The 144,179-nt window shown below is 45.7% G+C and overlaps 4 long non-coding RNA genes across 4 annotated transcripts; 2 read left to right on the top strand and 2 right to left on the bottom strand.

Annotated features, from left to right (window-relative positions):
* The first annotated feature begins 4,812 nt into the window (after positions 1 to 4,812).
* Positions 4,813 to 8,448, top strand: LOC128348229 (uncharacterized). The gene is made up of 3 exons (XR_008318014.1): positions 4,813 to 4,968; positions 5,965 to 6,152; positions 8,182 to 8,448. It is a non-coding gene; the product is annotated as an uncharacterized LOC128348229 (long non-coding RNA).
* Positions 8,449 to 25,004: 16,556 nt separating this feature from the next.
* Positions 25,005 to 40,452, bottom strand: LOC128347922 (uncharacterized). Its single transcript, XR_008317839.1, has 4 exons — positions 40,295 to 40,452; positions 32,511 to 32,618; positions 29,797 to 29,862; positions 25,005 to 25,163 (listed from the first exon to the last, which is right to left on the bottom strand). It is a non-coding gene; the product is annotated as an uncharacterized LOC128347922 (long non-coding RNA).
* LOC128347923 (uncharacterized) lies at positions 33,871 to 58,767 on the top strand. The gene is made up of 3 exons (XR_008317840.1): positions 33,871 to 34,010; positions 58,227 to 58,297; positions 58,532 to 58,767. It is a non-coding gene; the product is annotated as an uncharacterized LOC128347923 (long non-coding RNA).
* Positions 58,768 to 93,732: 34,965 nt separating this feature from the next.
* Positions 93,733 to 107,285, bottom strand: LOC128341590 (uncharacterized). Its single transcript, XR_008314481.1, has 4 exons — positions 107,248 to 107,285; positions 106,652 to 106,762; positions 102,740 to 102,805; positions 93,733 to 93,826 (listed from the first exon to the last, which is right to left on the bottom strand). It is a non-coding gene; the product is annotated as an uncharacterized LOC128341590 (long non-coding RNA).
* Between the last annotated feature and the right edge of the window lie 36,894 nt (positions 107,286 to 144,179).

Below are 144,179 nucleotides of genomic sequence, written 5' to 3'. Positions count from 1 at the left end.
TCTACCACTACAACGCCCCACACCCTCCGCCATCTCAGAATCACCCCCTTTCTTTTAATGCCAGGTCTCCACCGCTCTTCTTCACATTTTCTTTCACCATTAAAAAAAACCCCATTCCCAGCACCTGCCATGTAACGAATTTAACGAGTTTTGGAGGAGCTGCACGGGTTTCATTAGGTCCACCTCACAAAGTGCACATCTAAGAGCAGGATCCAGATCAAGTCAGGTGATCATGACCAAGCAGCATTGACACAAATGAGAGATGACTAAATTAATTTCAGTGGGTGGTCGTGACTAACGTTGTCTGGATCCTGCCCTGCGACTACACAACTCCTGCTAAAACTCCACCTCCATCATGAGAGGGTTAAACTGTAGATTTCCGGCTCTACTGAGCTTGCCCTGCTCTCCTCTCCTCACCTCCTTTTTGCTTTGCTTGACATCCAGCCTGATGAAGCATTTTGGGGGATTCAAAAGCTTGCTTGTGCATTGTTTTCATTGCCCCCATGTAGCTTTTGAATTTTTCTAATGGCCCAACATCCCCTCTCCATTGAGTAATCACAAGCACCTCCACCCCCACCCCACACATACTGAAGACATACTGGAGACAAATTTGTTCACCCAGGCATTTAGATTCAGGGGTTCTCAACCTTGGGTATCCAGACGTTGGTGGACTTCTACTCCCATAATCCCCAGCCATAATGGCCAAATGCCATTGTGGTTGGGGGTTATGGGAGTTTAACTGAGGGACCCAAGGTTGAGAACCCCTAATATTCCATGTTTGCAAAAGATTCCAAATTTAATTATTTTAATGCTTATATTATTTTAATTGTAAACTGCCCAGAGATGCAAGTTTTGGGCAGTATAGAAGTCTGATAGATAGATAGATAGATAGATAGATAGATAGATAGATAGATAGATAGATAGATTTGAAACCCCTTTACTAACTGCCGGTCCGGGAAACTGCGCATGAAGAATGTAGCGGTCCTTGAAACTCTGCACGAAGAATTTAGCGGTCCTTGACTCCAAAAAGGTTGAGAAACACTGGTGTGGAGGAATGAGACCTAGACCTCTTGGGTTTCTGTAAATAAGCCCCTGTATTGTTGTTAATATTCCCAAACTTCTTTTTGTAAATAGCCCTTGCATTATGAAAGAATTCTAAATTGTATTATATTCCCCAAACTGCATTATGGTAGATAGGATTCTGTGGTTGCAAATCTCTGTGCACGGAGATGGCTGGCAGGGTCAAAAGTTCAAACTTGTTTTTCTGTAGATTGACAGTTGATTTTTTTGCAGGGGAAGAAATTTTTAAAAGGGAGGAAACTTTTGTTTGTTCTGATTGGCTGAATTAAGGAACTGTTGGGCCAGAGAAATTGTATATACTAGCTGGGCTGGGTGCAGAGCTGCCCAGCCGCGGTCTCTGGCTGACTTTTGCCAGCCTGTCCCTTCCTCCTGCTGTCGCCTCCTCATTCTGGCAGCCGGCCCAGCCCACTGCCGCCTCCTCATCCCAGTGGCTGGGCCGGGCCTGCCACTGCCTCCTCATTCCGGTGCCCGGGCTGGGCCTGCTGCTGCCACCTCCTCCTGGAGGCCTGGCCACCACCTCATCCTCCCGGCTACCGCCTCTTCATCCTGTTGGCCAGTCTGGTCCGGACCTGCCGCCACCTCCTCCTCATCCCGGTGGTCGTTTTCTCCATGTCCCGTTGCTAGTCCGGCAGCCTCTCACGAGAGCTGCCACGCATGGGATTAGCGACAGGTATGCCTAGGATAAATAAATATATAGATAGAGAAGGGAGGATGGAGAAGTCAAGAAGGTCTGCTGGAGCAAATCAGAGTCCTGGAAGTTAGTCAAGTCAAGTCTGCTGGAGAGAGTCAGAGCTGGAGGTTGCAGATGAAGGACGAGAGTCTGGAAGTCTGCTAGAGTGAGTTCAGGAAAGCAGAGAATGAGCAGCCAGCAAGACGTGAAGCCTAGCTGAAATCACTAGAAGAAAAGGAAAAGCCAGGCTGGATTGAGCCCCAGACCTGTGCTGTAATTACAACAAGAGACTACCCAGCAAACCAGAAGCTGAAAAGAAAGCACAGAGGACTCTGAGTAGGTACCGGTACCAGTCAGGTAGTGATTGCACTTTCCCAGTTTTTATTTTCCCCTGACCTGCTCTGTTAATAACTGTTTTGAATATGTATTTTTTGTTGCAAAAGTAATGTTTTAATTGAACCAATCTTTATAAGTAAACTTCCTTGTTATAAAAAAATTAGAAGCTTGTTGATTTGTCTCTACCCCATGCCTATAAGCCTTTCCACACTACTGTAGTGTTTGTTTGTTTGTTTTGTAATTTTTGATAAAGGCGAAGGGCTGTTGTATTGGTTCCAGCCATACCAAATGTCCACATGGTGGCAGCAGTAAAAAGGTCAGGAGGAATAGAGGGCTGTTCTTCCACAGCTTGTAAAGGGGAATCCTTCCCAGATTCCCCCTTTCAAGCAAGGCTGAACTGTTCGAACTGGGCCTGGTTCGATCCAAACCAGTCCCGGTTCGGTTCAAACTTTGACCTGCCCCCATTTAAGGGGGGCTGGTCAAGTTTGATCTTAAACTGGTTTTATACATCCCTACAAGGCAGATTCCTAGGTACTTCTGTAAGAGAAAATGTACCTTTTCTTTTGTTAACAAATTGCCTCTTCTTCATCATTAGGTAACCAGGATAGCTGTAATTATGAGAACCCTAGCTGCAGGGTGAGGTGCTGCTTATGGGAACTAGGGGGAATAGTTTTATTTATGGGAACTAGGGGGAATGCTCTCCACCCTCAACTAATCCCCTCTTTAACCCCCCCCTTTAAAAAATCTTGGGGAGGGTTGCGCAAAGATGCAAAGATGTATTGGGCGATGCTTCTGGCTGCTTATCTCGAAGGCATTGTGCGCAGTAACTGTGTTGCCCCCCATGTCTTCAGACTGCTCGCCTCCTCCCTGCGTCCTCCCTCTCCACCATTGTATTTTTTAAATAAAAAAAAATTATCTTTGCTTGTCTTGGCTAGCCTGCATTGACTAAAGGCATTTTTTTGGGAAAGGCACTCCCCCCTTGTGGCAGATTTGCATAAGTGCACTGAGAAGTTGTTAAAAAATAAAAAATGTCCACGGTGTCAACGACCGCCTCTCCCTTCGACACCCCCATTGGCCAGAGATAGAGAGGAGGAGGGGCCAGTAGATGTGCTCTAGAGGTGGAGTATGGAAGCTTCCTGCCTGGAAAAACTGCTGCAGTAATCAGACAGACTACTGCCTGAGAATCGCTGTGCTCCTGGCTTCAAACCACTGCCTCACCCAGTTACACTTTGCAACACTTTAAGGGCTGCAAATCTCGTACTGTGGAAAACGCCCTGGTGACTAGGCAGATTCTGTGTTTCAAATATTTATATTAAAATATTTATGTATTGCTTTTGAACAATTTTTGAGTATTCTCAAAGCAATTTACATAGAAAAAAGGAGATGGGTCCCTGTTCCCAAAGAGTTCACTGTTTTAAAAGAAACACAACGCTGACAGCAGCAGCAACCACTGGAGGGATGCTGTGCTGGGGTTGGATAGGGCCAGTTGCTCCCCATCCCCCGCTGAATATAAGGGCATCACTACTTTAAAAGGTGCCTCGGAGACCACCGATGACACTTTTACCTAGGCCAGCTCAGTTTCTTAAGTCTGCCTGAGCATTAAGCTAATTCACCTTGAAACATCCGTTTAGACAAACATCAAGAGCAACACTAATTCTACACTTCCATCCTTCCCAGAAACACTTCAGTGACTCTCTGGGGAGTTATAGAACAGGGGTGGGCAAACTTGCTCTCCAGCTGTTGTTGAACTGCAACTCCCATCATCCCCAGCCACATTGTGGCTGGCCATTGTGGCTGGGAATGATGGGAGTTGCAGTTCAACAACAGCTGAAGGGCCAGGTTTGCCCACCCCTGTTACAGAATCTACCACTTGCCTGCAAATTGCATCCATACCTGCCAACATGTCCCTACTCTCCCGTTCAGGTGAATGGGAAAATAGGGCTATGTTGGCAGGTATGTTCTCCACCTGAATTGTGGTAAAAGTCTCCTTACCACTTAGCAAGTCTACAAAGCAACAGCATGTAAAGTGAGGGGCTAGCCTTCAGTAACTGCCAACAAATGGCACGATGGTGTCTACTTTAAATCCAGTTGCTTGCAGGCTTGCCATGGTCTGCCATTGGTATATATAGCAGGTCATTGTTAAAGATGGGTGAACCCCACCTTCTTTACCCTACCATTTCAATCTGAAATGGGCCTGGCCTTTCGGAGAGATAGATGAGACCAAAATTTAGCTGAACGTTTAGGCTTCAATCAGCAACAGATGGAAGGTGCATTCTTTCTCTCTCTATTGAGAGAGAGAGAGAGAGAGAGAGAGAGAGAGAGAGAGAGAGAGAGAGAGACTGACTCTTGGAGAAAGCTTGGGTATTTGATGAGATTTCTCAAAAACGCAGAGAGACTTGGTCAGTGTTTGAATTGTGGGGCGGGAGGAGCAAGGGGGTGGGGCACCGGACGCAGGAGAGATCCCTGCCTGGTTGGAATCCTGTTTTCTCCTTCCTTTTCAAAACCTATCTTGAGATGGGGGTGGAGTGGGGTTCAGGGAAACTGGTTGCATGAAAAGCTGGGGACAATGCATGGTCCATTTGTAAGTTCAGTTTATTCTGAGCCAAAATTTCAGATAGTGTGGATAATAAATTACTAGGTTAATAGCTGGAGGCGAAAGAAAGAAAAAAGATTCTTAGTTTAGTTTAAAAACTGCAGTCCCACAGAGAGAGAGACTGAAAACACTTTTCTATTGGCTGACTTGATTATGACATCACTGTTCTGTTTCCCTGGTTACTGATTATTGTGGGTCTATGCAGTTGGTCTTTCACTCTCCCTTCCCGCTGTTCTTGAGAGCTTTGCTGTCTCCTTGCAGGTCTCAAAATCTTGTTAGTCCTTTTAAGGTAAGAAAGTCTCCTGGGTGAGTGTGTTCTGTTCCTTCAGCTACCATTCTGAGCTGGACTCTCACTGTCTTTCCTGCCTATCTTGATAGATTTGCTGTCCACTTTGTGGTCTACAAAATCTTGAAGGCCCTAAGGATAAAAATGCTGCCATTCTTAGTGGGTGGGAGATCGGGGGCACTGAGGAACGCTGCCCCTATGCCACATCCTTAGAGATCTTAGGGATACAGAGAAAAATGAGCTAGTGAAGAGTAGAAGACAAGGGAGAAGATTGAAGGGGAGAAATGGTATACAGGAGGGAGGGGGACAAGGAGAGAAAGCTTGAAAAGTCAAAGTGCTAACAAATCCACACATACCAAAAAGCATGGAAATCGTAAGTTAAGGCACCCAACCTTACATTCTGTGCTCTGTAAGAAGTGAATGTTTAGAGAAAATATGTTTTTTCCATTGTTAAGTGATACACAAGTCAGCTAGAGAAGAGCTGAAACTATGTTCTCTCTGTATGAGTAAATATGCATAGGACTGGTCATTGCAACAGGCTGGCTCTGATTGAAACTATTTTATAGCTCTGTTTAGAGCTTTTTGGGGTAATCTGGTTAAATATGTTATTTGTTAGAAATATACAACTTTTAAAGTGATGTAGAAAGACATGGATAAAGATACAATGAAAAGTGAAAATTGTTATTAAAATATGTATCTACCACTTTTCAACAGAAAGTTCACAACAGAAAATTTTTAAGGATGGGGCTGGGATATCCCTGAGGAGGTCAGGGCTTCTGTATTGATTCCCCCATCCCTTGCCTACCACATACTGTGGATGACACCCTGAATTGGCTTCTCTTGCTTCTCTCGTACCCTGCTATGAATGAAGCCCTAGATGTGAAAGGAAACAAAATGGTGGCCCTTGGGCAGAAAAAACAACAACTCTTTGCTGAATTATTTGTTGTAAAGTGGATGACTCCTTTTTTGAAACCAGCTTCCTTGTCATTGTTCTCTCAGGTCCTGAGTCTTCCTGTCAGTTCTGATTGGTTCTTGTTGACTTTGTAAACCAGTAGAAGGACACAGCTCAGAGACACTTCCCATCACTTCTCAAGCTGCTCTGACCATCTCTCCCTTTAATTCTGTGAAAATGAAACTGTGGGTCTTTTTCCTGCTTCTAGGTTTTGCCTTCACCTTGGTGACTGCAGGTTAGTTTCATTATGATCACTTTTCTCTGGCCCTTCAGGCAAGAGCTACCTCTGTGCTCCTGGCTCTACTGTGGAGGTCACTGATGACACTGGGCTCCAGTGTAGTTTTTGCTTTTTGTTCTCCTTTTCTCTGATCTCATTTGAAAACAAGATTTTTAAGAAATCAAAGAAAAAAGGGAGAAGTGTTACCAAATGATAGAGATCTACTTTCTCATTGTGGCATATACTACATACCTATTTTAAGGTTGTTCAAATTGTCACGCTGTCTGATTTTTGATATGAATGCATGAGCACTCCTCTCCCCATACCCCTCCTACTGTAATATTCTCTCTCTCTCTCTCTGTCTCTTTTCACAGACGTTGTTCCCCTGATCTGCAGCTGTTTGGGTGGCATTTTTTTTGAATGGAAATGACCTTGACCTTGACATTGACATTGTTTTTGCAGCCTCATCACTGTCAATTGATGTGCAGCTAATGCACACTGAAAGATTCTTTTTAAAGTCAGTTTCCAGGATGAAAATAAATCCCTAAATCCACCACAAACATTTCCTGTCTTTCAAGCCCTCCAGTAAAATTGCCCAAGGAAAGAACATCTTTTGATGGGGGCATGAACATTTCTGTAAGGCTTCTGAGCTTTTCTCTTGAGAAGAGAGATTGGTCAGCTGGAGCAATGAAAATGTATTTTTAGGTGCTCTGCAATTCCTTATGCCCAGAGACTGGGAAGGTGAATGTATCTTTGCTGTTCTTCCCCAGTTTTTCAGAGACCCAGATAAAGTTTAAGTAGTGGGATCAGGTGTTTAGTACCCTGGTATGACTTTTGGGATTGATCATAATTCTCACTTAAATTATACATATGCTGTTACATGGTGCTTCATTTTGTATCACGTAACTGGGGTCTATATTGCCATGAGATATTCCTAATTGGCTGCCCAAGGTAGCACTTGTAACACTTATTTTCCATTCCTGGAATTTCTTTTCTGAATGTTTCTTTCTTTCTTTATATTAAAATATTTATGCATTTTCCACACTCCCTTAGAATGCCTAAACTGGCTAACAACACGGAAACAATTAAGCTGAAATACCCATTAAAAAGACAATCAAAATACAATGAGCAGCAGTGAAACAACTCAAATTGTGTACTATGTGGTCTCAACTGTGATCTTTATACTATGTTCACTTATAAAATATTTACAGTCATGTTGATCCATTACAACAATAACAAAAAATCAGCATACCATCTGGATAATACCATTATGATCAACAGCCAAAAAGTTGCAGAATAGTAATCTAGAATGGAATTTCAGAATTAAAATAGAATTTTTTTCTCACGATCCATTGGATGTTATGTATGGGGGATGGTGTGGGAAGGAAGGGTCAGGAGGTCTGACACAAGTTTGTACTGGGCCCAAAGAAACTATGCTTGGACCCTATGTTGCTTTTACCTTCCTAGTCATTGGGAATAAGGAACTGCAGAGCTCTTAAAAGTACATCTTCATGGTTCCAGCTGATCAATTTTTCTCCTCCGGAGGCAAACAGAGAAATGTTATCGGCTGCCTCCCAAAATCAAGTGCTTCCACACCAGATGCCCTTTCAAACTTCCTTAAGTATATTTTGTCAGAAATTTAAAAGATGGGAGATGCCAAATAATACACATCGGTATGAATATGCCAGGATTTTGAAATGGAGCCTCATCTGGTAGTATAGACATAAGATGATGGAGACTTCAGCCCCTAGTTGGGAGATCTCATATTTGAATCCTCCCCAAGGATATGACAGGAAGCACATCAGGGAGAAGGCTATCCTAAAGCCCTTCGTTCTGACATGGCTAATTTTGTATGAAGTGCACAGACTCCACTCCACTCCTCACAGGAAAGCATTGCAAGATTCCTTGCCCATCTTCTGATACAGTCAATTCCAGGAAAAGTGACACTTTGTAATTGTGTTTACATGTGCACCTTGGCTCTAAGAGCACCACCTGTTGCAAGCAAAATTCTGATCACCTATATGAAATACTTTCTTTTCTCTTGCAGGTTATGGCAGATATGGAGAAGGAAGCCAATCTAACCGTGTCTTTTGGAATTCTGGCCGTAGCTCTGGTCATGAGGGCCGTGGAACAAGCCGTTCTGGTGGTGGTGAAAGTGATTCTTTTCGAAGCACCTATGAAGCATAACGTGGTGGGGTTCTGTCACTTTTGATGGATCCTGATAATGCTCTTATCAGTTGCTAGTAAAATTTATATTATCGGATAATAAAAAATAGCAACATTTATAATAAAAACCAAAAGTATTGCAGAAAAACTGAGTTACGTCTTTTCTTTTCTTCCTGAAGCACAGGGATCTCTAGCAGAGCTGAAAATTGATTTCCAGTAGTATATTTTATTTATTTATTTATTTATTTATTAAAAATTTATTGTATACTGCCTCCTCCAAAGACTCTAGGTGGTAAACAGTAACAATAACAGCAGCAATGATTGTTTAAATTTTTTTTTAAAGCCTGGCAAAAAAGGTAGGTCTTAAGAAGGGCCTTAAAAGCCATTAAGGAGGGGGCTGAATCGGTCTTCCAAAGAAGAGGGGTGGCCACAGAGAAGACCCTCCTATGGACCCAGGCACCATGCACTACACCAGGGCCCAGGAGACTAAAGAGGGCCAACTGAGAAGACCTCACAAGACGGGATACAACTGGCTGAGAGAGGTGATCCCGGAGATACAGTATACAGGTGTTAAGCCCATAAGGGTTTTGTAGGTGAGAACCAGCATACGTCAAGTGAAATTCCATCACACAAATTTACTTGCAAAAGTCTAAGGTTTTATACTCCTTAGGAACAACAGATGTAAAAAATTTATTTTGAAGTATTATATGATGCACTAAAATTGACACCCAAATGAAATGTTAAATTAGTTGCTTTGGAGTATCCTTTGATCAATTTGTATAATACTTTCTGTCCTGGCTGCTTTCCATGCCATCCACTCTCATCCGTACTTCTCATGTAGAAACATACTTAGAATTGGGCTTAATTAAGCTTAAAAGGGAGAAGAAAATAGCATACAGGTGAAACTCGGAAAATTAGAATATCGTGCAAAAGTTCTTTAATTTCAGTAATGCAAATTAAAAGGTGAAACATATATGAGACAGACGCATTACATGCAAAGCGAGATAAGTCAAGCCTTAATTTGTTATAATTGTGATGAGGCGTACAGCTCATGAAAACCCCAAATCCACAATCCCAGAAAATTAGAATATTACATGGAACCAAGAAGACAAGGATTGTAGAATAGAACAATATCGGACCTCTGAAAAGTATACAGTGTACTGTGCTTGATTGGCCAGCAAACTCGCCTGACCTGACCCCATAGAGAATCTATGGGGCATTGCCAAGAGAAGGATGAGAGACATGAGACCAAACAATGCGGAAGAGCTGAAGGCCACTAATGAAGCATCCTGGTCTTCCATAACACCTCATTAGTGCCACAGGCTGATAGCATCCATGCCACGCCGCATTGAGGCAGTAATTGCTGCAAAAGGGGCCCAAACCAAGTACTGAATACATATGCATGCTTATACTTTTCAGAGGTCCGATATTGTTCTATTCTACAATCCTTGTCTTCTTGGTTCCATGTAATATTCTAATTTTCTGGGATTGTGGATTTGGGGTTTTCATGAGCTGTACGCCATGATCATCACAATTATAACAAATTAAGGCTTGACTTATCTCGCTTTGCATGTAATGCGTCTGTCTCATATATCAGTTTCACCTTTTAATTTGCATTACTGAAATTAATGGACTTTTGCACAATATTCTAATTTTCCGAGTTTCACCCGTAGGACAGGGGTGACCATTCTTTAAGCTTTGGGGCTGCCATACATATATGAGGTATGTCCATGAGGGATTTCAGCAGACATACATTTTAAAAACACCTGCAGCAATATTTCAACAGAGTATAATATGAAGCAGGAGGCTTTACTTTCTAATATGACAGCACTGGGTATGTTGGTGTTTTTCCTAACAGAATGTTAGGATTCAGCTTCATGACAACACAATAACAAGTGTACCTGGGCATGAAGGATACAGTCTTATTATTCACAACAGACAGAACTTTAAAAAGGGTTGGGGGGGGAGTTTTGGCTAGGAGATCTTGCACTCCTGTGAATATTTTTTTTAATCCTCACAACAGCCCCATGAAGTAAGTTCCTGCCTACTAAGTAATTTCTCAGTGGGGGGTGGGGGTGTACTTATTTTGGGTGTGAGCTGGAAGGGTGATTGATTGTAGAAGAAATTTGCATGTTTTGAAAGATGGTAGCTGACGGGTTCAGGATTCAGCTTCATGACAATATCAAGGGTACTTGGGCATGAAGGATACAGTCTTATTATTCACAACAGACAGAACTTTAAAAGGGGGCAGTTTTGGCTAAGATATCTTGCACACCTGTGAATATTTTTTTTAATCCACACAACAGCCCCATAAAGTAAGTTCCTGCCTACTAAGTAATTTCTCAGTGGGGGGTGGGGTGTACTTATTTTGGGTGTGAGCTGGAGGAGTGATTGATTGTAGAGGAAGTTTGTGTGTTTTGAAAGATGGTAGCTGATGCGGGGGATAAATTTTTAAGATAATTTTTGAGCTTCACACTGGATCTAAAATTATCCATTCCCCTCCCTAATTTTGCAACAAGGGAATCAGATAATTTCAGCACCACTTCAAGACTAGCAGCTGGGGGAAGCCTGGACAAACCGCTTTGCTAATGGTTATTTTGTGTTATATAAACAGGCTTTCCCCCATAGGAAAACATCCAAACATTTCTTGTCTGGTGTGGTAAAGTCCAGGAAAAACACAACTGTATACTTCTGCTTACATGTGCCCATCAGGTCTCCTGAATATGTTTTGAGTAAGTCTTTCTAGGGTGGCATTTAACAGGGATCCAACTAAATGTCAACATGGTTTCCTATCTTGAGGTGGTGGCCAGAGGTGCTTTCTATCAGCTTCGGTTGATACCCCACCTGCATCCATTTCTTGTGATAAACAACCTCAGAACAGTGGTGCATTTGCTGGTAACTTCCAGACTTGACTACTGCAATGTGTTTATGTGGAGCTGCCTTTATACATAGCCCAGAAACTGCAGTTGGTACAGAATGCAGCAGCCAGGTTGTTCTCCGGGTCATCTCAAAGAGACCATATTACTCCTGTATTGAAAGAGCTACACTGGATGCTGATATGTTTCCGGGCAAAGTACAAGGTGCTGGTTATAACCTATAAAGCCCTAAACAGCTTGGGCCTAGGGCATTTCAGAGAATGTCGTCTTTGCCATGAGCCACCCCTCACCCTGCCCTGCCCATTGAGATAACCAGGAAATGTCCATTTGCAGTTGCCACTGGCTTGTCTGGTAGCTACTACTACTGCCTTCTGTGTTGCTGCCGTGAAATGTGCTCCCTGTTGAGAGCCTCGCCATCTCTGACAACTTTAAAAAAGGCAGTCAAGACACATTTGTTCACCCAGGCTTTTAATTAGATTTATTTTAACATTGTGCTAATTTTTGAAATGTTCCACTATTTTACTGTTTTAATTTTGTTTTAATTTGCATTGTTTTTATTGTAAACCACCCAGAGACATAAATGTGTGTGTGTGTGTGTGTGTGCATGCGCATCTGGGGGATCACTGGGGTGTGTGCATCTGGGGGCCCACTGTGTACCTGGAGGGCCACTGTGTGAAACAGGATGCTGGACTAGATGGGCCTTGGGCCTGATCCAGCAGGGCTGTTCTTATGTTTTTAAATTTTGGTGGTATGTAAATATGTTAAAACAAACAAACAAACAAACAAACATATTCTATTTCCTCAAAGCATGAGCTATCAGAAACAAAACCCTGCTTATCTTAAATAAATCAAATAATAAATTAATAAATGAATGAATATCTCAAACAATTCCTTTTCACTCACAGATTATCACAGACACAAGGAGGAAGACTAAGCTAACTGTGTTTGGGTTCTGCCGGCTGGAAGCTGATCACTGCTGGTTAGGGCCAGCACAGTCCAAGCTGCTGCTGGATGGGATAGAGGGCTAGGAGCACAAAAGGTGCCAGAAACCTGGAGCTGGCAGTAGGATGAAGAGCTGGAAGAGCACCACCTGAAGAGACTGTTACAGCACCAGGAACAGATGGCTGAAGCAGAGGTGATTAAATAGGCACCAGGAAGCTTCCACCTATCTGTTGGTATTTGACTCTGCCTCACTCTCCACAGCTGCCTTTGTTCTTGTCTCCTCCACCTCACAAGGCGACTCTTCCAGAGCCAGTCTGTGGACTGCCAGTTGAGTGCTGTGCTCTCATTGCTGCATCAGGGCTCAGGTTTGGTGGCAGCAGCACTCCTGGGGTTCTGGTGGTGACCCTGGTGGTTCCCCCGCATGGACAGGGACTTTGGTCTCTGGAATATGTTGCTCCCTGTGAGTAATCTCATCCAGGTGCTCCGCAGAGCCATGTGGGGTGGACTGAGCCGTGGAGAGCCCTGGGTCTGAGTCAAGGGAACCACTGGTCATAGACTTCCCCTCTGGGGCTCTCTAGTCAAGAGGGTGTGGTATTTCTAATGGATCCATTCCGTGATCCAGGCCAGGTTTTAGATTAGTTAGTTTAGTCCAGTCCTAGACTGGGGTTGGGGCAGATAGAGAACCAGCAGGAGAATAGAAAGCACTCTGCCTTGCTGTACGCAACACTTCCTTCTTCACTGCCTGATCCTTGTGTGTTCCAACCCTTCCCCTCCGGGTTCTACAGGGAGTTCCTGACAGACTGCATCTTTTGGATTTGCTGGGTGTCATCATCAGTTCACAGGATCGTCGACTATCATGCTTATGGCACCGCCCCGTTCAGACAAATAGCACCGTAAGCGTGGTTGTCGGGTGCGGGGAGGCAGCTGAGTGGCAGCAAGAGGGATGAGTGACAGTGGGAGGGCGGGACTTCCTCCCTGCTTTCCCCTCTCGAGTGGCATTCACACAGTCAGGATTTATAACTTCTCAAGAGGGCTATTATGATAAGGTCACCCAGTAACAGTGTGTGGAGAGAGAATAGCAGAGGCCCAATAGAATAGGGCTCCTGAGAGAAAGCCAGCCAAAGAAGAATTTCTATATGAAAAGAAAGACCGCGCCTCCCCCCCATGTAAGTTCTGGCAGACATGACGAAGGAGAGCATTCTGATGACGTCTTCTGGAATGCTGCCTGCAGTGCAGGCCATATTGATGGCACTGAAGGTCAGTCAGGCTAGCCACATTCAGCCTTGGTGAATTTAAGGAGTATCTAACCTGCTACTTGCAACAGATTCTAACAGTGCCCATATCAGCCACATATTTTTATTTGCAAAATATTAATTAGCAAAGTTTAGCTTATTAACATCAAAATTTATATTATCAGATAGTATAGGTAACAACATTTATATTACCATTTAATTAAAAAAAGAAATTGCAGAAAAACCGAATCATGTTCTGTGTGTTCTTCTCAAAGCCTATAGATTTCTAAGAGAGCTGAAATGAATTTGAAAAAGAGTACCTCAAGCAAAATTTTCCACAGTTTGTAAATATCTAACTTTTTATGGTCCTGTTAAAAGAGAAATAGATGTAATGTAATATGATTGCACTAAAAATCATCAAAATGAAATGTTAAACTTTAGTTCCTTTAAAATATACTTTTCCTATCACATTTTGCAATACCTATTGTCCTGGCTGCTTCCCACACCATTCATTCCCTCTGTACTTTTCACATAAACTTAGAAGCAGGGTAATCAGCTTAAAAGGAGAAAGAAATAGCATAGTGTAGAGATCACAATTCTTTCTGCATTAGGGCTCCCATCCATTTATTAGTTATCTTGATAAGCGATTTCAGCAGGCACACCTTTTAAAAGCCCTGCAGCAATATTTCAACAGAATACAACATAAAGCAGCAGCCTTTGCTCGATAATAAAACAGCAGTAGGTATGTTGGTATTTTTCCTAAGCTTAATAATTATTTTTGCTTGGTATTATCTTAATTCCGAAGATTTTAGGATAGAGTTTCATGAGACAGGTTAAGATGCCTTTTATTTGTTTCTATGGATGCAACAGTAACTTGATACCAAAGTGTACCTGAGCATGGAGAGTATAGGCATTGTGTCCATGCGTGATACCTGAGGATCTAAAGGGTCAATAGGTGCAGAAAGGTTAAGAACCTCTGAGTTAAGATGATGAATTATTTCAACATGCTACAGCTATGAGCCCTGTACATTCTCTTGGTCATAAAATCTAAACTATACCATCTTCCTGATAGTTTGCATAAATCAATTAGATGACAAATGACACCGCTCCTCCATATTTGGTACAGATCTGATGTTAAATTGCTTAGACATATGGTTTAAAAATTGACCTTGTAAACGCCAGGAAATTGGTACTGGAGATATATATTTGCCATCTTTTTACAAATGTCCCTTTAAATGGTTTTCCCCCAAAATCCAGGTATATGTTGAAGCATATATGGGGGGTGGGGGGTGGAATCCACCCCATATTTCCTGAGATATTAGCCTCTGAAGTCCCCAAAAGAACAGAATAAAATCAACTCGGGGCACAGATCAGCTATTTTCCCCATTGAGAGATCTGAAGCCAGGGTTGGGAGGGGGCAAGTCCTGGCAAGTTCTGGAGAGTGACCAAGTGCACATAAAGAAAGTAGTCTAAACCAGATGAGCTCAAACAACACAAGACAAATGTTTTATTTAACAAAAAGGTGGATGAAAACATTCAAAGTATACATGGTACATTATAATGATAATGACCAAAACAGATTAAAGGAGAAGACATGGAGTGTTATTTTCCATGTTTCAAATCTCTTCACCAAGTTGTATTTTAACAAGAAGTATAGTACATCTTCCAACTATTCCTCAAATAACCTGCACTGGAGGTTTTTCACACAGGGCTTTTATTACGAATCCACTCCTGATTGGAGTGTGCCTTTCCACATAGTCGCTGGATTTAATCCGACCTTCCTGTGGGCTATCAGGGACCAGGACAGACAGGACTTTGATTTCCCCTGAATGGAGGCTGTGAATTCTGGCTTAGCCCAAGTTATGTTCGGCATAAAAACCCCCTCTATTTACAGTGGCTTTTGGAAAAAACAACTTTCTCCGAAGCTTATCTTTTGATGCGCAGAGGGGTCATTGCCGATACATTGGCTTAATAGCTCTTTCATGTTTTCTAAAAAAATGTTTGCTGGGTGGATTTCCAGAATGCCAAGTGTCAGCAGAGGGCGCTGCTTGGCAATGTGTCTTGTCTCGCTGATCTTGCAATCTTCTGCTAAAGGAGTTTGACAGAATCTTTTTCCCCACTAGCTGCCTTTTCAAAGAGGCAGGGAAAGGGTTAGCACCACTACTTGATTTTGGAGGTCTAGCAAGTGTCACAACCTGAGATGAATCACCCTAGCTAAGTAATTATGCACTGGGGGAGGGGAGGCTGTGTCATGCACTGAGAGAGAAGTCAGCTTAGCTAGGATGTCTGTGTACGGTCACAAAAACAACTCTCAGTAAGCTGGCCTTTCCATTAGCACTTGACACAGAGAAGGTGTGAAAGCTGTTTTATTTTTGGCACAAAGTGCAGCTCAGATCTGCCAGTTGGGCAACTTATATTTCCCCCCTCCTCCTGAAGCCTTTAAAAGGCTTGTGACAAGCAGAAATGTGATTGCAAGCACTGGGGGGTGGGTGTTGTTGCAGATTGGTGATACTCTTGTTGAGGGAGGGGGAGGGAGAAATTCCCGAGTTAAACACAAGCACAGACTACAAACTGTGTGTCTTGCTATGTTTTTCATAGGCTTTAGATATGCAGAATGAATGTAACCTGAGCTCTTTGTTGTCTAGGCTGATTCCATTAGGGGTGTGTGTGTGTGGATGTGTGGGTAAACATTATGTGATGAAGGCACTCACTCACAAAGGCAAGGGTTAAGTGTCCTGCTGTTTGATCCAGCTGCTTGGCAACTCGTTCTTGCTCCTAGCTGTGAAACTATTTTTTAAAAAGCTCTCTCGCCTCTTCCTCTGTGTTGGAGGGAAAACCCAGACTAGGTAGGTATGAACACACAGGAAAAGACTAGACAAAATTCTTCATATATGATACTTTTACTGTACTGTTTTTTATTGCAGTTTCTTTTGATGTTTCTGATGTGATGTGTTGTGTACTGTTGTGTGTGTTATTTTGTTGTATTGAGTGGCCGTTGGCTGTAATAAGGTACTACTACTACTACTACACAGGAAAAAGATCTGCCAGGGAGTGCATGGAGGAGCTGACAGCTATTTGAACAGTCAAAATCATCCCCTGAAGCAAACATCTTGCAAATCTGCTGTGAAGCAGATTCACTCTTCAATACCTCAAGGCATAAAGCCATGTGTGAAAAACCTCCAGGATTCAATAGGAAATTTCAGTTCTCAAAGGTTGTCCAAGATGAGATCACTTCCTCACACCTCAGCTAAAAATGGTAATAGCAGCTGAAGGAGTTGCAGAAAGCTGGATCAAACCTTTGATTCCTCCCAAGGGCTTAAGAGGAACCGGAAAAGCAATATATTAATAGCATATCTACAAACAGAAGAGATTGCATAGCTACTGCAATATATTTTACCAACTGTTCTCAGTGGAACTCAATGACACTTGATACAATAACAACACATATTTTGATTACTGAAACTGAAGTGGCATCTCTGATTAAAATGGAAGGCTTAAAGAAAATATTGAGCAATAAAGGCGGCAGCTAGTCCATTCTGAACTAAGCCAAATAAAGGAAGGAACATAGTTCACAAACATGTACATCTCCACCCACCACCCATTTTTTTTTTTTTTTTTTGAGGGGAGGAAATATGTTGGCATTTTCTGAGGCAAAAGGGCAGTGCTTCCCATGTTCTTGTTCTGGATTAGCATTTATTGAAATGCAGTTGAACACAGCGCACAAAGTCAGGAAGAGTTCCAAGTGGGAATCTTTCTGCATTGTTTCATTTCATTGAGTTGTGGACCAAGAATGTCCTTGCATTGCCAGCAGCCTGAACGGGAGCAGGGAGAAAGGTTTCCTGGATGAATGATATGAAAAACTGTAATATGTCTTTAACTTCTGCTTGGACATTTACTTTAGTACATAACATTTTGGGGCAGAACTGTGTCTTGTTGAGATGCATCAGACAGAAATCCATCATGTGTATTTGTAGGATGTGATTGTGGCTGGATTAGAGACCTGTTGAATGTCTGTTTGGATAGTTACAAATAGGTGGCCTTTTGGGGAAGCACTGTGCCTTGTAGAGTTGCATCAGGCAGAAATTCTTTAGGAAACTATCCGGAGGATGCAGCACCTGTTGAATTTCTGCCTGGAAGCATCCTTCCCCAGTGCAATGTCCAGCTGAAAGACCAAGGCAAAATGTAGATGCATGGAGCCTCATTTGTAAAGTCAGCATAATATTTATTATTATTTATTATTATGTATTTATTTGATTTTTATACTGCCCTTCCAAAATGGCTCAGGGTGGTTTACAATTAAAACAAACCATTAAAACCGTTATAAAACCCATATTAATATATGAGACTGTACAGTCTTTTACAGATTATATGGAGTGGAAGTTAAGATAGGCACTTAAATTGCAATGTCCATGCTTTTTAGAGCATGAGTGAAAATCTAAAGCACTTTACACTCATCTTAAACCAATGCTTTTTGGATTACAGAATGCATTGGAATAGTTAACAAGATAAACAAAAGGCAGGAGTAGTAAGATCTTAAAGGCAAGCATGTCTAATGCAATGATTGCTGCAACTAATTTCTGCTTTATTGATATTATCCTTCAAATTGACTTCCAAATTGCCGATGCAGGGGTTTAGCACGTATCTGACTGGATACATTATTGTGAACACTCCAAATCAAAAGCTGGAGAAGATGAGTGGTAAAAGCAAAGAGAGTATAGGACCTGGGAGAAAGATATACTTATTAGGCAATTAGATTGAAGAAAAACAAAAACATGAAACTGAGCATATCCGTACCCAGGTTTTGAAGTGAGTTACAGATCTTGGGTTATTTGAAGCAAAGCGATTAGAATAAATTGAGATTAGTGGGTTTTGATCACACAACCAATCTCAGCTTATTTTAACCTAGATAGGAAGTAGACACTTGCATAGGGATAGGAGTGGGGAGCGCATGCCGCATGTTTTAGAGACTCCGGGATGTTGCCCAGAGCAGGGGTGTAGCTATAATTGAGTGGATGAGTTCAAATAACCTGGGCACCCAGCTCCTGAGGGTCCCCCCAGCTCCACCCCCCCATTTTCTTCATTATCTCCCTCATTCAGAGGGGCCACTGGGGAGAGGGGTGAAAACAGGCCCCCTCTGGCCCAGCCAGGCTCCTGGTCCCATAGCCTGATTCTAACCAAGGTTCTGTGTGATGTCTGATCCAGCCGTAGGCATGGGGTGTACAAGAATCACAATTTTAATTTATTGTGGGTTTGTTAAAAAAAAACACCTCTTTTGATTAGTTTTACTTTGTTTCATTTCCCATTTACTTTAATGGTATTTGTTTCATTATTAATTGCAGCCATCATTATCCCCATTCATTTACATACTGTTTAAAAAGAGAAACTCTATTTCAGTCATAGCAGGAACTGTGAGGAGCAGCTGACTCAGTAATATTTTATCCACACATAATCACATAATCTGTAATTATGCTGTAGCCAAGGACATATGAGTTTAATAAAATAAAATAAAATAAAATAAAATAAGGCCACTGCTAGGAGGTGAATGCACCTTAGAACTCTTCTGGGAAGAGTTCCTTAGAGTTCCCTTTTTTCCTAATACCACCCTGCCTGCCAAAACAAAAACAAAGAATGAAACAAAATCAAAGAACCAAATGGATGGGCATTTCCAAAACTGACCTCTCAATTTGTTGCCATTAGTTCCTCAGCACATTTGTAACCTGACATGAACTGGGTTCCAATTCTGAAATCAAATGCACACCCCTATTGCAGACCATCAGGCTATTCATACCCACGTGCAAAACCGGCTAAGGAAGCCAAGCTCGGTATTGCACGTGTGTGTGTACCACTGGGGTCAGGCCTGATCTTGGTGGCACCGCGACAGCAAACCTGGCTATGAAGCCTCCCTCTAAAACAAGCGCTCTCCTAACCTCGTTTTTTCGATTGTCAGCCGTGGCTGCTTGCAGTCACAGCTGACAGACTGCGGAGATCTCAGGGAAGGCGGATCCCCATAATGCACCATGCGCTTGCATGTTGCATTATGGGATTTCTGGGGGCTGGGACGACACATCCCAGCCCCCGACCCTCCCGGCTGCTTGGGCCAGCGGGGAATCCTCTTGGCACACAGGGAGTGTGTCTAGCAATGGCGGAGCGATCGTCTGCAGGGAAGGTAAGTTTAATCAGCCTTCCTGGCAGCCCGCCCTCAAGCCCTTCTCAGGGCTCATGAGAAAAGGCTCCATCTCTATCTAGTCAATCTGGGCCTAGGACTACTCAGCCCCTTGAGAACAGCACACATGCCCAACCACTCACACGCATTTCCTGGTTCTCTGTCATGGCTCTCTGTCGTGGAGTGCAGGACTAAATTGGTGGTGGAGGGGAAGGCACCATAATCCTATGGAAATAAGCACAGGCTTGTTAATTCCAGCCAGTAATCCAATACACTTCAGGTGGTTATTTGATTCAATAAAATGATTTTTATTTTATTTTCATACATACATATTTTAAAAAGTATCCAGTGCCTGTAAGTCAGTCCTGTATCTCTGCATTCTTTGGTCCTGGTTCAATTAAAGCCTTGTAAGCCCCATGAACACTGACAGGGCAAGTTAGTTGTCCCATTACTTTTCCAGTCAGAACTGGAAATTGTTGAAATGAGACCACTGGCTGGAACACTGAAGCCTGGAACATGTTATTGTCTAATATTCCGCCCCCTGCACCCCGCCCCCAATATCTCTTTCATAAAAAGGCTAGAGGTTTAGTTATTTCAGCGTGAAAGCTGCACATTTGGGAAATACGTTAGGAATATCCCTGCAGGGCTTACATGTGTGTCAGTGTTCCAGTTCTCTCTCACATGTTTTGGAATGACACCATGAAGTGGCTTCTTTTGCCTTTTCTGTTTCAAGACTCCAAAGAACGAGATTGACAGTGGTGAACGGGTGTAGCAAGGTTGGAGTGGGCCTGGGGACGAGATTTTAAAATGGGCCCCTTGCTACCACCTTCTCCTTGACAACAGTATCAATGAAGAATGTTAATAATTGCACATATCCCAACTATGACATCCCAACACCATCCATATACTATGATATCCCACACCACCATCCAGAGCTTAATGCAATGGCCTCTTATGTGCTTTCAATTCAGCAAAGGTGTCTGTGACCTTTTGAATATTCACTTTCTTTGCTCGTTCATTTTCAATTGATAGCAGAGCAAGGCCACTGAGTCTTGAGTCTATGTCTGAGACATAGAACTACTCCAGTAGTTTTTGATAAGCTTCAGTTTTGAGAATGATGACCGGATCTAAATGGCAGGGACAGCGATCTACGTGACCTTACATCACTCTGATTTAGCAATTTCAGGATGGCACTACAAACCACTTTGGTTTGGAGTAATCTACAGTGGCACGGCAAAATCCATACACCAAGCATCCATCTAGCATGCAGTCACACCCCAAAGGCTGGCCACATGGCACAGCTGCCCTGAGGTTTGGACTTGGACTGCAAATTTCAAGCAAGCACCACATGTGGAGGCTTTGTCTGGGTGATTCAAGTCCATATGCCAAGCCACATCTTCACACTAAGGCAACCAAAATGCATAGCAAGAACACACTATATAATATAAAATTAAATTAGTAGCACACTGTGTTCCCATTTCACTGTTTTAAGGTTTAAGTCAACAAGGTCTCTTTATGCAGATTTCACACATGCCAGTTAGACCACCCCTCAGCCAGATCATCAGCTGGACATTCAAGTTCTTTAATATTACAGCCACAAGCCAAAACAGAAGAGAAAAATTACAGTTATATAATTGATTACAGTTTTATAATTGAATGTATGTAATTAAAACAGGCTGAAATTAGAATTAGTTAAATTTTTTGACAAAATTAAAAACATAGTGATAATAAAAATTTAAAACAGTAAAATATCCTTATTAACCATCCAGTGATGTATATTTATGGCAGCAGCACAGAATTTAGCCACATTAGATGTAATTAAACACTCTGAGTCCGAAAGCAACAAGGAACAATAAAATTGCTCCTGTCGCCCGGGAAATTTACAAAGCAAAGGAGTAATGAAATATTCACGGATATCCTTGTAAAACAGGCAGAATAATAGAACATGTTCAGTAGTTTCCACCTGATCCAACCCACAAGGGCAAAGTCTGTCAGCAAATGGAACCCCTCTATAGCGCCCTTCTAGAACTGCCGAGGGTAAACAATGGCAATGAGCCAAGGTAAAAGCTTTCCTATACCTCGGAAATTCCAACCAAGTAAAATAATTCATTGCAGAGACTAGATATCTTCTTTCCTCTGAGATGTAAAATTTGGAGACCTTCCCGAGGTCATTTTGCCGTTCGGAGTCGAACACTCGTTGTTTAACCAGCAATCTTGCCTGATCAAATCCCAGCTTAGACAGAATTGTAACAGAGAGGCCCAAAGCAGCTATTTTAGCCTCAATAGACTGGATCCACCTGGAGCCAAATCATCCTGTAAAATTAGAGGAGACAGGCCAACTGGATGATAAATTAGTTTGAGCCAGTAACAGAGTATAATAATCCAGATACTGGCCTCCACCCTAATAAAGCCAGTCTCCAAACGGGCAGCAGCATTTGAAAAAGATCTTGGAATATTAAGGGCAGTTCTCAAAAATTTTGACTGTACACATTCCAAAGTTGTTGTATTTGGAAAAAGCCCCAGCTGCGCTCCATAAAGTAGTTGGGACAGTGACTTTGCTTTGAATAGCTTAAAAGCTGCTGGTAAGTAGTAGCCACCTTTTGATCGCAAGTACTGTAGAATGGCAAGTGAGCTTTTCTGGGCATTGGAGGCTACGTAGTTCGCGTGGGCCTTCCTAGTGCCCCCAGCATGGAAAACTACCCCTAGGTACTTAAAGAATAATACCTGCTCAATAAGTTGACCCTCGATCCTCCAAATGCGAATCTTAGGTCTCTATGCAAAAGCCATTATTTTGGTTTTCTGGAAATTTATCTCCAAACCCTCCTCCTTGCAGTACAGACTTAATGCGCTCAGCGTTTTTTTGAGGCCAATTGGCGTCCTCGACAAGAGGATCGCATCATCTGCATAAAGCAAGATAGATACATGCCTCCCTGCAAATTTAGGAGGGTGGAAATCTAAATGGCTCAATTGTTCTACCATAGAATTTATGTAGTAATTAAATAATAGTGGAGCAAGTATGCAGCCCTGCTTAACACCTCTCTGAGTCACAATAGCACTCGTTAGATGCCCTTGAAGGCTGCATCTAACTTTAAGAGAAGTGTCCGAATACAGCACTTGAAGCAGGCATAACCAACGACGCTCTATGGAGGATGTGCCCAGTTTTTCCCAAAGCTTCACCCTTGATATAGAATCAAAAGCTGCCTTCAGATCTACAAAGGCAGCATATAAAGAGGTGGTACCTGGGGAGGAATATTTCTCAATAAGGTGTTGCAATACTAAACAATGATCGATAGTAGATCGACCATCCCCTAAAGCCGGCCTGTTCATCAGCAAGAATGTTCTCACGATCTAGCCAATCCTTTAACTTTTCATGTAGATGTTTTGCATAGAGCTTACCTATGATGTTCAGTAAGCTGATTGGTCTGTAGTTGGCCGGATTAGCACGTGTACCCTTCTTAAAAATAGGAACAACAACTGCAACCCTCCATGTTTTGGGGATTTGGCCAGTCCTATCTATATAAGTGAAAAGTGAGGCCAGGATTGGTGCCCACCATTCTGGATTATTTTTAATTGCCTCCGGGGGGATAAAATCTTCCCCTGGCGCTTTGCCAGGTCTTAATTGTGCAATTAAAGAAAGAATTTCAGAGATTGAAACCAGAGCCCACAAATGTGTAGACTCAATCTCTTGAAAAAGATGTTCAGAGCAAGCATTAGGGTCACTATACAGATCGGAGAAGTATTTCTCCCACACTTCAGGGTGGATGTGACAACTAGACGGAGTGAAATTATAACTGGAGGGATACTTAACTAAGCGCCAGAATAGCAATGAATCTTTAGTTCTGACTGCCTGGGCTAACCTCTTCCAATTCTCCCTCACAGCTTCTCTTTTTTTATGCCATAACAAGCGCTTATATCGTCTTTTTTCATGCAGCAGAATCTGAGCATCATGCCCACTAGAAGTTCTTTTAAATTTCTGATAACTAATGAGAAGAGCTTTCCTGGCACCGACACATTCTCCATCGAACCAAGCTTGGGAACCTCTTTGACAGTGAAGGCTTACAAGTATTACTAAATAATAGCTCTTGACATTCGAGAACTAGGGTGTTATAAGATGACAAAAGGGTAGGTGGTGAGTCGTTACTAAGAACATTAAACACAGACACTTCTCTCCATCCCTCCTCCCCCCACCACCTGCAACACCTTCTTCTACTCACGATTGTCTCTATTCAGAGACAGAGCTGCTCACATAAGGTATTTTAGCTAAGCAAGAAGAGTTGATATATATTTTATACATTCCTCCCCCAAAGCACTGTGATTGGAAGAGACTAAGCAAAGGCTGAGCAAAGTAATTAACCAGTTTGAGATGTCAGTTTCAAAGGACTCCTTCTCCCCCTCAGTGTTGTCCATATATGGAAGATCACCTCTTTCCTTCCCTTTATCAGGTCTAAAAATATACCCATGTTTGCCATAGGACAAAGGGAGAAAAACACCTTCGAATGGATGAATATCTCCTAATATATTCAAATGTTACCAATAGTGTTTGGAAATAGTTGGAGCCTAACTATTCGATTTGGTATTAAGTCAGGAGGGATGCCCCAGGCAAAGCCCACCTTGGAGCCCACCTGGGTACCTTCCTGGCCACAACCTCTGCCCTGGTTAAATGCGGTGGGAGTTGCGGTCAAGAGGGTGGGCAGACCAAGGGGAATGCATGCCTGCCATCCTCACCACCACTGCCTCTACCTGCCACTTTGTGGTGGCAAAGAGGGCAGGCAGGTGAGCAGGTGGGTGATGGCACCTGCTCACTTGCCTTCCTCACTGCCAATGCCTCCAGTTCTACTTGCTGCTAAAGTGGCGGGTAGCAGACAGTGGCAAGAAGAGAGAGCGGGCGGGCGGGTGTTCCCCATCACCCACCTGCCCCTAGTTGCCGCAAAGAGTTGGGTGGAGGCAGCGGTGAGGAAGAGTCAGAGAGTGACAACTCTGGCTCTTATACAACCCAAGCTGTCACTGCCCCATCCCACTTTGGGCCCTAAAGGGGCACTTAGCTCACTTAGTGGGTGGGCTGGCCCTGTATTCAGTGGGATATTCAGATCGAATATCATTGAATCCAAATATCTAGCTGAAGCTTTACACACCCCTAATTCATACCAGAAGGAAACATCTAGGGCGTTATCTGACTGATAGGAGAGCTATTCCTACGTTGTATGCATGTACAGGCACCTGAATGCACATACATGTCTTCATGTGAATATGTACATGCAATAATTTTAAAAGTCCACATGGGGACTGAGCCCATTGCAAATACAGAGTACCTGCTATATTTGTGTTTTGTTGGTAACATACACTGCAAATGTAATATATCCACATTGAACATAACATGTGAATATGGTTAATGTGTTTGGAAGGATATATACAAATGTGTCAAGCTGCTGAGAATTCAAAGTTGCAATTTGCTGTACAGAAAACCCCAAATGAGGTAGGTGGAGTCACATGCTGCTGTTTGATTCATTAGTATTTTATTGATTGATTGGTATTCATGTTGCATGGAGGGCTAGAACCTCTGAATGCCAAGACCTTCATCTTTCCCAATCCTTTCCCATACGACTGTTTGACTGTGGTCAGAGGGAAGGTTTTGTATTATTGTTGCCTGTATCTGAAATTGAACAAGATCTCAAGTCAGCATTCTCATTATGGCAATATATTTAATCAACAGGCACCATATGAAGCAAAGGACAAGACAATTCCTGTGTAATGACTGGAGGAGAGGCATTTACCAGAATACAGTGACTGTTATGCTGGTCCTAGTGGCCCTTTTCACTAAAACAAGCACCTTTTTTGCGACATCCAGGCAGTGTTCCCTCTAATTTTTTTCGTCAGTTAGTGGAATAAGTTTTGTTCTGGGTGGCAGTATTAAGGCAGTGTGCACACATGTGCATTATTATGTACCATTATAGATACAACACACAAACACACCTCAAAAATATGGAAGAAAAGAAGTGTACATTTCTATTTATCTTTCTTCTGTTTTAAAACCAATTGTATTTGCTATTTTAGGAATTTATGCACCACACAAAGTGTGGCACGAAAAATTTATTTATTTATTATTTATTCAATTTTTATACCGCCTTTCATGAAACATCCCAGGGCAGTTTACAAAAGTTAAAATACAATAAAACTCCATAAGAATCACATTTAAAACTTTAAAGCCAGGCAATCATTAAAAACCATGAAACACCAAAAAAACAACCATAAAAAGACAAACAGAATCAGGAAAGCTGAAAGAACCTGCCAAATTAAATTGCAATCATGTCCGTGCTTTACCATTTTAGAATAATTTAACTACATCACTTCTGAAATGTCTCAACATCATAGCCACATTTAAAATACCAAGAGACTATTCACATGATGGGATGAAATCGGGCTAGCCTCCGCTAGCCTGATTTCGTCCCGTCGTGTCCCATCGTGTGAACCACCGGGCTTGACTGCGAACTTGGTGGTTCCTGAGCGGGTAACCCATTCAAGTAACCCACCAATTAAACCGGGTTTGTGAAGCTGGAGCCGGCAGTTGTGTGGGCGGCCACTTCGGCTGCCCAGAGCAGACTTTCTGCTCGTGTGCTGGGAGAGCGGGCTTAGCCCTCCCAGGCGGGTCTCATTGATCGTGAGACCCGCCTCCAAATGAGGCAAATTTTTAAAAAGCAAAGCACAAATATCAAGAGACTTTCTTTTTTTGAAATATCTAAATAATATTATAATGTTATGCCCTGCAGCTAAAAATAATGTATGACCTTGCTGAGATTTTGATCCATTTGCATATATATTCCACTCACAAAAAGTTCATTAACTTGATGTGAGACCATATATTCTACTACCAAGGCAAACTTCCAAAAGTAAGTAAATGTGCACTGTTATTTTCTAGCATCAACTTCTTTAATCCTACTACATATAATCCAGCTCCCTTTTAAATCATAAATATACAAACTTAATTCCAGCAATAAACTTCCAACATTCAGTTTAACTCTGTAACTAATGAAGCCCCATCTAGTTGTGTTGTATCCTAACAGGTAAGGGTAAAGTGTACCATCAAGTCGATTTTGACTCCTAGCGCCTACAGAGCCCTGTGGTTTTCTTTGGTAGAATCTAGGAGGGATTTAGCATTGCCTCCTCCCGCACAGTATGAGATGATGCCTTTCAGCATCTTCTTATATCGCTTCTGCCCGATATAGTACCAGTGGGGATTTGAACTGGCAACCTTCTGCAGGTAGATGTGCAGTATGCTTCTGTTCCTTTGCTCCTGCATCACCAAACTCCCCATAGATGCCCAATCTCATGGGAATGGCAGCTCTTTCTGTTGTGATGAATGAATAGGAGAAAGGGCTTAGACATAGTCATGGAGAACAGGTCTATCCATGGCTACTTGTCTGTGGGCAAGATGACACTAAATACCAGTGGCAGGGGAACAACAGCAGGAGAGGGCAAGCCCTCATCCCCTGCCTGTGGGCTTCCTGGAGGCATCTGGTGGGCCACTTTGTGAAACAGGATTCTGGATGAGATAGGCCTTGGACCTGACCCAGCAGGGCTGTTCTTATGGGAAGGGACAGAACTATTGACTGTTTCCTGATTCCTTGACTCTAGAACAGACAATTTGGAGGGATAAGGGCAGATTCAAAGCATTTCCTCAATGAGCATTACTTACAGAACTATTTTTAATAAGAGAAATCACTATGATTTAGTAAAAAAGAAAGAACACTCCTTTTATTAGGTGATGGCAGACATGCAGACTAAGGTTGGGTGTGTACTTTAATGCAGTGCCTGCACTCCGGGAACGGGGAGGGATGATTATCATTGATCTCTTATTCCCTCAGAAGTTGTCTGTGTATCTCGAAACTATGTTCCTAAGGGTTGCAGAGACCTCAGGGACATACGTTTTGGGAGAGTCCTGCCCAAATGACCCAGGCCACCCAAATAGACAGGGTGCATTGCATTCATGACAGCCTCCAAAATGGCCACAGTGACCACTGAGAGGGCCAAATGGCCTCAAAATGGGCCAAAATGTCCCATTGAAGACTGGTGTGTGTGGGGAAGCTCTGGAGACACACACACACACACACACACACACACACACACACACCCCGTGGCCACAGCAGCAGCCCCTGGGGGATGCCGGATCCGCCGGTAAGCTAAAAAAGAATAATTTTTTTGAGGTTTGGAGCCCTGAACCGGCTTGAACTCAGGCCAGGTATTTTGTATAGGGACACAAAACCAAACATGCCCGGTCTGGTTCAAGTCAAATCCGGAGCTGAATTGACCCGGGCAAACTGGTTTTGTGCACACCCCTAGAGAACTGAGAGATTTATGGGGAATTTCTGGGAAGGGAATCTGTAGTTTTAGACACAGTTGTTAAAGAAGTTGTTATTTCTAATTATTGTTGTGTGCATGTATGCACATGATTTTAAGGAAAAGGGGGAAAATGAAGCACAGATTTAAAGTGAACACAAATTACCTGCTTCTTGTGTCTTTATTCACTGCTTGTGTCCTTCCTCACTGCTGAATAATCATGAGGTGATCACCCTGTCACTATTACTGAATCCACCAATTTAATTCAACTGTATTTTTTTTCAGTGGGCGTGGGTGGGTGTGACTTTATCTTAGTTGAAGGTTTTACAAAGTTTTTGGAGTTCAACATCAGGAAGTTGTACCTTGTGGTTTGGGTAAGCTCCTTCATATCTAGTCAGATTTCTCTTTTTAAAATGCCTGGAAATTCAGTAATCCAGAAACCTTTGGTTTAAGATGAGAGTTAAGATGCTTTCATTCTCACTCGTGCTCTAAGAAGAATGGAAATTGCAAGCTGAGGTGCTCAACTGAACTTCCGTGCCATAGAAGCTGTAAAGACTTTGTACAGTCTGGTATATGATGATGGCTTTAGAAATGAGGCTCTGTGCATCCAGTGGGAAGCGAGCTGGTCTTGTGGTAACAAACATGCATTGTCCCTTTGCTAAGATGGTCCACCCTGGTTTGCATTTAAATGGGAGCTTCCCTGCTGTCAACCCCCGAAGCTGCCAGGTGAGCCACTGCTCATCTGGGCGGGCGATTTGCCCATCTAAGGAAGGGTCAGCGATAGTCTGTGTGGAGGGTAGGTAAAACCTGCTCTCCCTGCAGAACACCCCAGAGCTCTGATCATGATAAGAGTTCCTGTATATATTGTTTCATTGTCATAATGTTTTTCAATTTTGAAAAAGATGCTTCAGCACATAGCATTACAAAAGGCTAATTTTCGTATCTTACAGTTCTCCAAGACTGTAAGATAATGGTATGAGGAGAATAAGGAGTGCATTTTGAAGTTTAAAGTGGGTAAAAAAAGACTACTGACAACAGACCTGAATTACTTATATTGATTGGAACTGAAGAAGAAATACGGAACAGAAAATTAGCACAATTTGTTTTTCAGATGCCAGCATTTGCAGCTGTTTGGGTAATATTTCAGCTCCATAACCATTATACCGTGTGGAACTCATCATTACATATTCAGCCATTGCAACTGGACAAACCATTATTTTTGGACACTTATGATTTCTTCAGAGATATACATAAATTCTTTAAGATCCATCATTGTATGTTGTTCGATTACCACATAATATTATGTGTTGAAGGAAGCAGTATCAGGTTATTCCATTTTTGTACAGTATCTCACAATACTGCCCCCTTCCTGGTTGGCTCTGTACTGCAGAGCAGGCAGGCAAGAGTGGGGAAATAGTGACTTCTGCTGTTTCTGGGGCTACTGCTGCCACAAACATTCAGTGATACCCGAGATCCGCCCTCTCATCCTCCTCTTCAGTGCCCTGCTGCTGCTGCACATGGAGGAGCTTCTGGCCCTCTCTCAGCAAACAGGCAGCCTCAGGCCATCCATGTGGCAGAAGTGGAGATGGGGCGGGGGCACAGCAAGGCCTTCCCAGCTTAACTTTAGTTTACAGTGAGCACCTCTTCAGGTATGCTGTTGCCTATGATCCCTGCATTGGGGACTCCAGGGTAGACAATACTAAGCTAAGTGGACCAGCACTCTGACTTGGTGTAAGGCAGCTTGAAGGGTTCATGAGGGATCTTAATCCTTTTGAATGGGGGAGGAAGACATTCCTTAACAAACTGTAGGGTTTAGGGTTCTGCCTTATATGGGCTGGAGCCAGGTTTTCTTTCCCATCCTCCTGTTCATAGGACTGAGACACAACTGCCTTATATTTTAGCAGTGGGAGGCCCTCCCACTGGACCCCTCCTCACTACCCCTGAAAGCTTACCGATAACAATTCAGTTCCTGCAACTTGAAGTAGGATTTGTAGAGCCATGATTTGCTTGAGGGTCACCTATGAAGAAAAGGTTCAATGTTATTAAATCCTTTACCCCTTCCTTTGCCATGACCCTTCAGCTGCCAAGAACCCTGTTATTTCTTTCTCCTTTTGTCTCTCAGTCTGGGTTCCTACCGGGGCGGAGCCACCATTGGGCCATCGGGTTCAAAGAACCCGGGCCGGTGGCCAATCAGGGGCCTCGAGAGTGGCCCCGTCATGCCCCCCATGTCTGACGTCAAACGCGGGGGCGGTAGTTTAGCTCCCGCGCGGGGGCCGCACAGCCCCTTCAGGAGCTAAACAAAGGCTGGTGCTGCGTTCGCAGCACCAGCCAGGAGTGGCTCTTTCCTGCAAAGGCAGGGAAGAGTAGCTCCTGGTTGGTGCTGCGAATGCAGCGCCAGCCTAACTAGCTCCTGAAGGGGCCGCACGGCCCCTTCAGGAGCTAAGACTGGCACTGCATTCGCAACGCAGCCCAGGAGCGGCTCTTCCCTGCAGGGAAGAGCCGCTCCTGGGCTGCGTTGCGAACGCAGCGCCAGGCTTTGTCTAGCTGCTGAAGGGGCCGCACGGCCCCTTCAGCAGTTAAGCTGCTGCTGAACTCCCAAATGGAGCCTCAAGGCTCCGTTCGGGAGCCAGACCATGCCCCCCGCGTCTGACGTCAGACGCAGGGGGCGGGGCTATCGGGGCGCCTGCCACGGCCCCAAACAGACTGGCAGCAGGCTGGCTACACCACTGGTTCCCACCTCCCACTTAGGATATAGAATGATGGAAATGGATAAACAGCTGGTGTATAGAGCATCTACTGTACTAGCTCTTCCCACTTTGTCCTTTGTTCCCCCCTCCTGGCAATCAGGAGAGAAAGGGGACAGGATAGCAAGATGGGCACTATGTTCTTTGCTCTCCGAAAATGAAGCCATTTTATCTTATTTTATTTTATTTATATCTTTTTAAACTGCTTTGGGAACTTTTTGTTGAAAAGCAGTATATAAATATTCATTGTATTTGTATGTATGTTCACAAGCACATGCAGTTGAGGTGGCCACATAAACAGGGCAACCCTATTAGATTGCTGGGATGGTAACATATGGCAAGTCGTTGATACCCAGGGTTGGGTTAACAGCCCCACTCAGGAATTCCTGAATGACTCAGGTCTATTTTTGTACAATGATGTTGGGGAAGTGGGGCTCAACCACTTCCCCTTGGTTTAGCAAGTGTAGTCCCTAGGCTTACTAATGGTCTGGGCAGGTCTGGGCTGGGCAGTAGGATCAGCCCTACCTCCAGTGAAAGGAGAGATTTGTCATATGTGATTAGGATGGCTGGATGCTGTTCCTGAGTGGATGGCACTCTCATGACAATGGAAGGCCATGGGGATACTCATGTGGGCTGGATGGCAGATGCCACCCAGCCTGGTTGCTCAACGCAGGCAAGCCGTGGAGATCCCGGCAATATCTCTTCCTGTCCTAGTGACCACCGTGAAGAAGCAGTCACAGCAGGCCCTCTGCCAGCCTATCCACTCATTTGCACAGATCCATCTTTATTTTTGCCCAGAATGGCAACTCCATTCTCCTGAGGTTGCAGATAACTGGGGCTCCCCTCCCCCATAATTCCCCACTGTGGCAGATCTGCATATGCCGCAACGCCAGTCGGAACTCAGGAAATTTGAATGAGAGATTTGAATGAGAGTAAAGATCTGTCCCCGGTCCCGGTGTTTCCCCAGTCTGCCCACTCAACAACAGCCAGACATATGGAGCCCAGACACGAATTCTCCTTTGGGTGTGTCAAGGGCTTCCCTGGAGAAGAGGGGGCATGCAGTCTGATGGAAGACTGAAGGTCTTTGAGCCTAAGGTCCTCCCCAATGGACTGGCCCTCTCATGAGAGGGTTAATCGCAGGGTGGCACACCATCACGGAGGCAGGAGTGTAATTTGGTTTCAATGGACACCTTTGCCCGGCTGAGCCATCGCAAGAGCATGCTTGGTCACAGCGGGCCAAACCCCAGGATCCTTTGCGCTCCCTAATATACATATCCCCTCCTAGGAAGTCATCATGTTCCCTTGCCTTTCCTGAGTAATAGAAAAATAGTGCCTCTCAGCAACCCCTGCTGCCAGAAATAGTGTTTGTATGAGTCTGTTTTGTTGTGTGACTCTTTGAGGGTGGTGGTGCCATTGGTATCAGATGAAGGGCTTCCATGGCATTTAAAGAGCCTTTCCCTTCTGAGGGCGTTTACTGAGGCCGTTCTGAAGAGTTTTGATCACACTCAGCACTCCCCCTTGAAGGTCGTGGCCAATGGCTCCCACCCGGCAGACGTTCTGATGCTTTGCCCACAGTCTGGCAACACGAGAGCTACAGAACTTGCTGGGATGCAGACTCGGTGGACCAAGAAGAGGGAGGGGCTCCACTGCCCTGAAAACAGAGGTTTCCGAGCTGTGGTTGGACAAACATCTGCAATGTGATTCACGGTCACTAAAGTTTACTGTGGTTTGGGCAACCTCTGGTTTCACATTCTCTGCAGATGCAGCCTCTATAACTCTTACATCAATGGCAAGACTAGGCAGATGTTTGCAATGCTTGTGGATGTCTCTCCTCTCCACATCTGCACCTTTTCCTTCTCATGATGACTACACAGTGTTGTCTTGAATAACACTCCCCACTCACACTTCACTTTGGCACTTACCAATTAGAGCCTTAATCATGTCTTGGAGCAATTGACCAATGAGGTTTCTGGTTTGTCCAGCGACAGTAGAAGCGTCTGGGAGAAGTCCATCATGGGCAGCATCTGTCCCTGAATGCCAGAGAGCAAAATGAGAAATGAGTCCCTTTTATGAACCATTTTAAATGATTCAGTTCCCACCCTGGTTCTATCTTAGCATTGCTAACCACCAGAAATGGCTTTTTCTCCCAGACAGCCTAAGGAGGAAAACAAACTGCTCTAGCAGCAAAAGAAAAACCGCTTATACCATTTCCCTCTTGGGGTTCTGAATCAGTCCATATTATTTTTTCTGTTTTCTAGACTCTTAAAGGAGATAACATACTATTGGAAAAATGCGATCTAGTCATTGAGTCATTCAAGATTTTCTGGTCCCTTTTCAAGACATTCTAGGATGGAAAGCTTATACTCACCACGTGTACAGCTCTTACTTCCCTGTATTGGCATCACAAGGATGACCATTTAGGACTCTGTCCTTGACACAGGCATTGATTTGGTTAGGCCCACATGCACTTTTCAAGCAACTGTATTTACCAGGCTTGGGACTTGTGTGGGACTTTTGGTCATCATGGATGGGCTCTAGAAAAGAATCACAAGTGCTCCACTAGTGATGTGCAAACTCCTCAAGTTTCAGTTTTGAACTAGCATATTATTTAGGGGTTTTCTTGGGAAGCTTTGTGGGAGGGGAATGCATGTATGTACTGAGAGTCCCCTCCCTACTTATAATGGTGGCACATAGCTGCCGTGGTACCACCTGTGCATGCCTTATTTCAGCGGCTCCCAAACCCTGAGTCCCCAGATGATCTTGTTGGGTTACAATTCCCTTCATCTCTAGCCACAATGGCTAAGGGCCCCCAACCCCAGAACTGTAGTTTCCTGCACCAGCTATGGCACAGAGCTGCTTTGACCTCCCCTCCCCTACATTCCTCCCCCCGCCAAAAGAAACCCAGAACAAAAAAGAAGGTTTTGTGTTTGGATGGAGGAGAGCAGCCACATGACATGTTCACAAAGAGGAATCTAGTGTGGGACTCAATGTCCCAGTTTTATAGGCAGCAATAGTGTCTGTGGGGGAGGCTTACTGACAGCAAGACAACTTTATAAAGTATTATTTTGCTGGGAAACAGCACTGTGAGCAGAGGTGGCACAGTTTTTCTGTAAAAAATTTTTTAAAAACCGTATGTGTTTACTTGGCACAGTCCAAGTAAATGTTCTTAACAGTTCGTGCTGGACTGAACGTTTTCACCTCCAGCACATTTGAAGAGGTTTGCCATGGTGGGGACCTTTTGGAAGCAGTGCCAAAAACTTTGATACTTTCATGAAGGGGGGGGGATGAAGTTATATGTTCAGGTGGCTGGGGGAGCAGCTTACCACACAAGGTGGCCTGTTGGAAACAGCCTGGCTTTGCTTTCAGGACTACTTTAGAGCTCCCCTTTGACAGCCATGGTGGCTGCAATGGCTAAACAGCAGGTGAGTGGGGAGGTTGTGGCAGGAGGGGTAGCAGCAACATTGGCATCAGTGGCAGTAACAGCGGTAGCAGTGGCGCAGCCCTCCAAAACATGTGAACGTGGGCCATGCCAGTGCTACTGTCAGAGCAGTTAAATACACACACACACACACACACACACACACACACACACACACACACACAACTTTGGTGAGGGTAGCAGGGTTCAACACTAAATAACTTTCATTCTTTACAGTGCAGCAGGCCTTGGCTGCCTGGTCTGTTGAACACAGATGATGCCTGTGTAGGATCTTACAAAATCTCATTGTCCATTCTGAGCTGGCAGACCCAGCCTTAGGGATGGAAAAGCCAGGCTATTGCCAGGGCCGGACTGGGGGCACTGAGAGGGCGGGGGAATTTATGTGTGTAGGGTGGCAGTTTTTATTTATTTTATTTTGATTTGATTTTTATGCCACCCTTCCGAAATGGCTCAGGGCGGTTTACAATTTTTTGAGCAGAAGGGGTGGCTTTCACCATACTTTTTTTTGTTTCATTTAATAATTAATTTTATCACTTGTAACTATTAAGCACAATTCTATTCTAATAAAATAGTTTGTATATATGTGTTCCTATGTAGTCCAGTTCCTGCAAGATTGTTAGAAACTGAAGTGGATGGCTTCTTAGTAGCACTACAATAGCACTGTTTTAAGTTTTCTCTCCCCACCAATTTCCACAAGATGCCTGCTCTCTCACCCCCTCAGCCCTATACACCTACCCAAGAGAGGAAAATTATTTTCAGTTCCTAACAATATATATAGCATCATAGAATTTCAAAGCATTTAAGCATATCATTACAGAGAAATGGGGGTGAAGAGAAATGACCGAGGGGTGGGGGGAGAAAATAAATAACTGGTGGAAGGAAGTGGATAAATGTGTGAGACAAGGGCAGCTGGGCTGCAGGAGTCAGCCTGTAGTGTTTGGGGTTTTTTGGGGGGAGGGGGTGAAGAGGAGAGCCTCACATCATGGCCAGGTGCCCCAAACAGGCCAACCAGCTCTGGGTCCTTCCCTCTCCAAGTAGGGACTCCCCACCAGCCTTGCTCCTTCCCCATCCAGCCTTCTGAGGCAGGAGCCCAAGATGTGTGTCTATACACTACAGAAAGAAAAGACACCATTTTGATTTCAAATAGGACAGCAGAATGTCATATATGGAGTAAACCCAATTTTGTATAATTTAAAGACAACCGATCATTTCACAGGCAAGAGTTTTAAAAATGAGTTTCTTGTGAACTGATTTGCAAAGCCTTGTTTTGAAGCAAGTGTACAAAAACAGACTTTTGGTGGTGGTGGGGTGCTACAAGCACAAAGCAAAATAAAATAAAATAGTAATGTTTAAAAGGGGAAACATGTTGAGAGAACCATTTTCTCTTATTTTGCTATTTAAGCAATTTTGAGAACTCTGTTGCTAAAAACACTGCATATCAATATTTTTTAATAAGGGCAGGAGGGGGAGAGAAGAAACCCACACACAGAGACCAGATTAGAGCTAGGAACAGGAACAAAAAACAGATCCATTTTGTAAGAGCATTCCTCCCCCCCTCCCCCCCACCATTCTTGAGAGAGAGAGCTTGACTAAGGGGAACAAATCACACACAAACAAACAGCAAATGGTTGTGGTTTTTTTTAACCAAACGTATTACTTTCCTTCTTGAATGAGAGGCAAGACCAATAAGCAAGCAGCTTCACTCTGTGCTGTAGTTCCACTTGCATTACAAATCCAACAGGGAGGAGCACAAGACTCCAGGGGAGAACCAATAGGGCTGGGAGAAACGTTTACCCCTTCTTTCGTCTCTGCTGCTGCTGATCTCCAAGAGTCTCAGCATTGAATCAAAGGGAGAGTGTAACTGCACCCTTCACCCTTGCAGACCATAGCAGTAGCAGCAGGGAGGGAAGGGAAAGCCGCCCGATAGAAGCAACAGCCTGTCTGGCTGGCTGCAGACTGAGATTCCCTGCCCTGCAAGAGAGAGGCAGGAGCTGTGGGAGGGAGCTCAGGATAAGGGCGGAGGACACAAAATCGGAGGCAAGGGAGCGCAGAGGCGAGGGGCGCACTGGGGAGGCAAGGGGGCCGGGGCTCAGGCAGTCTGAGGGTGGAGGCGCCACTCACACACTCTCGGACTCAGACTCAGCAGGGTGCACGCGCACACACAGGGGAGATTCCCTAGTGGCTGCCAGGTGCTGGTACAATGGAGGCAGGAGGGAGTCGGGGCTCAGGCAGGCTGAGCAGGACGCGCGTGCACACACACAGGCGAGATTACCTGGTGACAGCGCCCTGCAAGAGAGAGACTGGAGGCGGGAGGAGCCACGGAGGCTGGAGGGCACTCAAACTCCGAGGGCAGCAGGGCGCACCAGGAAAATGCCTTGCCTCCCGGCAGGCCAGTCCAAACCTGGCTATTTCTCAGGGTGCCTAGCTTAAAGGGATGCTGAGCCAAGCTTGTGGGAGCCACACAACTTGGGAATACTGACAAACTAACCACAGGGATGTGGTGCCAAAGTCACTCCTTGCCCAAGGCGTTCCTTGTCCTAGGGTAGGCCCTGCAAGCTAGATAAGAACTGTTGTACAAATTGCACTGAAATACTACTGCGCATTATGACTGGACACATTTGTATCCAAAGCAGAGAATTTCATGGTTCTGCATTATCACAAAGTTTATGGGACACCTGTGACAAAACCCAGACCTCCATCATCTTGAAGCCAGGGCATCACTCCAGAAATGTCTAACAGACCCATCCCGCCCTACACCAATTCTCTAATCTTATATGGACACTTTGCATCTCACCACCTGGAGGGGAGGTAATTAGAATACTCTTTGAACTATGGACAGGTGTGAGACCCACAGTCACCTGGACCCAGTTTACCCCCTCTGTAATGGCTTTAAAGCTAGAAGGCAGATACCTGGCCAGTGTTCACCATTTCCCATCTGTTGGAGGGTGTTTCAGGGAAGAAGCTGTAGAGATTAACACTCTCTCAGCCAAGAACCTGCCTACTAGGCTTGTGCATTTCGATTCGGGTACAAAATGTTTTGTGCCCAAAAATGGCAATTTCAGAGGTTTTGTAACCAAAACAAAATCAAGAATTAAAAAACAGAGATTTTTGTTTCCAAATCGAAATGACTGTGTTTCAGATGGAATGCTTTGTTCTTTGGAAAAGCATTGCAATTGAAATTGACTTCACTGACCCCTGTCCACTCCAGCTGAGGCACTGAGTGATTAGCAGAAGATAAGATATGCAAAAAGCTGGCAGAGCTTCCCTGTTGGGCATGAATGGTTTAGTCAAGTATGTGTTGTATTCAGTGTGATTGAAATGCCAACTGACCTTGCAAAGGGATTTGGAAGACAGCATTTTGAGACAGAAATATCCATATATCTTTGGGAGCTCAATGCAATTCCAAAGCTCTTGCTAAAAGCCATGGTATAAGTTGCATGGAGAAGCTTTTCCAGAAGCTGGTTAGGAAAGTTCTGAAATTACACAGGTTTTTCTTTCCAAAGGTTTAGAAAGAATCTCTTGACTTGTTCAGGGTTCTTTTGAAGATCTATTTTGTTTTTCTTCTGATTTTTATGAGTTATAGTGGTGTCTACGTTTTGTTGCCCAAGTTGAGCAGTCTAATGTAATTTAGGCCACAATGTAATTTGGTGGGACATGATGTCTAAGCCAGGGGTTCACAACTGTTGCCATTGCAGGGACAGGTCATCCACATGGGACTACAGGAGACAAAGGCGGGGGGGGGGGGATATCCCAGTCAATCTATTGACATCCCCAGGAATCTTAGTTGCTTCTCTCTTTCTTGTAACCATGATCCATGGTTTTGCACTTTCTTAAACGCAGTGATGATAAATCTCCACAATTCTGAACTGAGCTGATTTGTTTGGGCTGCTGCTCACTCCACTTCAGCTAAATGAACATTTGAAGCTGTTCCATAGTACCAAGGCAGGTCATTGGTCTATCTTGCTATCTCAAGTGACCTGTGGTCTCTGTTCCATGGGGAGGGAATGTTTTTATTGAAAGATTGCTTGAATCCACAAATGGGTTGTGCTGCTGTGCTAGTGCCAAAGGGACAGGCTCCTGCCCGCTGCAAAATTCTCAAATAACTCTGCCCAAAAATTAAGTGGTGTTGTTGTTCATCATTCTCTTCACTCTTTCAACTTGTTTATGTAGGGCTTCAGGGGCAAAACAGTGGGCTGAGTGGCAGTGCCCCAAGGGGTTGTGCACCCAGATTCGAAATAGGGCAAAGGGCTCATTCCTTAGGAATTTCTGAGGTTTACCTGTCTTTAAGATTTTTACCCATAGGGAATAATTGAGGTTTCAGCAGCCCCATAACTCCACCTGGGGGGCACTGGGGTGGCCTGGAGTGAGTGGTGGTGTAGTGCATATAGGGTGCTAACCCATGGGCTGCTGGGTTCTGTTGTTTCTGAGGTGTTCTGAGTGTAGATTCTCTGGTAGCATATGATATTTTCAGTGACAAACCATGATTCCACTCTCATATGCGACCAGAGAATCTACACTCAAAACACCTCAGAAACAACAGAACCCAGTACCCCATGGGTTAGCCACCCATGGGGGTGGTTGGCACCCTATGTGCTCTACACCACCACTCACTCTGGGCCACCCTGGTGCCCCCACAAGTGCAGTTATGGGGTTGCTGAAACCTCCATAATTCCCTATGGGGAAGAACCTTAAAGACATGTAAACTCCATTAAATTTCAAAAGATCAGCCCTCTGCCCAATTCCTTTGAAATAATTCTGGCAGTTTCCTTGCCCCCACTGGGCACTACCACCCACCCTACTCTGCTCTGGGCTGCCCCCTTTCACCCCGACGTGAAGCTATACTTTTGCTGAAACCTCAATTATCCCCTATGGGAAAAATCTTAAACTTCAAAAATTCACCAAAAACCAGCTCTTTGCCCAATTCCTCTGAAATGTGAATGGTAGCTTCCACCCATTGGGCACTACCACCCCCACCCACTAGTTTTGCCCTGGGGCTGTTTTTTAAAATCCAAAATGTTTCAGATTCGTATTTTGCAATTTCGAACAAAGAACAAAATTGGGGTGTTTTGGATTGGCTGATTTGAACAAAGAACAAAATGGGAGTGTTTCGGATTTGGGCCAAAAACAAAACAGAAAACCCCCAAAATGCAGAACCCTACTGCCTACTGATAGATTAAGGTAAAACTCAATGCTAGTCAGTTAATGCTTTTGTATTTTGAATTCCTGTATTCTTAACGCTTTTGTATTCTTTTGAATTCCTGTGTGCCTTTCTTTACTTCCAGTTTTGCCTGTTTCCCCCAATTCTTTATTCTATGGAATTGTTTCTTAATAACGTTCAGAAACTTGTTTCTTAATAAAGCCTTGTTCCTAAATAAAGTTCATATACTTAGAAGTGGCTTCAGTCTGGTTTTAAAAGGTCCTGGAGAGTTATTTGCAGAAGTCTCCCCGATGTGCCTCATAAGGTCATTCACAACTGTTGAGTTGTTTTCAGAAAAAAATATATTGTTGGAACTTCGCGGTAGTTTAAGAACAAAGTTGCTAGCACTCAGCAAGGTCTTAGTAAGAACACTCAGAGATGTAAGTAAAATCATAGCCAAGTTGTATTAAGTTGACATTCACAAATTACAAAGTCCGAAGCCGGTCCAGAAGTCAGATACACGTAATACAGGAACATAGATTGCAGCAACAGGAACACAGTGTGATGTGGACAAAGAACTCTCTACATAGGGACTGTATATATACTGACCCTAGCCAATCACATTCTGCCTCTCGGTGGGGGGGTCTACTCGTGAGTTGCCGTGACACGGAGCCGCACCGCGGCAACACACAATTCAAAAGCCCGGGTTAATGGAGCACTCACTCCGCTAACCTGGGCTTAGGGGAGAGTAATTTTAGCGGGTTAACCGCTTTGGTGAGACTGGGCTCAGCTGCAAGCCCAGAGGTTCTCATGCATGGGCAAAATCGGGCTAGGCTCCCTTAGCCTGATTTCGCCCGATCGTGAAAATCGCCTCAGAGAGTTTTAGGTTTTTGAAACTGGGTCTAAGCCTAGTCAGTGGCTTTAGATCAGTTTTGAACTGGAGGCAGCCTACCTCAAAGGAGCAGTGTGCTCCTAGATTGTGATCAGAGCAATCTCTCTACTGAGGGTAGACCCCAGGTAGCATAGAATAACCCCCATTTCATCACAACACCCATAAAGGTTTATCTCAGTAGGACATAATCTTCACCCCCATCTAGAAAGCCCATATGGAGTGACCATTCCCCACTTACCCCCAGATACTAAAGCACAGGCAGCAATTGCTAGCAGGAGCAGGATCCAAGCCTTCATCACAGAGATGCAAACAGCAACCACAAGGCTTACTGATGTCCAGGACACTGGAACAGAGTTGGGATACTGATAAAGAGCACACTGCACTCTTATATACGGAACAAGCACCAATCAAAGGTACTGGCTGATAAATACCACAGGGTGGAGTGGGTGTTCATTAATGTTGACATAAAATATGCAGATATTAGCCAAATTGCAAACAATTGCAAGGTGACGCACAGATTTGGGGTGGCCGGAAATGAACTCCAAGGTCATTTTGTGGCTCTTTTCTGGAAATATTTTTACCACAGTTTTTCACAGAAAAATGATGGGATTGTGGTTTCTGGGGACATTCCTGTACAGTTGAAGAACTGTGAAGCATGGTACAGCACTTTATTGCAATTATTTTAGCCATTTTTAGCTTTTTTCGAGCTCCCCCTTTCTTTGCCCTTCAGGACAAGTGCCAGAAGCTTAATGGCTCCTTATCTGCAGTTTTGTTACCCGCAGAAATCGACAGGAATGGAACCCCCATGGATAATGAGATTCACCTGCACAGTCATTCTAAAGAGTCAAGTGCAAATAGTTCTAGGTGGAAGACCCCTATGTTGTTGTCGTCGTTGTCATCCTCCTCCTCCCAGTCCTATATAAATAAATAGCTCTTAGCCCCCTTTGTCTCCTCTTCTCCTATCTGTATGTTTCCTACCATGCTGCTCCCTGGGCCCAGAACAGCCACTTTCTCTCTGCTCATCCCAAGCCACTAAGGACCTCCCCCAGATCCTTTCCTCCAGCAATGCCTATCTTAATTTCAACCTACTCTTAGCCTAAACTACTTCACACATAATTTGTCAGCTGGTGGGAACAGGATGCTGGGCTAGATGGACTGACCCAAGAGGACTCCTCTCATGTACACCTTTACCAGCATCTCCATTGTCATTAATTATCTTCATTTATTCTGAAACCAGGTAGAGAAAAGGGGCGAGTGGGGGTGGGGTGGAGGACTGGAGAACTATGGAATAAGTAATCCAGATTCTGTACCAAGAAAAGCTGGGTTCTGCAGTTTCTATAAATGGTGTGAAAGGACACACTTTTGTTTATTTTGCATACTTTATTCTGCTTATATTCACCATGAGAAGCAAAGATCTGTGTAAGGACACTGAAGTGTAAAGCCCTTATTATGCATTGTGAACTTCTTTTTTTAAAGCAGTTTATAAAGAAGAAGAAGAAGAAGATGATGATGATAGCCGTATCTCTTAATCACTGGAAATCTTGCTCCCCAACCTTCTCTTTCTGACATTCCAGCAACCATTGCCTCCAAACCTCCAAACCTCTCTTTGCAGCTGTAAGGAATTCAGTTATAGGAGAAGGGGACGTAACTCAGTGGTGCACATCTTCTTAGCATGCAGAAGACCTCAAGGTGCATGCCTTGGATTGTCAGAGGGTCTCCAACTTGGGGCCCCAAATATGGGACTGAAATTCCCCTCATTCTCTGCCACCATGGCCTTCAGCCACTGTGGCTGGAGGTGATGGGAATTGTATCCAGCAACATCTAGAAACCCAGGTTTGAGAACCCCTGCCTTAATGGAAGTTCTCTCATGGATCCTGGAATTCTTACCAAAATCAGTTTCCACATTTGTGCCTCCTCCTGTGGCAACATGGTTTTGCTCACACCTTGAAAAGCCTAGAGTGGAACATGTCATGAGAAGGGATGGCTATGACAAATGAAGTTACAGCATTAACTGGGAGTTGTCAAGGGCAGGGAAACCAACCACAGGAGCTTGTGGGCGGGCGGGGGGGGGGGAGATACATATTAGAATGCCCCAGTATGGCAAAGACATCCCTTGTTTTCTCCTGTATCTGATCCCTTTGTTGAGGAGCAATTCAACTTCATGGCTAATCTCATGCTTGAGACATTGTTGTGGGAAAACCCTCTGGAATTTTGCCTTCCTGTTTGATTCAGCCACTTATGTTCATCCTTCTATCATATGGGTAGAGAATGGGGCATCTTGCCAGAACCAAAGAGGATTATTAGACCAAATTCCTGCAGTTATACTTGTTGCCTGATTGAATGAAGTCAAACAACAAGGGTGCAGTGCTCAAAATAAGCTTTTATTTTATGTCATGGATGGCACGAGCACAGTCAGAGAACATATGGCTGATACTGTGCGCCCAAGCCATACAGTTGGCTAGCTTTTATAACATACATATTCCAGAGGTGCCACCTAGAGCCTGGGAAGATGAGTTACTACCTGGCCTTTCTGACAACTTTAATCCCTATTATGAGAGCCAGCGTGGTATAGTGGTTAGAGTGCTGGACTAGGACTGGGGAGACCCGAGTTCAAATCCCCAGTCAGCCATGAAACTAGCTGGGTGACTCTGGGCCAGTCACTTCTCTCTCAGCCTAACCTACTTCACAGGGTTGTTGTGAAAGAGAAACTCAAGTATGTAGTACACCACTCTGGGCTCCTTGGAGGAAGAGTGGGATATAAATGTAAATAATAGTAATAGTAATAATGATAATAATAATACTGTATCTCCTCATACCAGCAAGATCCTCTTTCTGCTGATGGAGGAATTTAGCTAATGGCCTGTGTTTGACAGGTCCTGGTACCTGTTATCTCTGGTGGGCTTCTCGCCTCACATTATTGAGAGGGCCCCCCGTCCTTGACTTTGTTACCGAGAGGCTTCTCAACTCTGAGCAACCTGCTGGCTTTATATTCTATTAGGGATCTGAACCAAACTACTTTGAATTATACTTCGATAAACACTTTTATATACTTATTTGTAGGCCTGGATTAAACAATTCGTTATCAGAGACAAGATCTCATGATGCTGTGCAGTGCCAGATTGCGCTGATGCTGCGTCAGATCTATTAGTGATGTGCACGGTCCGGAGAAGTCCGGACAGGCACCGAAGGGGGGCCTTGTTTTTAGGGCGGGGAGGGCTTGCTTAGCCCTCCCGCCTCCTTGCCCCCGCCAGCGCCCGTATTTTCTAGTATAGGGGGGCTGGAAACCAGCCGCCCCCCCCCCCCGCCGCCGCCACCGCCGCGGCAGCGAAAGAACTCCCCATGCCAGCCCTCCCTCCCTCCCAGCTAGCTGCCTGCCCGCCCTCCCGCCCTCCCGCCCGCTGCTCACCCGCTCACCGGATAGTAAACGAGAGGAGCTCCGGCACCGAGCTCCTCTCGTTTGGAAGGCCTCCGGCAGAATGGTGTTTTGCGCGTGCGCACATGCGCGCGCCACAAAGCACGCCGTTTGCCAGAGGCCCGGTCTACCCACCGGGAAAGGGCCGGGTAGACCGGGCCTCCGATCGCTGGGTAGACCGGGCCTCCGGCAATCGGAGGCCCGGTCTACCCAGCGATCGGAGGCCCGGTCTACCCGACCCTTTCCCGGCGGGTAGACCGGGCCTCCAGCGAACGGCGTGCTTTGCGGCGCGCGCATGCACGCGCGCAAAACACCATTCTGCCGGAGGTCTTCCAAACGAGAGGAGCTCTGTGCCGGAGCTCCTCTCGTTTACTATCCGGTGAGCGGGTGAGCAGCGGGCGGGAGGGCGGGAGGGCGGGCGGGCAGCTAGCTGGGAGGGAGGGAGGGCTGGCATGGGGAGTTCTTTCGCTGCCGCGGCGGTGGCAGCGGCGGGGGGGGGGGGCGGCTGGTTTCCAGCCCCCCTATACTAGAAAATACGGGCGCTGGCGGGGGCAAGGAGGCGGGAGGGCTAAGCAAGCCCTCCCGCCCTTAAAGGCATAACCCCCACCCGGACCCGAACCAGGCAGGGCCGGACCGGTCCGGCAGTTCGGCCATTCTTTGGAATGGCCGCCGGACCGGTTCGGGCACACCACTAAGATCTATGCCTTCAGTGTGTCCCCCCCAAGTTTCCTTGCCTCCTGGATATCATCTGTTTCTTAAAGAGCAATTAAAATATAACAGCTAATCCTATGCTTGGCTCTATACCTACGGGTGCTGTACTCCAAACCTTTCTCTTTCTTATTTATTCACTGTTGTTGTTGTTGTTGTTGTTGTTGTTTTTAAATCTGATCATTAATCTCCCCATTATCTCCCATCCTGGCCAATGATTTTAATTGGTGATTGTTACCTTCAGGCAGTCTGAGTGAGGCTGAAGCTCCACAACAACTCCCAGCTCGCTTAGTTTGCCTTGCATGTCTGGAGACCTCCAAGTCTTTCTTCACCATGAAGAGATGGACTCTCATCTTGCTGGCCTGTGCTTTGGTCTCTGGAGGTATGTAGGAAGTGGTCACCTTCCCTCTGGCCCCTTCTGCTCTCCATTTTAGAGACAGCAACTCCTAATGATGATGATTTGGTCAGCACACTCTTAAGTACTCTCTGTTTTAAGCGTGGAGAACTTGAGCCTTTAAATAGGAGATTTTAGTGTAAGATGGTGTGAGATGACATTAATGGGGTCATAAGAACATAAGAACAGCCCTGTTGGATCAGGCCCAAGGCCCATCTAGTCCAGCATCCTGTTTCACACAGTGGCCCACCAGATGCCGCTGGAAGCCTACAGGCAGGAGTTGAGGGCATGCCCTCTTTCCTGCTGTTACTCCCCTGCAACTGGTATTCAGAGGCATCCTGCCTTTGAGGCTGGAGGTGGCCTATAGCCCTCCAACTAGTAGCTGTTGATAGACCTCTCCTCCATGAAGTTATCCAAACCCCTCTTAAAGCCTTTCCAGGTTGTTGGTTGTCACCACATCTTGTGGCAGAGAATCCCACAAGTTGATGATGCGTTGTGTGAAAAGTACCTCTGTTTGCTGGTCCTAAATTTCCTGGCAATCAATTTCATGGGATGACCCCTGGTTCTAGTGTTATGTGAGAGGGAGGAGAATTTCTCTCTATCCACTTTCTCTACACCATACATGATTTTATAGACCTCTATCATGTCTCCCCGCAGTCTTTTTTCCAAACTAAATAGCCACAGGTGTTGTAGCCTTGCATCGTAAGGAAGGTGCTCTAGGCCCCTGATCATCTTGGTTGCCCTCTTCTGTACCTTTTCCAGTTCTACAATGTCCTTTTAAAGATGTGGTGACCAGAATTATACGCAGTACTCCAGGTGTGGGCGCACTATAGTTTTGTATAAGGGCATTATAATATTAGCCGTTTTATTTTCAATCCCCTTCCTAATGATCCCTAGCATGGAATTGGCCTTTTTCACAGCTGCCGCACATTGAGTTGACACTTTTAACAAGCTGTGCACCTCAACCCCAAGATCCCTCTCCTGGTCAGTCACCGACAACTCAGATCCCATCAACGTATACTGGAAGTTGGGTTTTTTTGGTCCCAATGTGCATCACTTTACACTTGCCAACATTGACTCGCATTTGACATTTTGTCCCCCACTCACCCAGTTTGGAGAGATCCCTTTGGTGCTCTTCACAATCCGTTTTGGATTTCACTACCCAAAAGAGTTTGGTATCATCTGCAAAATTGGCCACCTCGCTGCTTACCCCTACTTCTAGATCAGGAATTCTCAAACGGGTCCTCAGGTGTTATTGGACTTCAACTCCCATAATCCCCAGCCTCAGTGGCCTTTGGTTGGGGATTATGGGAGTTGAAGTCCAATAACACCTGAGGACCCAAGTTTGAGAATCACTGTTCTAGATCATTTATGAATAAATTAAAAAGCACTGGTCCCAGTACAAGTCCCTGGGGGACTCCAATTCTTACTTCCCTCCATTGTGAAAACTCTCCATTTATATCTACCCTCTGTTTCCTGTCCTTCAACCTGTTAGCAATCCACACATGTACTCGTCCCCTTATCCCATGACTGCTAAGTTTCCTCAGGAGTCTTTGATGAGGAACTTTGTCAAAAGCTTTTTGGAAGTCCAGGTATACTATGTCAACTGGATCACCTTTTTTCACACACTTGTTGACACTCTCAAAGAACTCCAAAAGGTTTGTGAGGCAAGATTTACCTTTGCAGAAGCCATGCTGGTTCTCTCCCAGCAGGGCCTGTTCTTCTATGTGCTTTACAATTTTATCCTTGAGGATGTTTTCCATCAATTTGCTTGGAACAGACATTAAGCTATCCGGCCTGTAATTTCCTGGATCACCCCTGAAGATGATGAAGATGATGATGGATTGCCCCTGGATCTCTTTTTGAAAATCGGTGTTACATTTGCTACTTTCCAGTCCTCTGGTACAGAGCCTGGTTGTAGGGATAAGTTATATATTTTAGCAAGGAGGTTGGCAATTTCATATCTGAGTTCTTTGAGGACTCTTGGATGGATGCCATCCAGCCCTGGTGATTTGCTAGTTTTCAGTTTTTCCAGACAGTTTAGAACATCATCTCTTGTCACTTCTATCTGACTCAGTTCTTTAGCCTCCATCACCGAAAAGCCTGTTTCAGGAACAGGTATATGCTCAGTATCTTCTGCCATGAAGACAGATGCAAAGAACTCATTTAGCTTCTCTGCAACCTCCATATCCACCTTAATATTCCCTTTCACTTAATCCACTTTAATATTCCCTCATTATCTAACAGTCCAATGGCCTCCCTGGCAGGTTTCCTGCATCTGATGTATTTAAAGAAGTTTTTTTATTCCCCTTGATGTTTTTAGCTAAATGTTCCTCATACTCTCTTTTTGCCTCCCTTATTGTCACCTTGCATTTCGTTTGCCAGAGTTTGTGTTCCTTTCTGTTCTCCTCATTTGGGCAGGCCTTCCAATTTTGGAAGGAAGTCTTTTTCCCTTTATGTCTTCCTTGACGTCACCTGTTAGCAATGCTGGCCTCCTCCTGGACTTAGTGGTACCTTTCCTCCTTTGGAGTATACAATCTAACTGGACTTCTAGTATTGTGGTTTTGAGTAAACTCCATGCATTTTGGAGCGAAGTGACTCTCCTGATTTTCCCTTTCAGCTTTCTTTTCACCATACTCCTCATTTTGGAGAAGTTTCTGCCACCTTAATCTTGAGGGAATGAACTTGTTCCCTGAGAGCCAGGAGCTCCTTGCACCAAGCACACACCCATGACTTCTGCCCATGGAGCAAATAGTCATACTTGCGAAAACAAAAACTCCAAAAACTCCTCATTTTGGAGAAATTTCCTCTTCTGAAATTCAAAGTGTCTGTGTTAGACTTCCTTGCTGATTCTCTCCGTGCATGTACCTGTAGAGAATAGGCTTCAAACTGAGACACAGGATGTGTCCCAAAGGAATGTTGGGCCTCCCACAGCCCTAGCTGACTCTGCCCCCTCCAGGCATGGACAAACAAAAACACAGGGGTTTGCTAGTCCTGGCAAATCACACGGGGGGGGGGGGGAGACTAGGACTTATCCCTTAAAGAGAAACCAGCCCCTCAAAATTCCCCCTCCTTCTGTTAGTTAGTTTGAAGGGGGGAAAGGCTAGATGCTAGATGTAAAGATCCAGGATAATGTTGCAAACACAATGGGTCTGTTCTCAATCAGGCATCAGTATGCAGTGGTAGACCTTGAGGATAGGGGATTTTGGATACTTTAAAAAAATATGTTTGTGGTTTAATAGAAGGACTGGCACACTTTGCACACCTTTTCCAAGTCCCACTCTTTCTCCTTTGTTGCCACTTGTACCTACTTCCTTCCTCTTCTGCTTATGCCTCACCTCTTCTATTAAGTTCTATAAGTTCTACTTAGGCCTCTCCTCTTCTATTATGTCTTTAGCTTCGCCTGAAGTCCTTATGCTTACATGAAACTATGCAATCAATTTTTGAACAAATATCATTAGTGTCATCTAAATCAGAGTACATTAAGACTGCCTTTGAACAGTTCATGAAGAAACAACCAGAACACGGCTCTGTGCCTGCTGCAAAGAGCTGCAGGGGAGATAAGAAGTCCAGTCCTGTAAGTAAAGCAAAGTTATGGAGAGGGATTGTCAGCTACGTGACAGAGCCGGCGGGGGCTGGGGAGCTTGGGGGAGCTCAGGCGAGGGCACAGGACATACTGGGGAGACCCCCAGAGCTGGGAGATGGCTTTTCACCTCCCCTCTGGGGGTCTACTCATGAGTAGCCACTCACTGTCAGATAGCCCAGGTTTGTGGAGTGCTCGCTCCGCAAACCCAGGCTAAGCAGAGGGCTACAGAAGTGGGTGACCCACTTGTAAACCACTGGGCTCACCTGCGAGCCCGGTGGTTTCTATGACTGGCAAAAATCGGGCTAGGCTCTCCTTGCCCAATTTTTGATGATTGTGAGAATAGCCCCACAGTATTGTTTGGAAAATCAGCTGGAGATTAATGACCAGAAAATGAAAGTTCTGATATTCACCTGTTGTGAATCTATTAGCTCAGCTAACCCAGCAATATTTTACAACCCCCTTCAGCACTCCCCCTGAGAGTAAACAGAAAGCAGCAGCGAAACCAAATGAAGGAAAATAAAATGCTCACAAAACAAATAGTCAATGGATTAAGTCCCCTGAACTGAAACTAGGTACCACCCTCTAACACTAACTGAGTAATAAGTGGAAGGAAAAGACAAAACAAGGAATGAAACAAGCGAATAACACAGAACAAGGAATTAAGGGAACAATGCAGGAAAGTAGAGACAAGGCAAACTGGGACACAGAAAAGGTTGAAATTCAAGAGTACACTATCTGTAGCCAACAAAGTTGCAAACAGCATCTGAGTAATGAGAGACTGTTGAATATATATGGCTCATGAGAACCAGCAGCCAATCAGGCTTCCCTGAGTCAGCACTTTGGCTTTCTTTCTTGGGATCTCCTACACCTGCGTGACTCCCACTCAGCCTGCCTCTTGAGACATCATCTCAAGACAGGTGAAATCCCAGGCTCTTCCCCATCAGAGATCATGTCTGGCAGCTGTTGTGAATCCTCAGCTCCAGAGTCTGGTTTCTCTGCCAAATCCTGTGCTGTGCCTCTAAGCCCTCACTAGCTGGTAAGTCGTCCCGCTCTGACTCTTCTGAGCCAGAAGTTGAAGCCATGACATCACCAAAGGATGCCAGTCGGGGTAACAAAATCAAACAGGTGTGGAGCTTTAGATATTTGGATGTAGTTCTTAGTGCTACAGGATCTTGGAAGCCCCAAATCAGCAGTGCCATGCAGTCAGCTCAGAGGAGCTCTGCAGCTTTATTAAGATTCTTCTGTTGCAAAAGAGGGGAATTGGTACCCCTCTGGTGCTCACTGACCATTATAAATCAGGATGGGGGATGGCACTTAAGGAGAAATGTTTGTCCCATGGAATGTGCCCTGAGTACTTGCTGTCCTTGGGCCTTGTCCAGGCCCAGAGAGTATTTGCATAAAGAGTAGAGTATGTAGAATGCCAAATGATCTCAGTATGATCTCTGACCTCAGTCAAGAGTATTATGTAAATATCAGCAGTTCTCCAGCAAAATATCTATCATTACTCACCTTCCCCAAGCATTCTTCAGAGCCAGATTGGATATGCTGCCCACGGCAGTACTTTCTGGCAGGTAAAATAAAACACGTCAAGCTAATTGGATCTGTCCTTGCGGTGAAGGAATGCTTGAGAGAATACATGTTCTTTTGTATTGCTCCTTCTATAAAGACTCGCATGCCAGCTTGACTACACTCTTGTTATTGAGTGGGCCAGGTAGGGACGGATCTTACTACACATATTTTCTCCTCTCTGATGACTGTGTAGATATTACCCCAAAGGTCACCAAATTTCTTCTTGACAGCCATGAAAATCAGACAACAAAGATGTTATTTGACGAGATGTTATTTGATCTCGCTACCAATATTATACTTAATTTGATTTGTTGTACCTATTGTATTGCATATGGGTATGTGTGTGTTTGGTTTTTGACTTTTGTGCATCTGATAATTGATTGTAAATAAAGTTCTTCTTCTTATTGCCAAATGTAGATTGTAACCTTTTTAGAGGCCTGTCTTGCTAGCTAATGTTACCCTGTAAATTGTCATGTGCTTGATAAAATTATACACATGAATAATGGTTCCTGCTTAATTATTGTCCCAGTTACACTTTTTATTTTTAAAAAATGAAGGAACAGTGTTCACCACGGAGACTAAGTATATCAGCTCCCCATATATGAATTCCCATATGGAATGAGAGGAAAGGAACAACACAATGAAGCTATTTCCAGGATCACTAGAAAGCGGGCTAAGGGAGCTTGGCCCGCTTTCCAGTGGTCGTGGGAACCACCGTGCTTGCAGGAGAGCCTGGTGCTCCTAAGGCGCCTAGCTCACCTAAACCACCCTCCCCTAAAATAAGGTTAATGGAGCGAGCACTCCGTTAACCTCATTTCATTGCTCGTGTGTTCCTCTGGCTCACGGTGACATATGAGTAGACCCCCCAGCCAGGAGGTTGCAAGCAGCCTCCCGGGCTCAGGGGTCTCTCCAGGATGCCACGGGCGCTCACATGGGGCATCCTGTAACTTCCGGGGGCCATGAAGCCCCCAATCCCCACAGTGCCTGCTGGCTCTGTGATGGAGCAGGCAGTTATGTGGGCGGCCGATCTGGTTGCCCAGCTACAAGCAGCTGCTTGGCTGCAGGAAGAGCGGGCTAAGCCTGGTCTCTCCGCAGAGCCCCCTCAGGTGCTTCACAGGTGTCATGTGAAGCGCCTCAATATGAATCAGAGACATTTGAATATAATGCACTCTGTAGACATTTGAATATAATGCACTCTGTGTGAGGGGTGTGTCTGTGTCTGTGTATATGTAAAAGGGTAAATTATAACTGGCCCTGGCGATCTGCTAGTTTTCAGTTTTTCCAGACAGTTTAGAACATCATCTCTTGTCACTTCTATCTGACTCCGTTCTTTAGCCTCCATCCCCAAAAAGCCTGGTTCAGGAACAGGTATATGCTAGGGTTGTGCATTTTTTGTTGTTGTTTTTGGCCTGAATCCAGAACACTCCAATTTTCTTCTTTGTTCGAAATCGGCCAATCTGAAACACCCCAATTTTGTTCTTTGTTTGAAATTGCAAAATCCGAATCCGAAACATTTTGGATTTTAAAAAACAGCCCCAGGGCAAAACTAGTGGGTGGGGGTGGTAGTTCCCAATGGGTAGAAGCTACCACTCAAATTTCAGAGGAATTGGGCAAAGGGCTGGTTTTTGGTGAATTTTTGAAGTTTAAGATTTTTTCCCCATAGGGAATAATTGAGGTTTCAGCAAAAGCATAGCTTCACGTCGGGGGGAAAGGAGGTGTCCCAGAGCAGAATAGGGTGGGTGGTAGTGGTAGGGTGGGTGGTAGTGGGGGCAAGGAAGCTGCCAGAATTATTTAAAAGGAATTGGGCAAAGGGCTGATTTTTAAAGATTTAATAGAGTTTACACATCTTTAAGGTTCTTCCCCATAGGGAATGATGGATGTTTCAGGAGGCCTATAACTACACTTGGGGGGCACTGGGGTGGCCCAGAGCAAGTGGTGGTGTAGAGCTCATAGGGTGCCAACCACCCACATGGGTTGCTAAGCCATGGGATACTGGCTTCTGTTGTTTCTGAGATGTTTTGAGTGTAGATTCTTTGGTAGCATATGAGAGCGGATTCATGGTTTGTCGTTGAAAACCTCATATGCTACCAGAGAATCTTCAGGCTTGGCTCAGGCTGGCAACAAGGCAGGCATAGGCAATGGCATGGCATTTCTCAAAGGTGTGAAAAAAATTCTTCTGGAACAAAACAATGCAGCAGATAAACCCATTCCCAGGCTGGCATGCAGTAGCCATTGCAAGCTGGCACGCTGGGCTCAGGCTGGCAACAAGGCAGGCAGGCATAGGCATAGGCAATGGCATGGCATGGCATCATCATGGCAACTTGAGGCATGCCATGCAATGCAAACTAGTTCTCTCTCTCTCTCTCTCTCTCTTCAATGAGCCAGAAAGGCAGAATGGTGAATAAGTAACTAACTTGTTGAATGAACTGAAAACCCCTCCTTGAACTCCCCCCCCTTGCCCCTTCTTCAACCCTTCCCCTGGCCAATGTGGGGTCAGTAAAGAGTGTCAAGAGGAAAAAGAACCAATGGGGAACAAGGAGGGAATTGTCAGCAGGTCAGCCCATGCTTTAGGTCACCGACTGGAAGGCTGGAAGGGTGGGAAATTCAAAGAGATGTCAAACACAAAATTGAGACTGACTCAGAGATTGCAACAAAATGGAGGTCCAAAACAACAAAATGGTTTGTAGCCAAAACAGGGACGTTTTGTTTTGTGTACAAAACTTTCAGATTTGGAAAATGGGTGTTTTTGTTTTGTTTACAAAACACCCCAAATGGCCCATTTTGAGTACCCAGTCTATGTGTGAGTAATAGAAGTCACCCAGTATTACTGCCCTCTCTCCTTGACGCCTCCCTGATTTCCTTCTGCAACCCAGTCACTGTCAGCATTTTGATCTGGAGGGCGATAACACATCTCCAGCAGCACACTTCCTCTCAGGCCTTGTATTGTCACTCACAGGGTTTCTGCAGAGGATTCCGGTCCAATGGTCCCTCTGATTTTTTTTCATCTCTGTGCAGAATGAGTTTTCTTCTGGGCAGCAGCATCAAGACAGTGTGTGCATATCTGCATTCAGAATGGGGCCTTCCTGATTCAATCTAAGCAGGATCTAAAACGAACTGAGAGGACATCCAAAAACTTGTGTGAGTGCACACACGTGCGCACGCCTTAGAGGAAAGAGTGTTCCAGTCCTCCTAGGTTTTCTAGTTCGTTAAATGCTATCTCTTCCTTAACATACAGTGCTATTCCACCTCCAAGGATCCCCTCCCTGTCCTTTCTATAGAGTTCATATCCAGGGATAGCAGTGTCCCACTGGTTCTCACTGTTCCACCATGTATCTGTTATGCCCACTATATCTATTCCTTAGTTAGCAACCAAGCAATCCAGATCACCCATCTTGGCTTGGAGGCTTCTGGCATTGGCATATAAGCACCTATACACTGAATCTCTTACCTGGTGTATGCTAGCTTTCTTTTGGCTCTTTGATCTCTTTGACCAGCTAGCACAGCCTCCTGTCTGCTCTTTATGTGGCTCTGCTCTGTCCTTTTCTGTTTTATCTGAATCGTTTACACTCTCACACTTTACGGGGTGGCATTTGCTAAAATGGATACTGCCCAGCTGCTGCTGCTGCTGCTGCTGCTGCTGCTGCTCCTCCTCCTCCTCCTCCTCTTCTTCTTCTTCTTCTTAATTCGATTTCTATACTGCCCTTCCAAAAATGGCTCAGGGCAGTTTACACAGAGAAATAATAAATAAATAAGATGGATCCCTGTCCCTAGAGGGCTCACAATCTAAAAAGAAACATAAGATAGACACCAGCAACAGTCACTGGAGGTACTGTGCTGGGGGTGGATAGGGCCTTGTCGGCTATTCTTGTTGGCTATTTCCCAGGTGTCATTTTAAAAGCTGCTCTGTGACCTTTTTGATTTTAAGCACCAGCAGTCTGGTTCCGTCTTGGTTCAAGAGCACTGTCCCTTTTGTACAGGCTTTGCTTGCCCCTTTTGTATAGGCTCTGTTCCTTGTCAGCAACTTCATTTGCCAAAATGTTTTCTACCCAGAGAAGCCATTTCCACTGCAGCCAACCTGGATAACTGGCCTCCCCCTTGTTAGTTGCTGGCAACAGACACTGGGCAAGACATTGAGCTTTTCATGACAGGAGTATTAAAAAAGTGGATGTTTCACTGTCCTGCATTCTGCACAGTGTGCAGCCAATCCATGAGCAGGGTCGGGGTGTGTCCTGGTTCTGTGTGACTCCAACACCTGTCCACACGCCTAGCAAAGGCATAGACACTCAGTGGCTACTAAGGACTGCATCCTTGTTGTATTTATTATTTATTTTATTTATTTGATTTGTATACCGCCCTTCCAAAATGGCTCAGGGCGGTTTACAATTAAAAAAAGTTGTAGTGGTTCTTCTCCCTCTGTTCTCAATGGAAGAAGCATTGGGTATTGGATTCCCATGCACAGGAGGCCACATGGTGATGATCATAGCTCAGGCCATGCCTGGTGTGGTGAAGGTACCTCTGACTGCTTTCAGCTTAACAGGGATTGCAGTTCATGCCATGCTGACCACAGTGAAATTTACACTCATTGCATTGTGAGGAATGCCAACCACATTTGGCACATGGTGACCTTCTGCTGAGGCAGGAGGCAAGGAAAAAGCCAAGTCCACAGTTATGTCCTTCACTGTGGATGGGGAGGCACCTGGACCTTTGGCTGAGTATGGTTGGTAGTCTGTCAGGCACTGACACATCAACCAACTTGCTGGGGGATGTTAGGGAGGGCAATTCAGAAATAGAGACTTAACCATGTGAGCATGCCTGAGGGAAAGTGAGGGCAGAGGTTGAGTGCACTAGTGGAGTGCCAGGTGCCATGCAGGGCAATAAAGGGCAGTGTGACGGTCACAGTCCTGTGTCTGACGATCACACACACACATTTCTAAAGGTAGTGACCATATAGGATTTCTTCTTCTTTTGTAATTTCCTAGCAGGGCAAGGAAGATGGGCATGCATCATGAAAAGAAGATAATTGGAAACCTTTCTTGAGGTTTTTCCATAAAGGGGGAGATATCATGGCTGAACAGGTTGCAAGTCAGATGCAACCCAAGACAAAAGGACACTTGGAATGTCACACTTGCCTTTTGTTCCTCTGTATTCTCTGAATGGAAATTTGATTTCGTTAAGAACTCAAAGTGGCTGTTGAGCTAAAAGATACATTCCAAAATGGAGGGGGAGTATTGTCTCATTACAATGACTTTTCCCCAATACTATTCCTGTTACATATCCATCTCCTCTAGCACTACAGGCTTAGATGGGAAGGGTTTCAAGGTATTCTAAACCCACCAGAATCACAGGACTTCATGCTGTCTTGGCACTCAAGAAGAGTTTATTTATTTGGAATCTTCCTGTCTTGCCAACGATCCATCATGAGCTAAGATCAGCATTGCCTCTTCCCGTAGCTAAATTATGTGACTCTGTACTAGCTTCAGTTATAGACAAGAGTTTAAAGCATTACAGCATGAGTTATGGTCCTATGAGAAGTTTCCTGCAGATCCCCTCCTCCAAGAGATTGGAGTTCTTTGCCATAGTAGAGAACATAACAACTCTTTAATTGTCTTGTTATCTGTAACTGTTAGGAAACAGGATGTCACATTTATAACTTCCGTCCATGTTTACTAAACTAACATTACATTGAATTTCATGATTATGCACAATGTTCTTGAGGTGTTTATCTAGTCAATGCTGCCCATCTTTAAATGCCTTTTATCAGAAATCTCATTATGAGATTGTAGCTGAATTCAGAGATAACTTGAAACTGTAGTTAAATGGATCTGAGGTTGGAACTCCATTATGTCTGAATTCGTGCAACCGAATTTGTGCAACTTTTGGCAACCATGAGCCAAAAGTGACCTACAGTTTGCCTCACTAAACTCCAATTTGAACCTTCAGATAGCAGTAAGGTTCGTGGCCGAGACCTGAGGTTTGGCCACCGAAGTGTTACATCCGGACACTGCCTTAATCACAGATTTGTGCCAATTTTGGAACCACGATGATAGAGAGGGCAGCACAGACCTGCCAAGGGATGTTAGCTCTATGCCCACCACAGGTCTTGATGGCTGCCTCTTGGCCAAAGTGCCACACCCCCGCCATCCTTCTTTCTCTTCCACATTCTTCCTGGCAACTGTGAAACATACAGGACCGGGTCTCACGATCAGTGAGACCCAGTTTTGTCTGGTGAGCGGGAAGGGAGCCCTGGGTGGCCGGATCGGTTGCCCACATGATGTCTGGCTCCGAGACAGAGCCAGCGGGGGGTGGGGGGACCGGGGGCCGCGCGGCCCTGCGAGCGCACAGGGCATACTGGGGAGACCCCTGAGCCGGGAGGTGGCTGTTCGCCGGCTGGGGGTCTATTTGTGAATAGGTGCAGCGCGAAGGCGCGCCATGGCTACTCACGATCGCAAAAAACAGATTTGCGGGAGCGCTCGCTCCACAAACCTGCTTTTTGCCAGGGGTTCTCGAGCGGGTTAGCAGCTCCAGAACCACTGGGTTCGGCTGCGTTCCCGGTGGTTCTGACGACCAACAAAAATTGGGCTAGCCTCTGCTAGTCCAATTTTTGTTGTTCGTGAGAATAGCCCCACAGTGTATTCAACAATCTACAATCCTTCCTGCTATTCCCTGCTTTCTACCACTGTCAAGGAGGACTGGGAACTGTGTGGCCACACTCAGATTTTTTTTTTGGGGGGGGAGGAGAAAGACGGGATTCAGTGAACAGTGGAGAGAGAGAGAGACCCACCTGTGGCTGGCTGCACATGTCTCAATGCTCCAGGCAAGTTGGCAGCTATCTGTGCAGAAACACAGATGCACACAACATAGCGTTACATTACAGCACTGCAGCCCAGCAGGGTGCCCTAAAATGAATCGTGCTGCTCCACAAAAATCCCATTGTGCTTTTGTCCCTAACACAGCCATGCCCCTCATATGACAACCCATGCTGTCATCCCACCCACACCCAACATAGGCAGCCTGGCATAGGAAAGGTGTTACCTGCTGTACTGGTGTGCACCAAAAGCATTCACCATTGCTGGGGTACCAGACAGATGGCAGGTGGTGGGCATGGAGTGTGAATGCACCCACAGCAAGGGCTCTCTTCTCCAGGAGCAGAACAAAAGACTCTGCTGCTGGTAAAAGCCAGAGGCACAGAGGGCCCTTGCAGAGCTCTCCATGCAGCATCTCCAAGTTAGTATTCTGCTGTCAAAGAGCGACCTGGCCCAAGTAAGGTGGCTGAATATCCATGGGCTGCTGCCATGGGGGTGAACAATATCATTCCAATACATGCTCTCCCCCCCGCCCCACCTCCATGGGTTCACTCTACATTGGAGAGCATCTGGGCACTGGTGTAAAGACCATGATGGTTTGTCTGAATGGGGTGATTCTGTAAGCATGATGGCCAGTGATCCTTTGTTTCATTGTTTATCATTGAAAATGAATCCACTCTCATTTGCTACCAGAGAATCGACTCTCAGAACACCTCAGAAACAACAAAACCCAGTACCCCATGGGCTTGTGGGTATGGGGGTGGTTGGCGCCCTATGTGCACTACACCACCACTCACTCTGGGCCACCCCAGTGCCCCTCAAGTGGAGTTGTGGGGCTGCTGAAATCCCCATTATTCCCTATGGGGGGAAAGCTTAAAGACGCACAAACTTTGCAAATTCTTTAAAAATCAGTCCTTTGCCCAATTTCTTTGAAATCTGAAAGGTAGTAGGCACCCATTGGGGCACTACTGTCTGACCCACTCTTCTGCCCCCCAAACCCCCTTTCTGCCTTGAATCTGCCACAAAGATATGCCAACTTCAAAAATTATTTTAAAATCAGCCCTTTGTCCAATTTCTTTGAAATCTGAGTGGTAGCTTCCTTGCATCCATTGGGCACTACCACCCACCACAACCCACTCTGAGCCACCCTGGTGGCCCCCACATGAAGCTATAAGGTTGCTGAAAGCCCCATTACTCCCTATGGGAAAAAGCTTAAAGACGCATAAACTTCAAAAATTCTTTAAAAATCACCCCTCTCCCCAATTTTTTTAAAGGGGGAAATTTGGGTGGTAGATTCCACCCATTGGTCACTACACCCCTTCTTTTGGCCCCAGGACCTTTTTTTTAAATCCGAATTTATTCAGATTCAAAAATTTTGAGTACAAATCAAATCTGGGATGATCTGCAGAAATCGGGGGTGTTTTGATTCAGGTACAAATCAAAATGAAAAAATCAGTTTGTGCACATCCCTACATTCATTTTAAAAGTCCACACAGGGACTGAGGCCCTTGCAAATACAGAGTACTTTCTACATGTATGTTTTGTTCATAACGTGAATAATTGTACCTGGATACAGATCCACAGTAATGCATACACGCCAAACATAACATATCCACATTGAACATAACATATGAATATGGTATATTTATTTATTTAATTTTTAATTTTATTTTATGTATGTATGTATGTGTTTTGAAGGATATATACAAATGAGTCAAGCTACTGAGAATTCAAAGTTGCAATTTGCTATACAGAAAACCCAAAATGAGGTAGGTGGAATCACATGCTTCTGTTTGATTAGTTAGTGTTTTATTGATTGATTGGTATCCACATTGCATGGATGGCTAGAACCTCTGAATGCCAAGACCTTCATCTTCCCCCATCCTTTCCAGTATGACTGTTTGAATGTGGTCCGAGGGAAGGTTTTGTATCATTGTTGCCTAACCTGAAATTCAATAAGATCTCAAGTCAGCATTCTCATTATTGCGACATTTACTCAACAGGCACCATATGAAGGAAAGGACAAGACAATTCCTGTGTAATGATTGGAGCAGAGGCTTTTACCAGAATACAGTGATTGTTATGTTGGTCCTAGTGGCCCTTTCCACTAAAACAAGCACCTTTTTTGCAACATCCAGATTAATTAACCCAAACAAATACATGGAGGTATGTATGGGCAGTATCTCAGGCCTCAGGCCATCCATGTGGCAGAAGTGGAGATGGTGGAGGAGGCACAGCCATACCCTCCCAGCTTAGCTTTAGTTCACTGATGAGTGACAGTGAGCACCTTTGCAGGTACGCTGTTTCCCACAGTCCCTGCAATGGGAACTCCAGGGTAGACAATACTGGCATAGGTCAACCAGGTCAACCAGCAGCCTGACTCAGTGTAAGGAGGTTTGATGGGTCCATGTGGGACCTTAATCCTTTCCAATGGGGTAGGAAGACATTCCTTAACAAACAGTAGGGTTTCGAGTTCTGCCTTATATGGGCTGGAGCCAGGCTTTCTTTCCCATCCTCCTGTTCATAAGACTGAGACACAACTGCCTTATATCTTAGGAGTGGGAGGCCCTCCCACTGGACCCCTCCTCATTACCCCTGAAGGCTTACCGATAACAATTCAGTTCCTGCGACTTGAAGTTGTATTTGTAGAGCCGTTATTCGCTTTTGGTCTTCCTACAAAGAAAAGGTTCAATGGTATTAAATCATTTACCCTTCCAATGCTAAGACCCTTCTGCTGCCAAGAACCCTTTTATTTATTTCTCCTTGCCTTTTGACTCTCAGTCTGGGTCCCCACCTCCAACTCAGCCTTTCAGCCCCCTCTGAAATATGGCTGTGAGTATTTTGGCTGTCCTCATTAAGGCTGATAACAACATTCCAACTGACCAGGATTTAGCCTGGAAAATAAAATAAAATGAACAACTATCTGCTCTGTGTTCAGAAATATCTCTGGAAATCTGTGTGGGGTATGGTAAGTGCTGCTTTCGAGTCACACACAAAAATACATTTCTTTTTCTCTCCCCTTCAGATGTGAAGGAAGCACTCTTATATTAATAATTTCATGAATAATTGTTGCAAAACTTAAATTAAAAAGCTGGAGAGCAATCTTCTTAATACCCGCTTTCCATAGCCACCGCTGCAACCAGTTTCTAAGCTATGACACTGACCCATGGAGGCAGAAGAAATGACAAGAGGGGGAAATTGTGGTGTGCTGGTACCAGTGTGAAAGTTATGGAATGACCTCCCTGCTGAAGTGTGTCTGGCTCCTTCACAGGGGCAGAGCCACCATTGCACAAACAGGTTCGAAGAACCCGGGCCCCCATCCCTCAGGGGCCACGACACATGCCGCAGTCACGCCCCTTGCATCTGACTCCAGACACGGGGGCCATGCTTTAGCTCACAAAGCTGTCTGACCAGGTTTATGAGCAAAATCATCCAGAGTGGCTCTCCCTGCCTTTTGAAGGTAGGGAGAGCTGGTCCAGCCATGCTGCGAATGCGGAGCTAGCTGATTTTGTGTGATTAACAGGCCCTGCATCTGACATCAGATGCAGGGGGCAGGGCTGGGGGCAGCAGCGGGGGGCTGTAGCCAGGTCGCCACTGGCCTCCCTCTGCCACTGCTCCTTCATTATACATTTCTGGAGGATTGGTGAAGATGCACCTCTTTACCCTAGCCTTTGCTTCAAAGTAGGGGTATGCATTATGTTGTTTTAATACTCTGGCTGGCTTTAATAGGTTAACATGTTAGAAATTTAAAATGTGTTTTAATTGTAACTAGGGATGTGCATTTGATTATTATTATTATTTTTTAATTATTTTTTGGTGTTTCGATTCAGACCAAAACTGAACCAACCCCAATTCGGATTGGGTCCAATATTAACCCATCCAAAATACATCAGTTTTGGTTTTGGTCCAAATTTCTGTGATCCAAATCAGAATTGGTCAGATAAAAAAATGTCCCAAGGCTAAATGAGTGGGTGGGGATGGTAGTTCCCAATGGGTGGAAGCTACCACCCAAATTTCAAAGGAATTGGGCAAAGGGCTGATTTTTGGTGGAATTGGATTTCTGTGTTTCGTTTTGTATACAAAACACCCGAAAATGCGATTTTCGGGTACAAAATGTTTTGTACCTGAAACGTTTTGCACATCTCTAGTTGTAACCTGCTCTGAAACCATGGGGTATAGGGCAGGATATAAATGCAAATTTTTTAAAAAAAAGATATTTCCCATTGCTTGTGGGAATTGAGTATGGTATGATGGTAATGGATAAACAGCTGGTGTATGGAACATCTACTATCTGGAGGATCTAGAATGCGAAAGGTGCTATTGATCTGGATGGATGCATGGCCTTGAGGGTAAGTGCTGTCACATTTATGGCATAAATTGAGTCCTTCTAGTCATTCTTTCTCAGTCCGGTTATTACCATTTAGTGGAAAAGGTTTAAGAAAGTGCCAGTTTGTGTTGTTAAGGCTATAATGATGTCCACATATATGGGCTTTGTTGTCTGGCAATACAACATTATCATCAGTGGGCACCAGGGTCTACAGGCTTCTGGTCAAACAACAAATATTTATATTCAGCTTTCTGACTGTATAGCTTACTTATTTATATTTGCACATTTTGATGGAAAATGTGCAAACAGTTCCAGATATGCCTAATGATCATATGCAAATGCCCGCTTTCCATGGACCGTGGGGACGACCATGCTCGCGGGCAAGCCCAGTGCTCCCAAGGCGGCTGGCCCACCTAGAACACCCTCCCTTAAATGAGGTTAATGGAGTGCTCCATTAACCACATTTTGTTGCTCTAGTGTCACTGCGGCACACAGCGACACATGAGTAGACCCCTTACCAGGAGGCTGCAAGCAGCCTCCCGGGCTTGGGGGTCTCTCCAGGATGCCCTGTTCACTTGCGCAGAGCATCCTGGGACTTCCAGGGGCCTCGCAGCCCCCGCAGCCCCCACCAGCTCTGTGAAAGAATTGGCTGTCGTGTGGGCAGCCGGTCCGGCCACCCAGGGCTCCGCTGCCAATCGTCTATGGGGAGAGTGGGAAAAGCCTGCTCAACCCACATACCACATTGAGGCGCTTCACAGCAATCGTGTGAAGCGCCTCACCATGTAAGGAAACGTGTGTGGTTGCAGCACATTTCGCACTGCTCTGTCCATGTAAACACTGCAAACAGTGCTGTGAAACAAGGCAGTTCTGCTCAGAAAGAGAGCAGGTTTTGGGGGCAGAGTGCATGAATTGTCTCCTCTGCTGAGCAGGGTCCATCTTGGTTTGCATTTGGATGGGAGACTATATGTGTACGCTGTAAAATATGGGAATTGGGGTCATAGCTCAGTGGAAGAGCATCTGCACTCTTGAAAGTTCCAGGTTCACTTCCTGGCATCTGCCTGAAATCCACTGAAAGCCACTGCCAGGTAGTGTAAACAATGCTGAGCAAGATAGACCAGTTGTCTGACTCCATATAAGGCAGCCTTCTATGTTCCTATGTGTCGTAAAGTTGCACAAATGCAGTTGTGCAATACAACATCCATTTCCCCCAATGAGTGTCATATTGCACAACTATGTTTGCACGACAACGTTATGATGGAGCAAAACTTCCCTGACCTGCAACACCATTAGCGATGTCACATGCAGTTCCCTCCTGGGCTATGCCCCAACTGCCTGCATTTCCTTGTGTCAGCCCACATTAGCACAGTGAGCAAACTAAACATCCTGTACTTTAAGATAGTGGGGCTATTCTCACGATCAGCAAAAATCGGGCTAGGAGAGCCTAGCTCAATTTTTGCTGATCGTGTAAACCACCGGGCTCGCAGGTGAGCCCGGGGGCTTACAAGTGGCTAGCCCGCTTCTGTAGCCCTCCCCAAAGCCATCCCCCTTCCTGATCGTGAGTAGCCACAGTGTGGCTCCGCGCCACTGCTACTCATGAGTAGACCCCCGGAGGGGAGGCGAATAGCTGCCTCCCGGCTCTGGGGGTCTCCCCAGTATGCCCTGCACGCTCGCACAGGGCATATTGGAGCTTCTGGGAGCAGCACAGCCCTCGAGCTCCCCAGCCCCTGCCGGCTCCATCATGGAGCCGGAAATTGTGTGGGTGACAGATCCGGCCACCCAGGGGTCCCTCCCTGCTCGGCTTAGCCCGCTCTCCCCGCACACTCTCAAGAACCGGGTTTCACTGATCGTCAGACCCGGCTCAGTGTCTTGGGCAGCCCCAGAGGTGGGGTTAAGTATTAGACACAGGCCACATTCACAAGTAACATGAAACCCAGGTTGGAATCTGTGTACATCTGAATGCACAAAACCACAATTTCATGGCAAAAGTGACCTGCGGTTTCCCTCACCTGATTTTAACCTTCGAGTTGGAGTGAGCTGCACAAACAGAACCTGAGGTTTGGCAGTGACAGAATTATGTCTGAATGTGGATACCTCCATAACCACAGTTTCATGCAGTTTCTGGAACTGTAATCATAGAGAGGGTGGCCCGGACCCACCTGAGATCGCGCCTCTCTGAGTACTTGCCCCATGCCCTTTCTCCAATCTAATAAAGCAGTTGCCCGGCAACAGGGACACTGCCACGTCTCATCCCAAGCTTGTCAGCCTGTCAAATGGGAAAGTCACAAGGGGGCATGCCCTCTTCCCACTCTGTTGCCCCCTCCTGGCAATCAGGAGAGAAAGGGGACGGGATGGCAAGATGGGCATGAAAATGAAGCCAATTCTTTTATTTATTCATATCTATATATACCACTTTGGGAACTTTTGCTGAAAAGCAGTATATAAATATTCATTGTATTCGTATGTATGCTCACAAGCACATGCAGTTGAGGTGGCAACATAAACAGGGAGACCCTATTAGATCACTGGGATGGTAACAAAAGGCAAGATGTCGATAGTCAGGGTTGGGTTTAAAAGCCCCATGCAGGAATTCTTGAATGACTCAGGTCTATTTTTTGTACAATGATGTATGGGAAGGGGGGACCAGCCCCTACTCCTTGGGTTAATGTGTGCATTCCCTAGGCTTACTCATGGGCTGGGTTGGGCAGCAGGATCAGCTCTGCCTCCAGTGAAAGGAGAGATTCGTCATATGTGATTAGGAGGGCTGGATGCTGTTCCTGAGTGGATGGCACTCTCATGACAATGGAAGGCCATGGGGAGATGCATGTGGGCTGGATGGCAGATGCCACCCAGCCTGGTTGCTCAACTCAAGCAAGCCGTGGGGATCCCAGCAACACCTCTTCCTGTCCTGGTGACCACCGTGAAGAAGCAGTCACAGCAGGCCCTCTGACAGCCCATCCACCCATTTGAACATATCCCTCTTTATTTTTGCCCAGAATGGCAATTCCACTCTCCTGAAGTTGCAGATAACTGGGGCTCCTCTCTCCCATGATTCCCCACTGTGGCAGATCTGCATATGCCGCAACGCCGGTCAGAACTTAGGAAATTTGAATGAGAGTAAAGATCTGTCCCCGGTCCCAGTGTTTCTCCAATCTGCCCACCCGACAACAGCTGGATACATGGAGCCCAGACACAAATTCCCCTTTGGGTGTGTCAAAGGCTTCCCTGGAGAGGAGGGGGCATGCAGTCTGATGGAAGACTGAAGGTCTTTGAGCCTAAGGTCCTCCCCAATGGAATGGCCCTCTCATGAGAGGGTTAATCGCAGGGTGGCACACCATCACGGAGGCAGGATTGGGGTTTGATCTTCATGGACAGCTTTTCCGGGTTGAGCCATCGCAAGAGCATGCTTGGTCACAGCGGGCCAAGCCCCAGGATCCTTTGCACTCCCTAATATATCTATCCTCTCCTAGGAAGTCATCATGTTCCCTTGCCTTTCCTGAATAATAGGAAAATAGTGCCTCTCAGCATCCCCTGCTGCCAGAAATTGTGATTTTGTGAGACCGTTTTGTTGTGTGACTCTTTGAGGGTGGTGGTGCCATTGGTATCAGATGAAGGGCTTCCATGGCATTTAAAGAGCCTTTCCCTTCTGAGGGCGTTTACTGAGGCCATTCTGAAGAGTTTTGATCACACTCAGCACTCCCCCTTGAAGGTTGTGGCCAATGGCTCCCACCCTGCAGATGTTCTGACACTTTGCCCACAGTCTGGCAACACGAGAGCTACAGAACTTGCTGGGATGCAGACTTGGTGGACCAAGAAGAGGGAGGGGGCACCACTGCCCTGAAAACAGATGTTGCCCGGCTGTGGTTGGACAAACATCTGCAATGTGATTCACAGTCACTAAAGTTTCCTGTGGTTTGGGCAACCTCTGGTTTCACATTCTCTGCAGATGCGGCCACTATTACGCTGTTTGCCGCTTGACTAAGCGGCACAGCGCTCTTGCCTGGCCCCCTCTAGAAGCACGAGGCTTCTTTTGACCTGATTGGTCAAAGGGCCCGTGCAGGGGGCGGGGCTACAGCTCCGCGTCCTGCTCCGAGGCCAAGAGAGCTCAGTTCGCTCTCAACAGGCACCCACCCTCCCTTCCCTTAGTACAGTCTGGGTTTTTGCTGGTCGCCATTTGGGGCCGAGCAGGAATTTTTTGGGTGTCCGCTTGATTGGCGGGTAGTGTGCGCCTTTTTTCGCCTGCTCCTGACTGTACTGCCCACCCCTAGTTAAGCAGTTACTTTCGGTCACAATTTGGCAGGTGCAGTGCGGTGGGGAAGACAATTCAGGCTGGTGAACACCTTCGGGTAAGCGTTTGGCTATGGGTTGAGAAGGGCAACTCCCTAGAGACTGCACGGCTCAGGGATATCTGCCCTTGTTGACCTACCCTGGCAGGCTAAGCCCTAAGGAATCGCTGAACGGCTACCTTGGGGTGATGTTTGTCAGGGGCCCGGCAGTAGGTCGGCTAGGATAGGCAACCCCGGATTTTGAGTGTTTGGGGTTGCCTGGAGCCAAGGTGTATCGCCCATGTCATAGGTTAGGTATGCCCTGGTGGTGCATGCCTGTAGTACCACACTGCCAAGTGGGAAGCCATCCCTGCTCTTTAAGTTCTTGCTAAAGTTAAATAAATTGTGGCCCGATTTACACCAAAACCTTGTGTCTCGTGTCTTCTTGGGTGTCGGGCAATAACTCTTATATCAATGGCAAGACTAGGCAGACGTTTGCAAGGCTCGCGGATGTCTCTCCTCTTCACATCTGCACCTTTTCCTTCTCATGATTACTAGACAATGTTGTCTTGAACAACACTCCCCACTCACACTTCTCTTTGGCACTTACCAGCTATAACCTCAATAATGCCAGTTAACACTCCACCAATAATGTTTACGAATTGTCCAAGGAGACCGAAGCCATCTGGGATAAGTCCATCACGTGCAGCAACTGCCCCTGAATGCCAGAGAGCAAAATGAGAAATGAGTCCCTTCGATGAGCAATTTCAGTTGATTCAGTTCCCACCCTGGTTACACCTTTGCATTGCTAAGCACCAGAAGTGGCTTTTTTCTGCCTAAGATGGAAACAAACTGCTCTAGCAGCAAAGAAAGGGAGAAAGAAAGAAACCCACTTATACCATTTCCCTCTTGGGGTTCTGAATCAGTCCATATTATTTTTCCTGTTTTCTAGACTCTTAAAGGAGATAACATTCTATTGGAAACATATGAACTAGTCATTGAGTCAATCAAGATTTTCTGGCCCTCTTTGAAGACTTTCTAGGATAGAAAGCTTTTACTCACCAGGTACAGCTCTTACTTCCCTTTATTGGCATCACAAGGACTGCCATTTAGGACTCCTTGACACAGCCATTGATTTGGTTAGGCTCACATGCACTTTTCAAGCAACTGTACTTACCAGGCCTGGGACTCGTGTGGGACTTTTGGTCAGCATGGATGGGTTCTAGAAAAGAATCACAAGTGCTCAACTAGTGATGTGCAAACTCCTCAAGGTTCAGTTCTGAACTAGCACAGTATTTATGGGTTTCCTTGGGAAGCATTTGCAGGGGGACACACATCAATTTACTGAGAGTAGTCCCCTCTGTGCTCATCATGGTGGCACGTAGCTGCTATGGTACCACCTGTACATGCCTTATTTCAGATGTTCCCAACCCTGAGTCCCCAGATGATGTTGTTGGGTTACAATTCCCTTCATCTCTAGCCACAACAGCTAAGGGCCCCCCACCCCAGAACTGTAGTTTCCTGCACCAGCTGTGGCAGAGAGCTGCTTTGACCTCCCCTCCCTCTCCCCCCTCCCCCCAAAAAGAAACCCAGAACAAAAAAGGTTTTGTGTTTGGATGGAGGAGAACAGCCACATGACATGTTCACAAAGAATCTAGTGCGGGCCTCAATGTCCCAGTTTTATAGGCAACAATAGTGGGGAAGGGGGTTCACAGCTACCCATGAAAGTGATAAACATGTCTGTGGGGGAGGCTTACTGACAGCAAGACAACTTTATAAAGTATTTTTTTGCTGGGAAACAGTGCTCTCAGCAGAGGTGGCACAGTTTTTCTGTAATTTTTTTTAAAAAACCGCATGTGTTTACTTGGCACAGTCCAAGTAATGCTCTCAATAGTTCATGCTGGGCTGAACGTTTTCACCCCCAGCACATTTGAAGAGGTTTGCCATGGTGGGGGCCTTTTGGGAGCAGCGTCAAAAAAATTGATACTTTCATGAAGGTGGGGGGAGGCATGAAGTTATATGTTCAGGTGGCTGGGGGAGCAGCTTACCACGCAAGGTGGCCTGTTGGAAACAGCCCGGCTTTGCTTTCAGGACTACTTTAGAGCTCCCCTTTGACAGCCATGGTGGCTGCAATGGCTAAACAGCAGGTGAGTATGGAGGTGGTGGCAGGAGGGGTAGCAGCAACATTGGCATCAGTGGCAGTAACAGCGGTAGCAGTGGTGCAGCCCTCCAAAACATGTGAACGTGGGCCATGCCAGTGCTACTGTCAGAGCAGTTAAACACACACACACACACACCCAACAACTTTGGTGAGGGTAGCGGGGTTCAACACTAAATAACTTTCATTCTTTACAGTGCAGCAGGCCTTGGCTGCCTGGTCTGTTGAACACAGATGATGCCTGTGTAGGATCTTACAAAATCTCATTGTCCATTCTGAGCTGGCAGACCCAGCCTTAGGGGTGGAAAAGCCAGGTGTGGAGGAATGAGGCCTAGTCCTGTTGGGTTTCTGTAAATAAGACAGTGGAGTGGTTTGCAGGGGAAAGGTGGTTTGTGGGGAGAGCAGGCTTAGCCCACTCTCCCCACAGATGATCGCCCTCGGAGCCCTGGGTGGCTGGATTGGCCGCCTACACATCTACTGGCTCCATCACAGAGCTGGTGGGGGCTGCTGGGATCGGTGTCCACTCAAGCCCCGGAAATCCCAGGATGCCCCACACAAGTGTGGGGGGCATTCAGGGGGGGACCCCTGAGCCTGGGAGGCTGCTTATAGCCTTCCGGTTGGGGGTCTACTTGTGTGTCGCCACATGCCGCAGTGGCAAACAAGCAGAAAAATGAGGTTAACAGAGCGCTCGCTCCATTAACCTTGTTTAAGGAGAGGGGGAATTAGGCAGGCTAGCCGCCTTGGAACCACCGGGCTCACCCACAAGCCTGGTGGTTCTGAAAATCACCAGAAAGTGGGCTAGGCTCCCTTAGCCCGCTTTCAGGTGATCATCAGAATAGCTTACCTGTATTGTTGTTAATATTTCCAAACCTCTTCTTGTAAATAAGCCCTGATAAATGTATTGTATTATATTATATTCCTAAAAGCTGCATTATTGTAAATAGGATCCTATGGTGGCAAATCCCTGTGCATGGAGAAGGCTGGCGGGGTCAAAAGTTCAAACTGGTTTTTCTGTAGTTTGACAGTTGTTTTTTGGAGGTAAAAGAGAGTTTAAAAAATGGAGGGAAATTTTTGTAAGTTCTGATTAGCTGGGGTGAGGAATGGTTGGGCCAGAAAAATGTATATAATGAGAGAGTTTGAGTTGGTGGTCAGAGTCCTGGATGGAGAAGTCAAGAGAACCTGCTGGAGGCAGCCAGAGCTGGCGGTTGCAGAAGAAGGAAGAGAGTCTGGAAGTCTGCTAGAGTGAGTCCAGGAAAGCAGAGAGTGAACAGCCAGCATGAAGTGAAGCCTAGCTGAAATCACTAGAAGAAAAGGAAAAGCCAGGCTGGATTGAGCTCCAGACCTGTGCTGTAATTACAACAAGAGATTACCCAGCAAGCCAGAAGCTGAAAAGAAAGCACAGAGGACAGGGACTGGTACAGTGTCAGGTAGTGATTGTTTCCCTCCCAGTTTTTATTTTCCCCTGACCTGCTCTGTTAATAACTGGTTTGAATTTGTACTTATTTATTTTTTGTGCAAAAGTAATACTTTAATTGAACCAATCTTTCTAAAAAGTAAACTTGTTTGTTATACAAAAAATTAGAAACTTGTTGATTTGTCTCAATGCCTATAAGCCTCACTCTGACTAGGGATGTGCAAACTGGTTCAAATTCAAACTGGTTCAGTTCAAAGGTTGAAACTTCGACCAAACAGGGCATTGCATTGGCAATGCCGGTCCGAGTTCAAACCGATTGAGCCAGGTTCAGTTCGAGCCTGTTTGAGCCGGTTCGAAGGTTCTAGAGGCCATTTTAGATGTTGTCCACCATTTTGTGTGATTTGTGTTGCTTGATTTCATTGGCTGAGCTCTTGCTTCCCTGATTGGCCAGATGAGTCTGGCTCTCTGGTAGGCTCTGCACTGTGTCAGTCCTTGAGAACTGGCACCCTATTGGCAGGGGGGAAGGCAAAGGTGGGGGCTCCCAAAGGAGGGAGTTTCAAATCCTATTTAAAGCCTGGCCTAGCAAAATCACTCTGGCTGCAGTGTTCCTTGGCTTGTTTCTGGCTGGCTGCAGCTACTGCTGGTGTAGTGAGAGTCTGCTTGGCAGATTATTGTGTTTTTGTTCCCTATCCTCCCTTCTGCCTGTTTTTCTGCACCCCCTCTCCTGCTTTAACCCCCCCCCCCATGGTGTGACTGTGTTTGTTCTGCTGCTTTTATTTTTTTTTTCCCATGAGTGAATGTCTTTCTGTCTGTCTCTCCCCTCTCCTCTGGGCCAGGGGGCCCAGGCCTTTTGTCCTGAGGCCTCTCTCTGGCCCATTTCTATAACCCAGTCCCCACTTTCCCCCACCTTTTTTGCTTTTGGTGGCTGCTGCTTTTAAATCTGTTGGCCACTGCCAGGTTTTTTTGTTTTTTAAAATTTTTTTCCTGGTTTCTTTGGGTTGTTTCCCCCCTTGTTTTCTCTGGAGCAGGTGCTTTTCTTTGTTAATCCTTTTCTTGCTGTGTTTAGCACACTGCCTGCTCCAGAGTCCAGCTCCTCTGACCTTCCCTTCCCCATCCCCACAGCCTTTTTAAAATCACCAGCCTTTTTATTTATTTACTCAGTGTTGTTATTGTTAATTTGTTTTGGGGGCAGGTGAAATTGCTGGAAAGCTTTTCATTCTGCCCTCCCTGCCCCCCGTTTGTGCCTACCTGCCCATGCTATGCCAGCCTGCCACTGGTCTGGGATTCCTTCTTTTTTGTCCTGACCAGTGTGTGGGGCATAAGATCTCCAGGACAATGAGGGGGTAAGTGATTACTTTTTGTTGTCCCCTTTCCCCCTTTTAGTGTTCCTTAAATAGAGCCTCCTTTTGTGTTTGGGTGTGGGGAGGTATATTTTCTGTGTTTTTTCTTTACAGATTGTGGCTTGTTTTCAAAGGTTGTTTCTTGTTTTCATAGGTTTCTGCTCAGTTGCCTGCCCCCATTGTGTTAATTATTGCATTGAATTGTTGTGGGTGCAATGGATGGGTAGGCCAGTTTTAAAAAGGGGTTTCTTTAGAGTTTCTATTTAAAAAAAGCCCCCCCATAGGTTTTTTTTTTTAAAAAAGGTTTCAATAGGCTTTTTGACCCCCCCCATAGGGTTTTTTATAACAACAACAATCCTCCTTAAAAAAAAAAACATTTCCCCAATTTTTTAAAAAAGCGCCCAGGGTCTTCGGGAATGTTTGAGTGCCATGTGGCTAGCAAAGCTCGCAGCTGGGAGGTAGGCAGAGGTGGGAGGGTTCCCCAAGCTGGTGCTGGAGGCCAGGGTGGGGGGCAGAGAAGACACCATCCTGGGGTCCCACAGGTCCCCATCAGTGAATTCTTTGGCCCAGGTGATGTGGTGGAGCGAAGGCTCTCCTATCTGGAGGAGTCTGCTGCTGCCAAGCCAGGTCCTGGATCAGTGGTGGGTCCATTGGATGGTGCACTGCTGGGGCTGGGGCTCGGTGCAGAGCCTGGTGGTGCGAGGGGTTCTCCTGCAAGGGAAGCTTCTTCTGTGGTGGGGTGGAGGGCAGGGGCTTGATGGCTGGCAGTGAATCCAGATTTTTCCTCCCTCTTGTGGCCTCTCCAATGCTCCTCTCACCACTCAGTGGGGGGCCCCCTGATGATGCCCAGGTCGTGGTGGAGTCCAGTTCTGGGTCCTCTCAGTCTGGCTCTGAGGAGGAAGGGTCTGCTGCTGAGGTGGAGGGAGCAGCCCCTCCTCCAGTGAAGCCAGGCCCTTCTTCTTCCACGCAGGGTGGAAGGGGTGGGTGGGTGACGGCAGTGGGCGAGCACCAGAAGCCCCTCCCCTAGGTCCACTGTCACCCAAGAGGTCCAAGATGGCATCCAGAGCATCAGAAGCCACCCAGAGCAGTGATGTTTAACAGCATTTTGAGGTCCCTCAAGATGCCCCAACCGCTGCTCGCTGTGTCCACTGCAGGGCACAGGTCAGTCGAGGCAAGGATGTTAAGCATGTGGGGACAAACTCCATGTGGCGACACATGCAACAGCGTCACCTCAATCTCCTTGACTCTGCTGGCAGTGCTAGTGCGCCTTGTGTACTTGCGACTAGCACTGACAAGGGCAGTGAGCCAACTTCCTTGAAGCAGGGCACGCTGCCAGTCAAGCAGTGGACGCTGCTTGTCATCAGGCAAGAAGCACCCTGGTCACATGGACTCACATCTCCTCACCTACCTCATCAGGGAGGTGATGGCCGCTGACAACCAGCCTTTTCAGGTAGTTGAGTACTCCAGCTTCCGCCAGATACTTCAGCTGCTAGCGCCCGACTACACCATCCCCTTTAGGACCACATTCAGCTGGAACATTGTCTCCTCCTTGTACAGGTGGTGCAGGGAGCTCGTGTCAGCCATGCTGCGTGCAGCACTGGTTGGCACCAGCGTGCATTTCAGCACTGATCTGTGGAACAGTGTGAGTGGGATGCATGCTGCTTTCCTGGCCCTGACTGCCCACTGTTGGTGTCCGGAGAGAGAGGGGACCTCCAGTGCTGCCTCTGGCAGTGCTGCCTCAGGCACATAGGTGTTTTATATTTATATATAGGGTGTGTGTGTGTGTGTGTGTGTGTGTGTGTGTATGTATGTGTATGCCGCAATAGAACTGGTGGAGTCAGTCATATGACTTGCCTCTGTGGGGCCCCCCAAGGCAATGGGCCCCCAGACAACTGTCTCCCCTTGCCCTATTATAATTACGCCCCTGGCTGGGTGAGTGATCGCCCATGGTTGACCCATGGTGCCAGTCACCTGCCCGGCAGCAGTTTCTGCTCATCCTTACCCTTACCCTTCCTCCTTCAGCTGTGCCAAGTCGCAGAGTGCCTGCTAGTGCTGTGACTTGGCAACTGGATACACACACACCCCACTGGCATAACCTGATGCTGAACTAGCCCCTGGTTCCACCTGACCACAGCACTCGGGGGGTTGTGGGCACACACACAGACACTAGGCAGTCTGTGCCAGTGTGGCACTGTGTAGATGATGTGTAAATATTTTGATGTGTGTTGTGTTGCTGGTTGTTGTACATAGTTGACTTGCGGGGAGAGGGCAGCAGGACTGCAAAATGTATGTTTGTAAACATTTCAGTGTGTGTACATATGTGCTTGTGTAGATAGAAGTGGTGTGTGTGTGGGGGGTGGCAGCGGCGGATGTTGTCAGTAGTAGATGTTTTTTCTTTCTGTGGATAGTATTTTTGGTCTGGTTTGTGTCTATAGATAGATGTTGGTGGTGTAAATTTTACTGTATAGCTGCTGTAGAGATGGATTTGTGTATATATACTTGTGTATATATGTATTTATTAATTGCTTTTATTAAGTGTGCCCCCCCTTCCCTCTCATTTGGTTCTGCTGACACGTACGCACATGCACAAACCAGACTCACATGCACCGGCCATGATGAGTAAGTGGTCTCCTGCCACACCACATCCTGTGTGGCCTCCACTGACCTGCTTCTGAGCTGCACTTTCCTATCCCTTTAATTTTTTCAGAGCCCCCACTTTCCCCTCTCCAGTTTGGTTCTGCTGACACACACCAGACACACATGCACCAGCCATGATGAGTAAGTAGTCTCCCACCACACCACATTGTGTGTGTCCTCCACTGATCCACCTACACAGCAAGTCCAAACACAAATTAGATTCTTGGTGGCTGTATGAGTTCTCTCAATGAATCCCTATGAAGATCTCCCCTACACACACATATATATACAGACCAGAGAAGTTACTCTGATAGAGATAGACTTGTTAAAAGGACAGTAACTGAAAAAATTCAAGGGAAAAAACTATGAACCCCACCGGTCTGGGGCTGCCTGGGTGGGGGGAGTTGTGGCACAACCCACCATGCCCCCAGACCCACTTTGGGGAACCCTGGCACCCCCCAAAGGGGGGATGGGGCTGCCTCAAATCCCCATTATTCGCTATGGGAGGAATGCAAAAAGTGAAAAAATCTTCAAAAATTCATTAAATATTGTAGGAGTGTCCGATTGCTTTGGGGTTTGGTGGTTGGTTTGAACCCCTGGGTGCCTACCACCCACCCCAGTTTTGTGCCCCTAGGTCCTCTAAATAGGGAGCAATGGGCCAGTTAATGTCCCCATTATACCCTATTTAGAACCTTTTAGAACCGGTTCAAACTGGGTTCAAATTCAAACTGAACCTGGGAAGGGTTTTTTTTTTTTTACCAAAACCAAAACCAAATCTACCCACCCTAGTTTGAAGCTGGTTCAAATTTCAACCAAACATGTGAAGCAGGTTTTGTGCGCATCTCTAACTCTGACCTGCCCTTCAATATAAGCTTCACTCAACCCACCCTTCACCAATTACCTAATCTTATCAGACACAGGTGATAGGGACACTTTGCATCTCACCACCTGGAGGGGAGGTAATTAGAATACTGTTTAACTATGGACAGGTTTGAGACCTACAGTTGCCTGGACCCAGCTCACGCCTTCCATAATGGCTTTAAAGCTAGAAGGCAAAAACCTGGCCAGTGTTTGCCATTTTCCATCAGTTAAAGGGTGTTCGAGGGAAGAAGCTCTAGAGATTAACACCCTCTCAGTTTGCCTACTGATAGACTAAGGTAAAACTCAGTGCTTGTCAATAAGTTAATGCTTTTGCATTTTCTTTTGAATTCCTGTGTGCCTTTCTTTACTTCCAGGTTCCCGTATTTCCCCCAGTTCCTTATTCTGTGTGCAGCCCTTGTTTTTTTTTAAAAAAATAAAGTTCATATATTTAGAAGAGGACTCAGTCTGGTTTTAAAAGGTTCTGGAGGGTTACTTGCAAAACTCTTCCCCATGTGCCTCATAAGGTCATTCACAACTGTTGAGTTATTTTCAGAATAATATATCATTGTCTAGAGCTGGGTTGTGTGGACTCTGGCTGTACAGTGCATGTAAGTCCCAAGCCAGAGAGTTCTAGGCTGTTGAAGCCCCGTCTAAGCGTGGTCAGTGGCTTTAGATCAGTCTTCAGATGGTGGCAGCCTCCCTTGAAGGAGCAGTGTGCTCCTAGATTGGGATCAAAGCAATCTCTCTACTGAGGGTAGATCCCAGGAAAGCATAGAGTGAGCCCTATTTTGTCACAATACCCATAAGATTTATCTCAGTAGGACAGAACCCCCATCCTACCCCACCCCAACTAGAAAGCACACAGGGCATGACCATTCTCCACTTACCCCCAGATACTAAAGCACAGGCAGCAACTGACAGCAGGAGCAGGATCCAAGCCTTCATCATAGAAATACAGATAGCAACCACAAGGCTTACTGATGTCCAGGACACTGGAACAGAGTTGGGATACTGATAAGGAGCCCACTTTGCACTCTTATATACGAAACAAGCACCAATCAAAATGCTGGCAGATAAATACCAAAGGGTGGAGTGGGTGTTCATTAATGCTGACATTAAATATGGAGATATTAGCCAAATTGTAAACAAAGGCAAGATGACTCAAGGGATTTACTGAAGCAGTGCCAAGAAAGAGATTAGCTACCATATGACAAGCTGGCCATTATTCACTAAACGGGCTCTTGAAAGCCAATGGTTTGGGTGAAATATGCAGTTGCTCTGACGTTGCTTCCAGATTTTGCATCAGGATTACAAGTGACGACAGTTAGCTTGGCTGGATTATATCTTAGAAGTAGGACATGGACTGAAAAAGGTTGACTTAGTGATTATAGTCCCAATAGGATAGTTGATATACTATGAAAAAGTATCTCTCCATAGGAACCTGAAGGACCCAGTGTTGTAGATGGTAAGCTCAGAAGTTTCTTGCCAGCTCTTTTTCTTCCTTCAGGGAAACAGAAGAAATACAGTCAAGGAGAAACCTACATGGGCATGTTTCATCTCACTGTTCCATATGTTAGTATAACACTTCCCTTTAGGTTTACTAGGCATTTTCCAGATTAGACACTGTAACATACTCACACCACATCCACGAAGTGCCCCTCCAGATTGTCTGTGTTTCCACATTGGTGTCGCTACATTATCAGCAGGGTGCATTCACATTTCCCATAGGGATGCGCACAAATTGATTTTTTAAAAATTCAATTTGTGCCCAAAACAAATCACCCCTGAGTTGTTTTGTATACAACTCTACCCCCTCCAAATAACGCCAGATTCGATTTGTATTTGCTATGATTCAATTTGGATTCAGACCAATTCGGACCACTTAACAAGGTCCTAAGGGTGCCCAATTTGGGTGGTCAGTAGGTCCCCATGGGTGCCACCTACCAGTCGAATTTCAAGGCAGTGGGACACTTGGTTGATTTCTAATGAATTTATTTAGTTTTTACTGATTTTGAACATTTCCACCATAGGAAACAATGGGGATTCGAAGTTGCCATATCCTAACCCTAACACGGATCCCAAATTGTTTTGTCTCCAAATCACCTGAATCAGCTAGATTTGGGTACAAATCGATTTGTACCTGAATTAATTTGTATATCCCTAATTTCCCATGCCTTTCCCCATGCAAATTTTAATGATGTGTTTTTGCCCTACAGCATTGTAAATGCGCTGTAGGAAAGTAGCGGTATTTTTCCATTGTAGGAAGCCTTGCCCCACATTTTATTCATTATAGCATTTTTCAGTGTGGACAGTTCTTTGCCACCACCCATGCTTGCTTCCTCTGTTCCCTAACCTCAGGAGAGAAATAGGCTGAGAGAAATCTTGGCTTTCACCTCCTTTCCTCCCACAGATCCGCAACCCCACACCTCCCTCCTCCTCCGCTTGCTTCCAATATAACTGGAGCTTCTCAACACAGAAGGGGAGTGGGAGGGAGGAGACCAGAGGGGTTTTATTATTATTATTTTCCCACCGGGTTCTTTTATGCATTCCCCTTTTAATTTGCTACTTTGTCCAGAGACTCATATTAGTGCAGCTGAGCAGATTTCTAACCCTTTCTCGTGCACTTTTTGCTGAAGAGGAGGCCCATTAAACTAAATCATTTACTTCTGTGCAGTCCCACTTGCTTAAGACCTTCCACATCTCTTACAGCTTTTAAAAAGGCAGTCAAAAAACATTTGTTCACCGAAGCCTTTAATTAGATATTGTTTTAATTGTTTGATGGTTTTTAATAGTTTTAACATTGTTTTAAATTGTTGCAATGTTTTAATCTTTTTATTTGTTATAAACTGCCCAGAGACTTGTGGTTTGGGCAGTATACAAATATGTTAAATAAATACTACAAGGCAAAGGGTGGAGAGAGAGAACAGTCACTTACTTAAATGGAAGCCCATTGAAACTGAATCATGATTCAATTACTTCTGTGCACTGCAATCCCACAGCCCTCACTGGAGAACATAGCTCCCCTCCCTTCTCCCCTCCCCTCCTACTTATTTATCTATTTGTCTGGAGGCATCCTGCCATCCTCCCTCCTCAGAGAGAAGCCTGGGCAGGAGGGAAGCAGGAGAAAGCTGCAAGGTTCCCTGGCCCTAGTGAGGCTCTGCCTGGAGCAGACCCTTTCTTAGGGTGGGGCAACTGGTGTGATCGCCCCGGGCCCCACATTTGGAGGGGCCCCACGGTAGTGGTGCTGCCACAGCGCAAGCGGCAAGCAACCTGCCTCACTGCTTGCTCGGCTCCAGCCTCCTGCTGGTTGCACCATGGGGGGGGGGGGAGTGAATAGTGGCCGAGGCAGCAAGTGGTAAGCAGCCTGCTTCGCTTGCAGGCCTTGGCTCCCAGCTGCCATCACAGCTACTGCCATGTTTGTTGGGGGGGGGGGGAACTGGTGGTGGCCAGAGAGAGGTGAAAAGCCTGCTCCATGCAGCGAGGCTGCCTTGCAGGCAGGGGAGGGGGGGATGACCGCGGCCAGCTCCGCTCAGCGAGACTGCCTGTGCATACTCCTCGACTCTGAGGTGGGAGTGGTGGCCAGTGAACAGCCTGCTTGGCTGCCCTCACCCCTGCCTCCGCTCAGGGCCGCCTGCTCCGTTCACCCGCCCACCTCCGAGCAGCATGGCAGCCGTCACGTGTGTGTGTGTGGCGAAGGACCTGCTCCGTGCAGCGAGGCTGCCTTCATGCCCGCCTTGAATTTGAGGGGGAGTGGCGGCGGCCAGAAAGCAGCGAGCTGCCTGCTCTTCTTGGCAAGGCTGCCCAGTCAGTCAGTCAGTCCTTTATTGCGGTCATAGACCAGTGCATAGTTAAAACAGACATACTTACATACAAAAAAAGAAACTCAGCATAATAAAACGGACAGATTATAACACAATAGTGACAGGTTAAAATTAAGGCAGTAGTGGTGAACTCCAGATAGGTCTGACTGAAAACCTTACTGAGCAGAGCACCCTCCATTACAAGCATAAAACAGGAATCACAGAAAAAAGAAAGCAGAACATTATTGAAAACCTGAGCGGATGGTGCAAATGATATGACAGTACCTTGCCATTTTGCTGATTAGGTTGTCATCAGGACTGGACAGCAACTGCTTCAAATAGAAGTCATCCAAATGCCCAGGAAAACGTTGCAACAAAGGGGACACTAATCTTAAGCGGGCGTCCCTATAGAAGTTACAGTATAAAATGGCATGTGCAGTTGTCTCCACTTGATCAGACCTGCAAGGGCAAAGTCGAGCAGAAAAAGGGGTACCTTTAAATCTTCCCTCCATAACAGCAGATGGAAGCGCATTAAGACGGGCGAGTGTCAAAGCACGTCTAAGTTTGGAAATGGTAATTAGACTTAAATAGCTGGCTGGTTTAATGTTAAACATTTGATCCCCCAGAAAGATATTCTTAGACAGAGAAGCGACTTCTTCCTGCAGTTCCATGTCCATAATACGTTGTTTGATCTCAATCCTGGCTCGATCATATCGCAATTTTATAATCTCGTCCTGAGAGAAACCATAGTGAGCCAATTTGTCAACAATTTGGGTCTTCTACTTAAATCGGAAACAATCAGTCTTAATAAGGGAGGCCAATCCGACACAAGAGAAGACAAATTTTAACCAGAATGATATGGTATTTCTCCAATAACAAGTTTCCAATCTAATCATACCCACCTCTCCTCTTAGCATAACACTGGGCACACATCGGAGGACTAACAATATAGATCTCAGAAATTTAGACTGCAGAGCTTCTAAAGCCGTAAAGTTGCTGACAGGTCCTATTTGGGCTCCGTACAGCACTTGAGAGTGGACTTTAGATACAAATAGTTTAACTGCAGCGGGAATATAAGAAGCCCCCCTCGAGAAATGAAAAGATGTAATATGGTTCGTAGTTAACGGTGCCGTCAACAATGTGGATTTGAAGTGGGCATTGCGTGAGCCTGATGAATGAAAAACCACTCCTAGATATTTGAAGGCGTTGACCTGTGCAATCCTGTGACCCATGCTGCTGCCCATGCGCCTGCCTCGGCTCGGGAGCGGTGGGGAGCGGCGGCCAGCGAGTGATGAGCAGCCTGCTCTGCTTGGCAAGGCTGCCCATGTGTTTGGCTCAGCTTCCAGTGGGGGAGCTGATGGGATGCTGGCCACCACCATGGAAGAGAGCGCCCACCCGGGCATGCCAGTTCCTCTCTTACCCCTTCCAGGCTCACCACAGGATTCCTTTTTGCTCCCTCATTTAAATTTTTTTTTTAAAATCATGGCACACACACACTCCACAACTCCTTTGGCCCAAATGGAGCAGGAGGAGGGGCAGATAAATGGTTTCAAGGAGAATATGTACACTCCTGCCTGGAAAATACGTTTCAGGGGATGGAAAGTATGGATGGCCTCCAGCTTACACCAAAGCATTAAACAACCCTTTACTCTCGTTTTGAAACTGTTACACTATTCCATCACAGTTTGCAATGCATTAACTATTGCAAATCTCATAGTCTGGAAAACGCCCAGGTGCTTTAGTAATTTCCCAAGGGACGTCATATCCAGAGTGGATTTTTTACTCAGATCAATGAATATTAGCATTCTTAATTAATTCCAAAAAAGAACTTGTTCATCAAAGATATTACCATGTGCTTCTCCATTAATAAGCATGGGTGCCAGATATGGCATATATTTCATTATGGTGCCATGGTGTCAACATTTAGTGTGATTTCAATATGATTAGTTGAGTCACAGCACTGAGTATTGCTGAAGGAAGAAAGCAACATATTAGAGGAGAAAGAGGGGGGAAATATGAAGTCAGTGAATGCAGGGCAGGCAGCATCAACGGAGCTATTAATTATAGCTTTATTTATTTTATATCTCCCCATTCTTCGATTATGGAACTAAAGGGGGTATATGTGAGATTTCCAGGTGGTCCCTCATCCAAGGCTGATTAGCTTCAGCAACATTGCTGCATCATGTGCCACAAGGCCCTGCTTTCAGCCTTACAATCACCCTGTGAGGTAGATTAGTCTGCTAGATAGTTATTAGTTTAATGAGACTGTAAGACAATGGGCAAAAACCTTGTTTGTTAATTGTAGAGGAAGAGGAAGAGAAGAATGAGGGGAGGAAGGGGAAGGGGAAGGAACTGTTAGAGGTTGTTGATTTTTACCCACAATAGGTAAAACAGCAGAGCACTAAGGAATGAGCACACACTCCAGTTACAGAGTATGTAGCAGAGGATGGTTTGGATATTGCAGCTATTTAGAGAAAACACATGGAGATCCTTGTATGATTAAACACTAAATATTTATTGGTTAAATACACTTGGATAGGAAAGACCTATATCTAATCTAAAGGACTACATAGTGGATAGGTAAGGAGAGAGAGAGATGTTTCCATCTGCTCTCTAGGGGGAATGGAAGGATTGTGACTCAGCACAGGAAGTGCTGCAGAGTCAGTTCAGGGGTCATAGAGTAGGGACAGGTAAAGGAGACCCTGACTCACTTTCTCTACTCCCAATGCCCCTAGTGGTCATTAGGACAGTTGGTGCAAAAGGTCGATGCACTGGAAGTTCATCTCCAACATGGAACAAGCGGTACATTTTCTGAAATGTAAAAATAGGCCAGGCTTAGGTTGTAGGTTGCCATGCCTAGAACAAGATCTGCTGCATAATGCAGGTCAGGAACCATGAAGTCTATCTCTGGAGTTACAGCCTTTATTGTAATAGGTAAAATCCTGGTTCACAAATGAGGCAGCAAGAGAAGGTCAGCCTTCCAGTTCTTGCACCAAACCCAATGAAGACATGAGACACTTGAATGGAATTAAATCAGGCCACAACTTTATCAAATCAGAAGAACTGGAGGTTTGGTTCTCCACCCCTCCACAGTGCAGAAACTAAAAATTCACTAATCACAGTGAATCCACCTAAAATGGGTGATACGCCTTGGCTCTGGCCAGCATCAGCCCTGTGGTTAATGCTTCCACCTTTGCTGACCCTATGTCAAAGCATCCTGCCTCAAGATCACCTCCTTCAAGCCATGGGGTCTTTTAAAGAGGGTAATACCTTGGCAGGAAGGAGTGAATCCAGGGCCAGCACTCCTTGAGCCAGCCTCTAAAGGACTGCCAAGGACTCCTCCTGATGCCAAACACCTTGCTTTAAGGAGCTCACCTATACTGCCTATTTCTTATCGCCCTGTGCCTGCCAATGGGAGAGCTAGCCTAGCTTGGCTCCTCCCCCACTCACTAACCATCCAAAAATGAAGCCAATCCTCCCTGTATATCTCCCAAAAACATACCACACCCCATGGGTGATAAATGCACCCCATCCCTTCAGAACAACTTAGGACAGGGGAAAACAATGCTACAATGCACTATAAAACTCCCCCCAATCGAGTAAACAAAACCACCCAACACCTGATTAATCTTTCTACGAGCCCTGTCCACTTTACTGGGCTTTAAAGCCCCACGCCAAACTCTGTGCTGTAACAAATCAGACCACAACATTCTAACACTCGGGATCCAGGACCTAATGCTTTCAATGTCTCCAACAGCCTGACATGACATGGATATCCCTGGCCTATCTACCAAATCATTCTTACCCAGATGGAGCAGGATAACATCTGGGAGCGAGTTGGTTGCAAGTAACTCCCGGACAATAGGCAAGAGCTGATAAAAAACCTGTCAAATTTGATTTAGATGTAGTGTCGGCTTGCCAACCCTTAAACCAGAGATTTGAGGAGATAATCTATCCATAGCAAACTAGCCCTGGCTGCCATAGAGGCTGCTGGTGAAGAGTGTGTTGCTAGAGAGGAATTGTCATGTACACATCTCATTGCTTGTTCCACTTTCTTCTCAGACAAATCCTTCAGAGATGCCTCCCTATCTTGTGGAATCAGGGACCCAGAGACCAGTTGGACCACCAGGGTGTCGGTGCTAGGCGTCTTAAGTAGATACGATGGTTCCTGCTGATAGGAATAGAAATGCGTGGCTGCTGCCATAGGTTTCCTATGTAAGGCAGGAAGTGACCACTCCTGTTTAACTGAATCTGTAAAGCAATCTGGCATAGGCAGTAACATGTCCTTTGGCCTCACTTTTGGAAAAACCAAGTCCCTCTTACTTGACTGAGTGGGCTCGGCAACCAATTTTGATTGCAGCCCAATGGTGGTCAGCACCTTAGTCATTAGGGGGTTGAAATCTTTGGGAACAAAGAGACACTGTGACACCTGTAAAGGTTCGAGATCCTCTGCCCCAGACCACTCTCCTTCCTCCTTATCATGGGCCAAGTCTTGGCCCTGACTACTTTCACACAGGTCCACCCGGCCTCCAGCTGAATCACCCTCTAAAACAGAGATAGGTGTTGTACTTTTACTCATGACTACAGGCCTCACAGTTTTAGGAGCAGGGACACCAGAGTCAGCATCAGACAGGTCTGAGGAATGTACCTCAATAACTTTGTCTATTAGCCCTTTGTGTGATTTCTTTGCCACTCCCTTAGATAGTTTAGAATGTTTCTTTTTGTATTTTGCCTTCTTAGGTAAAGAGGCAGGGGATCTAGATGCAGAAGAGCTTTCAGAGGAAGAGGAAGGGTGCTTGCATTTTGTAGACCTTTTACTCTTTCTAGTGGGCTTTAGTTGAAGAACTGTTTCCACAATCGCATTCTGAAACCAAGCTTGCCACTCCTGGGGCACAGATTTTGGGATCGCCATAGGTACCTGATCAGAAGGACCACTCCTGAACCCCATTCCCCATGGGCAGGGCTCACCGGAGCTTCAATGTTTTGTCCCTCATGCTGCTGCAAGATGGTGTCTTGCGATATGGCGGGCTTTTCTTTGTGATAGCCATCTTGCCTCCCCTCCATTCTCTCTCCTTGCATCGCCATCGCTGATCCTCCAATCAGAGCCCTAAGCTTGGTCTGAGTTGGAGGAGGTTTGCCAAGCGGTCTAGCCATTCCCACTTTCAAGCAGGCATTAATCAGGTCAAAAGCCACCTGTTCTTTGTGGAGCTGCGCCGCTGTCGAGCTGCGTGTCAGGCGACCTAGTGGCGGGCGGTTTGTGGAGATCCCTTCCAGTGCCGCTGTTCCTCACAGCCTGAAGGCAGGAGATAGACGGGGGCTCTCCTCTCGGCCCTCTCGGATGACGCTTCGGCAGCCGAGAAAGGGGAAGAAGGAGGGGGAGAACTGGGTGCCCTAGAGCCCTTCAGAAAGGATGCTTAGGTTTGTCCCGTGGGGACACAAATATATCTAACTAGCTGACCCCACACAGAGCATCTGTGCGGTTGTGCACTGAGCCTGTGGCATCCCCCCACAGCTAGCTCGCTCGCCCTCCCCCTGCAGCTCACTCGCTTGCCCTCTCTCCCCCCAGCTAGCTAGCTCGGCCTCCCCCTGCAGCTCACTCGCTCACCCTCTCTCCCCCCTGATCGCTCTCTCTCTCCCCCCCAGCTCACTCACTCACCCTCTCTCCCCCCACTTGCTCTCCCCCCCCACAGCTCGCTCGCTCACTCTCCCCCCCACAGCTGTCCCCATTGGGCGGGCCAGGGCCAGGCCATCCCACCGCCGCCTCCCACCTCCTCCTCCTGGCTGGTAGCGTTTTGCCCACTGTCTGCCCACCTCCTCTCCACCACCATTATTTCTCCCCGCCACCGGCTCCTCTTCCTGGCTGGTGAGGCTTCTCCTGCCATCCACCCACCTCCTCTGGCCAGACGGGCTTCGCTTGCTGGCCCTCCACCTCTGCCTCCTGGCCGCCGCCATTATTTCTCTCTGCTTCTGGAACTCTTGATGGAACTCTTGCATGCTTTAGAGCATCTGTACATTAGTACTTGATTGCTCCCCTCACCTCAGAGATCTTGCCACCCTCACCTGAGCTGCCTTCCTGCTCCTCCTCCATCCCGTTGCTTCCATCCCCCTCACCGTTCTTGGTCATGGCTGCAGCATTGCTACCACCGATTGGCCAAGCTGCAGCCCTCTATCCCCAGAGACCTCCCCACCCTCACCTGAACCCCGCTCCTGCTCCTCCCCCCAGGAGCAGCAGCAGTGGTTGACCAGGCCATTCCTCACTGCTGCCACCACCATGGCCACTCGTTCCCCTCAGGCCTCTGACAGGCCTGGGCCCATCCCTTGCCTGCCTGCCTCCCTCTGACAATGGCCTTTGTAGCCCCAAACAACAGCAGTGGTTGACTGGGCCCTTCCTTGCTGCTAGTGCTGCCATGGCCGCTCATTCCCCTCAGGCTGCTGACAGGCTCGGGCCCGTCCCTTGCCCTTCCTTCTGTCTCTCTTCTCCCTCCCTTCTTTTTCTCTTTCTCTCTCCTCCACTCGCTCTTCCCCACTCTTTCTTCCCCCTCCCTTCATGTTTTTCCCCTCTCTCCCTCCCTCCCTCCCTGAGTTAACAGATTTTGTTCAACTTGTTTCCTCATTTAATTCACACAACGGCATTCTCCTTCTCCTGAAGGGGCTCCTTCCTCCCTCACAACCTGTCTTTTTGCAGACCCCTGCCTGCTATCCATAGATAGATAGATAGATAGATTCCTCTCCTCTACAATCAAGAACATCTTCCGACTAGTAACATTTGCATTCCAACAGACGTTAACCATCATAGGCTCCTCCTCCTTACCTGCATAGGGAATCCCCACTGCCCAATCACCACAGTGCCACAGGATCCTCCTCCCTATCTGCATATGGAATCCCCACTGCCCAATCACCATGGTGCTTCTGCTCTCACAGACTCCTTCTCCCTATCTGCATATGGAATCCCCATTGCCCAATCAGGTGCTTCTGCTTTCAAACTCTGTCAGCCAATCGCCTCCTTTCTACCATGTCCCCACGCATGGCCTGTCTTGGAGAATTAATAATATAGATACTCCCTGCAAACTCCATAAGGAGAACAGAAAGGGAGGAGGAGGGGGCTGGGAAAAACAGGGGCTAATGAAGACAGAAACATCATTAAAAAAAAAAAAGTAGAGTTGAGGAAAAAACCAAAGGAGCGAACAAGGAAAATGAGGAACGGAGAGAAATGGAGGTCAGTAGAGGAAAATAAGATTAAAATTCAAGATAGAGAAAGAGAGAGAGAGACTAAACAACCTGCCAGGAGCAATGCAGGACTGTAAGACCTGGGTGGGGTCATCCCCCCATCAGGCTCTGAAGGCTTTCTCTTTAGCTGTTTAGCATAGTCCTGCCCAGGAGCACATGAAGGGGATAACACATCGAGATGCCTTGATTGCAGCAACTGAGAACATTCCCTTCTCCCACAGACTGCTCTCTTATGAGAGTGCTAGGCCATGAAGCCAGTGTTGCTCTCTGAAGGAAAGTCACAGGGATGGTTACCCCGGTGACTGCTCTCCCTGTCTTGGTGACTGCTGCCAAGTAACTGTCAAACTATGCCCCCTGCTAGCCCATCTGCCCATGTGGACATATGCACCTTGCTCATGTCCCCAAATGGTGACCCCGCTCTCCCGGGTTTTGATGGAAATCGGGGGCCCCCTCTCCGACGATTCCCCATGCCAGCACATCTGTATATGGTGCAACGCTGGACCAAGCCCAGGAATTTTAAATGGATTTTAAGATCTGTCTATGCACCCAGTGTTTCCCACGACTGCTTATGCAGCCCGGCTCTGACACATGGTGCATCAAAATCTCCTTTTGGTGTGTGCAAGTCTTCACAGAGAAGGGAGGGGTGTTGCTGCAGTTATTCTGTTCTATTTTTCACCATGGGGAGTTGGGGCTGTCACACAAGCTGGGGCCCCTTTGGTGGGTTAGCTCAACTCGTGACTGTGCAGTCCGAAAGGAGATCTAGGGGTCATAGCCACATGGTTCTCCCCTGGAGACTGGCCCTCTCATGAGAGTGGAGGGCCAGTCTCCAGGTGGAGGCAGTGGAGCAGGAGTGTAGTTTGCTATGCATACACTGCTTTGACAGGGTGATCATGTGCAACAGCATCCTAGGTCACAGTGGGACAGACCCCTCAGCATCCTTTGCCCTCTCTCATATACATATCCCCTCCAAGGAAATTTATGTATTCATTCATTCATTCATTCATTCGATTTCTATACCACCCTTCCAAAATGGCTGAGGGTGGTTTACAGCACAACAAAAACAATTAAAACAAGTTAACAATTAAAATCAAACGATTAAAACACAATAAAACCAATTAAACAGCTATAAACCCTGGAAATCAGGGCAACAGTTTAAAACAATTTGAAACAGTTTGTTAATCATTTAAAACCAGGAAGGCCAGGCCAAACAGATAGGTTTTAAGGGCTCTCCTGAAGGACAGTAATGATCTCAAATTACGAATTTCTGCCGGGAGTGCATTCCGCAGCCCAGGAGCAGCTACAGAGAAGGCCCACCTCTGAGTCGCCACCAGATGGACCAGTGGTAACTGGAGACAGACCTCCTCAGATGACCATAATGTACAGTGGGGATGTGTAAATAAAACAAATGTAGAAGAAGGCACTCTCTTAGATAACTCGGACCTAAGCTGTTGAGGGCTTCAAAGGTAATAACTAGCACTTTGTATTTTGCCTGGAAACATATTGGCAGCCAGTGTAACTGTTTCAAAACAGGCATAATATGGTCTCTCTGGGTTGCCCCAGAGACCAATCTGGCTGCCGCATTTTGAACTAAATGAAGTTTCCAAACTACGTACAAAGGCAGCCCCACGTAGAACGCATTGCAATAGTCAAGCTGGGAGGTTACCAGTTGGTGCACCACTGTTTTGAGGTCGTCCTCTTCAATTAATGGATGCAGCTGTCGAATCAGCAGAAGCGGAAAGAAAGCACTCCTGGCCATGGCCTCCACCTGAGAACCAGGGTGAGGCCTGGGTGCAGGAGTACTCCCAAGCTGCGCACCTGCTCCTTCTGGGGGAGTGTAACCACATTCAGCACAGGAAGATGTAACTCACCCCTCAGATTCTGAGCCCCTACAATGAGCACCTCCGTCTCCATGTTCCCCCCTTTCAAGAATAATAAGGAAATAGTACCTCAACCAGCCCCCCCGCCCAATCGTGCTTGTGTGGGACTATTTGTGTCTAGGTCTCTTTTGAGGGGGAGGAGAGGTGCCATCACTGTCAGAAGAAGCGCTGGCATGGCATGGTATTTAGATGGATTTAAATGCCCTTTCCCTGCTGAGGGTAGGTGGTCCATGCCAAAAAGACACGATTGTGCTTGGAATGCCCCCTTTGAGATCATGGCCAATCACGGCTGCTCCGCTGATGTGCTGACACTCTGCATACAGTTGTGGCATGGAACTTGCTGGGATCAGCCTTGGTGGCTAAGCACCAGCAAGGGGCTCGCTCCCCTCTCCTGGAACTGGAGGTTGGTGGGCCACAGTTTGACGGATGTCTGTTGTGGGATTTACAGTTTAAAAATGAAGCTGTGGGTTTGCCAACCTCGGGTTTTGTGTTGCGTCTGAATCCGGCCATGGAGTCAGGCCAGGCAGGAGTCAAGGGAAAAGAGAGTTCCGGAGGAGTCAGATGTCGTCGGTTCAGGCAGGTGGTGTGGGGCTTGGGGTGGTTTACTTTGCTGTGCTTTGAGATAATTAAACTTGTAGGCATTTCTTATTGAATTTTTACACATGCTGCCACCAGAAAAAAACAAATCTAAAAAGACTTCATAATACTTTAGACTCATTTCAGACTCTCACTGTGTTGGTAAACATAGCGTTGCTTGGCAGGAGTAGGGAAGTGACAGAACTCACACAGATCAGATTTTCAAAACAAATTAAAAAGAATAAACTGTATTTCAAACTGATGTTTCTGGGGTTTTGTTTATCTCTCCAAGGCTGTAGGGTATTGTAATTGCTGGTGTTACAAAGCGGGTGGCGTTGTAAAGTTCACACTTTACTTTGTTGCACGGTGCTCCTTAACCTTTAAATGAAAGTCCAAACCAAGCACTTGGACAGAAATCCAGCCCTTACTTCAGACTGTCTTATTCTTTTAGTCACAGAAGATCTCTCTGTGAGACGTTCCCTAACTAGGCCCAAACCCACAACTAACTTGCCCAGCAGAGGAGAGGAAGAGTCCATCTGCTTCCCCTTCAGTGCTGCTCGGTGTGGGAGACCGAGTGTGTGCTGTTGGCTCCATCTGCTACCACCTGCCTGCTTCTGCTTCTCCCTGGGAGACTGCAGCCTGCTGCCTGTGGGTAACATCTGAGGAGTGTATGTAGGACTGGGGCCAGGGGTGAGTGACTCAGCAGTTCCTGGGGTCAGCAGCCCAGCTCTGGGCCTTTATAGGAATGCTGCTTGCCGCCTCTTTGGGGGAGCCACTTCGGGGGGGGGGGATAAAGAGGGTGAGGGCCAGGCTGTTTGGCTCAGGATCCCTTGTGGTGTGTGAAGGTGGGTGGGTATTTTAATTTGGCTTCTGTCTGAAATCCAGGATGAGTTGTTTTAATGTGTCTGGGTCTGTCAGGAGATGGGGTGACAGGGGGTGTATCCAGTGATTATGGGTCAGCTATTCCAGTGGTGGGGGCGAATAGAAGAAGAAATGTTAACAGGTCAGCCGGCCATTGCAGGGGAAGGGAAATCAGATACTTAATTGCTCTTTCCCCTTCTGGCTGTCCTGCCAGCACTTTGACCTTGGAAAGCAACGCCAACCACCCACAGAACCTCATCTTGCTCCTTTGTAATGCCAGGTTGGTCCAGAAGAAACCTGAAATCAACCATGATCTGATTCTGGATGAAAGAGCCAACCTGGTATGTATTAAAGAGACTTGGTTGGAGGAGGCTGGTGGCCCAGTCTGGTCCTGGCTTCTCCCTCCAAGGTATTCTGTAGAGAAGCCAGTGAAGGGATGTGGTTGGGGAGGTGGCACGGCTGTGGTCTATAAGAACAATATCTCCCTGACCAGGATCCCTGTTGGAGTGTCTGACCATATTGAATGTGTGTACCTAAGTTTTGGGACCAGGGATAGAGATCGTCCTGCTGCCCGACTGAGTCCCTAACTGAGCTGATGGACTTGGTCTCGGGTTGGCATTGGAATCTCCCAGGCTTGTGGTGCTGGGTGACTTCAATGTTCACTTTAGGACCAATTTGTCAGAGGCAGCTCAGGAGTTCATAGCGGCCATGACAACTATGGGCCTTTCCTGAGTGGTCTCAGGACCGACACATATTGCTGGTCACACACTTGATCTGGTCTTTCGCTCTGAACAGGGTAGTGTTCTGTGGGTGGGGACTCCTGTGATTTCCCTATTGTCATGGATGGACCATCATCTGGTTAAGGTTGGACTCACGACCACATCCCACCTCTTCAGGGGTGAAGGACCTATTAGGATGGTCCACCTGAGAAGGTTACTGGATTCAATAGGATTCCAAGAAGCCTTGGAGGAATTTCGTGTTGGCTCTGCTGGTGACCCAGTTGACACTCTGGTGGAGAATTGGAATAATCAGCTCACCAGATCAGTGGACACAATAACTCCTAAGCATCCTCTCTGACCCACTTTGAAACTGGCCCGTTTGTATACGGATGAACTACGGCAAGGTAGATGACTACAGCGCAAGTGGAGAAAGACTCAACTCAAATCCAACAGATTATTACATAGAGAGCATTTGAAGATCTATGCACAGGTGATATGTGCGACAAAGAAGCAATGCTTTCCCTCCCATAGCATGTCTGCAAGTTCACATCCGACGGAGTTGTTCAGGGTCGTGAAGGGGCTAATGTGCACCTTTTCCCCCTTGAATCAGTATTTGGAACCAATTATTACTCGCGGTGACATTTTTGAGTTTTTTGTGGACAAAATCTATTGTATACGGGTCGACTTAGATTCAAATTCCACAATTGTTACAGAGTCTGATGCTGAGGTGTCCAGCAGCTCCTCTTATGTGATAACCCTGGATCAGTTCTAATTTGTGACTCCTGAGGATGTGGATGGGCTGCTTGGAACGGTGCGGCCTACCACCTGTTATCTTGATCCTTGCCCAACATGGCTTATACTATCTGTCAGGGGGGTTGTTGTAGAAAGTCTGTTAGAGATCATAAATGCTTCTCTGAGGGAAGGCAGGATGCCTCGTTGTCTTAAGGAGGCAAGGATCAAGATAACAGGTGGTAGACCACTTCTGAAGAAGCCTGCCTTGGATCCCTCAGAGTTGATCAACTACAGGCCTGTCTCCAACCTTCTGTGGCTGGGCAAGGTAATTTAGAGGGTGGTGGCCTCCCAGCTCCAGACGGTCTTGGAGGAAACTGATTATCTAGACCCATTTCAGACTGGCTTTTGGGCGGGCTATGGGGTGGAAACTGCCTTGGTCGGCCTGATGGATGATCTTTGATTGAGAATTGAAAGAGGAAGTGTGACTATGTTGGTCCTTTTAGACCTTCCGGCGGCTTTCAATACTATCAACTACAGTATCCTTCTGGAGTGTCTGAGGGGGTTGGGGGTGTGAGGCACTGCTTTGCAGTGGTTCCTCTCCTACCTCTCGGGTAGTTTCCAGATGGTGTCCCTTGGAGACTGTCGTTCTACAAAATCTGAACTTTTGTATAGTGTGCCTCAGGGCTCCATATTGTCCCTGATGTTGTTTAATGTCTACATGAAACTGCTGGGAGAGATCATTAGGAGATTTGGTGCAGGGTGCTATCAGTATGATGATGACACCCAAATCTATTTCTCCATGTCAACATGATTGGGAGAGGGTATAACCTCCCTAAATGCCTACCTGGAATCAGTGATGGGCTGGATGAGGGATAACAAACTGAGACTGAATCCAGATAAGACAGAGGTACTCATTGTGTGGGGTCGAAACTCAGGAGATGAGTTTGATCTGCCTGTTCTGGGTGGGATCACGCTTCCCTAGAAGGAACAGGTATGCAGTCTAGGGGTGCTTCTGGATCCAAGCCTCTCCCTGGTGTCTCAAGTTGAGACCGTGGGCAGAAGTGCCTTCTATCAGCTTCAGCTGATATGTCAGCTGCGTCCGTTTCTTGAGATAAACTACTTCAGGACAGTGGTACATATGCTGGTAACCTCCAGACTGGATTACTGCAATGCACTCTACATGGGGCTGCCCTTGTATGTAGTCCGGAAACTACAGTTGGTCCAGAATGTGGCAGCCAGTTTGGTCTCTGGGTCATCTCAGAGACAGATCATGCTGCTCCTGTATTGAAAGATCTACACTGGCTGCCGATAATTTTCTGGGCAAAATACAAGGTTCTGGTTATAACCTATACAGATGTAAATGGCTTGGGCCCTGGGTATTTAAGAGAACGTCTTCTTCATTATGAACCCCACCACCACCCATTGAGATCATCAGGAGAGGTCCATCTGCTATCTGCAGTTGCCACCAGCTTGTCTGGTGGCCACTCAGGGACCAGCTTTCTCTGCTGCTGCTTTCTCTGCTGCTGCCCCGAAGTTTTGGGATGCGCTCCGTGCTCCCCATCTCTAACAACTTTTTAAAAGTCTTAAAAGATGCATCTGTTAACCCAGACTTTTAACTAAATAGTGTTTCAATAGTTGTAACATTGTTTTAAAATAGTTAAACAATTGTTTTAAAATAGTTGTAACATTGTTTTAAAATAGTAAAACAGTTTTAAAATAGTTAAACAATTTTAAATTGTTGTAATGTGTCAATCTTTTCTGTTATCATTGATTTTGTTCTAATTAATGTTTTAATTTTTCTGTCATTTATTCTGTTTTAATTAATGTTTTAACCTTTCTGTTGTAAACCACCTAGAGTTTGGACGGTATAGAAATATGTCAAACAAACAAACAAACAAACAAACAAACAAACAAATATCCAATGTGTGTTTGGACTTGGTGCTGTATGAGTTCTCTTGATGAATCCATATGAATATCTTTCCATACACATATATACACACAGACGGGAGAAGCTACTCTGATACAGATAGACTTGTTAAAAGGACAGTAACTAAAAAAATTTCTGAGGAAAAAACCATGAACTCCACTGGCTTGAGGCTGCCTGCGGGGAGTTGTGGCACAATCCACCATGCCCCCAGATCCACTTTGGGGTTCCTGGCACATGCCCCAAAGTGGGGGGGAACAGGGCCACATCAAATCCCCATTATTCCCTTGGGGAGAAATGCAAAAATTGGAAAATTTTTCCAAAAATCATTTAAAATCATAGGAGTGTCAAATTGCTTTGGGGTTCAGTGGATGGTTGGCACCCCTGGGTTCATACCACCCACCCTGGTTTTGTGCCCCTAGGTGCTTTACATAGGGAATAATGGTCTGGTTCAAGTCTCTATTATACCCTATGTAGAATGTTTTAGAACCGGTTTCGAATTTGGTTTGAATTCGAACTGAATGGTGGTGGGGGGGGGGGAGGTTGAGCAAAACCAAAACCGAACTTACCCACCCTGGTTCGAAGCAGGTTTGAATTTGAACCAAACAGGCCAAGCCGGTTTTGTGCACATTCCTACTAATTTCCCAGCCATTGGGAACAGGATGCGGTGCTAGATGGATCATGGGTCATTGGTCTAACCTAAGAAGACTCTTCTTATGTTTGCCTTTACCAGCATCTCTTAGACTTAGGACAAATGTGCCTCTGAAATGTTCTCCAAAGATCATCAAGGGGAGAATATTATGTGGGGGCAATTCTGAGTATTTTCTGTGGAGCTTTGCAATAATTCTCAAGACATCATTTCTAGAAATGATGTTTATTTTCAAGTTTCTTAGAAAAAAGGAAAATAGAAAACAGAGAGGGATAATCATGGACTAAACGGATCTTTACTTTTGAGCCAATTCAGATAAAGAGCCTTAGATTAGCCTTTCTAATTTATATTTCTTCATATGCTACCAAAACATATCCTTTAAACAAGTTGAGAGATCTGGTTGATCTAATAATATCTCTCCACAGTACCAAAACAGAAACTTCTAAGGACCTCTTCTGTTTCACTAAAAGCAGGCATTACAGGTGCTTGGAACAACTTGGGATTGCAAATTAACAAAGTCCTGATAGGAAGTTCAGACTCTGCTCTTCCCAAAATGTTATTTTGTTAATTAAATAGACTTATGCAGCTTTTTCTTAAAAGAAGAAGAAGAAGAAGTCGTCTCTGTTGATTGCTGCCCTCCGTTCGCCCCGGCCAAAGTGTGCTCTTTAAGTATTCTTGAGCTTTGAATTATTTGCTAAAATCCGCCAAGAAGTCGTCTATGGAGGGATATGTGAATTTGAATTATTCCTGAGTGAAAAGATTTGAGAGGTGAGAATGTGAGGATTTGAAGCGTAATTCTCTGAACTATTCTCATCCCTTCTGGGTGAAGAATAACCACATAGATTCAAATCAGAAAATATCAGTCCTCTCCGGTCATTCTGAAACTAGGTGCAGAGATGGGGTGGAGAGGTGGGCAGGGCGAGGACTGGAGAACTATAGAATAAATAATGTTTTGCTAGGAATTGCTTGAGATCTAATATCAGGAGGTAAACTTATTTTCTATGTAGTTTGTTTGATATACGACAAGAGATCATTTCTATAAGATTTTTTAGTTGTTCTTCTCAGTCCTTTAATATGTATGCTGTGCAAGGTTCTTTCATTCTGAAATGAAACAATGATGTGTGTGGACATGAATTGGGCATTTCTGCGACTTCAGTTACAAGGGAGTAAAAAGCATTCTGTGGGCCTGATTGCTACTGCCTGTCGGAGTCCTACACTTGATGGCCTGATGATCAGACTTCCATAAGGCAGCTTCAGATATTCATATCTCCATTTGTTTAAGCAGATTTTGTGAAGGCGCCTTTACCCTCCTCCTCTGTTGTTTATCTACCGAGGCTGTTCTCACGAGCAGGCAAGCCCAGGCTTAAGGAGCCAAGTCTGGGTTAGTGCTGGAGCACTATCCAGCTCTATTCAGAGACAGAAGATATTTGGGCTATACAAGTAGATCCTGATATGCTGACTGATAGTAGAGCTATTCCTACGTTGTATGCATGTAGGGGCACCTGAATGCACATACATGTCTTCATGTGAATGTGTACCTGCATTCATTTTAGAAGTCCACATGGGGACTGAGCCCATTGCAAATATAGAGTACCTGCTATGTTTGTGTTTTGTTCATAACATACACTGCAAACATTATATATCCACACGGAACATAACATGTGAATATGGTTAATGTGTTTGGAAGGATATATACAAATGAATCAAGCTGCTCAGAATTCAAAGTTGCAATTTGCTGTACAGAAAACCCCAAATGAGGTAGGTGGAGTCACATGCTGCTGTTTGATTCATTAGTATTTTATTGATTGATTGGTATCCATGTTGCTTGGAGGGCTAGAACCTCTGAATGCCAAGACCTTCATCTTTCACCGCCCTTTACAATATGACTATTTGAAGTGTTCAGAGGGGAGGTTTTGTATTATCGTTGCTTGTATCTGAAATTGAACAAGATCTCAAGTCAGCATTCTCATTACGGTAACATTTACTCAACAGGCACTATATGAAGCAAAGGACAAGACAATTCCTGTGTAATGACTGGAGCAGAGGCTTTTACCAGAATACATTGATTCGGTTCCCATGATCAGTGGGAGCCACCTGGAGAGGGTTTGCTCTCCTTGCAGATGATCCTGCAGTCTGCTGTGGGCGGCCGAACTGGCTGCCCACACAACTGCCGGCTCCGTTACAGAGCCAGTGGGGGCTGCGAGGATCGGGAGCTGCACGGCCCCCGGAAGCTCCAGCATGCCCTGAGTGAGCGCGCAGGGCATGCTGCAGAGACCCCCCGAGCCGGGAGGGTGCATTTAGCATCCCTGCCAGGGGTTTCCTCATGAGTTTCTGCACCGCGGAGCTGCACCGCAGCAACTTATGTTACAAAAACTGGGGTTGTGGAGTGCTCTCTCCGCGAACCCAGTTTAAGCACCGAGCTACTTAAGTGGGTGACCTGCTTAAGGACCACTGGGCTGGCAGCCGAGCCTGGTGGTTCTCACGATGGTAGGAAATAGGGCTAGGAGAGGCTAGCCCAATTTTCTACCATTGTGTGAATAGCCTCATTGACTGTTATGCTGGTCCTAGTGGCCCTCTCCACTACAAAGAACACCTTTTTTTTTTTTTTGACATCCAGGTTACTTAACCCAAGCAAATACATGCAGGCATGTATGGGCAGTTTGCTTCTATTCATTTGCTCCTGCATCACCAAATCCCCTCATTTCCCATAGATGTCCATTCCTCATGGGAATGGCCGCTCTTTCTGTTGTGATGAATGAATAGGTGAAGGAGCTTAGACATAGTCATGGAGGACAGGTCTATCAATGGCTACTTGTCTGGTTGCAAGATACCACTTATTTCTCTGTGTAAACCGCCCTGAGCTATTTTTGCAAGGGCGGTATAGAAATCGAAATAATAATAATAATAATAATAATAAATACCAGTTGCAGGGGAACAACAGCAGGAGAGAGGGCATGCCCTCACCCCCTGCCTGTGGGCTTCTCGGAGGCATCTGGTGGGCCACAGTGTGAAACAGGATGCTGGACTAGATAGGCCTTGGGCCTGATCCAGCAGGGCTGTTCTTATCGGAAGGTACAGAACTATTGATTGGTCTCTGATTCCTTGACTCTTGAACAGACAATTTGGAGGGATAAGGGCAGACTCAAAGCAGTTCCTCAATGAGTAATACTTACAAAACTATTTTTAGTATTTATGATTTAGTAAAAAAAAAAAATTCTTGATTTAGTAGGTGATGGCAGACATGCAGACTAAGGTTGGGTGTGTACTTTAATGCAGTGCCTGCACTCGGGGAATGGGGAGGGATGGTTTTCATTGATCTCTCATTCCCTCAGGAGTTGCCTGTGTATCTCGAAACTATGTCCCTAAGGGCTGCACAGACCTCAGGGACATACCTTCTGGGAGAGTCCTGCCCAAATGGCTCAGGTCATGCAAATAGCCAGGGTGCATGCACAGCAGCTTCAAAATTGGCCACCGAGAGCACTGAGAGAGCCAAAACGGCCTGGGAAAGGGCCAGACTGGCCCATAGGAGATCAGAAGGGGGCCGGTGGGGAGGGATGGGGAACCTCTGGAGACACGCCTTATGGCCACAGTTGCAACCCCAGACCTACAGGTAAGCTTAAAAAAGGCTACTGGACCTACAGGTAAGCTAAAAAATAATATATATTTTTTGAGGTTTGGAACCTGAACCGGCTTGAGCCCCAGCCAGGGGTTTTGTTTGGGGACACAAAACCAGACATGCCCGGCCCAGTTTAAGTCAGGTCTGGACCTGAATTGAACTAGGTAAACCGGTTTTGTACAAATCCCCAGAGAAGTGTGAGATTTGTCAGAAATTTCTGGGAAAAGAATTTGTCATTTTGGACAGTTATTAAAGCTTTGTTATTTTTAATTCTTGTTCTGTGTGTGCATGTTTTTTATGGAAAATAAAAAAAATGAAGGACAGATTTAAAGTAAACACAGATTAACTGCTTCTTGTGTCCTTACCCACTGCTGAATAATCATGAAGGTAACCACCTTGTCACTATTACTGAATCCACCATTTTCATATAATTGTATTTTTCTAAGGTTGGAGGGAGTGTGACTTTATCTTAGTTGAAATTTTTACAAACTTTTTGGTGTTCAATATCAGGAAGTTCTACCTTGTGGTTTATGTAAGCTCTTTCCCATAGTGTCTTATCAGATTGTCCTTTTTAAAATGCCTGGAAATTCAGTAATCCAGAAACCTTTGGTTTAAGATGAGAGTTAAGATGCTTTCATTTTCACTCGTGCTCTAAGAAGAATGGAAATTGCAAGTTGAGGTACTCAAGTGAACTTCCATGCCATATAAGCTGTAAATACTTTGTACAGTCTGGTATATGATGATGGCTTTAGAAATGAGGCTCTGTGCAGCCAGTGGAAGGATAGCTGGTCTTGTGGTAGCAAGCATGCATCCTTTGCTAAGAGGGTCCACCCTGGTTTACATTTGAACGGGAGACTACATGTGAGCACCAATGCTTCCTCTAACAGGGATTCCCAGATGTTTTTGACTACAACACCCAGAATCCCCAGCTGCAGTGGTTTTAGCTTGGGGATTATGGGAGTTGTAGTCAACAACATCTGGGAATCCCTGTTAGTGGGAACACTGGTGAGCACTGTAAAATATTCCCTTTAGGGAATGGGGTTGCTCTGGGAAGAGTATCTGCATGCTTGTATGCAGAAGTTAACCAGTTGCCTCCCTGGCATCTCCAAGAGACTCCTGCCTGCTGAGAGAGAATCCTGCCTGCCAATCAGTGTTGACAATACTGAGCTAGATGAAGCAATGGTCTGACTTGGTATGAGGTAGCTTTCTGTGTTCCTTTGTTACTGTGAGCCGGGTCTCAAATTCAGTGAGAACTGGTTTCAGGAGCAGAGCAGGGAGAGCAGGCTAAGCCTGCTCTCCCCGCTCATAATCAGGGAGGGAGTCCTGGGCGGCTGGATCGGCTGCCCACATGATTGCCGGCTCAGTGACGGAGCCGGTGGGGGCTGGGGAGCTCGGGGGCCATGTGGCCCCCGGAAGCTCCAGTATGCCCTGTGTGAGCACCCAGGGCATACTGGGGAGACCCCCAGAGTTGGGAGGCGGCTTTTCACCTCCCCTCAGGGGGTCTACTCATGAGTAGCCACGCCACACAGCCATGGCATGGCTAATCACTATCGGGAAGCCCAGGTTTGCCGAGCGCTCGCTCCGCAAACCCGGGCTTTGGGGAGAGCTACCAAAGCGGGCTAGCCGCTGGTAAGCCACTGGGCTCGCGATCAGCAAACCTTACACGATCAGTAAACCTTGCTGAATTTGGAGAGATTTTTTTCTGAGTAAACATGCATGCTATAGGATGGTTAGCCATGAAAGCAGCTCTGAGTAATCTTGCAAACTATGCAGCAAGGGAAAATGAAGGAGCACAACATAACTACCGCCACTATCCCTGATTTGTTTTAAGAACATAATTACAGCCCTGCTGGATCAGGCCCAAGGAAGCCCATCTAGTCCAGCATTCTGTTTTACACAGTGGGCCACCAGATGCTGCTGGAGCCTACAGGCAGGAGTTGAGGGCAAGCCCTCTCTCCTGCTGTTACTCCCCTGCAACTCGTACTCAGAGGCATCCTGCCTTTGAGGCTAGAGGTGGCCTATAGCCCCCCGACTAGTAGCTGATGATAGACCTTGCCTCCATGAAGTTATCCAAATCCCTCTTAAAGCCAACCAGGTTGTTGGATGTTTCAAAACTATCCGGATTTTGAAATGAGAAAGGAATCAGGAAAACCAGACCATGATTTCAGAAGTTGCACAAGCGAGGGAAAGCCACCACAGAAACAAAATAAGAATTCCCACCTCAGTTGATTCTTGATGGGGGGGGGGGCGGATAGGAGAAACTGGAATATGGAGGACTGAAAAGCCATTCCAACCAAGAAAAATAAAAATACAACCTATTTTAAAATATACAGAGAAAAATGGAAATTGAATCATAGATGTTAGACAGGCTAAATTGAGCAATAAATGTGTATAAACGAGCCAATTACCAAGCAGTCATTAAAACAAGATTTAACAAAGAGTTAAGAAAAGAGGGCACGCAAGATATGTAGCTTTGGCACTGCATCCAATATTAATCAATTGGGGCCACAATCCTGTGTGCACTTTCCTGGGAGTAAGCCCCATTGAACATTATGATAAACATGCATAGGGGTGCCTGCAGCTCCTTCTGGGAGTAACCCCCTGTCTCCCCCCACCACCCCACACAAGAGTTGTTCTCTTTCACTCATTCCCATGCACAATAGAGAATCTATTGGTAGCCAGAGAATCTCAGGTAGCCACACCTGAGGGGGTGATTACAGGCAAGGTAACAACACTTGGGAGCTTACTTTAACCCTCCATTTTAGAGCTTGTTCAGTGGAGGAAATGAATATTTGTGCAGGGAGGCAAAAATGCCCCAGCACGACTCTTCTTTTTCTCGACTCTGAGGAAAAAGAGAGAGCTGTGTTTGAGGATGTTTGACCCTCAAGCACATGTGCCAATCTCTCCTCCTTTACCCTGCTCCCTCCAGCTGGTACTGCTGTCACTGCTCTCGTCCCTCTCATCTCAGTGGGGCTGGCTGGGAGCTGCTCTAGGGGTCTCCCTGTTAGACGAACAGGCTGTGCAAAAGTGAAATAACCCAACACTACTAAGCAAACAATGCAATTAAAACAGTATATATTATATTATTTATTTATTTCATTAATAAACCGCCCCATCCAGAGGCTCTGGGCGGTGTACAATAGCTTTTAAAAAGACATAAAACCCACAATTAGAACAATGCTAAAACAATATAAAAACAATTAAAAATGATTAAAACTATTTAAAAGCAATTAAAATACTTTCCAAAACAACAACACTTTATAAGCCTTGGAAGGCCAGGCCAAATAAATAGGTTTTAGGGCTCTCTTAAAGGCCAACAGCGAGCCTAAACTGCGGATATCTGCCGGGAGTGCATTCCATAGACCAGGAGCAGCTGCAGAAAAGGCCCGGTTCCAAGTCGCCACCAGACGTACCGGTGGCAACTGGAGATGGACCTCTCCAGATGACCTCAATGAGCGATGGAGATCATACCGAAGAAGGCGCTCTCTAAGGTAACCCGGACCCAAGCCGTTCAGGGCTTTAAAGGTAAAAACCAGCACTTTGTATTTTGCCCGGAAACATACTGGCAGCCAGTGCAGCTGTTTTAAGACAGGCATAATATGGTCTCTCCGGGTTACCCCAGAGACCAATCTGGCTGCTGCATTTTGGACTAACTGAAGTTTCTGAACTACGTACAAAGGCAGCCCCACATAGAGCACATTGCAGTAGTCAAGCCTGGAGGTTACCAGCTGCTGCACCACTGTTTTGAGATCGTTCTCTTCAAGGAATGGACACAGCTGTCGAATCAGCCAAAGGTGATAGAAAGCACTCCTGGCCACAGCCTCCACCTGAGATACCATGGTGAGGCCTGGATCCAAGAGCATTCCCAAGCTGCGTACCTGTTCCTTCTGGGGGAGTGTAACCCCGTCCAGTACAGGAAGATCTACAGTAACTCATCCCTTAAATTCCAATTCCCCCACAATGAGCACCTCCGTCTTGCTTGGATTCAATTTGTTATCCCTCATCCAGACCATTACTGCCTGTAGGCAGGCATTTAGGGAGTGAATGCCATTTCCTGATGATGAAGATGATGATGATGATGATAAGGAGAAATAGATTTGGGTGTCATCAGCATACTGATAACACCCTGCACCAAATCTCCTGATGACCTCGACCAGTGGTTTCATGAAAATATTAAAAAGCATTGGTGGCAAAATGGAGCCCTGATGGACTCCATATAATAGCTCCCGTTTTAAAGAGGAACTGTCACCAAGCTCCACCATCTGGAATCTGCCTGCGAGATAGGAGGGGAACCACTGCAAAGCAGTGCCTCCTATCCCCAATTCCCCCAGGCGATCCAGAAGGATACCATGGTCGATGGCATCAAACGCCGCCAAGAGATCCAAAAGAACCAACAGAGTCACACTCCCTCTGTCGATTCCCCATTAAAGGTCATCCATCAGGCCGACTAAGGCAGACTCAACCCCATAGCCCGTTCTAAAACCAGTTTGAAATGGGTCTAGATAATCGGTTTCCTCCAAAACCACCTGGAACTGGTTAGCCACCACTCTCTCAATCACCTTGCCCAACCATGGGAGATTGGAGACTGGCCTATAACTATCCATCACTGAGGGATCTAGGGAAGGCTTCTTAAGAAGTGGTCTAATAACTGCCTCCTTCAAACAAGGAGGCATCCTACCCTCCCTCAGCGATGAGTTAATGATATTAACTAAGCCATTCCCAACAATCTCCCTGCTAGATAAAAGCAGCCATGTCAGGCAAGGATCCAGAAAACAAGTGGTAGGCCGCACTGCCCCAAGCAGCTTATCCACATCATCAGGCATCACAGATTGAAACTGATCCAATCTAATACTGCAAGAGGGATTGCTGGACACCACCTTAATAGACTCTGCAGAAACAGTGGAGTCCAAGTCGGCCCGAATACAGGAGATTTTATCAGCAAAGAACCCATTGAAAGCATCATGGCAGAACAAAGTCTCCGGGGATTGGTTTGAATTGGAAGGAGCCTGAATCAAACTCCTCACAACCCGGGACAGCTCTGCCAGACGCGAACCCACAGAAGCAATGCGCGCAGACCCGAATTGGTTTTTTGCCGCATGCACCGCCTCCTCATAGACCTTCAAATGGGCTCTATGCTGTGTCCTGTCACATTCAAGCCGAGTTTTCCTCCACTTGCGCGCCAGTCACCTACCTTGATGCTTCAGACCCCGTAACACCTCTGTATACCAAGGGGCCACTTTTAAAGCAGATCGGAAGGGATGCTTAGGAGCGATCATGTCTACTGCCCTGGTGAGTTCCCTATTCCAGGTTCCCACCAGGGCATCGACAGAGTCGCTGGCAGGACCAACATCAAAACCCTCCAAGGCTTTTTGGAATCCTACTGGGTCCAACAGTCTTCTCGGGCAGACCATCTTAATAGGTCCTCCACCCCTGCAGGGCTGGGTTGTGGCTGTGAAACCAACCTTAACCAAGTAGTGGTCTGTCCATGACAATGGGGAAACCACCCAATCCCCCACCCACGGAATACTGCCCTGATCTGATCAAAAGACCAAATCGAGTATGTGGCTGGCAACATGAGTTGATCCTGAAACTAGTTAGGATAGGCCCATAGTTGTCATGGCCGCTATGAACTCCTGAGCCGCACCAGACAAGTCAGCCTCACAATGGAAATTGAAGTCACCCAGAACCAAAAGTCTGGGTGACTCCAACACCAACTCCGAGACCAGCTCTGTCAGTTCAGTTAGGAAGTCGGTTGGGCAGCGGGGTGGACGGTACACCAACAGAATTCCCAATCCCTAGTCGCCAGCCTTACAAAGACACACTCAATGTAAGTCAACTGTCGCACAGGGGCCCTGGTAAGGGAAATGGTATCCTTATGGACCACAGCCACTCCACCACCACCCCGCCCACATCCCCTAGCCTGCTCTACAACAGAGTAGCCTGGTGGAACAAGCTGAGCCCAAACTGGGCCACTAGCTTCCCCCATCCAGGTCTCAGTTATACAAGCCAGGTCGGCTCCCTCATCCATGATCAAGTCATGGATGATTTCGGTCTTATTCTGAACCGACCTGGCATTGCAAAGGATATTGTTTCATTGTTACAACGTCTTTCAGTCTTTCAAAAGATGATTCAACACATAATATTACAAAATGCTAATTTTCATATCTTACAGTTCTCCAAGACTGTAAGATAATAGTATGAGGAGAATAGAGTGCATATAGAAGTTTAAAGTGGGTAAAGAAGGCTTCTGACAACAGACCTGCATTTCTTAAATTGACTGGAACTGAAGAAGAAGTACAAAACAGAAAAATTAGCACAATCCATTTCTCAGTCTCCAGCATTTGCAGCTGTTTGGCTAATATTTCAGCTCCATAACCATGATATCGTGTGGAATTCATCATTGCGTATTCAGCCATTGCAACTGGACAAACCATTATTTTTGGACACTTACCATGATCTCTCCAGAGATGTAGCAAAGTTGTTTAAGATCTATCATTGTACAGTGTCCGATCACCACACTCATTTTGTAATGTTATGTCTTGAAGCATCTTTTGAAAGACTGAAAGACGTTGTGACAATGAAACAATATATACTGTTTTAGTTGTTTTATTTGCTTAGCAGTATCGGATTGTTCCATTTCCACTGTATTTCACATGACCGCCCCCTTTCTGGTTGGTTCTGTACCGCAGAGCAGGCATGCAAGAGTGGGGCAACAGTGACTGTTGCTGTTTCTGTGGCGGCTGCTGCCACAAACCTTCGGTGATACTCAAGATCCTCCCTCTCATCCTCCTCTTCAGCACCCTGCTGCCGCCACTGCTGCACATGTGGAGGAGCTTCTGTCCCCCTTTTGGCTCACAGGCAGCCTCAGGCCAACTATGTGGCAGAAGTGGAGATGGCACAGCCAGGCCCTCCCAGCTTAGCTGTAGTTCACTGGTGAGTGACAGTGAGCACCTTTGCAGGTATGCCATCGCCCACCGTCCCTGCATTGGGAACCTCAGGGTAGACAATACTGACGTAGGTCAACCAGCAGTCTGATTCAGTGTAAGGAGGCTTGATGGGTTCACGAGGGACCTTAATCCTTTTCACTGGGGTAGGGAGACATTCCTTAACAAACAGTAGGGTTTAGGGTTCTGCCTTATATAGGCTGGAGCCAGGCTTTCTTTCCCATCCCCCTATTCATAGGACTGAGGCCCTCCCACTGAACCCCACCTCACTACCCCTGAAGGCTTACCGATAACAATTCAGTTCCTGCGACTTGAAGTTGTATTTGTAGAGCCATGATCCGCTCTAGCTTTTCCTACGAAAAAAAGGTTCAATGGTATTAATCCTTTACCCCTTCCTTTGCCATGACCCCTGTTATTTCTTTCTCCTTGCCTTTCGACTCTCAGTCTGGATCCCCACCTCCCACTCAGCCTTTCAGCCCCTGCTGAAATATGGCTGTGAGTATTTTGGCTGTCCTCATTAAGGCTGATAACAACATTCCAACTGACCAGGATTTAGCCTGGAAAACAAAATAAAATAAACAATTATCTGCTCTGTGTTCTGAAATATGTCCAGAAATCTGTGTGGGATATGGTAAGTGCTCTCTTCAAAGTCACACACAAAAATACACATCTTTTTCTCTCCCCTTCAGCTGTAAAGGAAGAACTCTTAGATTAGTAATTTCATGAATAATTGTTGTAGAACTTAGATTAAAAATCTGGAGAGCAATCTTCTTAATAGCCCACTTTCCATAGCCACTGCTGCAACCAGTTTCTAAGCTATGACACTGGCCGATGGAGGCAGACGAATTGACAAGAAGGGGAAATTGTGATGTGCAGGTACCAGTGTGAAAATTATGGTAAGTTATGGAATGACCTCCCTGCTGAGGTGTGTTGGGCTCCTTCACAAGGGCAGAGCCACCATAGCACAAAGGGGTTCAAAGAACCTGGGCCACCGCCCCTCAGAGGCCACCCCTCGTACCCCAGCCACTCCCGCTGCATCTGATGCCAGATACGGGGGCCATGGTTTAGCTTACAAACAGGGCTGCATGGCCAAATTCTCCAGAGTGGCTCTCCCTGCCTTCTAAAGGTAGGGAGAGCCGCTCCAGCAGTGCCGTAATGTGGCGCTAACTGAAATTGCGTGGTTAACTGGCCCTGCAACTGACATAAGATGCAGAGGGCATGGCTGGGGGGCCACGGTGGAAGGGGGGGCTTCACCCAGGCCTCTGCTGGCCTCCCTCCGCCACTACTCCTTCATTATACATTTTTGGATGATTGGTGAAGATGCACCTCTTTACCCTGGCCTTTGCCTCAGAGTAGGAGTTTGCACTATGTTGTTTTAATAGTCTGGCTGGCTTTTATAGGTTAACGGGTTAGAATTCTAAAATGTTTTATGTGTTTTAATTGTTGTAACTCGCTATGAGACATGGGGTATATATATTTCCCATTGCATGTGGGAATTGAATATGATGTGATGGAAATGGATGAACAGCTGGTGTATGGAGAATCTACTCTCTGGAGGATCTAGAATGCGAAAGGTGCTATTGATCTGGATGGATGCATGGCCTTGAGGGTAAGTAAGTACTGTTGCATTTATGGCATAAATTGGGTCCTTCTAGTCATTCTTTCTCATTCAGGTTATTATCACTAAGTGGGAAAGGTTTAAGAAAGCCCCAGTTTGTGTTGTTAAGGCTATAATGGTGACCACATATATGGGCTTTGTCGTCTGGCAATACAAAAATACCATCATTGGGCACCAGGGTCTACAGGATTCTGGTCAAACAAATAACAAATATTTATATACCACTTTCCGACTGTATAGCTTATTTATTTATATTTGCAAATTATGATGAAAAATGTAAAAACTGTTCCAATTACGCCTACTGATCATGTGCAAATAGTGGCTGACATACCATGCAAGGAAACACGGGCGGTTGCAGCACCAGACGTGCTGCTATGTCCATGTAAACACCACAAACAGTGCTGTGAAACAAGGAAGTTCTGCCCAGAAAGAGACCTGGCTTGGGGGGTAGAGCGCATGAATTGTCTCCTTTGCTAAGCAGGGTCCATCTTGGTTTGCATTTGGATGGGAGTCTATAAGTGTATGCTGTAAAATATGGGAATTGGGGTCATAGCTCAGTGGAAGAGCATCTGCACTCTTGAAAGTTCCATGTTCACTCTGTGGTATCTACCTAAAACCTTGAAGAGCCATGGCCAGGTTATGGGGCAATTCTCACGATCAACAAAAATTGGGCTAGCAGAGGCTAGCCCGATTTTTGTTGACCGTAAGAACCACTGCGCTCACAGACGAGCCCGGTGGTTCTTGAGTGGGTAGCCCACTCGAGAACCCTTGCTAAAAAGCAGGTTTGCCGAACGAGCGCTCCAGCAAACCTGCCTTTTAGGGATCATGAGTAGCTGCGGCACACCTTTGCGCCATTCCTACTCACGAGTAGACCCGCGGCCGGGAGGTGAAAAGCCACTTCCCGGCTCCGGGGATCTCCCCAGTATGCCCTGCATGCTCCCGCAGGGCACACTGGGGCTTGCGGTGGCCACGTGGCCCCCGCTCCCCCCCGGCTCTGTCACGGAGCTGGCCATTGTGTGGGCAGCCGATCCAGCCGCCCACGGCTCCCTGCCCACTCGTGAGCGGGGAGAGCGGGCTTAGCATGCTCTTTCCGCTCACTGCCCCAAACTGGGTCTCACTGATCATGAGACCCGGTCCAGTGTAAACAATGCTGAGTGAGATGGACCAATTGTCTGATTCCGTATAAGGCAGCCTCCTATGTGTCGTAAAGTTGTGAAATGCAGTTGTGCAATACAACATCCATTTCCCCCAATGAATGTTATATTGCACAACTATGTTGGCACAACAACATTATGATGGAGCAAAACTTCCCTGTTTGGCAACACCATTAGCGGTGTCACATGCAACTCCCTCCTGGGCTATACTCCAACTGCCTGCATTTCCTTGTGTGGTATGTCAGCCCATATTAGCACAGTGAGCTAACTGAACATCCTGTATTTTAAGATAGTGTCTTGGGCAGCCCCAGAGATGGGGTTCAGTATTAGACACTGGCTGTATATGCAAGTAACACGAAACCCAGGTTGGAATTTGTGTAAATCTGAATGCATGAAACCACAGTTTCATGGCAAAAGTGACCTACGGTTTCCCTCACCAAACTCCGATTTTAACCTTCAGTTTGTAGCGATCTGTGCAAACCAACCCTGAGGTTTGGCAGTGGCAGCGTTACATCTGAACATGGATGCCACCATAACCACGGTTTCATGTAGTTCCTGGAACTGTAATCATAGAGAGGTTGGCCCGGACCCACCTGATGGAAGACCGGAGGTCTTTGAGCCTAAGGCCCTCCCTAGTGGACCGGCCCTCTCCCAAGAGGCTTAATCCAGGGGCAGCAGTCACGGAGGCAGGATTGTGGTTTCATCTCCATGGACAGCTTTCCCAGGCTTAGCCATCACTTGGTCACAGCGGGCCAAACCCCAGGATCCTTTGCCCTCCCTAATATACGTATCCCCTCCTATGAAGTCCTCATGTCCCCTTGCCTTTCCTGAGTAATAGAAAAATACTGTCTTTCAGCATTCCCTCTGCCAGAAATAGTGTTTGTATGAGATTGTTTTGTTGTGTGACTCTCTTTGAGGGCAGCAGTGCCCTCGCTGTTGGATGAAGGGCTTGCGTGGCATTTAAATGGCCTTTCCCTTCTGAGGGCATATTCTGAAAAGTTTTGATTACACTCACACACCCTCTTGAAGGTTGTGGCCAGTGACTTCCACCCTGCAGATGTTCTGACAGCTTGCCCACAGTTTGGTGATGTGAGCATTACAGAGCATGCTGGGATGTAGACTCGGTGAACCAGAAATAGCGAGGGGGCGCCACTGCTTTGAAAACAGAGGTTGCAGGGTTGCGGTTGGACAAACATCTGCAATGTGATTCACAGTTAGAAAATTTTACAGAGAGTTGGACAACCTCCATTTTCATTTTATGTGCAGATGCACCACTATAATTCTTACATCAATGGCAAGGGTAGGCAGATGTCTGCAAGGCTCACAGATGTCTCTCCTCATCACAACTGCACCTTTTCCTTCTCATGATGATCACACAATGTTGTCTTGAATAACACTCCCCACTCACACACCTCTTTAGCACTTACCAGCTACAGCATCAACGATGCCATTGATTACTCCAGCAGCTGAGTTGGCTGCATTTGAAAGGAGATCAAGGAAGCCTGGGACAAATCCTTCAACACGTGCAGCAACTGCTCCTGAATGCCAGAGAGCAAAATTAGAAATGAATCTTTTCTATGAACCATTTCCAGTGATTCAGTTCCCACCCTGGTTCCACCTTAGCATTGCTAAGCACCAGAAATGGCTTTTTCTCCCAGACAGCCTAAGAAGGAAACAAACTCCTCTAGCAGCTAAAGAAGAAAAAAAGAAGAAAAACCACTTAAAGCACTTCCCTCTTGGGGTTCTGAATCAGTCCATACTATTTTTTCTGATTTCTAGACTCTTAAGGTAGATAACATACTATAGAAACATGTGACCTTCTGTTACGGGGAGCCCTAGTCATCAAGTCATTCAAGAATTTCTGGTCCTTTTTGAAGACTTTCTAGGATAGAGAGCTTTTATTCACCATATGTACAGCTGTTACTTCCCTTTATTGGCATCACAAGGATGACCATTTGGGATACTTTGACACAGCCATTGATTTGGTTAGGCCCACAGGCACTTTTCCAGCAACTGTACTTACCAGTCCTGGGATTCGTCTGGGGCTCTTCATCAGCATCGTTGGGCTCTAGAAAAGAATCACAAGTGCTCAACTAGTGATGTGCAAATTCCTCAAGGATCAGTTTTGAACTAGCACAGTATTTATGGGTTTTCTTGGGAAGCATTTGGGGAGGGGAATCACATCCATTTACTGAAAGTCCCCTCCTTGCTCATAATGTTGGCACATACCTGCTACGGCTCCACCTGTACATATGTTATTTCAGAGGTTCCCAACCCTGAGTCCCCAGATGATGTGGTTGCATTACAATCCCCCTCATCTTCAGCCACAATGGCTAAGGGCCCCCTACCCTGGAACTGGAGTTTCCTGCACCAGTTGTGGCAGAGAGCTGCTTTGATCTCCCCACACATCCCCTCTCCTCCCCTCCCCTCCCCTCCCAAAACAAACACACCCAGAACAAAAGGGAAGGCTTTAGATTTGGATGGAGGAGAACAGCCACATGACATGTTCACAAAGAGGAATCTAGTGTGGGACTCAAGGTCCCAGTTTGTAGGCAGCAATAGTGGGGAAGGGGGTTCACAGCTACCCACGAAAGTGATTTAAATTTCTTTGGGGGAGGTTTACAGATAGCAAGACAATGTTATGAACTATTATTTTGCTGGGGTGGGGGGAGTGCTGTCAGCAGAGACGGCACAGTTTTTCTGTAAAAGGAAAAGGAACCACATGTGTTTACTTGGGACAGGCCGAGTAATGTCCTCACTAGTTCATGCTGGGATGAATTTTTTCACCCCCAGCACCTTTGAAAAGGTTTGCCATGGTGGGGGCATTTTGGGAGAAGTGTCAAAAAGTTCGATACTTTCAAGAAGGTGGGGGGGTTGAATGAAGTTATATTTTCAGGTGGTGATTTTTGATAAAGGTGAAGGGGTGTTGAGGTGGACCCAGCTGTACCAAAAGTCTACTTGGTGGTAGCGGTTAAAAGGTTAGGAAGAATAGAGGGCTGTTCCTCCACATGAGGTGGCAGCGATGGGAGAGCTGTTCCTCCACACCAGGCTATTGCTCAGGGTGCCTAGCTGAAGGGGATGCTGAGCCAAGCTTGCATGAGCCGCACAACTTGAGTATACTGGAAAACTAACCACAGGGATGTGGTGCCAAAGTCACTCCTTGCCTCAGGCGTTACTTATCCTAGGGTCAGCCCTGCAAGCTAGATAAGAACTGTTGTACAAATTGCACAGCAACCGAGTGAGCATTATGACTGGACACATTTGTATTCAAAGCAAAGAACGTCATGGCTCTGCAGTATCACAAAGTTTATGGGACAACAGTGATGAAACTCAGACCTCCATCAGCTTGAAACAAGAGCATCACCCCACAAATGTCTAACAGACCCACCCCACCCTTCACACCAATTCCCTAATCTTTTCAGACACAGGTGATAGGGACACTTTGCATCTCACCACCTGGAGGGGAGCAGGGGCATATCTAGGGTAGGGCAGGCAGGGCACGTGCCCTGGGCGCCACTTGAAGGGGGGGTGCCATTTTTTAAATTTTTTTTAAAAAAATGGCTGCCAAAAACATGATGGCCACCGCACATGCTCAAATGGCCTCTGTGAGGCCCTAGGCCATGCCAGGCCTTGCAGAGGCCATTTGAGCATGCACGGCAGCCATTTTGTTTTCAGTGGCCTTTTTTTTTTTTTAAAAAAAAATATTTTTAAAAATGGCCACTGCACAAGCTCAAATGGTCCCTGTGAGGCCCTAGAGGCCAGTGGGATGGGAGGACCTTTTCAACCCACCCTGGCCTTTAGGAAACCCCCCAAAGGGGCGATAGATAGATAGATAGATAGATATAATCACTGTACACATATTTAGTTTGACACTATGTACAGAGAATCAGGGCTTGTGAATACTGAGCTGAAACTTATGAGCTAGGATTGTATTCATTTGCTCTTACTTTGCTTCTTGTGATAAGTGAGTTAAATGTGATGTCTTAATAATATGGCTATTAATGGTGAGTTTGTCTTTGAATCAGTGTCAAATCCTCAGTATTAAGGTCCACTGGGAGTTTCTTGCTCTCTTTCTCTCATTTTAACTGTCTTTCTGAAAGACTAGAATATATTCCAAGCAGTGACACAGTTTACTCTGCATATCCTTTAATTATTTTCAGAGTATCTAGGAAAAGTCAAATTCTCCATTGATTTTTAAAACTTATGTAATAGTGATGCTACAATGCATAGTAGAGAATTAGACAGGCATTTCTGTTAGTTTTCAAAGTACACTTCCATATAGTATTTGGGTATTTCATGAGCCCCAGCATATTAAAATTTGTAGTTTCCCAGCATTTTTTGATCTGGCTAAGTCCACTGCTAAACTGTTTTTGAAATATTAAAAGATTAATGAGCTTGACTTGTATTTTTGAGCTGATATTATGGTAAAGTTATCTCAAAGATGGGTCTCAGATGTTTGGACAGGAGACGCAATTTCAGTGCTTGCCCTAGGCGCTATTATCTCTAGGTACGCCTCTGGAGGGGAGGTAATTAGAATACTCTTTGAACTATGGACACGTGTGAGACCCACAGTCACCTGGACCCAGTTCACCCCCTCCTTAATGGCTTTAATGCTAGAAGGCAAAAACCTGGGCAGTGTTCACCATTTTCCATCTCTTAAAGGATGTTCCAGGGAAGACTCTGTAGAGATTAACACTCTCTCAGCCAAGGACCTGCCTACTGATAGATCCAGGTAGAATTCAGTGCTAGTCAATGCTTTTGAATTTTCTTTTGAATTTCTGTGTGCCTTTCTTTAATTTCTGTGTGCCTTTACTTTACTTTCTTTTCCCCAGTTTTCCCCAGTTCCTTATTCCTTGTGCAACCCTTGTTTCTTACTAAAGTTTATATACTTAGAAGTGGATTCAGTCTGGTTTTTAAAGGGTCTGGAGGGTTACTTGCAAAACACTTCCCCATGTACCTTATAAGGTCATTCACTACTGCTGAGTTCTTTTCAGAATAATATATCGTTGTCTAGAGCAGGGCTGTATAGTGCCTGTTAGTCCCAAGCAAGACAGTATCAGGTTGCGGAAACTGGGTCTAAGCCTAGTCAATGGCTTTAGATCAGTCTTCAACTTGTGGCAGCCTACCTCGAAGGAGCAGTGTGCTCCTAGATTGGGATCAGAGCAATCTCTCTACTGGGGATAGATCCCAGGAAAGCATACAGTAACTCTGGTTTCGTCACAACACCCAGAACAGTAGAACAGAAACTCCAGCACCACCAACTGAATTAGAAAGCACATAGAGCATGACCATTCTCCACTTACCCCCAGATACTAAAGCGCAGGCAGCAATTGCCAGCAGGAGCAGGATCCAAGCCTTCATCATAGAAATGCAGACAGCAACCACAAGGCTTACTGATGTCCAGGACACTGGAACAGAGTTGGGATACTGATAAGGAGCACACCTTGCATGCTTATATACAGAACAAGCACCAGTCAAAGATGCTGACTGATAAATATCACAGGGTGGACTGAGTGTTCATTAATGCTGACATTAAATATGGAGATATTAGCCAAACTGTAAACAAATGCAAGATGACTCAAGGGATTTACTGAAGCAGTGCCAAGAAAGAGATTAGCTACCATATGACAAGCTGGCCATTATTCACTAAACGGGCTCTTGAAAGCCAATGGTTTGGGTGAAATATGCAGTTGCTCCGATGTTGCTTCCAAATTTTGCACCAGGGTTACAAGCAACGACAGTTAGTTTGCCTGGATTATATCTTAGAAGTAGGACATGGACTGAAAAAGGTTGACTTAGTGATTATAGTCAGGACAGTTGATATACTATGAAAAGGTTTCTCTCTCTAGGAACCTGAAGGACCCAGTGTTGTAGATGCTAAGCTCAGAAGTTTCCTGCCAGCTCCTTTTCTTCCTTCAGGGAAACAGAAGAAATACTACAAGGAGAAACCTACACAGGCATGTTTCATCTCATTGATCCATATGTTAGTATAACACTACCCTTTAGGTTTACTAGGCATTTTCCAGAATAGACACTGTAACATACTCACACCACATCCACTAAGTGCCTCTCTAGCTTGCCTGTATTTCCACATCAGTGCTGCTACGTTGTCAGCAGGGTGCATTCACATTTCCCATGCAAATTTTAATGATGCATTTTTGCCCTACATAGCTGTAAATGCGCGGTATGAAAGTAGCTGTATATTTCTGTTGTAGGAAGACCTGCCCCGCATTTTATTTGTTGTAGCATTTTGTAGTGTGGACAGTTCTTTGCCCCCGCCCGTGCTTGCTTCCTCCGTCCCCTCGCCTGGGGAAAGAAACAGGCTGAGAGAAATTTTGGCTTTCCCCTCCTTTCCTCCCACAGATCCCCAACCCCACGCCTCCCTCCTCCTCCGCTTGCTTCCAATATAACTGGAGCTTCTCAACACAGAAAGGGAGTAGGAGTGTGTACGGTTCGGTCCGGGCATAATTCCAAAGACCGCTGCACCGGTTCGGAGGTCCGGAGGTTCGGGAGGGCGGGGGGACAGTTACTTTAAGCGGGGGGAGGTACTTAACCCCCCCCCCCGCCGCTCTTCCCCCTCCGGCGCTGGTCCTTTGAAAAATCTTATTGGGGCGGCAGAGTTCCTCCCTGCCGCTCCTGGCCCCGTCGTTTTTTCTAAAGGGTTAAAGAGACAAGCGCTAGCGGCGCGCATGCGCCCTACATACGTCATGCATATGTCACCCCTAAAAGGGAGTGGGAGGGAGGAGACCAAAGGGGTTTTATTATTATTATTTTCCCATTGGGTTCTTTTATGCATTCCCCTTTTAATTTGCTACTTTGGCCAGAGACACATATTAGTGCACCTGAGCAGAATTCTGAATCTAACCCTTTCTAGTAGTGAACTTTTTACTGAAGAGGAAGCCCATTAAACCAAATCATTTACTTCTGTGCAATCCCACTTGCTTAAGACCTTCCCCATCTCTTACAACTTTTAAAAATGCAGTCAAGACACATTTGTTCACCCTGGCCTTTAATTAGATATTGTTTTAATTGTTTGATGAGTTTAGATAGTTGACACTGTTTTAAATTGTTGCAATGTTTTAATCTTTTTATTTGTTGTAAACTGCCCAGAAACTTGGGGTGTGGGCAGTATACAAATATGTTTAAAAAAATAAATAATAAATACTACAAGGCAAAGGGCAGGGAAAGAGAACAGTCACTTACTTAAAAGGAAGCCCATTGAACTGAATCAAGATTCATTTACTTCTGTGAAATCTCACAGCCCTCAATGGAGGAGTGTTCCCCTCCCCCCTTATTTATTTATTTATTTATGTATTTATTTATTTATTTGTCATTCATATATATATATATATATATATATATATATATATATATATATATATATATCACCCATGTTTTGTAAATTGTGGACGATGCAAGTCATTTAATGGTACTAGAGAAAGACATGCTGCAGTGGCGTATCTAGGAAAAACAGTGCCTAGGGCAAGCACTGAAATTGCGCCCCCTGTCCAAACATTTGACACCCATCTTTCAGATAACTTTATCATAATATCAGCTGAAAAATACAAGTCAAGCTCATTAATCTTTTAATATTTCAAAAATTATTTAGCAGTGGACATAGCCAGATCAAAAAATGCTGGGAAACTACAAATTTCAGTATGCAGGGGCTCATGAAATACCCAAATAGTATGTGGAGGTGTACTTAGAAAACTAAACAGAAATGCCTGTCTAATTCTCTACTATGCATTGTAGCATCACTATTACATAAGTTTTAAAAATCAATGGAGAATTTGGCTTTTCCCAGATACTCTGAAAATAATTAAAGGATATGCAGAGTAAACTGTGTCACTGTTAGGAATATATTCTAGTATTTCAGAAAGACAGTTAAAATGAGAGAAAGAGAGCAAGAAACTCCCAGTGGGCCTTAATACTAAGGATTTCACACTGATTCAAAGACAAACTCACCATTAGTAGCCATATTATTAAGACATCACATTTAACTCACTAATCACAAGAAAAAAAGTAAGAGCAAATGAATATAATCCTAGCTCATAAGCTTCAGCTCATTATTCACAAGCCCTGATTCTCTGTACATAGTGTCAAACTGAATATGTGTACAGTGATTTATATTATAATGAATTAAAAATAATACCTGTAATCCCTTCGGGGGGCTTCCTAAAGGCTGTGGGGGGGGGGTCTGCAAAGGTTCCCCCTCCCCCCGCTGGATTCTAGGGCAGCTAAAAGCAAAATGGCCACCACACATGCTCAAATGGCCTCTGCAAGGCTTGGCCTGGCCTAGGGCCTCAGAGAGGCTATTTGAGCATGTGCAGTGGCCATTGTGTTTTCAGTAGCCATTTTTTTAAAAAAAAATAATTTTATGAAATGGTGCCCCTCTTCAAGTGGCGCCCGGAGCACATGCCACTCCCTGCCCCACCATAGATACACCCCGCATGCTGTTCTGGTAGCTCCAGGTCTTAACACTCACATCAATTTCGGAGGATGAAGACAACTGAAGGAAACTCAGGCGGGTGCACAGCTGGGGGAGTCAGTCATGTGACTTGCCTCTGTGGGGGGCCCCCCAGGCAGTGGGCCCCCAGACAACTGTCTCTCCTTGCCCTATTATAGCCCCCCCCCCACGATTATGGAACTAAAAGGGGCGTATGTGAGATTTTCAGGTGGTTCCTCACCCAGGGCTGATTAGCTTCAACAACATTGCTGCATCATATGCCATAAGGCATTGCTTTCAGCCTAGGAGGTAGATTAGTCTACTAGATAGTTATTAGTTGAATGAGACTGTAAGACAATGGGCAAAGCCTTGTTTGTTAATTGTAGAAGAGGAGGAAGAGGAGGAGGAGATGAGGAAGGGGGAGAGGAAGAAGCAAGCTGTACATATGAACATAAGAACAGCCCTGCTGGATTAGGCCCAAGGCCCATCTAGTCCAGCATCCTGTTTCTCACAGTGGCCCACTAGATGCCACTGGAAACCACAGGCAGGAGTTGAGGGCATGCCCTCTCTCCTGATGTTACTCCCCTGCAACTGGTACTCAGAGGCATCCTGCCTTTGTGGCTGGAGGTGGCCTATAGCCCTCCGACTAGTAGCCGTTGATAGACCTCTCCTCCATGAAGTTATCCAAACCCTTCTTAAAGCCATCCAGGTTGTTGGCTGTCACCACATCTTGTGGCAGAGAATTCCACAAGTTGATGATGCGTTGTGTGAAAAAGTATTTCCGTTTGTTGGTCCTAGATTTCCCGGCAATCAATTTCATGGGATGATCCCTGGTTCTAGCATTATGGGAGAGGGAGAAGCATTTCTCTCTATCCACTTTCTCCACACCATGCATGATCTGATAGACCTCTATCATGTCTCCCTGAAGTCGTCTTTTTTCTAAACTAAAAAGCCCCAAGTGTTGTAGTCTTGCCTCATAAGAAAGGTTCTCTAGGCCCCTGATCATCTTGGTTGCCCTCCTCTGCACCTTTTCCAATTCTTCAATGTCCTTTTTTTAAGATGTGGGGACCAGAATTGTACACAGTAGTATTTACATTTTCTGAAATGTAATAATTGTCCAGGTTTAGTTTGCAGGTAGCCATTCCTAGAACAAAATCTGCAGCATAATGCAGGCCATGTAATCTGTCTCTGTAGTCAAAGCCTTTATCGTAATAGCTAAGTTTCTCGGCAAAGCCTTCAGAATGTGCGACTGCACATGTGCGTGTATGTCAGACTGCGCGCACACACTGTATGCATGCACAATTGCATGTTCTGAAGCCTTTTGCCAAGAAACAGGGGAAGGGGTGGCAGGGAGGTATGCTGCTTCCCCAAATGCTTTTCAAAAATGGAACACTGGTGGGGGAAAAGCAGTGGGATGTGTAAATGCACCCTCCCCTGCCCTTAAAGTTCCCCCCACCTGGCTGTGAACCAGAACACTGCAGTTGTGTGCACACCACTACTATTTAGTGAGGGCCGCAAGAAGGATGACAAGCAACTTTGTGATCGCATTTACATTTAGGGGTGTGCACAAATCAATGTTTTTGTTTTGATTTGTACCTGAATCAAAACACCCCAGATTTGTTTTGGGTCCGAATCTAACCCCCCCCCCGAATCACCCCAGATTTGATTTGAACTTGAATTTTCTGAATCCAAATGTATTCAGATTTTTAAAAAAGGGTCCTGGGGCCAAAAGAGTGGGGTGGGTGATATTGCCGAATGGATTCTCATTTTCTACCAGAGAATCTACTCTCAGAACCCCTCAGAAACAACAAAACCCAGTGCCCCATGGTCTTGTGGGTTTGGGGGTGGTTGGTACCCTATGTGCACTACACCACCACTCACTCTGGGCCACCCTGGTGCCCCACCCAAGTGGAGTTATGGAGCTGCTGAAATCCCCATTATACCCTATGGGAGGGAACTTAAAGATGTGGAAACTTCATACATTCTTTAAAAGTCACCCTTTTCACCAATTGATTTGAAATCTGGGTGGTAGCAGGCGCCCATTGGGGCACTACCACCTGACCCACTCCTGCCCCCCCCAAACCTCTTTCTGCTCTGAATCTGCCCCAAAGACATGCCAACTTCAAAAAACATTTTAAAATCACTCCTTTGCACAATTTCTTTGAAATCTGGGTGGTAGCTTCCTTGCACCCATTGGGGCACTACCACCCATCACAACCCACTCTGTGCCACCTTGCTGCCCATGGGAGTTATTACTAAGGATGCTGAAATCCCCATTGTTCCCTATGGGAAAAAGCTTAAAGACATGCAAATTTTAAAAATTCTTTAAAAATCACCCCTTTGCCCAATTTCTTTGAAATCTAGGTGGTAGCTTCCACCCATTAGGCACTACCATCCAACACACTTTGGCCACAAAATGGAGGTCTGAGTGTCCAAATTTTTTGGATCCAAATCGGGGGTGATTTCTTTTGTACCCAAATCTGGGCAATTGAGGACGGGGTAATTTGTTTTGTCTACAAATCACCTGAATTGGTCAGATTTAGGTAGAAATCATTTTCACACAAATGGGTACAAATTCGTTTCACACATTCGGGTACAAATCTGTTTCACACATCCGTATTTGCATTGCCTTGATTTCTGTGGTGAGTGACTCAGAATGTCTCAGTTGCCACCCAATTTTATCTAAAGGAAAATTTCAGTGTGACCTTGGAGGCTCTGGCTGAGGTGAAACACGAGAGATTTCATGGGAAGCAGAAATACCTTGGTAAAAATTTATCAGGGGAGAGGGAGTTACATATTCCCTGAAATACCACCACCACCACCTATGAAGGGGACAGCAAAAAGGGATGGTGGGGAGGTTCTTGCAACCTCATGCTGCTATATAGAATGGTTGTCCTTCAGACTTAAGAAGCACTTGCCAGGTCAAACTGTGGCACAAACTGTGGGATGCCTCATGTGTTTTGCAGAGAACTGTTACACAGGAGTGAAAAAGCGGAATGTTGAGCATCCCCATGACTCCACACAACAACATTATCTTCTTGCACTAGCACAATTGTGTATGTTGCACGGGAGCTTTTTGTTGGTCTGGATGTCAGCCAAAGTAATTTTCACAATTGCCTGAAAAAAGGAACATTAAAAGATTTATACCATCCTAAATGTAATAGATCAATAAAACCTGCCATTTTACATTTTGAAGGTACCACAACACTCGTTCTCATTTCTGTTGTAACTGACGATCATGGCTACCCTTCCGGAATTTGTCATTATAAGGCTGTCAAGGTTATATTCACTGATTCTTCTCGAATGCTTCCAACAGGGAACATTGGAGATTACTAACGTCCTCCTATTTGGAAGGAAGATTAAGAATTTCAACAAATATACAGAAGTTCCTGAAAAGTAAATGCCTATTCTGGGTAAATACACTGATGTAAATAGAGAGATGCCAATTGGTTCTAAATGTTTACTTCCAAGATCATTTGAATGTGACACCTCATCTCTGCCTGTGTAAAAATATATGAGGCACATCCATTGGACACATGCATCATTTGGTAGATTCGTTCCTACTAGTCCTGGCAGTCACAATTGCTAGCAGAAACTAGGATGCTGTCAACCAGTTACAGAGGATGAAACCTTTTCACCATATAGGCAAACCTCGTCATACGCAGTACTTACATCTGCCTATCCATGTATCTATGGTTGGGCAATTGACAACCGATGTTCCTTTTCTGCTTATATTCACCATGACAAGCAAAGAGCTGTATGAGGACATTAAAGTGTAAAGCCCTTGTTTTGCATTGTGAACTTTTTTTAAAAAGCAGTTTATAAAGATGATGATGATGATAGCTATATCCCTTGATCACTGGAAATGTTGCTCCCCAACCTTCTCTTTCTGACATTCCAGAAGGGGATGTGGTTGCACATCTTCTTAGCATGCAAAAGTCCTCAGGAAACTCAGGTTTGAGAATCCTAACCTTAATGGAAGTTCTCTTATGGATCCTGGAATTCTTACTGAAATCAGTTTATTTTGCATACTCGATTCTGCTTATATTCACCATGACAAGCAAAGTGCTGTATGAGGACACTAAAGTGTTACACCCTTGTTATGCATTGTGAACTGTTTTGTTCATTTGTAAAAAGCAGTCTATAAAGATGATGATGATGATGATGATGATGATGGCCGTATCTCTTGATACGTATCTCTTGATTTCAGCCCCTGTTGGCGCAGTGGTAAAACTGCCGCCCTGTAACGAGAAGGTTACAAGTTCGATCCTGACCAGGGGCTCAAGGTTGACTCAACCTTCCATCCTTCCGAGGTCGGTAAAATGAGTACCCAGAATGTTGGGGGCAATATGCTAAAAATCATTGTAAACCGCTTAGAGAGCTCCGGCTATAGAGCGGTATATAAATGTAAGTGCTATTGCTATTGCTATAACTGGAAATCTTGCTCACCAACCTTCTCTTTCTGTCATTCAAGCAAGCATTGCCTACAAACTTCCAAACCTCTCTTTGAACTGTAAAGAATGCAGCTATAGGAGAAGGGGATGTAACTCAGTGGTTGCACATCTTCTTAGCATGCAGAAGTCCTCAAGGGGCATGCCTTGGATTGTCAGAGGTTCTCCAACTTGGGTCCCCAAATGTGGGACTGAAATTCCCCTCATTCTCTGCCACCATGGCCTTTAGCCACTGTGGCTGGGGGTGATGGGAATTGTATGCAACAACATTTGGAAAACCAGGTTTGAGAATCTCAGTCTTAATGACAGTTTTCTTATAGATCCTGGAATTTTTTACCGAAATCAAATTGTGGAATGTCCACATTTGTGCCTCCTCCTGTGGCAACATGATGTTGGTCACACCATGAGAAGCCTAGAGTGGAACATGTCATGAGAAGGGATGGCTATGACAAATGAAGTTACAGCATTAGCTGGGATTTGTCACGGGCAGGGAAACCAACCACAGGAGCTTATGTGGTGGGGGGGGGCATATTAGAATGCCCCAGTATGGCAATGACATTCCTTGCTTTCTTCTGTATCTGATCCCTTTGTTGCAGAGCAATTCAACTTTATGGCTAATCGCATGCTTGGGACAAGATCTCATGATGCTTTGCAGTGCCAGATTGCGCTGATGCTGCGTCAGATCTATGCCTTCAGTGTGTCCCTCCAAGTTTCCTTGCCTCCTGGATATCATCTGCTTCTTAAGGAGCAATTAAAATATAACGGCTAATCCTATGATTGGCTCTATGCCTACAGGTGTTGTACTCCAAACTAACCTTTCTCTTGCTTATTTATTCACTGTTGTTTGTTTTAAATCTGATCATTAATCTCCCCATTATTTCTCACCCTGGCCAATGATTTTAATTGGTGGTTGTTACGTTCATAAGCCAGTCTGACAGAGGATGAAGCTCCACAACAACCCACAGCTTGCTTAGTTTGCCTGGAGGTCTGGAGACCTCCAATTCTTTCTTCACCATGAAGAGATGGACTTTCATCTTGCTGGCCTGTGCTTTGGTCTCTGGAGATATGTAGGAAGTGGTCACCTTCCCTCTGGCCCCTTCTGCTCTCCATTCTAGAGACAGCAACTCATGATGATGAAGATTTGGCCAGTGCACTCCTAAGTACTCTCTGTTTTAAGCTTGGAGTGCTTGAGCCTTTCAATAGGAGGTTTTAGATGGTGAGAGAAGAAATTGATGGGGTCCAGGATAATGTTGCAAGCACAGTGGGCCTATTGCCATTTGGGCATCAGTATGCAGTGGTAGACCTTGAGGACAGGGGATTTGGGTCAGGTTTTTAACAAATGTGTGTGATCTAATTGGCAGACTGGCACACTTTGCATACCTTTTTCTATACATTCCAGTCCCACTCTTTCTCCCTTGTTGCCACTTCGACCTACTTTCCTCCTCTACTGCTTATGCCTCACCTCTTTTATTAAGTTCTTCTTAGGCTTCTCCTCTTCTATTAAATCTTTGGCTTGTCCCTTACACCTTATGCTCACATGAAACTACACGTAAGTATCTCAAACTACATGTTCATCCTCTGTAACAGAAGATGTGCCTGAAGCATGGTACAAAGCATGGTTCAAGCACTTTTAGAGAGATTAGAAAGGCCAGGGTGCTGTCAGCATGCACATGGCACCTGTGCATGTGCAGGCGCCATTTGCAAGTTCAGCACAGTGTTGCTGACCACACCAATTGCACCCGTGTATGCACGAACACCATGTGCATGCTGATGGCACACTGGACTTTTAGGGATGCATGTGCTGCCCCAGCAGGAAGCTGGAAGGGGCAGCGGAGAGCAGATAAGCATCTGCTCTCCTTTTTCTTACTGTTCTCTTTATATCCTCCCTAAATGGGCTTAGATCCGCGCTTCGGACACATCCCTACCTCTGTTCCCCTTGCCTCCCCATTTCCTCCCTCCCTTCCTCTTTTTCTGTTTTCTTCCTTCTTGCCCAATGTAGATTGTAACCTTTTTAGGGGCCTATCTTGCTAAGTGTAATGTGCTTGAAAACACTATATCAGTTAATAATGATACCTGCTTCTTTATTGTCCCATTTACTCTTCTTTTTTTAAAAAAATGAAAGGTTGGTGTGGGGTATGGAGGAATGAGAGGGAAGGGAGAGCGCAGTGTGAATCAGAGCCATTTGAATATAGTGTACTCTCTCTCTCTCTCTCTCTCTCTGTGTATCTCCCCGAATGAGGTTCTACATGGGATGCCATTGCCTACACCTGGCCCACCAGGCCAGCATGTTGCACACCCGGACTGCAGTTCCCTGGCATGCTGACACTACATAAATTGTGCCAGCAGGATGGTATAAATGTGACACTGCCCACATGAGTAAAGTTTCTCACACACACACACACACACACACACACACACACACACACACAGAAAACACACACCTGTTGTCACGTGTAATGCCAAATGTAATGTGGCATGTAATGTGACAACACTAACTGTCTCTTCTCCCTGCAGTAATGAAGTTTCTGGCTTTGTGCTGCATCCCAGTGCTTAGGGGCCAGCTAATCAGCATTAGAATCAGGCAACAGCATAACTTTGCCTTTGGTTTGAGGGAAAGACAATTTGATGGATGCTGCCAGTTTGTCTGGCAGCGACTCAGGAGCTTCTTTGAGGGTCTTCTCTGAAGTTGCTGCTGGGCTGTGGAATGCGCTCTCTATAGCTATTCGAGGCTTAACATCTTTATCAGTCTTTAAAGGGGCCCTTGATGCATTTCTTTTAGCCTGGCTTTTTGTAATCTTTGAATGTTTTAAATTGTTTTAATTCATTGTTGTTTTTATAGTTTGTTTTATTGTGGTTTTTATTGTATTTACTGTTGTGAACCGACTAGAGCCTTGAAGTCAGGAGGTATTATTATTAATTATTTTTAATTTTTTTATTTATTTATTTGATTTTTATACCACCCTTCCAAAATGGCTCAGGGCAATTTAGAATTAAAACAGAAACCATTAAAACCAACAACAATTAAAACAGAAATATAAATATAAAACATGAATTAACAATTAAAATATCATTAAAAACAATTAAACAATCAGAACAATTAAAACTCTGAAAAACAGGTTACAGCATTAAAACAATTAAAACTAATTAAAAACCCTGGAAGGGTATTTAATATCATTAAATAACATTATTTTAATTTAAATTACAAAAATTATTTTTATTTTAAAATTATTTTAAAGGTTAATATAAATTAAATTATTAACAGTAAAAATAAAAAATAAATAAACCAGAGCAGCTCTTACTGGTGCGATTTTTGTCAGCCTCCACTTGTTGGAGGAATCCTTCTTCATACTAATATGTCCTCTTTCCATTGGCAGCAGCTTCTGAAGAAGAGAGTCTTTAAGGGGAATTCCCAGTCCAGCAGCTGTGAGCAAGTGTCTGCATCACACAGTAAGAGTTTTCACATGCGCAGCCTGACCCAGATTAGGGCAGTCCAGTCTGGGGAAGGCTGCATGTGCAAAGTGCCGGAAGCGAAGTCGATCCTGGCACTGCCCCTTTGCCAAGCCTGACTTTTTACCCTCAGCCAGAAATCATCTGGGCTATTAAGCTCCCCCCTGGCCTGCTGCCATTTTTGGAAGCGAGCCGGCGGGGGGAAGGAGCAGTCATACTGCATGCGGCAGCTGCTCTAACCCATGCCCTGGTGCACCCTGGGATGCAAGAGGGGGAAGTTCTCCTGCTCCCAGCGTTTGCCACCATGCCGCTTGTGTGGGTGCATGGCACGGCAAAGAGAGCAACGATGACGCTTGTCTGTGGCGGAAGGTGAGCTCCTGCCTTCGCCCAGCCCTGGGGAGCACCTTTACATGATATTAGGGAAATGCACAGGAATGGCCTGTATGCTGTCATGCATATGTTGTCTAAAAAACAGCAGGCCACTGGTTCCTTGGGGTGGATGACTATCTAACACGGGGGTCCCAACTTTGGGGGCCTAGATGTTAGGAACATAGGAAGCTGCCATATACTGAGTCAGACCATTGGTCTATCTAGCTCAGTATTGTCTTCACAGACTGGCAGCGGCCTCTCCAAGGTTGCAGGCAGGAAACTCTCTCAGCCCTATCTTGGAGAAGCCAGGGAGGGAACTTGGAACTTTCTGCTCTTCCCAGAGTGGCTCCATTCCCTGAGAGGAATATCTTACAGTGCTCACACATCAAGTCTCCCATTCAGATGCAACCAGGGTGGACCCTGCTTAGCTAAGCAGACAAGTCATGCTTGCTACCTCAAGACCATCTCTCCTCCCTTAAGACCAGCTCTCCTCCTCCCTGTTGTTGGATTACAACTCCCATCATCAATAGCCATGAAGGCAGAAGTTCATATACTATGCACTTTTGTCCATAAGCTGTCAATCAAGGCCTGGCGGGTAAGAAGGGAGACATCAGGTTCCCTGAAGCCAGAAATAAGCTTGGCGGAGGAGTCGGTGAAAGAGTTTTGATAAATATCTGTCTCTATTCCAGAAGAGAGTTCAACTGCCGGCACTGAGGCATCGACCACCGGCGATGAAGGGTTGACCACCGGCGATGGCCTTTCCACCATTGGCACTCATAAATAAATTCTTTTTTCAGCATGGGGCCTCTCAAACAGTAGGTTTTAGTGAAAGATGGTCTGGTAAGACATCAGTGGGGTCCAGGAGAATTCTGCAAAAACAATGAGACTATTGTCCATCTGCAAGGGTGCATCAGGATACAGTAGCAGATTGTGAGGATGGGGGATACTGGAAATGTTGTATTTATGTGTGACCCAGAGGCGCTCTTACCCCTGGACCTTGGAGCCCTGGTCTGTGGCTTCCAAGGTCCCGGGGGGGGGCTCCAAAAGTCATGGGGAACCTCCTGCCACCATAGTACACCACACCCACCCCGCTACTGCCCTGTGGCACTGAACCACGGTGCCAAAAACTTCACTAATTCTAGCCACCATGTATGCAGCTGGGGTGTGGGGTGTGAGCTGAGCAAACCTCCCCCACCCCCGTAGCAGTGGTGGCGGCATCGGCAGGCAGACTGGGAGCAGCCACTAGGCCTGACTGTTTGGCCCAGCGGCCCTGGAGAACTGCGAGGTACTCCAATGGGCCTGCGCAGTTAGAATAACATGTCACAAGCCCATGGCGTCACAGACTTGCGACACTCTATTCTATGCTGGAGCGCCTCACAGTTCTCATAGGCTGCTGGGCCTAACAGTAAGGCCCAGCAGCCACTCCCTTTCTGCCTGCTGCCGCTGCCACCACAGGCATGGGGGAGGCCTGCTAGGCTCACACCAGGGACAGGGCCTGCCTCGCTTGCTAACATTACTCTACAGCATGATGCCCATGACAGCACTAGAAATAACAACAACCATCATGCTAGCCCTGCATGAGTCAGTGCCAGAAACTCCCTCTAAACTAATGTCCCACAGTGCACCTGAAAGAGCCACTTTCTCTGGTCTCAGCAGTAAAAGAATTTCATCAGCAGATGGCACTACTAACATAGGACACATTATAATGTATAGGGATGTGCAAAACGGTTCGAATTTGAACTGGTTCGAATTCAAACCAGTTCGGTTCAATGGTTCGAATTTGAACTGAATCAGCCATTAGGTTCAAGCTGCTGGTTTGAATTTGAACCGAACTGGGGTTCGAACCGAATTTGAACCACAGTTACTCGCTATGATGTGTTTAATGAGTTTTTTGCAGATAAAATCTCTCATATTCAGGCCGACTTAGATGGAGACTCCACAATTACTGCAATGTCTGAATTGGAGGTGTCCAGCAACTCCTTTTATGTGGTTTGACTAGATCGGTTTCAGTTTGTGACTCCTGAGGATGTGGACATGCTGCCTGGAACAATGAGGCCTACCACTTGTTCTCTTGACTCCTGTCCGACATGGCTTGTTCTATCTAGCAGGGAGGCTGTTGTAGGAAGCCTGGTAGAGATAATAAATGCTTCTCGGAGGGAGGGCAGGATGCCTCCTTGTCCTAAGGAGGCAATTATTAGAGTTCTTCTAAAGAAGCCTGCATTAGATCCCTCAGAGTTGAGCAGCTATAGGCCTGTTTCCAACCTCCCATGGCTAGGCAAAGTAATTGAGAAGGTGCTGGCCTCTCAGCTCCAGACGGTCTTGAAGGAAACTGATTATCTAGACCCATTTCAAACTGGCTTTTGGGCAGGCTATGCGGTGGAGACTGCCTTGGTCAGCCTGATGGATGATATTTGTTTGGGAATTGACAGAGGAAGTGTGGCTACGTTGGTCCTTTTGGATCTCTTGGCAGCTTTTGATACTATCGACCATTGTATACTTCTGGAACGTCTGAGAGTGTTAGAGGTGGGAGGCACTGTCTTACAGTGGTTCTGCTCTGCTCTGGAATCTTCTCAGACAGATTCCAGATAGTGTTGATTGGAGACTGTTGCTCTTCGAAATCTGAGCTTACGTAAAGTGTCCCTCAGGGCTCCAGGCTGTCTCCAATACTTTTTAACATCTACATGAAACCTCTGGGAGAGATCGTCAGGGGATTTGGTGCAGGGTGTTATCAGTATGCTGATGACACCCACATCTACTTCTCCATGTCAATATCATCAGGAGATGGCATAACCTCCCTAAATGCCTGCCTGGAAGCAGTAATGGGCTGGATGAGGGAGAATAAACGGAGACTGAATCCAGATAAGCCAGAGGTACTTATTATGTGGGGCCAGAACTCGGGAGATGATTTTGATCTACCTGTTCTAGATGGGGTCACACTCCCAAAAGGAACAGATATGCAGTCTGGGGGTACTTCTGGAACCACACCTCTCCTTGGTATCTCAGGTTGAGGCAGTGCTGGCTTCGGTTGATATGCCAGCTGTGTCTGTTTCTTGAGATGAATGACTTCAAAACATTAGTACATATGCTGGTAACCTCCAGACTTGACTTCGCACTATGTGGTGTTGTCTTTGTACATAGTCCAGGAACTCCATTTGGTACAGAATGCGGCAGCCAAGTTGGTCTGTGGGTCATTTCGGAGAGACCACATTACTCCTTTGCTGATAAAGCTACACTGGCTGCCAATAGGTTTCCGGGCAAAATACAAAGTGATGGTTACTACCTATAAATCTCTAAACGGCTTGGGCCCTGGGTATTTAAGAGTACGTCTTCTTTATTATGAACCCCACTGCCCACTGAGGTCGTCTGAAGAGGTCCGTCTCCAGTTGCCGCCAGCTCGGCTAGTGGCCACACGAGGGCAGGCCTTCTCGGTTGCTTCCCCAATATTGAGGAATGTGCTCCTTACTGAAATACTCATCTCTGACAATTTTTAAAAAGCATTTGAAAACCCACCTCTTCATCCAAGCTCTTTCAGATCTTTAATTTTTTAGGTTTTAACCTGTGTTTGATTTTAAATTTTAACCTTCCAGAGATGAATGTTTGGGCAGTGTACAAATCTAAACAAACAAATAGATAGATAGATAGTTAAAGGTGGAGGTTCCATGGTTTGTAGCTCAGTCCATGACAGCTGCTGTGGAGGTTCTCCTGACCGTAGCTCAGCCCATGCTGACTGCAGTGGAGATTCTGCTGACCATAGCTCTGGCCATGCCAGCCACAGTGAAAGTTACTCTGACCGTAGCTCAAGCCACACCAGCAACAGTGGAGGCTCCTCTGACTGTAGCTCAGGCCATGCTAAGCACAGCAAACCTTTTGCTGAAGGTGGCTCAAGCCAATACAGCTGCAGTGAAGGTTCAGCTGACTGTATCTCAGGCCATGCTGCACAAGGTTGGAAGTTCCGCTGACCATAGCTTAGGCCACGCTGGCTGCAGTGGAGGTTCCACGGACTGTAGCTCAAGCCATGTTGACCTCACTGGAGGTTCTGTGGACTGTTGCTCAAGCCATGCCGACTGTGGTTGCTTTTTGGCTGAAGTTTGATGTGCAGTGGTATTATCACTTTTTGCCCCCTGTTCCGTACCTATGCTGTATGTTATACTCTAATAAATATCGAACATACATAACTGCATAAAAATTTCTGTCCTGTGTGTTTCTTTTAGGGATGTGCACAAATCAATTTTTTTTTATTCAATTAGAACTCAAATCCAGTCGGCCAAATTCATTTTGAGCCCAAATCTGACCCCTCAAATCCCCCCCAATTGAGTCAGATCTGAATTAATTTGGGTGAAAAAAGGGGTTCCAGGGGCAGCTGAGTCGGTTGGGTGGTAGTGTCCAATGGGTAGCAGCTACTACCAAAATCCCAAAGAAATTGGCCAAAGGGATTAATTTTTTAAAAAAATTGAAGTTAAAGTGCTTTTATTTTTTCCCATAGGGAATAATGGGGATTCCAGTGGCCCCATTATTACCCATGGGTGGTGCCAAGGTGGCCCAAGCCAGTTGCAGTGTAGTGCACATGGGGTGCCAACCACTCCCCAAACCAGAAGCCCATGGGGTACTGGGTTTTGTTCTTATTTTCTTTTTTTCTTTTTAGTTGTTCTGAGAGTGGATTCTTTGGTGCAAAATGTTTGAGTGGATTCTTTGGTCATCATTCATTTTGCACCAAAGAATCCACTCAGAACACCTCAAAAATTGAAAATAAATATGTCAGCCTCACTGTTCCTCCTCCTCTTTCTGTGAGCCACAATCTTATACTATTCTAAATTTCTGCTATAATTACACACAACTGGGCAGCAATTTCTTAATTAGCAAATAGCTTAGGAAGGGGAGAAAAGTGAAGCAGAGAGCCATTCAAAGACATACAGCTGTGTTATCTACATTTCACCACATACCCCTTAAAAGCCAACTTCACAGTCTCCATCTCTCCATTTCATCCCACATCCTTTAGTAAGTAACAAATATACTTCACAATCTCTTTAAGCTCATCCTTACCATTTACACGGGGTTTTAACTTATCTCTGTATATCGCCTCCCTAATTTTTCTTTACACCAAGCACCACTCCACCTCCAGCGCATTTGCTTTTATAGGCATTGTTAGTCCATCATTTCTCCTCCTCCTCTTCTATCTGTTGGGCTTTGTGGTTATTTAGCCAAGTCCAAGGAATCTACCACTCCAGTTACAGAGTTTAGTTGTTGCAGCTATTTAAGGAACAAACATGGAGATCACTGTAGAGTCTAAACTAAATAGCTTTATAAATGAAATACATTTGGGATAGGAAAGACCTTTCCTATCTATCAGCTACATAATGGGGAGGGAAGGAGGGAGGGAGAGATGTTTCCATCTTCTCTCTAGGGGAAAAGGAAAGGGACTGACTCACTACAGGAAGTACCTGAGGAGTCAAGGCAAGGGTCATAGAGTAGAGGCAAGCAGGGACAGGTAAAGAGACCCTCACTAACTACCTCTACTCTCAATCCCCCTAGTGGTCATCAGGATAGTTGGTGCAAAAGGTCAATGTACTGGAACTCCAACTCTAACACTATCTCCTCCTCCTCCTCCTCCTCCTCCTCTTCGGATGCAGGGTGTGTGTGTGTGGAGGACAACCACCCAGAGGCAAAAACAAGGGAAATAAAAATAAAGGGGGGGAGGGGACATGGCTTGATGTCCAGGGGCCCTCAGGGGCCCTCTCTCTCCACAGACCAAGCAGGCAGTGGTTTCTGTCTCAGTAGCAGGAAAGGGGGTGAAAAAAGGAGACTCTCTTCCCTTTTCCTCAGTCTTCGAGGGGAGGCAAAAGCAGCTGCAGAATCCAAGGCAGGCAAGGCAAGCAACAGCTCTTCTCTGGCTCTCGCTCTCTCTTCTCCCACCAGGCAGAATGGTGGCTGTAGCCCTCCTGAAGTAAATTTGGAAATCCCTCCATCTGCCTCACCCCAACCCTTGTCCCTTCCCCCTAGCCAATGCTGGCACAGTTTTGAATGGAAACAAGCCAATCTGGAACCAAGGAGGAATTGCCAGTCAATCATTACCACTTGGAAGTCACCAATCTGAAGCTTGGAGGGAAGGATTTTTAACAAGTTTTGGAGGCACACAAAATGGAGAGCAAGAGAGATTGCCCAATATGGAGGACTGAATCTCCGAATTTTTTTCGGGTCCAAATCTGGGTGATTTGTTTTGGACCTGAATCTGACCAATTGACCACAGGGGCAATTTTTTTCTGTCTACAAACCTCTCGAAACAGCTAGATTTGGGTACAAATAGATTTGTATCCAAATCGATTCGCATATCCCTAATTTCTTTGTTCCAGAGGACACAGTTCTCACAAAGAGCTGGAATGAATTTGGGGATGTGCTTGTATAAAATCTATAAACCAAAGAGGGAGAGTTTCAGATTGATGCTTGAATTAATAGAACATATATATCTTTTTAAAAAATCATGTAGTATGTGCAATATATGGTCTTCTTCAGAGGCATTGGAAGAGATGTAAAACATAATTATTAAGAGTAATAGATATCAATTTAAATCTTTACATAAAATATATATTTCATCCAATATATAAAGAACTTTTGTGTAGCTTTTATAATTGATTTATTTAATACATTTATATACAACCTACTACAAAAATCTCAAGGCAGTTAAGAAACAAATAAAAATAGCTACCAATTTAAAAGAAACATCAAAACAAAAATGGATTCCACTTAAAATAATGGATCAATGAAATTCAGCTAAAAGTCTGGCTGAACCAGTGAGTTTTTTTATTAAAGGCCATCAGGGACGGAGCAGCTCTGCTTTCATAAAGGAGTGTGTTCCACATCCCAGGGCAACTATAGAGACAGTTTGTCTCTGAATCACCACCTGGTGAACTGGTGGCACCCTCAGCTCAACCTTCTTTGGTGATCTGAATGGATGACAAGGTTAATAACGATATCCCCACACCCTGGGATGCAAACATGAGATAGTAAATGACTCGAACTATGGGCCTCCATTTTATTAATTTACATGTCTCATCTGCAACAACTTAATTAGTTAAAAGTAGGGATGTGCGTTTCATTTTGGATACAAAATGTTTTATGCCCAAAACAGGCCATTTCGGCTGTTTTGTAGCCAAAACAAAACACCCAATGCTCAAAACAGAAAATTTTGTAGCTGAAACAAAACATCCCTGTTATGGATACAAAACGTTTTGTTGTTTCAGCTGTTTTGGAACTCCATTTTGCAATCGTGAAGTCTTTCTCCTTCAGTCTCCATTTTGAGTTTTGACATCTGTTTGAATTTCTGGCCCTTCCAGTCTGCAGACTGGCCAGTGAAAGCATGGGCTGATCTGCTGGCATTTGCCACCTTATTCCTTTTAAGGAAATGTAAGGGTAAAATTTACCTTCATTGGCCAGCGGGACAGTATGCATTTACCCTCATTGGCTAGTGGGGCCGTGTGCACACTGCGTGGGGCAGTGTGCATTTCATTGTTGTTGTTTCACACTGTTGTGTGTAGAGCAATTGCGTTTTTGATTGGGATGTGGATGTGCATGTCCTTTGGAAATCTTCCTGGTTTTTTGCAAAGCTCTGCTGTTGTTGATGTGCGATGTTGATGTTATTTGGGATGGATTTGGGTCAGAAAGGTGGCTTTAGGGGCAGAAGAGTGGGTCAGGTGGTAGTGCCCCAATGGGTGCCTGCTGCCACCCAGATTCCAAAGGAATTGGGAAAAGGGCTGATTTTTAAAGAATTTCTGAAGTTGACATGTCTTTGGGGAAGATTCAGGGCAGAAAGGGGGCCTGAGGGGTAAAACAGTGGGTTGGGTGGCAGTGCCCCAAGGGGTGCCTGCCACAACCCAGATTCCAAAGGAATAGGGCAAAGTGATGTATTATGGTAGACTTGACCCAGTAGGGGAGGTTCTTTTCTGGGCGGATGGAGCCCAATAATCAGCCCAGATGAGAGGACTTAAAGATCAAAGCTTTTATTCTGCCTTAAGAACAGAGGTGTTACTTTGGCTTATGCTCAAAGCAGGACAAAGAATTATTTCAAACAGCCTACCTTTATACAAGAAAAATTCAAAAGTCATCCACACAAAAAAAAGCATATTGTTGTCAGAGTCCCGAGGCCAGGCACAAACCACAAACATGTACAGAGGCTGACCTCAACTTCTTCCTAGTCATATCAGCTTTTCTACATATCAGCTTTTCTACATTCCACAGTTGGTCGCTGTAACCTATGGGGGATGGAAAACTACTAGAGGGACATAGTTTTGACAGTGCTTTGCACTGACAGGCAAAGCAACTTCTCTTGCAGAGAACTATAACTTCAAACTAATTCAAGCTGTGCAATTCTGTTACTATTTCACTATACATCAAAAGGGCTGATATCTTTGGAATTGTTGAATTTTACGGGTCTTGAAGGCCCCCCCCCGGGAATAATGGAAGTTTCAGCAGACCCATAACTCCATCTGGGGGGCATTGGGGTGGCCGGGAGTGAATGGTGGTGTAGTGCACATAGGGTGCCAACCACCCCCATGGGTTGCTAACCCATGGGGTGCTGGGTTCTGTTGTTTCTGAGGTGTTCTTAGTGTAGATTCTCTGGTAGCATATGAGATTTTCAATGACAAACCGTGAATCCACTCTCATATGCTACCAGAAAATCTACACTCAAAACATCTCAGAAACAACAGAATCCAGTACCCCATGGAATAGAAACCTATGGGAGTTGCTGGAGCCCTATGTGCTCTACACCACAACTGCTCTTACCACCCCGATGCCCCTCAAGTGCAGTTATGGGGCTGCTGAAACCTCCATCATTCCCGATGGGGAAGAATTTTAAAGTTGCATATATTCCATTAAATCTTTCAAAATCAGCCCTCTGTCTAATTCTTTTGAAATAATTCTGGCAGCTTCCTTACCCCCACTGGGCACTACCATGCACCCTACTCTGCTCTGGGCCACCCCTTTCCCCCCAACATGAAGCTATACTTTTGCTGAAACCTCCATTATTCCCTATGGAGAATATCTTAAACTTCAAAAATTCACCAAAAATCAGCCCTTTGCCCAAATCCTCTGAAATTTAAGTATTACTTCCACCCATTTGGCATGCCCACCTGCACCCACTAGTTTTGCCCTGGGGCCATTTTTAAAAATCCAAAACGTTTCAAATTCGGATTTTGCAATTCCTAACAAAGAACAAAATTGGGGTGTTTCGGATTGGCTGATTTAGAACAAAGAACAAAACAGGAGTGTTTTGAATTCGGGCCGAAAACAAAACAGAAAAAAAAACACCCAAATGCACAACCCTACTTTTGAGCCAATTCAGATAGAGAGGCTACCAAAACATATCCTTTAAACAAGTTGAGAGATCTGGTTGATCTAATAAAATCTCTCCACGGTATCAAAACAGAAACTTCTAAGGACCCCTTCTGTTTTACTAAAAGCAGGCATTACAGGTGCTTGGAACAACTTGGAATTTCAAATTAACAAAGTCCTGATAGGAAGTCCAGACTCTGCTCTTCCCAAAGAGCCATAGTATCCTTCTGGAACATCTGAGGGGATTGGGCGTGGGAGGCACTGCTTTGCAGTGGTTCCACTCCTACCTCACGGGCAGATTACAGGTGGTGTCCCTTGGAGACTGCTGTTCTTCAAAATCCTAACTTTTGTATGGTGTCCCTCAGGGCTACAAAGTGTCTCCAATGCTGTTTAACATCTACATGAAACCGCTGGGAGAGATCATCTGGGGATTTGGTGCAGGGTATTATCAGTATGCTGATGACACTCAAATCTATTTCTCCATGTCAACCTCATCAGGATAAGGCAAAACTTCCCTAAATGGAGGCAGTAATGGGCTGGATGAGGGATAACAAACTGAGGCTGAATCCAAATAAGATGGAGGTACTTATTTTGCAGGGTCAGAAGTCAGGAGACAATTTTGATCTGCCAGTTCTGGATGGGGTCACGCTCCCCCAGAAGGAACAAATATGCAGTCTGGGGGTCTTCTGGATCTGAACCTCTCCCTTGTGTCCCAGGTCGAGGCAGTAGCCAGAGGTTCTTTTTATCAGCTTCGGCTGATACATCAGCTGTGTCCATTTCTTGAGATAAACACATCAAAACGGAGGTACATATGTTGGTAATCTCTAGGCTGGGTTACTGCAATGCGCTCTATGTGGGGCTGCCCTTGTATGTAGTGCAGAAACTACAGTTGGTCCAGAATGCGGCAGCCAGTTTGGTCTCTGGGTCATCTCAGAGGAATCATGTTACTCCTTTATTGAAAGATCTACACTGGCTGCTGATATGTTTCCGGGCAAAATACAAGGTGCTGGATATAACCTATACAGCCCTAAATGGCTTGGGCCCTGGGTATTTAAGAGAACTTCTTGATTATCAACCTCACCACTGTCCATTGAGATCATCAGGAGAGGTCCGTCTGCAGTTGCCACCGGCTCGTCTGGTGGCCACTCGGGGACCAGCTTTCTCTGCTGCTGCTTTCTCTGAAGCTTTCTCTGCTGCTGCCCTGAAGCTTTGGAATGCGCCCCCTGCTGAAATAAGAGCCTCCCCTCTCTGACAACTTTTAAAAAGTCTTTAAAGATGCATCTGTTCACCCAGGCTTTAAATTACTGTAAACAGTGTTTTAATGGTTGTAACATTGTTTTAAAATATTTAAACAATTTTAAATTGTTGAAATGTGTCAATCTTTTCTGTTAGCATTGATTTTGTTTTAATTAATGTTTTAATTTTTCTGTCATTTATTCTGTTTTAACTAATGTTTTAACCTTTCTGTTGTAAACCCCCCAGAGATGTGAGTTTGAGTGGAATAGAAATATGTTAAATAAAACCAACCAACCAACCAACCAACCAACCAACCAACAAATAAGCAAACAAACCTCCCATTTGTGTTTGGACTGGCTGCTGTATGAGTTCTCTCAATGAATCCCTATGAAGATCTTTCCATCTCTCTCTCTCTCTCTCTCTCTCTCTCTCTCTCTCTCTCTCTCTCTCTCTCTCTGTCTCTATCTATATCTATATCTATATCTATATCTATATCTATATCATCTATCTACAGACCAGAGAAGCTACTCTGATACAGACAGACGTGTTAAAAGGACAATAACTAAAAAACTTCCTGAAAAAAACCCCATGAATTCCACTGGCTTGGGGCTGCCTGGGGGGAGTTGTGGCACAACCCACTATGCCCCCAGATCCACTTTGGGGTTCCCTAGCACCCCCAAGGGGGAATGGTACTGCCTCAAATCCCCATTATTCCCTAGGGGAGAAATGTAAAAATTGGAAAAATCTTCAAAAAATCATTAAAAACCATAGGAGTGTCCGATTGCTTTGGGGTTCAGTGGGTGGTTGGCAGCCATGGGTTCCTACCAACCACCCTGGTTTTGTGCCCCTAGGTGCTTTACATAGGGAATAATGAGCTGTTTCAACTCTCCATTATACCCTATTTAGAACCTTTTAGAACCAGTTTGAATTAGGTTCAAATTTGAACCAAACAGGGAGGGGTTAGGCAAAATCAAAATCGAACCTAACCACCCTGGTTCAGATTCAAACCAAACAGGCCAAGCCAGTTTTGTGCACATCCCTAATCATTTCCCAGCCATTGGGAGCAGAATGCTGGGCTAGATGGATCACGGGTCATTGGTCTAACCCAAGAAGACTCTTCTTATGCTCACCTTTACCAGCATCTCTTAGACTTGGGACAAATGTGCCTCAGACATGTCCTCCAAAGATCATCAAGGAGAGAATATGATGTGGAGGCAATTCTGAGAATTTTCTGCAGAGCTTTGCAATATTCTTTGACCTAATAATTCCCAAACGATCATTTCCAGAAATGGTGTTTATTTTCAAGTTTCTTAGAAAAAAGGAAAATGGAAAACAGAGAGGGACCAAACGGATCTTTACTTTTGAGCCCATTCAGATAGAGAGCCTTAGATTAGCCTTTCTAATTTATATTTCTTCATATGCTACCAAAACATATCCTTTAAACAAGTTGAGAGATCTGGTTGATCTAATAATATCTCTCCACAGTACCAAAACAGAAACTTCTAAGGACCTCTTCTGTTTCACTAAAAGCAGGCTTTAAAGGTCCTTGGAACAACGTGGAATTGCAAATTAACAAAGTCCTGATAGGAAGTCCAGACTCTGCTCTTCCCAAAATGTTATTTTGTTAATTAAATAGACTTACGCAGCTTTTTCGTAAAAAAAAAAAAAGTCGTCTCTGTTGATTGCTGCCCTCCCCCCACCCCCGGCCAAAGTGTGCTCTTTAAGTATTCTTGAGCTTTGAATTATTTGCTAAAATCCGCCAAGAAGTCGTCTATGGAGGGATATGTGAATTTGAATTATTCCGGAGTGAAAAGATTTGAGAGGTGAGAATGTGAGGATTTGAAGCGTAATTCTCTGAAATACTCTCACCCCTTCTGGGTGCAGAATAACCACATAGATTCAAATCAGAAAATATCACTCTTCTTCAGTCATTCTGAAACTAGGTGCAGAGATGGGGTGGAGAGGTGCGCAGGGCGAGGACTGGAGAACTATAGAATAAATAATCCTAATTCTGTACCAAGAAAGATGGATCCTGCAGCTTCTATAAATGAAGCAAAGAGATGCATTTTTGTTTATTTTGCATAATCTATTCTGCTTGTTCATCATGACAAGCAAAGAGCTGTGCAGGGACACTAAAGTGTAAAGCGCTTGTTATGCAGTGTGAACGTTTTGGGGTGAAAAGCAGTCTATAAATTTGATGTTGATGATTGTTGTGTCTCTTGTTCACTGGAAATCCTGCTCTCCAACCTTCACATTCTGACATGTCTGCAGTCCTTGCCTACAGACTTGTAAACCTCTCCTTGTAGCTGTAAAGAATGCAGCTGTAAGGGAAGGGGGTGTAGCTTGGTAGGTGTATATCTGCTTTGCATGCAGAAAGGTTGTTCTCACGACCAGCCCTACCTGTTAGCCCAGGTAGGGCTGGTTGTGAGAACCTCCAGGATCGGTCTTGATCCCAGCACTTCTCCACTGTGCTCCATGCAGGTACCATTGCACACCGGCAGTGCGCTCCCCAGCTACCCTTGTGTGACGCAGGCATGAACACGGACTCAGCACATGCATGGCGGGCATTTGTTTAGTCAGCATGGTTGCTTATCTCTTACCCAGTCACTTATCTCTCAGCCTAACCTACCTCACAGGGTTGTTGTGGGGGGAAACCATAACCATGTAGACTGCTCTGGGCTGCTTGAAAATAGTAGGACCTCTGTCTCTTGTTTTCATTAGGTAGTACATTGTCCAATGAATGTTTTGCCTTTTTAGTCAGCAGTATTCTTCAAGGTTGTTATAGGGTTTGTCTCACGAATTATGTTGCCACATATAGATCACAGAGCATAGGTAACTTAGAATGTTTTGCTAGGAATAGTTTGAGATCTAATATGAGGAGGTAAACTTATTTCCTATGTCGTTTGCTTGAGAGATGACAAGATATAATTCCTATAAGATTTCTAGTTGTAGAAAGTTGTTTTCTTAAGTCCGTTAATATGCATAATGTGCAAGGATCTTTCATTTTGAAATGAAACCATGATGTGTGTTGACGGGAATTTGGCATTTCTGTGACTCCAGCTAAACAGGAGCAACAAGCATTGCCCCCACCCCCCCAGCCGCAGGGACCACACACACATACACCACAAGCATTGGAAGAAAAAGGCCACAACTTTATTAAATGTTTCGAATTAGCAAACTGGATATTGAAACTCCACCCCTTGCAGTGCAGGCCCAACAGAGCAGGAGGTCAGACTTCATGTCCTTCCCTGCGCTCCTATAGGTGACGCACCCTGCCTCAAAGGTAGAAGCAGTACAAGCTTGCTTCTTCTTCATCCTCGCCAACACAGAATGTTAGGGCAACTTCTAGGGTTTCACAAAGCCACACAGCCTTTAAGCTTTGTGAAGCCCTGAAATAGGTGTAATGGGCAATTATAGCCCCTGAGTTGTGAAACCTTTAAGGACCAATGGACCACCTCACCCCACCCCTTCAAAATGCCTAAAGGTGCTCACTGATATAATGATATATGGTTTTTGGTGAATTGTTGAAGTTTAAGATTTCCCCCATAAGGAATAATGGATGTTTCAGAAAAAGTATAGTTTCACATTGGGGGGAAAGGGGGTGGCCCAGAGCAGAGTAGGGTGGGTGGTAGTGCCCAGTGGGGGCAAGGAAGCTGCCAGAATTATTTCAAAGGAATTGGACAGAGGGCTGATTTTTAAAGATTTAATTGAGTTTATATGTTTTTAAAGTTCTTCCCCATCGGGAATGATGCAGGTTTCAGCAGCCCCATAACTACACTTGGGGGGCACCAGAGTGGCCCAGAGCGAGTGGTGATGTAGAGCACATAGGGTGCCAACCACCGCCATAGGTTGCTAACCCATGGGATACTGGGTTCTGTTGTTTCTGAGAGATTTTGAGTGTAGATTCTCTGGTAGCATATGAGAGTGGATACGTGGTTTCTCATTGAAAATCTCATATACTACCAGAGAACCTACAGGCTGAGCTCAGGCTGGCAACAAGGCAGGCACAGGCAATGACATGGCATCTCTCAAGGTGGTGGAAAAAATGCTTCTGGAACAAAAAAGCAATGCAGCAGATAAATCCATTCCCAGGCTGTCATGCAGAAGCCATAGCCAGCTGGCAGGCTGGGCTCAGGCTGGCAACAAGGCAGGCAGGCATAGGCAATTGCATGGCATCATCATGGCAAATTGAGGCAGGCCATGCAATGCAGACTAGGTCTCTCTCTCTCTCTCTTCAATGAGGCGGAAAGGCAGAATGGCGAATGAGCAACTAACTTGTTGAATGAATTGAAAACCCCTCCTTGAGCTCCCCCCACACTTGCCCCTTCTTTAACCCTTCCCCTGGTCAATGTGGGGTCAGTAAAGAGTGGCAAGAGGCAAAAGAGCCAATGGGGAACAAGGAGGGAATCGTCAGCAGGTCAGCCCATGCTTTAGGTCACCTATCAGAAGGCTGGAAGGGTGGGAAATTCAAAGAGAGGTCAAACATAAAATGGAGACTGACTCAGAGATTGCACAAAATGTAAGTCTGAAATAACAAAATGTTTTGTAGGTGAAACAGGGACGTTTTGTTTTGTGTACAAAACTTTTGGATTTAGAAAATGGGCGTTAGGTTTTGTCTACAAAACACCCCAAATGGCCCATTTCGAGTACAAAACGGTTTGTAACCGAAAAGTTTCGCACATCCCTAGTGAATAATACCCGGGTGCAAAACAAACCTGCCTCCGGTCACAACCACGTATCTACGCATGGCTGCGCAATTTTCCTCTTTGCTCTTTCCACCACCCCTTTCAAACTTGGAACAACCTTCCAAACCCAATGTTGCTACAGATCCACCCATTATATCACTGCCCCAGGAATCCAGGCCTAGATGGAGGCGAAATCCACCAAGGTTTGCTGAATCCAGGAACGGCCAGTTTGTTTAGCCAGGACGTTTCCAAATTACACACTGTAACATGTTTTGTAACGTGTTCACTAAGTACCTCTCGATTTTGCCCGTGTCACGACATCAGTGTCATTGCATTGTCAGCAGGGTACAGTTCATATTTCCCATGCCTTGTTTTGGATTGAATTGTTTCGTTATTGCCCGATAATGTGGTAACAGTGTTGCAGGGAATCAGCTTATAATTATTACTTGATAATTTCAGAATGCATAACTGTAGACTGGCCAGGGGCTGTGAGCCACTGATCTTCTAAGTACCTAGCAATGACTCTGCTGATGACACCAGCATATTCCAAGCCACAAAGCTACAGAGACATTCACACATACACAGAAGCCCTCTTCAGACATTAGAGATCCTAACTGTGAGTGCTGCTCATGAGGGGGGAAGCAGGGAGGAAGTCCCGCCCCCTCCTGTCACTCACTCCCCATGCCCAGCAACCATGCTTATGTTGCTGCTTGTCTGATTCTATAAGCATGATGGTCAGCAATCCTGTGGGGCACACCAGGTCACCACTGTAGATGTATTTGTCTACATCACCCACCTGCCCACCATCACCCACCCTCCCGCAGTTGCCAAAAGCAGCGGGCAGAGGCAGCGATGAAGAAGAGTCAGAGAGTGACAACCCAGCCTGGAACTGCCATGTGTTTGGAAGGATATATATGAATGAGCCAAACTACTGAGAATTCAAAGTTGCAATTTGCTGTACAGAAAACCCCAAATGAGGTAGGTGGAGTCACATGCTGCTGTTTGATTAGTGTTTTATTGATTGATTGGTATCTACGTTGCTTGGAAGTCTAGAACCCCTGAATGCCAAGACCGTCATCTTCCCCGATCCTTGCCTATATCTGAAATTGAACAAGATCTCAAGTCAGCATTCTCATTATGGCAACATTTACTCAACAGGCACCATATGACGGGAAGGACAAGAGAATTCCTGCATAATGACTGGAGCAGAGGCTTTCACCAGAATACAGTGACTGCTGTGCTAGCCTTAATGACACTTTTCACTAAAAAGAGTACCTTTTTTTTGGTCATTGAGGTTACTTAACCCAAACAAATACATGCAGGTATGTATGGGCAGTATGCTTCTGTTCCTTGCTTCTGCATTACCAAACCCTCCGCTTGTAAGCTTGTCAAATGGGAACGTCACAAGGGGGCATGCCCTCTTCCCACTCTGTCCTTTGTTACCCCCCCCCCCCACCTCCTGGCAATCAGGAGAGAAAGGGGACGGGATGGCAAGATGGGCACAAAAATTAAGCCATTTCATTTATTTATTCAGATCTATATATACCACTTTGGGAACTTATGTTGGAAAGCAGTATATAAATATTCATCGTTGTCATATTCGTATGTATGTTCACAAGCACATGCAGTTGAAGTGGCCACATAAACAGGGCAACCCTATTAGATCGCTGGGATGGTAACATATGGCAAGTGGTTGATACTCCACTGTGGCAGATCTGCATATGCCGCAACGCCAGACCGAACCCGGGAAATTTGACTGAGAGTAAAGATCTGTCTCCGGTCCCAAGGTTTCCCCACCCGGCAACACCTGGATACATGGAGCCCAGACACAAATTCCACTATGGGCACATCAAAGGCTTCCCTGGACAAGAGAGGGCATGCAGTCTGATGGAAGACAGAAGGTTTTTGAGCCTAAGGCCCTCCACGGTGGACTGGCCCTCTCAGGAGAGGGTCAATCCTGGGCCAGCATGCCGTCACAGAGGCAGGATTGGGGTTTGATCTTCATGGACAGCTTTTCCGGGCTGAGCCATCGCAAGAGCATGCTTGGTCACAGTGGGCCAAAAACCCCAGGATCCTTTGCCCTCCCTAACATATGTATCCCCTCCTAGAAAGTCACCATGTTCTCTAGCCTTTCCTGAATAATAGGGAAATAGTGCCTCTCAGCATCCCTGCTGCCAGAAACAGTGTTTGTATGTGACTGTTGTGTGTTGTGTGAGGGCGGCGCTGCCATCGCTGTCGGATGAAAGGCTTGCATGGCATTTAAAGGGTCTTTCCCCATTCAGGGCATTTAAGGAGGGCATTCTGAAAAGTTTTGATCACACTCAGCACAGCCTCTTGAAGGTTGTGGCCAATGGCTTCCACCCTGCAGACGTTCTGACGCTTTGCCCACAGTTTGGTGACGTGAGCACTATGGAACATTCAGGGATGCAGACTTGGTGAACCAAGAAGAGTGTGGGGCTGCACTGCATTGAAAGCAGAGGTTGCTGGGCTGTGGTTGGACAAACATCTGCCATGTGATTCACAGTTAGAAAATTTTACCGGGGGTTGGGCAACCGCTGGTTTCCTATTATGTGCAGATGCGGCCACTATAATACTTACATCAATGGCAAGGAATATAAGAGAATATAATTCTCATATATTTAGCAAAGGGAGAGTAAGTGGCCCTATTCCAACCCAGCACAGTATGTCCAGTGACTGCTGCTGGTGACTATCTTGCATATCTCTTTGTATTGTGAGCTCTTTGGGGACAGGGATCCATTTTATTTATTTATTATTTCTCTGTGTAAACCGCCATGAGCCATTTCTGGAAGGGCGGTATAGAAATCAAATCAATCAATCAATCAATCAATCAATCATAAAGGTAGGCAGACGTTTGCAAGGCTCGCGGACGTCTCTCCTCATCACAACTGCACCTTTTCCTTCTCATGATGACTACACAATGTTGTCTTGAATAACACTCCCCACTCACACACCTCTTTAGCACTTACCAGCTACAGTCTTAATAATGCCAGTGTGTGCTCCACCAGTCGATCTGACTGTATCTCAAAGCTGCTCACCCAGGCCTGCGAGAAGTCCATCATCATCACGTGCATCAACCGCTCCTGAATGCCAGAGAGCAAAATTAGAAATGAGTCCTTTCTGAAACCAGGCAACCTCCATTCTCATATTACGTGCAGATGCAGCCATTATCATTCTTACATCAATGGCAAGGGTAGGCAGACGTTTGCAAGGCTTGCGGGTGTCTCTCCTCATCACAACTGCACCTTTTCTTTCTCATGATGACTACACAATGTTGTCTTGAATAACACTCCCCACTCACACATCTGTTTAGCACTTACCAGCCGATCTGACTGTATCTCGATTACGCCCAAGCACGCCTGAGACACGTCCTCCAACACGTGCAGCAACCGCTCCTGAATGCCAGAGAGCAAAATTAGAAATGAATCCTTTCTGAAACCAGGCAACCTCTGGTCTCATATTATGTGCAGATGCAGCCATTGTCATTCTTACATCAATGGCAAGGGTAGGCAGACGTTTGCACGGCTTGCGGATGTCTCTCCATATCACAACTGCACCTTTTCTTTCTCATGATGACTACACAATGTTGTCTTGAATAACACTCCCCACTCACACACCTCTTTAGCACTTACCAGCCGATCTGACTGTATCTCGATTACGCCCAAGCAAGCCTGAGAGAAGTCTTTCAACACGTGCATCAACTGCTTCTGAATGCCAGAGAGCAAAATTAGAAATTAGTCCTTTCTGAAACCAGGCAACCTCTGGTCTCATATTATGTGCAGATGCAGCCATTGTCATTCTTACATCAATGGCAAGGGTAGGCAGACGTTTGCAAGGCTTGCGGATGTCTCTCCATATCACAACTGCACCTTTTCTTTCTCATGATGACTACACAATGTTGTCTTGAATAACACTCCCCACTCACACATCTGTTTAGCACTTACCAGCCGATCTGACTGTATCTCGATTACGCCCAAGCAAGCCTGAGAGAAGTCTTTCACCACGTGCATCAACTGCTTCTGAATGCCAGAGAGCAAAATTAGAAATTAGTCCTTTCTGAAACCAGGCAACCTCTGGTCTCATATTATGAGCAGATGCAGCCATTGTCATTCTTACATCAATGGCAAGGGTAGGCAGACGTTTGCAAGGCTCGTGGATGTCTCTCCTCATCACAACTGCACCTTTTCCTTCTCATGATGACTACACAATGTTGTCTTGAATAACACTCCCCACTCACACACCTCTTTAGCACTTACCAGCCGATCTGACTGTATCTCGATTACGCCCAAGCACGCCTGAGACACGTCCTCCAACACGTGCAGCAACTGCTCCTGAATGCCAGAGAGCAAAATTAGAAATGAATCTTTTCTATGAACCATTTCCAGTGATTCAGTTCCCACCCTGGTTCCACCTTAGCATTGCTAAGCACCAGAAATGGCCTTTTCTCCCAGACACCCTAAGAAGGAAACAAACTCTAGCAGCTAAAGAAGAAAGAAAGATAGAAGAAAAATCACTTAAAGCACTTCCCTCTTGGGGTTCTGAATCAGTCCATATTATTTTTTCTGTTTTCTAGACTCTTAAAGTAGATAACATACTATGGAAACTTGTGACCTTCTGCTAAGGGTAGCCCAAGTCATCAAGTGCATTTTGAAGACTTTCTAGGATAGAGAGCTTTTACTCACCATTCAGGTGAAACTCGGAAAATTAGAATAATCGTGCAAAAGTCCATTAATTTCAGTAATGCAAATTAAAAGGTGAAACTGATATATGAGACAGACGCATTACATGCAAAGCAAGATAAGTCAAGCCTTAATTTGTTATAATTGTGATGATCATGGCGTACAGCTCATGAAAACCCCAAATCCATAATCTCAGAAAATTAGAATATTACATGGAACCAAGAAGACAAGGATTGAATAATAGAACAATATTGGACCTCTGAAAAGTATAAGCATGCATATGTATTCAGTACTTGGTTTTGGCCCCTTTTGCAGCAATTACTGCCTCAATGCGGCGTGGCATGGATGCTATCAGCCTGTGCACTGATGAGGTCTTATGGAAGACCAGGATGCTTCATTAGTGGCCTTCAGCAATTCTGCATTGTTTGGTCTCATGTCTCTCATCCTTCTCTCGGCAATGCCCCATAGATTCTCTATGGGGTCAGGTCAGGCGGGTTTGCTGGCCAATCAAGCACAGTATACTGTATACTTTTCAGAGGTCCGATATTGTTCTTTTCTTCAATCCTTGTCTTCTTGGTTCCATGTAATATTCTAATTTTCTGAGATTGTGGATTTGAGGGTTTTCATGAGCTGTACGCCATGATCATCACAATTATAACAAATTAAGGCTTGACTTATCTCGCTTTGCATGTAATGCGTCTGTCTCATATATCAGTTTCACCTTTTAATTTGCATTACTGAAATTAATGGACTTTTGCACGATATTCTAATTTTCCGAGTTTCACCTGTCTATACAGCCGTTAATTCCCTTCATTGGCATCACAAGGATTGCCATTTAGGACTCCTTGACACAGCCATTGATTTGGTTAGGCCCACAGGCACTTTTCCAGCAACTGTACTTACCAGTCCTGGGATTTGTCTGGGACTCTTCGTCAGCTTGGCTGGGCTCTAGAAAAGAATCACAAGTGCTCAACTAGTGATGTGCAAACTCCTCAACATTCAGTTCTGTACAAGCACAGTATTTATGGGTTTTCTTGGGAAGCATTTGCGGGGGGTGGGGAACACACCCATTTACTGAGAGTCCCCACCCTGCTCATAATGTTGGCACATACCTGCTATGGCTCCACCTGTACATGCCTTATTTCAGAGATTCCCAACCCTGAGTCCCCAGATGATGTTGTTGGGTTACAATCCCCCTCATCTCTAGCGACAATGGCTAAGGGCCCCCTACCCTGGAACTGGAGTTTCCTGCACCAGTTGTGGCAGAGAGCTGCTTTGATCTCCCCACACATCCCCTCTCCTCCCCTCCCCTCCCCTCCCAAAACAAACACACCCAGAACAAAAGGGAAGGCTTTAGATTTGGATGGAGGAGAACAGCCACATGACATGTTCGCAAAGAGGAATCTAGTGCGGGCCTCAAGGTCCCAGTTTGTAGGCAGCAATAGTGGGGAAGGGGGTTCACAGCTACCCATGAAAGTGATAAACATGTCTTTGGGGGAGGCTTACAGATAGCAAGACAACGTTTTGAACTATTATTTTGCTGGAAAAATACAGTGCTGTCAGCATAGATGGCACAGTTTTTCTGTAAAAGGAAAAGGAACCACATGTGTTTACTTGGCACAGGCCAAGTAATGTTCTCAATAGTTCATGCTCGGCTGAATTTCTTTCACCCCCAGCACCTTTGAAGAGGTTTGCCATGGTGGGGGCATTTTGGGAGAAGCGTCAAAAAGTTCGATACTTTCAAGAAAGGGGGGGCATGAAGTTATAGTTTCAGGTGGTAATTTTTGATAAGGTGAAGGGGTGTTGTGGTGGACCCAGCCGTACCAAAAGTCTACTTGGTGGCAGCGGTAAAAAGGTTAGGAAGACTAGAGGGCTGTTCCTGCACATGTTGTGGCAGCGATGGGAGAGCTGTTCCTCCAGACCAGGCTATTGCTCAGGGCGCCTAGCTGAAGGGGATGCTGAGCCAAGCTTGCGCGAGCCACACAACTGGAGTATACTGGCAAACTAACCACAGGGATGTGGTGCCAAAGTCACTCCTTGCTTCATGCGTTACTTATCCTAGGGTCGGCCCTGCAAGCTCGGTAAGAACTGTTGTACAAATTGCACAGCAACCGAGTGAGCATCATGACTGGACACATTTGTATTCAAAGCAAAGAACGTCATGGTTCTGCAGTATCACAAAGTTTATGGGACACCAGTGATGAAACCTTTTGAACCAATACTCTTAGAATACTCTTTGAACCAACGACAGGTGTGAGACCCACAGTCACCTGGACTCAGTTCAGTTTCCCATGTTTCCT

The sequence above is a fragment of the Hemicordylus capensis genome, chromosome 2, assembly GCF_027244095.1.
Source record: "Hemicordylus capensis ecotype Gifberg chromosome 2, rHemCap1.1.pri, whole genome shotgun sequence".
Taxonomy (NCBI): Eukaryota; Metazoa; Chordata; class Lepidosauria; order Squamata; family Cordylidae; genus Hemicordylus; species Hemicordylus capensis.
The sequence above is the reverse complement of the archived record's forward strand: the minus strand, read 5'-3'. Positions and strand labels throughout refer to the sequence as shown.